Source organism: Cupressus sempervirens, chromosome 10 (genome assembly GCF_028749045.1).
Source record: "Cupressus sempervirens isolate cs-2001-9-10 chromosome 10, ASM2874904v1, whole genome shotgun sequence".
Classification (NCBI taxonomy): Eukaryota; Viridiplantae; Streptophyta; class Pinopsida; order Cupressales; family Cupressaceae; genus Cupressus; species Cupressus sempervirens.
In genome coordinates this window covers 639,548,600-639,692,778 of record NC_143127.1, presented here as the reverse complement: position 1 = coordinate 639,692,778, position 144,179 = coordinate 639,548,600, and the positions used below count along the sequence as shown (strand labels likewise).

At 36.4% G+C, this 144,179-nt stretch overlaps 2 protein-coding genes across 3 annotated transcripts; one reads left to right on the top strand and one right to left on the bottom strand.

Annotated features, from left to right (window-relative positions):
- Positions 1–47,374: 47,374 nt before the first annotated feature.
- Positions 47,375–127,614, bottom strand: LOC149535457 (uncharacterized). Of its 2 annotated transcripts, none has more exons than XM_089804894.1 (3): positions 127,064–127,614; positions 114,107–114,631; positions 47,375–47,846 (listed from the first exon to the last, which is right to left on the bottom strand). In XM_089804894.1, the coding sequence occupies exons 1-3, from the start codon at positions 127,301–127,303 to the stop codon at positions 47,547–47,549; spliced, it is 1,065 nt and encodes a 354-aa protein (XP_089661020.1). In that variant the 5' UTR covers positions 127,304–127,614; the 3' UTR covers positions 47,375–47,546. The 2 variants fall into 2 exon arrangements, with proteins under 2 accessions (XP_089661020.1, XP_089661019.1); XM_089804893.1 differs by having other exon boundaries at positions 114,107–114,634; positions 127,064–127,593.
- On the top strand, positions 65,327–87,827 carry LOC149535458 (uncharacterized). Its single transcript, XM_089803492.1, has 3 exons — positions 65,327–65,571; positions 65,676–65,803; positions 87,647–87,827. Exons 1-3 carry the CDS (start codon positions 65,341–65,343, stop codon positions 87,825–87,827), a joined length of 540 nt encoding a protein of 179 aa, XP_089659618.1. The 5' UTR covers positions 65,327–65,340.
- Positions 127,615–144,179: the final 16,565 nt, after the last annotated feature.

Here is a 144,179-nt window from a genome sequence, read left to right as displayed (position 1 = left end):
TAATTAATGTAGTTTAATTATTTCTTAATTAATAGTAAATATTATGTAATAAGCTTGAATTTAGTTTTTATTATGTTATTATTTAATGATTATGATTATTAATAATCTTGTAATCATTTTATTAAATAATCAATTATTATTATTTTAATAATTTAATAATCACTATTTAAATTATTTTATAATATTTAATAGAGGCATTTTTATTTTCAGAGGTTAATGGTAATTGTGTGATTAGATTTAATAAGTGAAAATGGGTTAAGTTGTAAGGGGAAATTTATAAACTTTATCAAATCGAAAACTTACAACAAAATGAAAACTTGAATCTTATTGTTAACTCAAACAGTTTGTTTTCAAAACCAAACAGAACTATGAAACTACACTGTCAATTGTATGTTTTCTTGTGTGTCAGGTTTGGGGTTAACTTAGTTCTTTAACCAAATTAGGATGTCTACCAAAGGCTTGGGGGTTTGTTCTGTGATGTCATGATGATGTGTTGTATACGATCTTTTATACCTAACCTTGGTGATGTGTCACGTGTTTCTATGATGAGTTTGATCTATTGGTGGTTATTGTTTTCTAATGTTCTTGTGTGGAATTGAGGTGAATGGTGTGACTTTTCTTATATAACCTTTGAGTCTTCGATCAATTATCTTTGGATTGCTTCCCAGTTGCTTGTATAGGGCTAAGGTGATTATGAGTTATTGCTTTTAGGTGATGTCATGGTTTTGTATATGTGGACTTGATTTTGGATTAGTCCTATTAGGATGATTGTATTGATGAAATCTATAATTTTGATCAGTGATTTAAGAATTGATGTGTGATTTATGGTCGTATGAGACCTTTTTCTTTTACTGAGCTTAGGGTAGGTTATATGTATGTGATGTCGGGAAGTGACTTGCAATGGAGGTTGAGGCCCTAAAGAGGTTGCATGGGTAACCCATTGTAGGTTATTTTAATAAGTGATAACATTTCATTAAATGAGAGTAAAATGAATTATTATGAGTGATTGTTTTTCCTCTCTCATGCCTTGAGTGCTACTACATGCTAGGATGGGAGTAGAGAGGATGCTTGGCTGCAACCTTGCTTTGTTAGTATGCCTTGTCAGTACAAAAGGATACTAGTGAAACATAGAGTCACTAGGGGGGCAAAGTCTAGTCAGGCTGCCTGGGTAACCTTAGAGTTGGCTCATGCAATGACACTTACCCACTTACATAGTAGATTTCATACGTGTCATTGTTGCCTTTGGGTTTAGATGTCATTTGTGTCTTGGTACCCTTGAGTTAGATTGCTTTCAAGTTTTCCTTGATCTAGATGTTGGATTTGACTTTTGAGTTTGTTATCCTATTTGGGACTTGAGACTATCTCCTCAGTGTGGTGGGAGTGGACCCTTTTCGGTTACCACAAGGTCGGGTGGTAGTGCTTTTTACTTTTGCCATTGAGATCCGTTAGTTCGATGTCATTGGCTGGAGTTCCTTGTTTTGCATTGAGATTTTTTGGCATGTTTCCCAAGGTGGTGATTTCCTTTTTGTGATGCAAATCAATATTTTTTGGCACATAAATCAAGATTTTTGGCACGTGGATTGAGATTTTTGGTACACATATCAAGATTTTTTTGGCCAAAAATCAAACTTTTTGGGTACGAAAAATTGAGATTTTTGGCATGCAAATTATGGTACTTTTGCACAAAAATCAATTTATTTTGGCATTGATCCCGAGGCATTTGACCATATTTTTCACTCGAAATCAGATAATGCTTTCTATCTTCCAGGGGACATAACTTGCTCATTTCGACTCCATTTTTTGATCTAGAAGAAGCATCAAAAAGCTCTTCTTGAGCCCTATCCAAATTCTCTATTACTTTCATCATTATTTTTTAAAGGTACATGTGTTTCTCAAATTAAAGTATTTTTTCTCTCTTCTTGTTTATGCATTCCTACTAGCAACTAGGGTTCATTTTTTTGCATTGTGGGGGTTATTTTGTATTATTGTTTCTGTTAATTACATCAGTAAACCAGAATTTTTTCAAAAAAGAATTCAAAACCTTCTAAAACAATGGTTGAGACCTCTTCTTATCTAGAACTTCTGACCCCTCATAATTATCACACATGGAAGACCTTGATGACATAGCTTCTCCAGTCAAAAGGGTTGTAGTCTTGTTTAGATACCGTGCAACCAGTATTTCAAAGTCAATATCAAACTTTCCTGCATAGGAACAAGATGGATGAGGCAATGGGTTATAGGTATCTAACAGTGTACAATTTCATCTTGATGGGTGCAATACCCCTCACTAGTAAATTTAGACCTAATTTTCAACGAGGATTCATTACAACTTCAACACCACTATGTCGATAAAATGACGAACCCTATTGTCGTCATTTTTTCATCAAGCTTATGACACCCAAAATGTTTGTCAAAATCATGACGTTAATAATGTGATCCTCGTCGAGATACTATGCTCTAAGCGACAAATACACATCAAAACTCATGTCGCACGTATAGCATTATCGTGGAAATGCTATGCTTTTTCCCATCTAAATTGCGATGAATGTGCATTGAAACTCACATCATAGGTATAGCATCCTCATCAAAATATTGTGGTCCCTTTTGTCAAAATTGTGATGTCTGGTTCTTTTAAATGTGTGTGTGTGTGTGTGTGTGTGTGTGTGTGTGTGTGTGTTAATGCTATTGCGCATGACTATTGCAGAGTCCTTCAAGCTCTACAATGGCTATGTCCATAGGCAAGTCTAGAGTGTTTACGCAGGAAGGACAAGCTCCTTCTGCTCTTGTGCATGACTATTATGGATTCCTTGAAGCTCTGCAATGGAGGCCTCTATAGGCAAGTCAAGAGTGTTTGCCACTTTTTTTGACACTTTCAATTTTTTTATAAAAACCCCTCAATAGGGCTGATCTCTCCAATTTTTCGGTTGCAGGACTTGCAGTTTACAAAGATAAGGGAGGCAATGGCACAGATGATGGGAATCAGTTGTAAGTGTCTACAGGAAGTGGAGCTGAGGGAATCGCCAAGAGAGTAGTTACAATGCATCTTCAGCAAAGCAAATGAAAGGGAGAAGGCGACCATGATTGCACTTCTAGGGGTTAATTATTGGTCTGGCCATCATGTTCACTATAGAAATCTTATTCATGACCTTTTCATGCCCATCATTCAAGTTGTAGGCCACCCAACACTTGTCAATAGTATGGTCAGAAGAAAGCTTGTGGATGAACTCTTTCACCAAGTGACTGTGGCCTTAGACCTGATGGATGCCAATCTCTTAGGTGGGCTGCTAAAGGCATTGTTTTCTCCAGAAGATAGGGAAAAGAAAAAGATTATGAAAAAAGCTTGGAAAATCTTCAAGAACTATGTTGCTCAAGATAATGATATGGAAAAGTTTTTGTCATTCTCTCAAGTTAATGATGGGGACACAACCCAAGCACAGAATGGACACAACAAGAAAGGGAAAATTTTATTAACTGTGTAAATATGCTAATACATTTAGTACAGAGAAAATAGACTTCAAAACATGCCCTAAGGGCTTACAATAGCCTAAATCTAGATATAAATCCTTCTCCCAATACCTCTTCTCAAACTCCACTCCGATCTGCTTTTTACAATGCCAAAAATGTTCTTAAATAGACCCTGGAGGGTTAAGGATTAGGAATACATTCTATAAAGTGCTAGTAGGCATCCACCAACCAAATAGAAGGCTCTAGAAGTCACATTAGAAGTTGGGACAAAATTAGAAGAATCCAAAAATGGTAATCGAACTTTCGGGAGGCATAACTTTTGAACCGTAGCTCCAATTAACGAACCGTTTACATTTTCGAAAAGCTCTCAAATCGCTCTATAGCCCTCTGGACAAGCGTCTCTCATCTCCCATTTTTTGGCCCTATTTGAGGTCATTTAATGCACCTAACCTAACTTTGAAGCATTCTTAAGAGGTCTCCAGAAACCAAAAAACTGCAATAATTTTCAAACCGTGGGGCCTTTTGACCTGATTCTTTTTTTGGAATGCTCTAAATTACAATTACAATCCTCTGACCAATTTACACCTTCTAGTTCACCAAAATGATGGCTCAATTACATACTCCTATTTTTCTAGCATTTACATGTATCCCAAGGTGTTCAAATACTCTATCCTAGAACACTGATAGTGGAACTGTGAGAGTTGGAACCTTTATTTGACCCAAATGAGTATCTAGAAATGAAAACACATGAAACAAAAACTAAGTCTAAGTACATTTTTTTGGGTGACACAGGATTGCCCTTATACCTCTGGATGCTCCTGCATCAGACACCCAGGGTAGATTGAAAAGTGACCCTGTCACTTTATGAATGGTAGAGGAAATCCCAAATGGGAAACCTCAGCTGCTGATATCCAAGTTGAGTCCTCTATCAGCCGTCCTTTCCACTTGATCATAGACTCTTCATACTACCTATTTCTGGTACTCCTACCTACACGATGATCTAGAATGTCTTCTATCTCCTCCTTCTTAGAAGTAGGAATTGGACATGGCTCTAACATTAGCTCCTCTTCTGCACCATCATCATGATACTCTGTCAAATTTGCAATGTTGAAAATACGAGAAATGTGAATACCATCTGGCAACTCCACCTCATATGCATTTCCTGAGTCATGTTTCTTTAGAATTTTGTAGGGGCCAAATTTCTTCATTTTCAGCTTGTTGTAAGTACTGGCTAGAAATATTTCTTTTCTTAAGTGTACCATGACTAGATCCCCTACTTGAAACTCCTTATGTCTTCTCCTTTGATCAGCCCTAGCTTTATACTCTTTATTCATCTTGGTAATGTGTGCTTGAACCTCATGTAAACGCTTGATATGTTCAACAAATTCTTCAGCTTCAACACTTGTCCTCTCCCCTTGCTCTATCTTCCTCAATTTTGGTGCAGTCCTTGGGCTACTTCCATATACAATTTGGAATGGTGATTTACCTGTACTCCTATTTGCAGAGTTATTGTAAGCAAATTTTGCTAAACGTAGAATCAAATTCCATCCCTTGGGCTTATCCCCAACTAAACATCTCAGCAAATTGCCCAGACTTCTGTTTACCACTTCTGTTTGCTCGTCAGTCTACGGGTGATGTGTGGAACTGAATTTCAAGTCTGTTCTCAACTTTTTCCACAATGTTCTCTAGAAATACCCCACAAATTTAGTATCTCTGTCAGAAACTATACTCCTTAGGAGACCATGTAGTCTCACCACCTCTCTAAAAAATAAGTCTACAATATGGACAGCATCATGAGTTTTGTGGCATGGAATTAAATGTGCCATTTTGGAGAACCTATCAACCACCACAAATACTGAGTCATTACCCCTTTGTGTCCTTGGAAATCTAAGAACAAAATCCATACTTATGTCCTCCCATGGCTTTGATGGAACAGGCAATGGTTGATATAGTCCAGTATTGTGACTAAATCCCTTAGCAACTTGACAAACCTGGCAATTCTGTACAAACTTCTTCACATCCTGTGAAATTTGAGGCCAAAAATAATGTTCTCTAAGAATGGCAATGGTCTTATCTCGACCAAAATGTCCTACCATCCCTCCACTATGTTTTTCCTTAATCAGATTTTCCCTCATGGAACTTCTTGGAATGCACAATTGGTTGCCCTTGAACAACATACCATCCTGAATCAAATAGTCTAGCCACTTAGTTCTGTCTATAGCAACATGCTCTTTACAAGCTTTCCACACTTCAGAAAAATAAGGATCCTCAAGGTATAGATTCTTGAGTTCATCAAACCCAACTACTCCAACCTGTATTACTATTAACAACAACTGTCTCCTACTTAGTGCATCTGCAACCCTGTTAGATTTTCCACTTCTATGCTTCAACACAAATGTATAGCTCTGCAAGAACTCTACCCACTTCATATGCCTTTGATTCAATTTACCTTGTTTATTTAGGTACTGTAATGCCTGATGATGAGTATACAAAAAAAATTCCTTTGGCAATAAATAGTGCCTCCATTTCTTTAAGGCCTGAACTATTGCATAGAACTCTTGATCATAAATAGAATACTTCTTTTTTTCATCATTCAATTTTTCACTAAAATATGCAATAGGCTTACCTTCTTCGCTTAATACAGCTCCAATAGCACTGCCACTAGCATCACAATCCACCTGGAACACCTTTCTAAAATTTAGAAGTGCCAACACAGGTTGTTCAATCACCTTCTTCTTCAGCATTTCAAAACTTCTTGCAGCTGCCGCAGTCCGTTTGAACTCTTTTCTATCCCCTCTTATTGTGTCAATCTGGGGTGCACATATGCCACATAAATTCTTAATGAACTTCTTATAAAAACTAACCAGACCATGAAATGATCTTACCTCAGTAGCAGACCTTGGAGTAGGCCATTCCAAGATGGCTTTTACCTTCTCTAGATCCATTTTGAGACCTTCAGGTGATATAACAAACCCCAAGTAGACTAACTCCCTTTTTGCAAAAATACACTTCTTCAGATTAATTAACAGTTTCTCTTCCCTTAACCTTTCGAGGACACTATGAATATGCAATAAATGTTCTTCCAAAGTCTTGCTGAAAATTAAAATATCATCCAAATAGACAATAAAAAATTTTCACAAGAACTTCTTAAGTACCTCATTCATAAGCCACATGAAAGTGCTTGGGGCATTCATCAATCCAAAGGGCATGACTAACCACTCATAAAGACCCTCCTTGGTCTTGAAGGCTATTTTCCACTCATCTCCTTCTCGTATCCATATCTGATGATAACCACTCTTGAGATCTATCTTTGTGAAGTACTGAGCTCCAATCAAGTAGTCCATAAGATCATCCATTCTTGGCAAAGGAAATCGATACTTGATGGTTATCCTATTTGTAGCTCGAGAGTCTATACACATCCTCCACTCTCCATCATTCTTTGGTGCCAATACTGCAGGTATTGCACATGGACATAGGCTCTTCCGAATCAAGCCCTTCCTCAATAGCTCCTAAACTTTTCTATTTAGCTCCTCAGTTTCAGTAGGAGTCATCCTGTGAGCAGCCTTGTTAGGCAAACTAGCTCCTCGAATTAAATCTATCTGATGACTAATTTGCCTTACCGGTGGCAATCCTTCTGGAACATTATCATAGATGATATCTCCAAACTCACCTAGTAAATCTGAAACTTCAAGTGGTATTTCACTACTACCTTCTTTATCTTTCATAGGAATCAAAGCATAGCACATACGCTGATGTTTCATGCCATCTAAAAATTTTCTTCCATCAACAAGACAAATCCTAGCATTGCTACATACCTTTTCGCCTTCCTTTTTCATGGGCTTCAATTTGTGGTGAACTCCATCCTTTGTTAGAGAGTATGTGTTTGCATTACCATCATGTACTGCATGCCTATCAAACTGCCACGGTCTTCCCAACAATAGATGGAAAACATCCATTGGAATAACATCACAGAGAACTTCATCATGGTAACTCCCAATTTTGAATTTCACTAAACATTGTTCACTTACTAGGACCTTATGATAATCTTTCACCCAAGCAATCCGATAGGTCTGGGGGTGTTTCTCCTTCTTGAGCTTCAGCTTAGAGACCATCTCCTCTGATACCAAATTATCAGTGCTACCACCATCAATGATCACATCACAACATTTATCCTCACACTTGCACCTAGTATGGAATAAACTCCTCCTTTGTCCTAGTTCAATCTCACCACTTAGTAGGACCCTTTCATTTACTAAAGTCTCTCCTCTTTCTGCATCCTCTGAATGTGATGATTGTGCATCCTCATCCACATGAGCAACTCTAGCTTGATCCTTAGCTCTTCTATCTGTCCTTCCTTGTCGTTAAGGGCATTCAAAGGCACGATGACCTTATCCATTGCAATGGAAACAAGTACTACGAAAACCTCCTCTTCCTTGTCCACGTCCTCTACCTCTTCCTCTCTGATTTCCAAAGTCTTGATCACAAGAGCGGTTGAAACTCTCGTTCCTCTGGTTCCTGCTAGTACCCACATGTTCATTTTTCTTTTGGGTTTTATTTTGGCCTCCAGATGACCTACCACTACCCCTTCCTCCTTGACCGCGCCCTCTTTTTCTTCCTTCAAACCTTTTATTCAGCTTCTCTTCAACTCACAGGGCAAACTGCTATGCCTCTTCAACACTGGTCATTCTTACCTGACTTAATTCCTCCTGGATGCTAGGTCGCAACCCACTGATATAATGAGAAACCTTCTCCTTATTTCCTTATGCATGCCCTGCTCTAATCAAGAGTCGGTAAAACTCCTCTGTATATTCCTGGACTGATTTTCCTGCTTGCTTTAACCCATGCATCTTCTTAAACAAGTCAAGCTCATAGTCAACAGGAATGAACTGCTTCTTCAATTTGTCCACCATACGATCCCACCTTGTGATCTTCTCCTTTCCTCTTCTGTTTCTTTCCAATTGAACCTCTTGCCACCAAATTTTGGCATGGCCTTTCAGTTTGGTTTTTTTAAACTTAACCCTATCTGGATCCCTCATATCCTCATACTCAAAATACTCTTCCAGTTCATTGATCTAGTCGATCAACTCCTCTGGTTTCAGATTTCCTGAAAATACACCCACATCAATTGTAGGTCTTTTCCCAAACTTAGTAATGGCCCTAAAAAGCCTTTCCTCTACCTGATTCAAAACTTCCTTGTCAACTTCCCCTTCTGGTCCAATTTCTTCTTCTTCATTGTTATCCTCACTTTCGTCACCTACAGTAACATTTGTTCCTCTACGGAGCTCCTCCTACAATGCTTGTACCTGCCTTTGGAGGGCTCTAACCTCCTCAAGATTAATAGCTCTGGCCCTTCCACCATGCTCTCTTCGTGGAGGCATCTTCTTAACTTGAACCCACAACCACACAGTCTTGGTGCAAACTGCCTCATAGTCGGCGCTCTGTCTACACACTCAGGAAAACCAGCTCTGATACCACTTGATGGGGACACAACCCAAGCATAGAATGGACACAACAGGAAAGGGAAAATTTTGTTAACTGTGTAAATATGCTAATACATTTAGTACAGAGAAAATAGACTTCAAAACATGCCCTAAGATCCTACAATAGCATAAATCTAGAGATAAATCCTTCTCCCAGTACCTCTTCTCAAACTCCACTCCAAACTGCCTTTTACAATGCCAGAAATGTTCTTAAATAGACCCTGGAGGGTTAAGGATTAGGAATACATTCTAGAAAGTGCTAGTAGGAATCCACCGACCAAATAGAAGGCTCTAGAAGTCGCATTAGAAGTTGGCACAAAATTAGAAGAATCCAGAAACAGTAACCGAAGTTTCGGGAGGCATAACTTTTGAACCGTAGCTTCGATTGACGAATCGTTTACATTTTTGAAAAGCTCTCGAAGCGCTCTATAGCCCTATGGAAAAGTGTCACTCATCCCCCAGTTTTTGGCCCTATTTGAGGTCATTTAATGCCCCTAACCTGACTTTGAAGCATTCTTACGAGGTCTCCAGAAACCAAAAAATTGCGATAACTTTCAAACCGTGGGGCCTTTTGACCTAATTCTTTTTCTGGAATGCTCTAAATTACAATTACAATCCTCTGACCAATTTACACCTTCTAGTTCACCAAAATGATGGCTCAATTACATACTCCTATTTTTTTGGCATTTACACGTATCCCAAGGTGTTTAAATACTCTATCCTAGAACACTGATAGTGGAATTGTGAGAGTTGGAACCTTTATTTAACCCAAATGGGTATCCAGAAATGAAAACACATGAAATAGAAACTAAGTCTAAGTACATTTTATTGGGTGACACAGGATTGCCCTTATACCTCTGGATGCTCCAACATCAGTTAATGACAAGCCTTTTTCAAAGGATATTGTAGCTAGGTTGGCCTCAATTGGCGAGGGTATTGGATAGCTTTATCATTGAGGATGTATTTTCAGTTTAGTATTGGAGGATCTTCTCCATAACATATGTATCTATTTTTTGGTGATCAATATAATGGGTACTACCCCCTAGACAGAGCAAACAAAGAATGAAATGAATTAATGCCCACATATGACTGAGTAGGTTGATACTAGTGAAAATGTACAGATATGTTTAGCATGATATTAGCTGATTTGAAAGGGAAAAAATTTAAGATAGTTTGCATCCTTTTTTGAATCAATGACAATTTAAAAGAATAAAATGAAAATAACGTAGAATTTAGATCGATTGATCGAATGACATCTTATTTAGCTGCAACAGTCAACTATACTAGCTAATTCGTTAGCAAGTAATATACCTTTTCTTAGAAGACTCCTTGAAGAATGCAAGCATTTGCACTAAATCCTCAATAGTCAACTGCCCAATATAGATCTTCTAAAAATAAGAATTTGACTCTTCATCAATATCAATAGCAAATACTTCAAATGATAACTACTCTACAGCACCAACACTTACTAATCGGGGGTTCACACAGACCATTGTAGAATGTAACCATTTCATTTATTCCACAAGATCTCGGGACTCCAATTGGCCAACATTGGACTAAAGCACATAAAAAAATCATAGTCCTATAGAAAAGCAAGATACTTTCATTCATTCTAAATATATCAGGGAGAGAAAAATAAAATCCATGTCACTAAAAAAAGCATACAACATTGCTCATTGTAACCAATTTGAAAGGGATAAGCATCATTCAAAACCTTTACCTGAAATAAGGTATCCCTATGAGTGCTCAAATTGTCATTTAGCCATGTTTCCAAATTCAAATACTCCCTTTTGGATGCAAAAGCCACAAGTTCAATTGCAAAAGAAAAGGGTGTCATGTCCAACACAAGAGACAATGCCTAAAAATTGCAATTTATGTGTTTAATAATGATGACAATAACCTAAATATTAAACCAAAAACAACTCTAAGATAATAAAATGTAAATTATAGGGCCCCTCTCTAGTTGTTTCATTGAAATTTACTGGAGGGTAGGGAAAACATGGGGTTCCCCAGCTATCCCCAGTACACAATCCCTAAGTAACAACATGGCTAATGTTTCTAATACTGACTTTTACCCAAAATTACCAGTAATTGTGGCACTTGGTTTTTTCTTTATGGCACATTAGTGAGATATGATATGCATAAATAATCCGTGTTAAAATGTGGGCAAACAATATAGCTTCATTCCTACATACACAACAATAAAAACATGCACACATAATTGTGTTGTAATGAATTCAATGTCTTACCTTTATCTCTTGGCATGCATCTACAATTTTTGAGATACTACTAGGATCTTTTGAATGGATGTCCATCATACTCCAGAGGACAATTGGAGGATTAATATGCCAAAGTTGGTTAAGTACAATGCTACTACTTAGATTTTGCCCAAGGCATAAGGAAAAAAGAGTAGAAAAAATATCACACTAAAGCATGTTGAAGTTGGTATGCACAAGTGGTGTTGCATTCTGATTAGTCAACATAAATTAAGTGTCACAAAAATAGAAAAGAAATGAAACAAAAGTACCATAGGCAACTAACTTTGATTTGGGCAACAACAACGAGCAAAGTCTCTGGACAGTGATTAATAGGATACTCAAACATTAAGCACACAACAAGCCCATGCCCCATCTTTTCCAAATGACATAGTACCTCTACCAAATCAATAGACAATCATGCCTAATTCATATTACCAAATGGAATTTTATTTCCATGTGGACCTTCCAAGGGTATCTATCAAAGTGGGATTTTTTTAATTAATCAAAAATTGAAAAAAAAAACATAACAACTAAGAAGGATAAAATGTTAAATCATTGAAGCTTTCATAGTGGAGAGTTATGTTCAAATCTCGAAAAAACACAAATATGTTTATTTGGGATACAAGATGAATGTTAAACCAGGTAAACCACTGCATCCAATTTTGAGTATGGTGTACTCCAATGAGCAATGCTTCATGCAAGTCATGGTGAAATTTATTGAAGAGATGACTCCACTCTTAACATTGAAAGGTAAAGGGCACTCCACCATTAGAATATCAATCAAAAAAATAGATGAACTTGTAAGCTAAGTCATCACCTGTAGCCTTCTTGAATCTGTAAAAGTCAGAATTCTAGCTGATGCGAATACAACAAATCCCAAGAACAATAGCTAACCTTCATCATTCTTCCACGCAGTTCCACAAAATGTTTGAATAGGAAGTGGATCCTACACGCAATTAAAATCCAAAACCAATTATATTCAGTTTGTCATTTATGGTTAGAAAACCCTTTTTTTTCCTACTTAGGGAGCATTACAAAAATGGACAAAATATATAAGCATGCAAATAGGATCTGGTGATATAGAACTCTGCCATGTTTACCTAGAAAATTTTTGCATAGGTCAACATTAGCATTGAGAATGACTGTTGATCTGGTATATAAAACCCTTCATGATCTAAAGCCTCCATTACTTTAACCCAACTAATGTCTAGGGCCTATAATAACAACCAATATCAACTTCGTCAAAAGCTTCTTAAAGCGTGACACAAATAAAATATATAGCTTTGCAACAAGTTAAGTAAATCATAGAAGACTCACCAATTCCTTAATAGAATCTAAAATAATGTCTATATTCCAGGAGGTTAACCATGAATAGTCAGTTGTGGAACTACTAAACAGTGAAGAATAAAATGTTCCATGCATGCCATGAGCATCAACAAGACCTACATGAGTGTGAACAACAATACTGATTATCTTGGAAACAGTCTACTCTGTAAGTGGGTAAAACAATGAAAAAAACATCTTTACAATGTGCAACATCAATTGTACAGCCATATCCAAGCTCCTCCATTATTCTTGCAACATCAGTAGCCTCTTCCAAGTGTGTCAAAATAGTATCCGACACTTGCAAATTGCATGCACAAGATTGAAAACTCCTGTAGTGACCAAAAAGTACAAAATTGAAGTAGTGTGCATATAAAACTAGCATATAACTCTAATGATTTACAACTTTCAACCTTTATCATTGCACTCTGTAAACAAATATTCAGAAGAAGAAGAAGAATATAAGGGTAACGATGGAACTTTAGACCTTATGCCATAGGACCTTGGGGGTACCAAACTAATGTTTGTTGCTAGTGAAGTCCTACAACTCAATGAACCATGTGCCTATTCTCTTGTACTTTCCTTTGCAACCTTGCAAAGTTTCTTCCACCCTAGTGAAGTAGACATGGTTATTGAACCAACAAAATGAAGTACAATCAAAATTGGGAAAAATCAAGCAAGATTTCTCTGAAATAGTTTAACTAACTACCTTCACAAATATAAGATGAACCCTAAAGGTATTTACCACTAAACTAAAGCCTGATGGGATGCCAGTTCTTCCAAGAAGAAAAGCCAACTATTTCCTGATGAAAAGAAAAGAACAAGAATTGTGTGAGAAAGAAGTCATTAATCTTATATCCAAAAATCTAAATCAGACAGTGCAATAGTCCATTTTCTTGCCATGCCATGTATGTACCTAAATTTGATGAGAAAGGTAATGAACTAGAAGAAAAGAGTTTAGTGGTTAATTATAAGCTGCAAAGTGCATGCATAGAAGATAATCAACATCCTCTACCTAATAAATCATAGATGATTATATATAGTTGGCCTTAGAAATTTGATTTTAGTTTAGTTGAGTTTGAGCTTCACTTGGTTTCGAGAATAGTTTAATATTCTCTACTTAACAAGGCCAACCACGTGAAGATGGAAGCTCATTTGGCCCCTCCCTCCCTCCCAACATCACTCTAAATTCCCCATTAACATCTAATGACATTCATTCATTCATTCATTCATTCAACCATTCAACCATTTTCGAAATATCTAATTCAATCATTATAATCACATGATAACATTCATTAAAATATAAAATTCATTAACATCTAATAACATTCATTCATTCAACCATTTCTAAAATATAGAATTCAATCATTATAATCACACGATAACATTCATTAACACATAAAATTCATTAATATCTAATTACATTCATTCATTCAACCATTCAACCATTTTTGAAATATAACATTCAATCATTATAATCACACGATAACATTCATTACCACATAAAATTCATTAACATCTAATAACAATCATTGATTCAACCATTTTTGAAATATAACATTCAATCATTATAATCACACAATAACATTCATTAATACATAAAATTCGTTAACATCTAATAGCATTCATTAACAACGTTCATAGATATTTCATTAACATCATTTCATTTCCCTCGTCATTCCCCTCGTCTACTGATTCTAAAGCCAACGCATGTCTCCTCCTCATCTGCATCATGAGTTAAATTCAAACTATTTATAGTAGTGAATTACATGCATATAATTAAGTAAAAGAACTATAAATCAAAAAATATATTTAAATGAACAAAACATAGATTTTCTTTACCTGAATGTGCCACATTGTGATTAGTCTGAACATCCTTTGGCACTCTTTCAGCATGACATTTGTCCTGCCCAATCTTTTCCAGCCTGGCCTTTGTTGCCTTTGACGTATCCTACAACCTATGAAAAGTTTGAAATATGTTAAATGATATAGATATAAAGATTCCAAATAATGCATTATTACATTGTACTAGTAGTTAATACTATAGCATACCTTCTTCTCTCATTTGCAGGTGTAACTCCTCTTTCAACATATATTATTTCCTTTGCATCCAAAATGAAGTCATTCCAATCCCTCACTAAGATAAAGGGAGGATGCTTGTACTTTGGATTGTGGACAAGACTCCTTCTATAGGAATTTCTCACACTGCTCAAATGATTTGCATCTTTTTCCAAAATGTTCTCCCCAAACTCATGCTCTAAATCTACAATGAACTGATCTTTTAATTGTTTATCTTGCAAGTTCCACCTTTTAAGAAAAAAAACAAAAAATTTAGATAGAAAAATTAACTAAAGTTGTGTACCTTGAATATACTAAAAGAAAAGTTGTGTACCTTATACGTATGGTGGGCCCAAATATCTTCAGTTCATGGTCATAAAGCATCTTATAAAAGCAATTATTTTGTTGTGTGTTGATATCATCAAACATGGCCTTTCTTGAGTGGAAGAAGGATGATTTTTTTGCAACTTGCATATTCTATATCAAATGTATTAAAAGAACATCCAACATTAATAATCAAGATGCCTTTTGGTAGGGTGATAGTTGGATTGAAAACAATATAAAAACCTATTAATATTTAACACTCATTAATATTCACATTATAAACTAATCATATATCATCTAACCTTGCATTATTTATCCTTGGTTATTTTACAAGACCAGTCAGGAATATCTTTACATCACTAGTAATAATATTATCATTGATTATGGTACGGATCGGTATCAATCCGAAATACATGAAACAAATAGATGAACATGCCCACCACCTTTAAAAGGAAATAGTTCTTCCAAGGAGCCCTAAATTTTGAAAAACAATCTGGTCTTTATTAAGTGCAACCTAAAGCTCAAAGTCTTGGCCTTACAGTTGCAGAGCTTTTACTGAGCCTTGTAATTTGGGGAAAATTGTCATGTCCCCTTTTCAAATAATTAAAAATAATAATCTTTGCTAAGGCAGACAGGCCCAAAAAGGTGAAGTTTTGGAAAAAGGGGATAATCTTTGGAAGCTAATGGACTAATAAATGAAAATTATTATTAAAATATGTTTTATTAACCCCTCTTGGAGGTGAGTTAGGGTTATGCCCTCTTTTAAGGGGTTTGGAGGCATTTTGGGCTGATTCTAGAACTTGATTTTGCTCATTTCTTTGTTATTCTTCAGAGGCTGCCAAACCTGTGGAGAAGGAGACCCAAGAACGGGAGTTTGCAGGTTTCCAGGGAGACCCAAGAACGGGAGTTTGCAGGTTTCCAGGAAGGCTAAGGATGGGAGTTTGAAGCCATTCCATGTGCATGCTCATGCAAAGTTTGCCTTTGTGCTGAACAGTGCATATTTGTGAGTTTTCGGGTGTATTTTTTGTAAGAGTTTGGTGTTTCTGGTTGAGTATTTCATATCAGTTTGGGTTGCTGTTGTATATCAGACTTTTAAATGTTAAAATAGAGCTGAAAATATGTATTTGGATATGATTATACTTCTATGATAAATTATTAAGTTTTTGTGGTGATTTCAGGCTATTTTGTGCTATTTTTGGGAGCCCAATGAGCATTGTTTTTGTCCTCCGTTTGAGAGCTATTGTGTGCATGTTATACAAATCTAGAAATGTCATTTTATAGGCTGTTATGCTGCTCAAATTTCTGTAAAAATTTCCACTTTCAAATTTATTAATAATAGGTGAAGCTGTGAAGCTTTTGGCACTATTTCTGGCATACCCGATTTGGGGTTTCTTGAGAAATTTGGTGGATCTTTGTGATATTAGTTGTTTGATTTTGAAAATCTGATTAGAGGCGTGAAATATCATTTAAAATCAGTAAAGGTACATTTCAGTGGTATCAGAGCTATGATCTTTCCAGCTTGAGGGTTTGTAAAAGTTTGCATGTCAGTTTTGACAACTACCCAGATTTTGCATGTCGGTTTTGACAACTACCCAGATCTTGCATGTCAGTTTTGACAACTACCCAAATCTTGCATGTTAGTTTTGACACCACCCAAATCTTGCATGTCAGTTTTGACAACTACCCAGATCTTGCATGTCAGTTTTGACAACTACCCAGATCTTGCATGTCAGTTTTGACAACTACCCAGATCTTGCATGTCATAATTTATGATTGCATGTTGCTTCTAATCAGATGCATGTCAAAATTTATGGTTGCATACTACTTCTAATCATTTGCATGTTAGTTCTTAGTGAATTTGGTGGTTGCACGTTGCTTCTAATCAGTTGCATGTCAAAATCTATGGTTGCATGCTACTTCTAATCATTTGCATGTAAGTTCTTGGTGTTTGAAGAAGTTATATTTTATTGGGGTTACACTCTACTTTATCTAGAATGGACAGGTATAGTACAAAGTCTCAGAGGACACGATCTTGGACAATTGATATCCAGAGTCAAAACAGTAGAAAGGATGGTTATTTAGACATTTGAGATAAACTTATGAAAATAAGCCATGACATGTCTGAACAGTTGGTTGAGCACCACCATATGATGAATGACATGTTGTCCGACCCAGCTAAGGTGGATAAGTTGACTAGATTTCTATTTGGCAGATTTTCTCACAGGGCAAATGACACAATTTCCAAGAACTTGCATGAGGAGTTTGAGAAACTAGCACAGGAGGTAGTGGGTTTAGATGATGATTATGAGGATGCTGTTGTGCATGATGGTGAGATACCTAGTAGAGATGAGCAGACATTGAGCATTCATGACTTTGCTGAGAAAGAGTACCAGGCACAGTTAGATGCTTCATCACATGAGGTTGAGGCAGGTAGTACTTCACATGATTTGTCTAGCTAGCTGAAAGTGAAAAAAGATAGTATTGTGACTTCATTATCTCATCATGACAAGATGCGAGATATGATAGAGGATCACATTCAGATGATTCAGTTATAGGGTAGACATAAGGGAGTTCAGGAAAAGTCTCCTTGTGTTGACTTACAAGCGATTAGGGAAGGAATGGCAACGATGAAGTTGAGTTATTTACATCTTCTATCAGATCGTGACCATCTTCTTAGCCTTGTTGGAGACTATTCAGATGCCTTGAGGAGGAAGGAGGAGGAAGTTGACAGGCTTTCTCACGAGCTTGAGGACACTCGAGCTTCTTTGGTGAATACTCCATTGGCATTACAAGACTGGGAGAGACATGGGGATAAGCATGGCATGGAATTGAGTTTAGCTTCATCTTGCACTCCTAATACTCAGCTTTCTACTAATGGTAGATCATATGTGGACATTGATAATGTTGCGAGTTCATCTTGCATTCACATCCAGGATATAGGGATAATGTCAAACAGGTATGTGGAATTAGTTGGTATTGGTCATATTACTCAGGTGAGGATTTTGCTTGAGTTACCAGCTGATTATAGTTTACGGATATGGACTCGAGATTTTTATATTGGCATTTGGGATTCAGTTGACTGGAAATCTTTAACACTTTTTGGTAGCAGTGATTGTTTGGGTGCTATCATGGATTTGATTAGCAGATTGCACGATGTTGTCTTTTCTTGTGCCAGGAGCTTATCCAATGTTGGTATTAGTTTTTATACACTGGTGTTGGGCTTTGTTCATATATCCAGTCGACCATACTTGTTGGAATGTGTTGATGATATTCCATATTTGGCAGTGTGTACAGATGAGTCCCAGGATCATATTGGCATTGATGACATCCAGGAGGATGCAGTGGGTATTTTTGAAGACTTAGTTTCCTTGGTAGTTTCTTTTGGTACAGAGGAGTTAGACATCAGTGCTACAGTTTTTGATACTCCATATGTTGATATGAGCTTTGGAGTTGATTCACAGGATATGGATGGTAATACTCTAGAGACTAGTAACTTTGAGAATACTCATTTAGACAGTGCATCAGAGGAGGTTTGTAGGAGATAGTCTAGCCAGTGCCATCATGTGTCTAATCAGTTGAGAGTTAGTGAACGAGACATTGTTATCGCTTGCCAGCATTTTGATGTTTCTCGTCAGTTGTTAGCAGTTTATGGATGGGGTTCTCCTACTAGTGATGAGCAGGGAGGTAGTTATCTTTCCTTGACAGAGTTCCACTCTTTATGGGAGGCTATCCAGATTCTGAGATAGGATTATATGCAGTTGGTAGCCGATAGAGATTATCTTATGGAGTGGGGCAGTACAGCATATGATGCATTGTCGGCCAAGGAAGATGAGGTGAGTGAGCTTACTCAGCAGCTTGAGGTGACTTCTGAGATTCTTGAGAGTACACAGTTGGCTTTCAAGGAGTCACAGTTTCATTTGGCTAAGGTGACCATGGAGTTAGAGCAACTGCAGTCTTTACCAGATTCTATACAGTCACAAGCTATGGTGTCTAGTGATCTGAGGATGTCCATGGTCGAGATTGTCAAAGACAGTGGAGATAGGGATGCATCCATCCTTGATACTAACATTGGCATATCGGATTTGTCCCCACTAGAGTCAGGTTCAGTTGAGTTGGGTGCTGCAACATATTGTTGTGGTATGCTTGACATGGTGGTGATCTCTAGTACTAATGGCATGAAGACTAGAGATGATGTATCAAAGACCATGTGTGATGTTGGTGAGCTGACAATTGGCATGGTTCCTGCTTGTAATACTACTCCCTTGGCGATGTCTTCAAAGGTAGTAGTCAGTTCCAACTTGGTTAGTGATCAATTGTAGTTAGTTACATCTGGATTGTAGTCTGAGCCATTGACTGAGATTGGCGCATTCTATCAACATTACATTGTGAAGTATGCTCATCAATTCACCTTTGATGACCATATTGATGAGATGATGATACAGAGATATACTTTGGTTCCTAGTGCTTATCATCAGTTATGGGATAGTTTGATGCCTCGGGATGAGAGTTGTGATGGGCACGACATGGCGATAGGTCCTGCAGTTGACAGCTTGATAATACATGACTTAGAGTAGGAGTTTTGGAGTGATGCTTCAGCAGGTGTTGTTATTGATTCTACTCCTTTGGCTATGACATCTCCTGACTTAGCTGGTGATCAGTCACAGTGGGTTGTATCACTTGTTCATGGTGAGCTGTTGACTGAGGTTGGTTTTTTTTATCAACATTATATTGCAAGGTATGTACATCAATTAGCATTTGATCCTTGTGTTGAGGAGTTGATGGCAGGAAAATTTGGTTTGGGTTCCAATTCTTGCTGTTTATCTTGTGATGGCTTTTCACCATCAGGGGTGCATGGTAGTTATGGTTATGAGACAGTGGTCGGTGATCTACAAAGTTGTGTTGACTGCAAGCATTGTATAGTGTGTGGATTCTCCATACTTGGTACAGTTTCATTCGAAAGCATTCACCATTGTTGTAGAGTTGGATTGTACATTCTGTATAGGCCAGTGGAATGCATTGATGGTATTTACTATGTTGGTAGTCCACTTTACTTGGGTTTTGATGTTCTAAGACTTTGTGTCTCGTGGGTTTCTGACTGTGGAAGTTGTGATTTTGGAGTTTGGTTGAGCTATAATTGTCAGTTTGATTATGGATTCCTCTTGGTCATATTGTAGAGGATATTGCAGGAGCCCATGTTAATTGGTAGTAGTATAGTTCATGACTACATTTGGGATCCAGGTGGATTGATTGGTTTATTGTTCAGCCATTGCTTGAGGACAAGAAATTTTTGGGAGGGGAAGACTTGTCATGTCCCCTTTTCAAATAATTAAAAATAATAATCTTTGCTAAGGCAGGCAAGCCCAAAAAGGTGAAGTTTTGGAAAAAGGGGATAATCTTTGGAAGCTAATGGACTAATAAATGAAGATTATTATTAAAATATGTGTTATTAACCCCTCTTGGATGTGAGTTAGGGTTATGCCCTCTTTTAAGGGGTTTGGAGGCATTTTGGGCTGATTCCAGAACTTGATTTTGCTCATTTCTTTGTTATTCTTCAGAGGCTGCCAAACCTGTGGAGAAGGAGACCCAAGAACGGGAGTTTGCAGGTTTCCAGGGAGACCCAAGAATGGGAGTTTGTAGGTTTCTAGGAAGGCTAAGGACAGGAGTTTGAAGCCATTCCATGTGCATGCTCATGCAGAGTTTGCCTTTGTGCTGAACAGTGCAGATTTGTGAGTTTTCAGGTGTATTTTTTGTAAGAGTTTGGTGTTTCCGGTTGAGTATTTCATATCAGTTTGGGTTGCTGCTGTATATCAGACTTTTAAATGTTAAAATAGAGCTGAAAATATGTATTTGGATATGATTATACTTCTATGATAAATTATTAATTTTTTGTGGTGATTTCAGGCTATTTTGTGCTATTTTCGGGAGCCCAATGAGCATTGTTTTTGTCCTCCGTTTGAGAGCTACTGTGTGCATGTTATACAGATCTAGAAATTTCATTTTATAGGCTGTTATGCTGATCAAATTTTTGTAAAATTTTCCACTTTCAGATTTATTAATAATAGGTGAAGCTGTGAAGCTTTTAGCACTATTTCTGGCATACCCGATTTGGGGTTTCTTGAAAAATTCGGTGGATCTTTGTGATATTAGTTGTTTGATTTTGAAAATCTGATTAGAGGCATGAAATATCATATAAAATCAGAAAAGGGACATTTTAGAAACATGGTGCAATAATGAATTATCAGGACTATCTAGCAAGGTTCTAATAGCACTTTGTTTGATATTGAACAGGAGGAAAATATGTTTCAATTAAAGGTATGTTGTTTTAAATTATATATATATATATATATATATATATATATAATTCTTAAATTTCTATGCTGAGGCTACACAATCATTTACAGTCCAACATATGGCTTCACCTTTTGAGTAACCCTTTTGATGTTGCTTTTATTTGTTAAAATGAATCATGGATGTAAAGTGTAAAGCAATGATACTGGTTTTCCTTTTGTATTTAGTTAGTATTAGCAAAAGAGAATTCTAGACAAGTCCTTCTGAAGTAAATGGACGTAAAAAAATAATGTGGAATTCAAATTTTTCTTTGTAAGTGACTGTTTCTACAACTATAATTTTTACTCTCTTATTTTTGCTAATGATCTCAATTTGATGTAGCCCTATACTGAATCTTCAAGACAATCTAATGGTTTCACTTCGTGATAAATAGGGTGACACCATTTCTCAAATATGTTTATTTTTAAAGAACTTTGTCAGTTCCGTCTTCATATATAGGATTAAGAATATGTTCAAAATATTTGGCTCATCAAGTTAAAATATGAACTCATCTGCAGAGATTGTAACCCCAATTATTATTGAGAAGGGCTCCTTGGAAGAACTATTTCTGCATAAAGGTGGTGGGTGTGTTCATCTAAGGTTGAGCTCTAGGAATATGTTCAATACTTTCTCACTTTCATTGTAAGAAAGGGAACTCTTCAACAGAACCTTACATAGTTGCTCACAACATACTTTTATCCCATTCTGCTACTGTCAATATGCACAGGCAACATTTCAAGGTCTCAATCTACTTTTTCAAAATTTTATTTCAATAAAAAGAGGTCTTATGGAGGAAGGTACTTCCTTTATGAGCTTTTCATGGATCAGCTATTACTTAAATCTAAGTATAAACTTTTTAGACGATCTTACAAGTTAAATGATGTTTCTTGAATGCAAGAGAAATAAAGAGGGTGCATTGGTATAACTCTTGACAACAAGTGGTTTGAACCAATGTCGGATTCAGTTGAAGATCAAGATGTTGCTCAGAGAGCACGAGATTTCAAACTTGGATGGTAAATACATTCAAAGAAAGAGGACTAATGATTTATTTTTAAACGATTCTTTATATTAGTTTTTCGCAATCTATAAACTAAAATATGATTGTTTTTACTTTTAAACGTTTGTGTTTTTCAATCAAACACATTTAATGATCCATTATCAAAATGAAAAAAAGAATAATCCTAATATCAATTAAAAAGATCTGACATAAATTGCAAACCTTGGTAAAAATATGGATAATAATTTTACATAAGCAATTTTAAACATTATCTTCTTAAGGTATCATCCATAACTCCTAGAATCAAGACCATGGGATTACCAAACCTTAACATTGTATCAACCAACCAACAACTTGCATGAGAACATTATTCTCACTTGATTGAAGGATTTTGTGTTCATACATATTCCCTATCACAAGATAGCTCTCAATCTTCACCTGTATACACATAAAACATCATTAACGTATCATTTGAAAACTCTTTCATAGTTCATTATCTCTCTCCCTATTTAATTCTTTGCATTCATCATCCTATTTTAGGCCAATCATCCTTCACAAAAAAACATGAAAAATCTAATCAAGGTTTGCATGAATTAATGAGGATACAAAGCCCTTCCACAAGTTCATTCTAATGAAGAGCTACACCTTTGGAATACTTTACAAGGAATCATGATGTGATCAGCATTTACATTGCCCATAACCCAAACTTGACAAGTTTGCACTTTCCTATTAGCATATAGGTTAACATAACCAACTACTAACCTTAACATATAGTATCTTACTTACCCCTACCATTAAAGACACTTTTATCATGATGTGATCAGCATTTACATTGCCCATAACCCAAACTTGACAAGTTTTCACTTTCCTATTAGCATATAGGTTAACACAACCATCTAGTAACCTTAACGTATAGTATCTTACTTACCCTTACCATTAAAGACACTTTTAAACATCTCTATTGATTTTCCAAAACTCCAACCATTTTGACACACTAAATATCTTTAATCAAATGAAATATAAACAATTTGTATACCTTGCTATCATGTCATGATAGTCTACTCCAAATCTACAATTTCTTGTATCCAATCCAAAAATCTTGTTTTTAGACTTAATACAAATCTTTCACACATCAATATACTATTTTCACAATATTATATCCATATTTTAACCACTGAACTAATGGACAAAGCCCTTCTACAACTTCACACGCTCAAAAACCTTACCCTATGACAATTTACTAGTCACATTCTAGTAATCAAATGTACATTCTTTCCTTGCATGGATTCCTAAAAATTACTTGGAAAATTTTTATCTACACCTCTCCATGTTCAATTGAAACCATGCAAAATATTACATTGGAATGCTCTCGGGTTACCTTGGATTAAAGGTTTGCTAGTCAATCTTCAAAGGAATGCTCTCGGGTTACACTTGTTGCATTTGAGAAGAACAATTTTGTGGGGATTCTGCTTTGGCGAGGGTAACCCATTATTTCTCAATATGTGTTTGGGTCTATCTTCAAGGTCGATCCCTACCAAACAATACACTTGTGGCCTTGTAAAAAAATTAGAGGGTTTTGCGCAAGGAGAAAAGATATTACATGTGTATAAAATAAGCATAATTCAGAGAATGAATCACCTAAATTAGTCGGCTATGGGGTTTCTATGTAGCGATTTTAAAGAATGTTTGATTCTAAGTATATACAAAATGGGTCTATCATCTTTTTCATGCATTGCAATTCATTACCTCAAAAAAAAAACTTACTGCCTTTATATGCGAACCTACCTCTATATGCAAACCCGCCTCCTCCCACGAACGATGAATCCTACGAACAATGAAAAATGTGTTTCAACTTCCATTTTTTTCCAAGCTAATAAAATAAAATACATAGCAAACTTTCCAACTCACTAATTACTCTAGCATTATAACATGTTATTCCAGTCATGATTTCCCAACTTGCTGCTACAGTAATATGAATAGTGTCATGCTACAATGTTGGTATAGTAAAGACTGCCTTCAATCAATCGAAGACCCTCATAAAAGCATTCCTCCACAATGGCATAAGTATCAGACAAGGAATGAGAATGGTATGAGCAAACACCCAATCCACCTATAGTTGGAAATGCACCCAAGATGCCTATTAATGAAGCTAATAGCAATGAATTCCAAAGGCCAAACCCCAAGGGAATGATGTCTAGAATGTCACAAGAGAGGATAGACGTCCTCTAATGTCAAGAATATATCTGTAACTCATACATCCAATTTCTTTTCATATTCAACCTTGCCTAACAATAGCCACAAGCTCTCCTTTTATTCCTACTTCATAGGGTCGACCACTTTTCACAAGCAATGTGGGATAAATAAATAAAATAAACAAAGAAAAGGCTAACAGACACACAACTAGACAACTGTTAAAGTGGGGACATTATAGTCCACCCCCTTGAAATTTCTTGTCCTCAAGCAATCCAGCAACACAATGAACTCCAACCTCCACTTGGATCCCAAATGAAGTAGTATGTGACATCCCTGTGGACATTAAACCAACTACAAACCAGCATCATTAGGACCAACCACATGTCCTATAGCCTAGCACCCAAAACTTGTGCTGATGATGTAGAAGTCAGAATGTCACTAGAAGGCAACTCCATAGAACACCTATGAAACCTCTTCTTCCCTATATCCACCCACATCATATATATTGGACTAGAATCCTGATCATCAATAACATGCATTGAAAAATATGTAGCTACAATTGAACCATATGCACTCATGCCAATTGTATCAACAATAGGTGTAGCCACATCAAAATATATGGACATAGGAGAAAAACTGACTACCACAATAGCAAACTGAATTGAATATGTAGTTGATGAAAACTCATAATCATCAACATGTGTGCCATCATTAGAACATACATCAAAAACTACATGCATACTGCTAAACTCCTCGTTGGATGGTTCAATTGACACAGAAGTGGTTGTTGATATGATAGTATCCATGCATTCTCCTAATCCCACTATTGTTGCATCACCATCCCCTTACAAAGCCTCATATGTGGACTCCTAACTCTACACACATGACTCAATACCAAATTGTGAATCACTAATACTAGAGCGTAAACCCACATCTATTGACTCCACTAAAACACCCACATCACTAGCATCATAGTTGGGTGGCTCTATACGTGTCTCGATCCCACCTAAGGAAGCAACTACCTCCTGCACTATAGCACACCATGAGATCTATCATACAAATCTCCAATAATAATCTTGTCCTTGAGAGAGCCAAAAGTATTAGTGGTAGCAGCTACATCAACTATCTATGCACCAACTATAGCAAGAGCTCTGGAAGCCTCATCCTACTAAAACTTGGTGTCGTTATCCTCTACTACCATTGACACAACCACATGTCCCTATGAAATAAGTCCATCGTCAACACTACATATAGGACTAGTAGGTGTCATACTAAATATAGGTACATATACATTAGGGACTCTTGTCGTGGAAAACTCAAGCTTCCTTCCCTATAACCTCAATGTCGGCCTTCTAAAGGTAGAAACCATATACCTTGTTGCCCTTTTAATTGTCTCTAGATCTGAAAAGCTCTCTGTCAATCTCTGTTGATGAAGCATAAGTTTCTCCATACTCTCCCAGAAAGCATTCATCTTCATGCTAACTTTGTCATTACTCCACTGACTTCTAGAACTGTCAATCCTCCTATGTGTGTCCATGGCTAGAAAATGCTAGAGTGATGGTCACTCCAAATGTAACAAAAAATCTAGAAATAATATAGATTTCCTAGCCCACAAGATGGCAAAGAACTACTCTAATACCACTGCAATGGGCACCCTAGAAATGCCCAAAAAATTGAACCAACTGCTAATAGTGATGTTAATATCTTTGCATAGATTTGAAACCACATAACATGAAGAAGAAGGAATTTATGAAAAACTCAAGATTGAACTACTATTGACATAATATCAGTTTTCAAGCTAATAAAATCAAATACATAGAAAAATTTCCAACTCAAATTACTCCAACATTATAACATGTTATTCCAGTCATGATTTCCCAACTTACTGCTATAATAATATGAATAGTGTCACACTACAGTGCTGGTATAGTAAAAATTACCTTCAATCAATCTAAGATCTCATAAAAACATTCCTCCATAATGGCATAAGTATCGGACAAGGAATGAGAATGGTATGAGCAAACACCCAATCCACCTGTAGCTGGAAATGTGCCCAAGTTGCCTATTAATGAAGCTAATAGCAATAAATTCCAAAGGTCAAACCCCAAGGGAATGATGTCTAGAATGTTACAAGAGAGGATAGACATCCTCTAATGCCAAGAATAGATCCGTAACTCATGCATCCAATTTATTTTCATATTTAACCTTTCCTAACAATAGCCACAAGCTCTCCTTTTATTCCTACTTCATAGGGTCGACCACTTTTCAGAAGCAATGTGGGATAAATAAAATAAAATAAAGAAAAGGCTAACAAACATAACTTGACAACTATTAAAGTGGGGACATTACATTAGATGGCTATGCCAAATAGGTTTCAAATGTGACTACTCTCCTTGAGAACAACAACATTGATATTACTTCTACTTCTCACAGATCATCTTCATCATCATCATTTCAGTCAAATGGTAAAGATGTAGGAAAATTTCATGCACTATGTGCAACTGCTACTCCACATTCTTCTAGATGGTTACTAGATTTAGGTGCTTCACACCATACGACATCTTCTTGAGATTTGTTCTCTTCTTCTTTTGAGGCTTCTCCTACTCCACACATTTTGATGGGGAACAACACTGTTATGACTATATGTGGGAAAGGTTCTATTGGCATTGATGATGGTACATTTCATGATGTACTTTGTGTTCCATATTTTTCCTCTAACCTTCTCTCCATCTATCAGATTACACGCAGTGGGACAGCAAAGACAGCTAAGTTTGCACAAGATTCAGTGCACATCAGAGATAGTGGGATAGGAAATATTATTGCTACAAGAATTTTGATCATGCTTCCTACCTATATTCCTTCTCACATTTTGGTCCACCATCTCCACTATCAGAGACTCACTCTCCTTCTTCATGAGAGTCTACTAAGGTGAAGTTAGGTTGCTTAAACTTATGTGTTGTTCCTGAGACTAGTGTTGTGACTTCTACACTTCCACCTTATGTTCAGATTCCATCTATCGCATAGGATTTCTCTTTAGCACTACCTACTATTGTAGCTCCAATCATTAAGTCACCTACTGCAGTTGTTGAGGATATATCAGAGGACACACATCTCCTCTCAGATGAAATATTCAGCACACCTATTATCTCACCTCCATTGGCAACTCCATTTTAGGATTCTCATGCATTCTCTTTTGAGCATTAGCTAGGACTTCCAACTTCACCTTACATTCATGGGTTTTACCCTCCTTGTCAACTACCTTTGTTTCTTTCATATTGGAGCCACATTGGTATGTTCATTGACACATGAGTTCTTCCATTCTAGGGGGACTATGGAGTCTCAAGCTTCTATCATAGGGGTTTTATTGTACTTATGGTCTTGAGAGAGTCTCTTGAGATATTTCATTTGTGCATCCTTTTCTATCTCTTTTTGGAGTACGATTTTTCCAACTGGGTTTTCTCTATTTCTTCATTTCATAGAGATTTGGTTGTGATTGGGTACCTCATCAAGCCTTGTTGTCGGAACCCAAGTTTTCTTTCAGCATTGTAGTTTCCTTATTTTTTTGCCATTTTTTGTAGCTACATTGTTGCTCATCTTAAGGGGGTATTAGAGTAAAAGTTTTATTTTATTTTATTTATTAAATTACCTTTGCTCCCTTCTTAATATTTCACTTTATGCACTTTGCATTTCCCTTTAATAATTAATTAGTAATTATTAAATATCATTTACCTCTTAGGGTTTTCCTTTTAGGTTTTTGATCTCCTTCTATAAGGATTGATATTTTGTAATTATCTCTCATCTTTTCAGCCTAATAATATAGTTCTCATATTTTTGGAGCAAAACCCTTGCCTCTTATTTGCTTTTTTTTCTCTGTGACAAGTTCTTGCATACAGGTGTTCTTCGGGTTGTGTGGATTTGTATTGTGTTTCGCTCAAATCCTTCACCCTTGAGGTAGATTTGGCTATTAAGATTCCTTTCCTAGGATTGATTCTATGATTTGATATTCGTATGTGGATTATACACTATCTCTCCTACACGGTGGGAGTGGGACCTGGTTAGGTGACCATGCGATCGAGAGGTAGTGACTTCTTACCATTTGTGTCCCCCTTAGATTGGCATATGTTGGATGTTTTTTGATGCATTTGTATTATTATCATTCTTATTTGTATCCTGGATATTTCTATTTAGATATTGTATCTATGTATTATGTATCTTCTATTTGATATCTTATGGGATGTTGTATAGTATTTTGTTGTACTTGTATTTATTATGCATACCCTATGACATGTGCAGTGGATGATATTATCTTGGTGTACTTTATCATATCATTTGTTCTTATGTATGTGTATGAGAATATGTATTTGTTTATTCATTTTATGATAATGGACGTTGGTACTTGATAGTTAAACTATTAATAAAACTTTTTAAACATGACTCAACACAAAGGAACCTATGAGAAATGGAATATGTATTGTAATTGCATATGTGTGATTGTTGTTTATGTATATATTGCTTCCACATTGTTACTTTGATGAAATTAAACTTTTTTGTAAAAAAAATAGTTCAGTGAACTTTGTAACATATTAGATTTATTTATTTTGGGCTCCCAAGTGGGGCATTACAGTTTCATTGATATTATATCATGACTCATACACTAAACTTATAAAGTTCTCAACTCTAGGACAATGTAGAGAATTTCACAAAACTAGCTCACTATAATTGAACTCATCACAGAGTATGAATATGTCAACACTAAATTTCTTACATAGAATTTCAAGCTAATAAGAATGATTGATCTATGCTAGCAAATAATATATAAATTAGTGTGAAAGGTAATTTAAATATGAATTATAAAGGAAAATAAATCCATGTAATGGAAGTTGTGTTGTCTCTAGTGATTACTAATTGTCACAATCAAATTGTTGAATTGAATATGCACATTATTTTGTAGACTTTAGCCACATAATAATATAAATTGTCCTTGTAGTGTGAATAGATGTGAAATAAATGCAAAGGACTAAAAGATATATATATTTAATGGGTATTCCATCGCCACTTTAATGTAGTCCCACACTTATTGAGCTATTGATATAAAACCTTTCCATTTAGGTTAAAGTTACTTTGAGAAAGAAATTCTATCAACGATGTTGTAATTATTTATATTACAACACCTAAACGTATGCAAATATATATTGAAGCAATAATAGGTCGATGAAGATTGTTATGCATCCACTTATATGCATGGTATTTATAAACCAACATGTCATGACTTTGGAAATGATCTTGTATATTGTGTGAATCTAAGCAAATAAAAAATTGCAAAGATTTCTATTATTTGTGTTTCTATTCTATAATAATTGAATGAACTTGCTTAAATTGTAATTTTAATAATATCAATATGACGGGGCACTAGTGATAATGTTATAAACTCACAAAGCAAGAAATTGGTGGTGGCAATGGAACTCGAGTAAATTTTTATAAAAGTATTTAAATATAATAGTTATATTTGACTATAAAGACTAGCATTTGATACATGATTCTTTGACACATGACATAGAGTAATAAGTAAATTCGTGTATCTAATGGTCTAAGTATTAACTTATTTTGCAAAAAAGCAATGCATAAATTGAAAAATAGAGGATTACATCAAGAAAATTGCATATTCAATGGTGTTTTTTAAATGTGTGTTCTTTTAATTTTATAAAATTATCCTAAATTAGACAAATTGGGTAAAAATAAAATATAATAATATGTTCAAAAGCAAATAACTTGACAAATGATCTAATTTATGAAAAAAGTTGCACATACATGGCATTGGAATTCTAAAACATCAAAACGTGAAAATAATAAAGCAATAAAAGGTTTTGATGCAACTAGCACCAAAAAGAAATATAACTCATTTAATTTCATAAAATTGTCCTAAATTAGTCAAATTGGGTAAAAATAAAACATAATAGTATGTTCAAAAGAAAATAACTTGACAAATGATCTAATTTAAGAAAAAAATTGCACATACATGTCATTGGAATTCTAAAACATCAAAACGTGAAAATAATAAAGCAATAAAAGGTTTTGATGTAACTAGCACCAAAAAGAAATGTGATCCATAATAAGTGTAACTAGCTTATCCTCGAGTGATCAAGATGTTGCATCCCTCATAGTATGAGAGGACAAAAATAAGGAGATAAAATAACAACAACAAAATTCAATTAGGGCCCGTTTGGCAATGGGAATACAAGTGGAATAGGCATATGTATATTCTTAAAATTTTGAATTCTCTGTTTGGATGCACCAAATCATAATTGAAATAGGAATAAAATTGGAATATGTATTCCAATTTTGGCCCAAAAATGAGCATTTTCTATTCCACCTAAATAGGTGGAATAGGAATAGGTATTCCTATTCCAATTTTTTTAAATTTAGAAACCATAAATTTTTGAGTCTGTGAATTCCAAATCAAAATCTAGGTGAACCAAACAAGAATAGGAATATGTAACGCCATTTTATATTCAAGAATAAGTATTCATATTCCCATTTTTATATTCTCGCAGCCAAACGGGCCCTTAAGGAAAAAGAGCCAAAGATGACAAATTTATGAGGCATGGTACGAAAATGCATAAAAGCATAAAGGTTAGTGAAATTTTGCCAAATGGGAGAAATGTGCTTCTTTAGAGCATGACATTAAGGATGATATGTTGACTAATTGAAGAGAGGTGTTCAGAACATATAGAGCCATAGAAACTCCTAAAAAGACAACAAGTTTTGTAGCACTGTTTGTTGTGATTGGTATGTGTGAAATCTTATGTGGGAGCTCCTAATCTACACATAGAGAAACTTTTCAAGGATCACTCCTTGATCCCAAGCAATGATAAACCTCACCAAATTCTCAAGACATGAGATCAATGTCATGTAAATCTTGCATAACATGTGTTTGTACTTAATGCACTCAATTGTTGAGATTATGCATTTTCTTGAGGTTGTCAGACCAACAAGTTTGGGGGTGTGGAGAAGGTAGATGAGAGGGGAAATGAGACACTAGGTGGAAGATATTAGGCCTACAATAATGACCTCGTCAACTAGGAAAAATTCTCGAATTTGGTATCCATAACATTAAAGATTGGTATTCAGCTTTATATATTATATTATTTTGGGACAACTCATAATTATTTCCCATGATACTTAGCATGTTGTTTGCCCACATGCAAACCAGTTATGGAGTGTACAAAACACATGTTTGAATAGACTTGCTAGAGAGAATACTACATTTTGTTTAAATGGTAAATCTCAATCCTCGTCCCAACAATTTAATGTTAGTCATTATAATGGAGTGTGTTAGGTGATAGTTTGAATAATAACTATCTCACTTTCCCTTTACTGATAAGGTAAACAAGAATCCAAAAATGTATGGAAAGCTAGATGAGGCAAATGAATTGTTTGACAAAATTTCCCAAGGAAACATGACCTTAAGTATTACCTTGATGATACTATAAGTTCAAATAGTTGTTAAGAGGCTTAATTTGATGATCTCTAATCATATTGTATAACATCTTTTGATATTTTAAGGTTGGCTATCAAAATCATATTTAATATAATTAGAAAACGTGAATACTATTTAAACTGCCATATGAAATATCATAAGAATATTTGATTGTGTCATATGATAATTGAAATTAAAGAGTTAGATATGTTATCATTAATATTAAGGAGCACTCATCTTCATATGATGATGTAATGAGCATATTTTTATCATCTAACTTGACTCAAATATTGAGTGTGCTTGAAGCAAGATTATAAGCTTGTAATAAGCCTTCAAAGTCTTAGAAGTTTTTGTTTTTATGTGTTTTTTTATGTTTCATGTTCTAATTAAGTGGGATGTCATAATTTAATATGATTTTGATCAAATAATATTGTTGAGTTATATTATAATAAGATCGCATGAAACCATATCGAGGCTTATATAATGGTAGCAATAAGGAGATCTTTTGGCAATTGGCATGATCTTGTAGTTTGGTGTTTGATAGAGTTATTTTATATTTCATTACGATGTCATGCTAAACATTTGGGTATGCCTTTTCTCGTAACACACACGCACACTCGCACGCATGTGCACATGCGCACGCACACACACACACGTACATGTGCATGTACCTGTACATACATGCATACATATGCATGTACATATGCACATACATATGTATGCATGCATACATTTTTTAGTTACTTAACCATCATTAAGTTTTTCATTAGTCCTTTAGAGAAACTATCTATTGAGGTGAGAATATTGGTCAAGCTATATTTAATAATCTCAACTATATGTGAGGTCAAAACCTATTTGAAAATGCGTAAGTTGGCATTGAGTAGAGGATTTACCTATTAAGGTGAATGCACCAAGTTGTGGTGCCAAAAAGATGACACGTGTCTTTCTTTTTTCAAATTTTCAATAGTGTGCACGTGCTAAGGCTTATGGGGGCCAAGACATAGTGCGTGTGCACTTTTTAAAATACATATTTATGGGGTGTAACCCGCAACCCATCTCATTTTTTGGTTTTCTTTTGTTGGTTTCTTTCTCTGCCCACAACAGCGTGCATGCATTTTGTAGAAGGTGAATTATTTTCTCACTCTAATCAAAATGCCTTCTTGTCATCGGAGATCAATATCAAGATCATCAAGTATGTTTTCTAATCTTGGTTTTGCATTGTTTTGTATGTTTTAGCATTGTTTTGTATTTTTTTAAGTTTTTCTTTAAAAAAAATTATTTATTTAAAATGCAATTGGTTTCTTATTAGGAAATGTGAATAATCAACCACCAAATCCCCAGCCTGATCAACAAAATCAAAATAAAGACCCTTCACAAGATCAAAATGAAAACCCTCCAAAAGATCAAAATAAAAACCCTCATGGGGAAGAGCAAGAACCTCCACCGATTAAAAGACCTCCTCCTAGTGCCCAAGACAATATAATTAATGAAATAGAAAGAGAGAAAAATGAATTAGAAGCAAGCATTGGTACGCTAAAATCTTGTGAGAAAACTAATCCTATGAGAGTAGAATTGGCATCCTTCCTTAAGTCCATTATGAGCCATGTAGCTTTTGTTGATGGTCAGTTGGATATTTGGTGTGTTAAGAGAGAAGAACAAAAAATATATTATGCAAACATTGTATCCTATAAATATGTAAAAAAAAGGACATAATAAAAGGTAACATATGTGCATTGTTTAAAAACCCAGGAGAACAAGACATTGTTATAACTACAACTAAAAGGTTCCCCATCCACTGGTGCATACGTAATGATATTAGAAATAACTTTTGGTATGGATGGTCAATGGTCTTTGATGCCCCTCCCTACAATAATCACAAGGTTCCAATATATTTCTTAAAGAAATTCTATTGTAAATTTGTCCTCAGGGAGATCTCCAATTATTTTGACATGTTAGATTCTCCAGGTAGAGGTCAGGGATCATCATTTGAGAGTTCGGGGGTACATCATGACCCTAATGTAGTTAGGGTACCTATTGCCAAGCCACAAGGTGAGCATGTCATTATTCCTTTGGTTGTGAAGGAACATGTAGAGACCGGTACTCTAGGGACTATCAATGCTTTGACAAAAACTTTCATTCATTGTGCTAGTCCATTAGTTGAGGAGGAGCCTTCTTTGTGTCACAGTCACATGTGCACATCATGTGGATCCTTATGCACATTTGGATGTCACGTTGGAGACACTGTGGATGATGGACTAGTCAGTGATGACTTCTCGAGTGAGACATTTGGCATTGACACATAGGTGAGTTACAATTATAATAAACTATTTTGATCACATTTCATATGTACAATAAATGACTAATAAATTAGCATGTCTTGACATTGTTCAAAATTCAAGGTAAGAATGTTGATGGCCCTAGTATAGATTTCTTGACCCCATTTTATGTCTTGTTGATGAGTCGATGGGTATGTATTGATTTAATCATTTAAATTAATACATATATTTTTTAAGTAATCATATGAAGGATTGACAAAAAAAATTTATCCATGTGCATTAGTTCTCTATTGGACCATCATCATTCACAAGAGACTCTAAGCCTAGGCATGATACAAGCTTCGTAGAGGTACATTTGTTTCATATTAATTTAATTCATTTGATTATATTATATTCTATAAAAAATGTAAATTGTATCATATGATTTTCAGTTGTTGACATCAAAGACTCCTCATCTTCGCTATTCCATCAATTGTGGAGTTGCTACCACGATGGTTAGTTCAAAGCCATTGACCAAGGTATGAAAGAGTTTTCATAATTTTAGTTGTTATTTATAATAGTTAGTATTGAAATTTCAAATGGTATTTATAAGTATGATCGAGTTATTATATTGATTGAATTATTGTAGGGCCTTGTTACTCTTCATCGTTTGTGAGCCTTTGAGGTGGATGTACTGAGTGACTATTTGATGGTGGTAAGAAAATAATTAATTTTGTGTGTACATATATTTGACTTCAATGTATAATAATTATTGATTCATATATACTTTGTTTGTATCAACTTCAGTTAGAGAGGAGCCTAAACAAGAGGACGAGCAAGCGTGTAAGGAAGTCCCTATCATCCCCATCATCTCCCTCCATGCAATGACTGAAGACCTCTAGGGATTTGTTTCCTTCCCCTTGTGGGAAGGAGAAGATATAGGGATGGACACATGTATAGGCATTAGTGGACATATATCTTAGATTTTATGTTTGTGGACATATTTGACATACATTTGATGTATATATGACATTTTATATTTGATGTATGACATATATTTGATGCATGACATTATTAGACTTACAATTTTGATGCATCTGTTTGTTCATGTATGACATTATTGGTTATCATAATATATATCTTCTTTTTTTTGTTTATCTTTTAAGCATTTCATTTTAATGTAGTTTGCATCCAAAATAAGTGTAGGAATCATTATAATAATTTTTGATAGTATCTTTGACATGTGAATAAGGATATGATATTAACTTGTATTTAGATTGTATAAGTTATGAGTACTTTTTGATTATGAGTAACATATTTGGAGTTTTTGTTGGGATGAGAATAGTGAAACTTGAATTCTTATTACTGTTATACAATTAACATTGTAGTTTGACTCTTGAGTTGGCTGCATTATGTAAATGTCTAAGCTTGAATCTTAGTATCATCATAAACATGTCAAGAGTTTATATATGTTTTATCTTTAGAACACGAGGACTTGAAATAAAGATTTTAATTTATCCATGGAATTTGATATCGATATTGCTTTCTTATCCATCTCTTCGAGAGATTCATTCATGGAAACACATTATATATGCTCTTCTTATGATTCCTATAGCTATAGTTGTTGCATTTTTTCTTGGATATCTTTCGTCTATCATTATCCTAGTGCAGGGTACCTAACAACCCTTGTTTTGGATTTGTTTGTGTTGTTGTTTCTATGAGGCTTGTTGTGACTCTAGCAAAGTTAGGGTGGTGTGTTGGTATGCTTAGATCAAGTTGGTTTGACTAAGCCTTGTTTAAATATGTGCAAGATAATAAACACTAGCGGGGACACTAGGTGGTCAAAGTGGGTCAAAGTACATACAAATCATTGGTAAGTGGGATATGACCCAACTAGGTCCTAAATAGTGATTTTGCATCTTGTTCAAGTATTTGGAACTCATAAAATATAATGTTGGTTGATTAAGATCCCAAATGCCAAAAGTTGCTAGGTTGTCAAGAAGTTGCTCAAATGGATCTAGGGGGAAAAAAGAGACATATTGGTTACCAAGAGGGAGAATTATGTCTAAACACCTTTATTGAACCTATTTGGTTCTATTCAAAAAGGTTTCAAGGGTCTAGAAGTCAAAAATGCAAAAAATGCAATGTGGTCAAAAACTTTTAAAAGTTGCTCCACAATATTTTGTGCAAATTTTTAGTTATGGCGTGGAAGGAAGGAAAGATGGTTGATTTAATTGAATGCACACCTTGTGGGGTCCTATAAGACCTGGACAAAGAAAAATCTACTAGTTGGATGTTGGAAGAGTTCATTCTTGAATTTGAACACAAACGTTTTGTTACATTTTCTTTAACAGTTTTTGGATTTTGCAAAACAAGTTTGAGATAATGGATTGAACATTGAAGTTTTACCTAGGATTAAGTTAGTTCATGTTTGTACAATACTTTTTCTACATTAAACTTTTTTTTAAGTGTTCATTTGTTAAGGTTTTAGAAATTATATTGAAAACACCCAGTGTGTTGGTCTTGCCCAAGTAGCCTGCACAAAAATGACTCTCCTATGAGTTCCCACCATGGAATCATCATGGAACTGAGGGAAATGGGAGAGGACACATTCAACATAATGTATCATAAAGCTTGGGCCTTGCAAATGGATTTAGCTAACTTTCCAATGATGTCCTAGGCAAGTTTTGGATACTTGGCTAGGGAATTACAATGTTGATTTGAGGAGTTTGGGGTTTATATGGAGATGATAGTTCAAACCAAACTTGGAGAAGGTAGAGGGATGAGAAATGATGCTTTGTGCAAAAAGGAGGCCTCCCTAAGAACAATTTCTATACCCCTAGGATGTCATCTTCAACTTCTTGTATCTTTTCATTATTCCAAGTATCGACATACAATATTTAGTGACTCTTAGGGTCAATTCCGTTCAACGTGCACGAGAATGTTCAAGTGGTCAATAGAAAAAGATAATCTTGGGACTAGGGTTTACCTAGCCACTCAGAGCTAATGGAGCAAACATTTCAGTCCCAAAAAGAATGGTTAGAGAGATTCACCAATTGGTAACTTTGTAATGTACAACACTATAAGTTTCAGCATCACACGAGATGGAACTAGAAAATCAAAATGGTATCTGATATCCAAAAATAGAGAGAGGCTTTGTAGGTGTCCACAAAATTATCCTATAGCACCTAGAATTGCATCCATACCTCGCACGAGCTCTAAGATATGCTCCGTCAAAGATCATTTCCCTATGACATTTCGTGACTCTCAAGATCAATGTCATTCGGTGTGCTGGAGAATATTTGAGTGGTCAATGGGATGGGATGAGCTTGGGATTAGGATTTACTTGGTCAATTAGAGCTAATGGAGCAAAAAATTTGATCCCACAATGAACAGTTAGAGAGATTCACCAGTTGGTGACTTTGTACTAGCCAACTCTACAAGTTTTAGCATCACCCGAGATGGGACCACAAAATTAAAATAAAATCCAATCTCCAAGAAGCGAGAGAGGTTATTGTAGGTGTCAACGACATGATCTTGTAGCATCTAGATTTGCATCCATACTTGCACAAGCTCCAAGATATGCCTCATCCAATATCATTTCCCTTTCGTTCAGTGTGCCTAAGAACATTCAAGCGATCGACGGGATGGAATGAGCTTGGGACTAGGGTTTACTCAGCTACTCAATAGAGAAGAAAGTTTGATCCCATGATGAACGGTTAGAGAGATTCACCAGTTGGTGACTTTGCACTAGCCAACACTACAAGTTTCAGCATCACCCGAAATTCACCAGTTGGTGACTTTGTACTAGCCAACACTACAACATGATCGTGTAGAACCAATAATTGCATCCATACCTTGCACGAGCTCCAAGATATGCCCTATCAAAGATCATTGCCCTATGGCATTTAGTGACTCTTAGGGTCGATTTCATTTGGCATGCCTGAGAACATTCAAGAATTCAACGAGATGGGATGAGCTTGGGACTAGGATTTACCCAGCCACTCGGAGCTAACAGAGCAGACAATTTGATCCCAAGATGAACGATTAGAGAGATTCACTAGTTGGTGACTTTGTACTGGTCAACACTACAAGTTTCAGCATTAGCCAAGATGGGGCCACAAATCAAAATCAAATCCAATCTCCAAAAAATGAGAGAGGTTATTAGAGGTGTTGAAAACAAGATCCTATACCACCAAAAATTGTATCCATACCTCACATGAGCTCCGAGATATGCCTCATCAAAGATCGCTACCCTATGGCATTTAGTGACTCTCAGGGTCAACTTTGTTCGATGTGCTCGAGAATGTTTGAGCAATCAACGAGATGGGACAAGCTTGGGACTAGGGTTTATCCAACCACTCAAAGCTAATGGAGTAGACACTTCGATCCCACGAAAAATGGTTAGAGAGATTCACCAGTTGGCTACTTTGTACTGGCCAACACTACAAGTTTCAACATCAACAAAGATGGGGCTGCAAAATAAAAATGGAATCCAATCTCCAAAAAGAAAGAGAGGTTATTGTAGGTTTCAACAAAAAAATCCTATTGCACCTAGAATTGCATCTATACCTTGCATGAGCTCCGATATATGCCTCATCAAAGATCATTGCCCTATTGTACTTAGTGACTCTTAGGGTCAATTTCGTTCGTCATGCCTAAGAATGTTTGAGCGGTCAAAAAGTCAAGACAAGCTTGGGACTAGGATTTACAAGGCCACTTAGAGCTAATGAAGCAAACAGTTCAGTCCCATGATGAACTATGAGAGAGATATGAGCAAAATATGTATGTCTAGACCACTTTGTGCAAGATGTGAGCAAAAGTTGCTAATTAGGCAAAATCAGGTCTTTTTGAGATTTTGGTCAAGATAGCCTAGGATTAGGTGTTTTTAGTTTTTTTTTAATAATTTGGAACCTTTTCCAAGTCCTAGAAGTGAAATCTAGTGAAATTTGTAAAAGTTAAAACTACAAAATTGAAAAAGTTGTAAAAGTTGCTCAAAAATGCAACTTGGTTGGAAAGGAGTTATAGCTATTCAAATAATAGTTGTAACCATTGTAATAGGCTCAGGATGGATAAATAACTCATTTTTGAGGTCTAAAGGGGCATATTGTACAAATTGGGAGAAGTCGCAATAAACGATTTTGAATTTTGAAGCCATTTTTACTGTTTTTTGTACATTGGTCATATTGTATGGATTGGCAAGTCTTATCTAATGATTTTCTAAGAAGGATATTTGACTTATCTTTCTATATGTCAAATTATTCAAACATTTGAATTACTTACAATTTGTAAATAACAAATCATTCAAATACATATACAAATTACAATTATTTCAATGAATACACAATATATATTAAACAACTTGTAAAATTATAATGAATTAATCATACATTAAAATTTCTAACCATTTCCAAATAATAATTCATTCAAACATACAAATTTCAATGAATTCACTATATATTGAACAACTTGTCAAATTATAATGAAATTTGTCTATATAGTAACAAAGAATATTTAAAAGGACTGCATTAACCTTTTCTTAGAAAGAATTTTCACAAACCATTCAAATAATGTATCTAATGATTGAATTTTGTGTTTTCTAGCTTCCAATATCATGAAAATTGTGTTTTCTATCAAAACAACAAAACATACAATAAACAAAAAAAGAGAATATGGGTCAGTAGGGACCCAAACTTTCCTTGTAACCATATTTTGGTGTTTTCATATAGTGTGAAAATCTCTCTCTCTCTCTATCCCACCCTCTCTCTCTCTCTCTCTCTCTCTCTCTCTCTCTCTCTCTCTCTCTCTCTCTCTCTCTCTCTCTCTCTCTCTTCCATCCCCTACTCTCTCTATCCCGCTCCCTCTCTCTCTCATCCCCTACTCTCTCTCTCTCACCCTCTCTCTCTATCTCACACTCTCACATCCCCTACTCTCTCTCTCCCTCTCCCACCCCCTACTCTCTCATCCCCTACTCTCTCTCCCCTATCTCACCCTCTCTCATCCCCTAGTCTCTCTCTCTCCATTTTTCCCTCTGCCTCTCCCTATCCAACCCTCTCCCTTCCTCTCTCTCTTTTTCTCCCACCCTCTCCCATCCCCTTCCCACCCTCTCCCATCCCCTTCTCTCTCTCTCTCTCTCTCTCTCTCTCTCTCTCTCTCTCTCTCTCTCTCTCTCTCTCTCTCTCTCTCTCCCTCCAAGGAATGACCACTTACCAAGTTCTAAGGTCGCATTCCAAGTCCTACCCATTAAATCAACACTTTCTTGACTGAATACATTGCAATATTCAACCTAGGACACATTCATTTACCCCTTGAATCACCTAAGAAATATTCAAAACTTTGGAATCTTAAAATACATGCCCTAACCTTGAAAATTTAAGAAAGCCATGAAAAAACAACTGTGAAATTGTAGGTTAGGGCCACATCTTTCCTAAAACCCCCAATTTAAGGGTTTGTAAAGCTACTTGCAAAGAAAATACTATAACCTTCTTTAAAATAAACCAATCAAAATAAAATCAAATACAATATAATCTAAGACTCAAAACGCTTTTAAATCATGCAACTAGATTTGGTCTCTCAATTTGTACAGTTTCGCGCAACACCAAAATGCTCATAAAATATGTATATTTGCTATTAAAAACGTGTTGAACGTACACCTCCTTACACCTCTGACTTCATAGAGGGTATTAGCATCCAAATACATCACTTCCAACCAATACTTGGTTGGTTTGAGTAGTTATATGACCAATTATAACATTTTTGCAACAAATTGACAAAATTGACAAAAAGTTGTTAGCAACTTTTCTTGCAAAATGCATTTTTTCCACTATTGCTTCCCAGAACTTAATCACCTGGTCATTTGCAACACTTAGGACCTAATAAAGTGCAATGGCTCACAAAAAACACTTAGAGTCAATTTATCAGCTAAAACAACCAAAAAGCAAGATCCTTAGGACTAAGGTAACTTAGGCTTATATGGCACCATAAGTTGACCTCATAAACAAGAATCAACCTTATTACAATAAGAAAAAATCAACATGTTTAATATAGCTAAGAATCACCCCATGTTATTCCACCATGAGCCTCCTTCAAGTTGATTAACAACTCATTTTATCACCTAGGTGCCCTACACCAATCTCTCTCTATCCCACCCTCCCCCATCCCCTATACTCTCTATCTCTCCCTCTCGCTCCCTCTCTCCTCTCTATATATTTTCATGTATCTATCTTGATCTTCATCTCCATATTTCTCTAGCTAAATCTATCTCCCACTCCTCCCTTTTACTATATATTTCTCACACACATCTCTCTCTCTCTCTCTCTATCTCTATATATATAATGTATCTATCTTCATCTTCATCTCCATATTTCTCTAGCTAAATCTCCCTCCCACTCCTCTCTTTTACTATATATTTCTCACACACGTCTCTCTCTCCCCCCCTATCCTACCCTCTCCCATCCTCTACTCTCTCTCTCTCTCTCTCTCTCTCTCTCCCTATCCCACCCTCTCCCATCTCCTACTCTCACTCTCTACCCTCTCTCCTTCCCTCTATCCCTATCCATCCTCTCTATTGAAATACAAGGCTTACAAAGCACGTGCACACTATAGCGTGTGCGCACTATGTAAGCCTTGAATTTAAAAATGCTTTAAATACCATGCGCGGGCTATTAAAAATACATTAAATAGTGTGCACACACTATTTAAAGCTTTGGATTCTACCAAGCCTAAGGCTTGGACTTTGCTTGGGGATCCAACTCAGAGGTTTGGAGTCTTTAAACGGGTTTGAGACGTATTTTGTAGCAAGCACAGAAAAAAGTATTGATTTTTCTTGTGTGCTCTCTTTCAAGTTTTCTCATGGTTGAGCATCAATAAAATCAGGTTACATGATATTGTAAATCTTTGTGGTAGCTATATAACCATATAATTTGTTTCGAATTCATACTATTTCAAGTCTTTCAACTATAATTTCTTTTAAATGTATGTCTATTTCCTTTCAAAAACCAACATGTACTAATTGGTGTGTTGATTTTAGCTCGTTCATTGAATTTCACAACAACTTAATTTTTTAAAAACTAGACTCCATTCTACACACTTTCAAAAAAAAAAAGTTTTGATTTTAGATTAGTTTTCAATCATTTCTAGGGGGAGCACACATATATTTCACATTTTTGGGATGTGTCCAATTACAAAATTCATTAAAAGAAACACATTATACAATTACCCAAAAAATCTGAGATAAACTATGTGGTGTTAGGTAACTTTTGATGAGACTGATTAAAGAATTTCAAAAAAGAAGTTAAAATTTTGGGGGGGGCACACTTTGCACTATGTTATTTTTTTCTAAAAAAAATGTACCACTTTCTGGAGCCCCCTTTTTCTGAAAACTTAAAACTAAACCATTTTGGAAAAAAATTAGTAGTTTAGAAACTAGATTCAAAGGGCTACTACTTTTTTTTTGTCATATCTTAAAATTTTGAGCGTAACTTGTTGAAAATCTTTTAGAATAACTGAGAAGGGGGTGAATTAGTTATTCAAGGTCTAGATGTACAAATAAAACTTTTCTCACAATTCAATAAACCCATAAAACATTCATACACATGCATGCATTCATTGTGTATCAACTAAAACTTATATGTTACTGTCAAATTAACTTGCAGAAATGTAAAACATGAAACATAACACATCAATCAACATATTTGACACAATGATTTAACGTGGAACCCTAATTTGAGAAAAAACCACCAGTAGCATGCTACTCATTTTTCACTCTTTTAAAGTGATGCCATGTGAAAGGCCAACCCTGTTAAAGGTTACAGTGCACACTATTAAATGTGACCCGGTTAAAGAATATCAATCACCCTATTAAAATTGAGCCTTGTTAGAGGACTTTAGGCCATTCACTTGGAATGCCACCATGTTAAAGGATTTTCCAATGATTGTTAAGTCAACCTTACTCCAAAGGATTTACCCTAGACTGATACAATTGTTAGCAAGTAATAGTAGAGCTTTGATCTAATGCAACTTACAACTTCACTTGCAAATTAAAGATCTCTGTTTAGTCCTCAATTTTGCTTGGCTTCCATTCTTTGCAGCTCTAACAGCTTGTTCACCCTTCAAGCATTCATCTTCTTAAGCCTTCTTGCTTAGCACGCCATTGCAGACACTTCTCTTGGGTTACTTGATGAAGCAAAACTCCTTTCTCCTTCTCCTTCTTAGGTTTTCGCAGTAAACTCTCTAACTCTTTTGCTTCATGACCAGACATTCCTATATATAGGAAATTAGAACATTTTCCCGCTTATTATCCATCGACTAAATTAGGGTTTTGGATGGATTAGGTAGGATACAATGTATCTACCCCATATCTTGTCTTCTCTAGAAACTTCTCTTAGAATCCATTTGAATTCGCCTCCAAAACAGTTTACATAAGATTATGTGCCACCAGCTCATCAATCTTATCTTCCTCCATGTTCACAAGTTCCAAGAAAATAAACTTGTCAGCTTTTATTTGGCGAATTTTCGATCTTTGTTATAATGCAGTAGCTCAGCATTATCAATCCTCTGATGCTTGGCACATACTACGTCACTCGACATCAACTGAATTTTACTGGTGCTCGACATCAACTGAAATTTACTCGGCATCTATTGTTTTGCTTGCCATTCACTAGAATTTTCTTTCACTTAGCTCCAATTGACTTTTTGCTTGGCTTGAACTAAGTTTGCTCAGCACCTACTATTCACTCGGTCAAACTTGGCAGATGAACTTTGTTTAACTTATTCTTCTAAACTTTCTAAGTGTAGCCAGCCATTTTGCAACCTTAAGTAGATCATCAATACATAATGTTATCACTATCTTAACTGATCCTTGTACTTCATTACATAATCATAACTCAACCTTTCCTCTAGGTACTTTTGTTGCATCTTGTTGATCAAATCCTCCTCATCAATCAACTAAGTGATAGTACTTGAATCATATAACCAATTGTCTTACTAGCAAATAGCAGATTTGACATTAGTGACAAAACAATGATTGAAACACATAACAATCTCCCTTATAACAATCTTCCTAATCAATGATCTTTTCAATCAGATTTCAACATAACTATCTTCAAATTCTTGTCGAAGTTCAAAAATTGTTGATTTCAGAAAAGAGGGGGGGAAAAAATGGTCACTTATACCCCCCTTTTAACACCACAACTTGGTGCACTTACCCATTACCCAATTCCATAAGGGAGGGTTTTGGGAATAGCTTCAGCATTGTATTCTTGAATTAGATCAACCTTCCCTCTTTTAATGTGTCATTGTAAATGAAGACTTTGTTAAATAGTTATGTTCTCATAGTCTAAGTAGCATGTCCCCACCAAAGAGGCATATGTCAATAAAAAAACATTTCATCATCCTTAGGCTTATCTACCATTTCAGTGTCTAATTAACATGTCTCTGCTGAAAATGGCATAGGCCAATAAAATGCACTTTATCATCCTTTATATTATCTACTCTTAAGGTCTTGTATTGTTTGTAAATATTAGATGACTTCTATAACTACAAATGCCCATACTATTTTAATGTGAATGTGCAAAAACTCTAAACATATCTAAACTAAAATACTTAAAATTTGTGTTTTGAACTCTATGACCTTGTGTCATGGACTAGCATAGGACACTATATATTAGCTTCAATGACTTGGTGAGATCATTCATCCAAGAGATACAAGCATAATAAAATGACTCGTGATAAATCTAAACGAATAGTTAAAAATCTATTTTGCCTCTAATTTGTGATGGTATAATTATTATCTAATAGTGTAAAGAAATCTTATTAAGTTGAACAAACCATTACAATGAATATGGGCTTGGCTCCCCCTTGAGTTAAGGACAAGACATGGTTCCCTATGACCACATTTGTCAACTATGGGAATTAATTGTATGCACTACGAAATATGGCACAATATTGTCTTTATATTTATTTGATGGATACTTATATGCTAGGATATATGACATGATACAGAAATATGTTTGACCTAATAAGAATATCGTTTAACATTAGTATGTCAAGTTTGATTTATTTGAAAAACATGACATTCCTAAGTAACAATTGAATGTAGTGAAAGGCCTTCAAAATTACTTCAAGAGTTGTACGTGTTTATATATTGGCAATCAAATAGAATTGTTCTCACATGGGTTTAATTGGTTACTAGATCATTAACAACTTGAACCCAATGCTTGTAGGACTATGTCTAAGGTCGAGTGGGACATTTTGTGTGCTTTGTACTAGATTAATTGATCTAGGGGGTTAACCCTTGTGATTTTGCATTTAGATTAATATTTTAGTATGCTTAATTGAGATCTTGTATGTCAAAAACAAAAGTAATCTACTTTCTACAATTTATAAAAATGAATATTGGTAATCATGTTCGTAACTATAAGCAATCTCGACACTAACGATCAAAATAAGACCTAGGTTGCAATGTTCCCAAGCCTAGTTTAATTTACAAAATACTTCATAGATGTGTAACGCAACCTACTTCAAAAAAAAAAAGGTAAAATTAGTTTTTATAATAGCAACAATTGATCTTTCTATGGGAATAACAAATCAAAAAAGATAATGTTTCCAACTCATTGGTATCAAATTGGAAATAATAATAAATGTTATTATAACTAGAGAAAAATAAAAAATAAATATTTTATCTCTTTTTTTTAAATATATATATTTTTTTTTATTTTTTTCAAAATTCTGATATTTGAGGACAAGTTGCAATTTTATGGGAAACTCATTCGCAAATTAATTAGTCAAGACAACTTAATTTATCAGATTACCTAAGAAACTCAGCATAGTTATGGGGGAAAAAAAAATTGTTTTTTTTTTTGTTTTTAAATTTCTAAAGAGGGATAAATGCTGTGACCTGGAGCTATGAACCAGTGAGGCCACAAATGGGGGACCTCATCCCCATTAGAATTGAACCTTGATGGCAAGAATAACAACTCAACAACTTAACCATCACAACATGCCACTATTGGCAGATAAAAAAAAAAAAAAAAAATCGTTATTTATCACATCCTTTAAAAATTATTTCTTCTATATTTATTATCCAAGCCAAGCCAAATCGATATAAATGACCTCTTATAATAGAACTCTAAGAAGAAAATTTGTTGGACTAAAGGACAATATGATCTTGTTCTTAGTTACCAATTTCCTAAACAAATCTGATTTGAACACGTAAATATTTTTTTTCCCAACTATGGTCCACGGGCGTGTGTGTGAAAGAGAGAGAAATGAAACTCTAAGAAGAAGAAAAATTGTTGGACTAAAGGATTCTTGATTTTCTTCTTTTTCAATTAAAATTTGTGGAGCATTAGTATATATATGTGTACATGTACATGAAATAAGATAAACATAAATAATTCTAAAACCAAATCATTTCATAGTGTCAATCTATGAATCAAAGTCATTACAACTATAAGGAAAATTTAAAAACTAAAATAAAATAAAAAAATTTAAAAAAAAAAATCCTAGACGAATCCGGATCCGGCCTCCAGGAATCCAGTAACTAGGATCTTATTTAACCAAGCAATTAAATGTTACTGATTTTTTTAATATCTACAATCAAGTATCTTTACAACTAATACTTGAGTTGATTTTTAGAGCTACAGTTGACAGTCGAAAGCACTCATTATTATGTGACATTACAGAGTTGAAGAAATTCATTATTATGTGACATTGTAGAGTTGAAGAAATTCAATTTATGATGTAGTCTGACCAACAGATGGGAAAAAAATTAATTGGAGTACTTGAGGACAACGTGAGTTTGATTTCTGTCCAATTAAGTGTTGCTGATTTTTTAATTTCTACAAGCAAGTTAATTCTTGGGTTGATTTATTTAGTGAGATAAGAGGTGGCACTTGAGGGCACTTAGCATCAAGAAATTCACTTTGTGCCTGAAGCAATTCTCAAGAGGATGATTAGATAGCATTTCTTTGATGTACCATTCATCCGAGAGATCACGTTCTAACAATCACGCTGTACGGCATTAGTGAGATCAAGTCTCTAGCATCTACAGTATCAATTCTCTCACAGACTGTATATATATCCCATTTTATTATGTGAAAACGATCAATTATGTTTTATTTGATGCAATTCCAGACGAACTTTTTATCCTCGGAGAATCCAAGGCTGCAGGAGGAAAAATAAAGTAAAACGCTCCAATCAACTAAGCATGTCCCCTCTTCGATAACGTCCTTTCTTAAATTTAAGAAAAATAACTGTTCAGATTTTAAACAAATTAAGCCAATCGATGGTTTTAAATTATAAAGTTTAAGAAAACAGGCCGTAACTATTTTGATAACTCATTTACTGCTAGTAATGGATGAGTCACAACGACAAATAGATGCATTCTCATTAATGAGCCGACTCAGCTGCAGAAGCTTCCGATGAAATGGGTTTCTCGGGTTCTTCAGTTTGCTCTGCAGAAGAATTTCTTATATCAGAAAATGAATCATCTCTGTCAGATCCCTCTAAAGATTGCTCAGATGTCTCTGCTGATGCTTCAACAGACTTGGAAGCAGGTGGTCCAGCTGAAACTTTGACCATGGCAGGACGCAAAAGCTTATCTCCAAGTTTGAAACCCCGCCTCAACTCCTCAATTATTATTCCTTCTTCAAACTCTGTTGATTCTTCACGCATAATTGCTTCATGAAGCTGTAGCACCATTATGAAAGTGAATTAGTGAGGAGGAAAAATACTAATATATAAAATTGACAGCCATTTATATTCTTCTATATAGAAAATTTTCTTCCACATGCTAAAAGGACAGTCATCCAAAACATAGTTATAGCTAAAAGGAGTAACAGAGCTCAATTAAAGAACTAGCCTAAAGAATTGAATAGAAGCTAACATAAGAATTAGATTAGATACCAGGGAAATTTACCTGCCACAGAAAGAAAAATTAAAAACATTCACTGGAATCCTTAGCTCCAACTATCATTTTTAACCCATATCTCATTTTTTGTCTACTGTTAAACCTTATTTCGTGCTCAATTTCAAACTTATGGAATTTCAGATTTGCAAAGAATGCAAGTTGTAGTTAAGCTGTTTTCCAAGCAGGAAGAAGCATGGAAGTTACCATGCATGAGTGTATATACAGAACCCTCACTGAAACGCACGCTTAGGGGAAAATGGTAAAACATAGTCCGATTTACAGGTTTTATTCCCTCAAGCCATGGATGGCTGCCCAAGTTTGATTTGCTTGAAGACATGAATTTGATTTTTCCGGAAAATTCAATATAATTATAATTAGAGTCTGTATACATGTTTTAATGAGGGAAATGAAATGCCTTGGCTTTTTTGGCTTTTGCAACTCATGCAAAGAATGCCACCTGAATGGGTAACTCAATGGAGCACCATGCCAAGACCTTGATACTTTGTGTAAAACTGATTTACCTAAATTTCAAATTTTCAGGAAAAGCATTTGTGAACTGTTTTGTATTCAGGGAGTTTTTACCACACAAGATTGACAAACTTCACAATTCTAAAACTCTATAAAAGTATACTAAAGAGCATTACACGTAATTGATATGCCTTGAATCCAAAATTTTGTGACAGCTAAGTACAACTTCAATTGCAATTGATGCACACGTGGGCATGTGTATGCACACAAATTGCCGTTCTGGAAAACCGTGCCCACCCCATTTAGAACCTAGCTCTTCACCATAGGAAGAGTTCACTTATTGCTAAGCAATAGGTTCATTGACCACACTTTCAACTAAACAACCAAGTAAGATGCCCGTGACAGCAAAAGCACAGATTTGCAAAACACAGCTTCATAATTGGTTTATTGATGGTAGCGAAATAATTCAGCACACATTCTGCAGTGAATGTCTTCCTACCATCCTATGCAGCAGTTCAAACAACTGCTATAGTAATATAATTATGCGAAACTATAACTTCTAATGCGTTGCAGTAAACATCAACTACATCAGGTTATTAAGGACATTTACGAAATGGATTCATGCACTATAGAAGTACTAAGTGCCACCTACATATGGATTTTGGGAAAGCCCATCATTCTACAGTTAAATTTATGGTCTGCTACAAGTTCAGCAATAAGTCCTACTTGTGTGCTTTATGTTTTTATCAACGCATTTAAATATACCAAGCATCTTAGAAAGAGGAATAAAATATGCTCTTAATCATGACATTCAATAGCATAGATCAGGCATTGTCATCTCCCCCTCCACTGCAACTAAACCATGTCCTCGCGACTAAACCTGCACTGCTGAATTGTTTGCTTGGTGACCTCTTTCTAAGCAAGCTGAACAATGGCCAGACTTAATGTTCTTAGCCCAGTACCACCACTGGTGACTTTGAGATTTATAAATGATAAATAGTTGCAACTTATTGATGTAGTCTAAAGAGATGCCAAATAATTTTACTTTCTTCCAAGTAGCTCTTGATTGATAAAAGACTCCAAACCATTGACGGTAAACAGTTTAGTATGAACTAAGATTTGCAAATTGATGAATCATGGCTGCATACACTGATCCAGGAGTGGCATTTTATTAAATTCATTTCCTTAACAGGTACAATAAGCACTCATTAAGGGCACAAGAAACAAGAACCACATACATGTATATGTAAATAATAAACTTACTGTTCAAATACTTGCTGACCATCGATAGAAGATGCAAAACAGCTATTTTTGGCAAAAAAGTAAACAGGCTAAAAAAGATTAGGGGAAAAAATGGTAAGAAACATTTATTAGAATTTTTTGAAGTGAATACATGAGCTGATGGAAAGCTGTTCTACCCAAAAACTATGTAAAGCTCTCAAAGTGCAATGAGAGGAAACTCCAGATGAAAACTTAGAAAAAGGGCTAGTAGTCAGAGGTAATCAGTAGGCTCACCAGGTACAAAATACCCTCATTACCCCTTCATTGGTTCAAGGTTAAAAACATTAATAAATTACACAGATACTAGAAAATTAAAAAACACCGGAAGTGAAATAAATTTGGCCACACAACTGCTGATGTGAATTCCCTCTAAACAAAATACAACAAATAAGGAAGATTGACTTCTAACCGCAAGAAAATTAAAATTATCTTATCTGTCCGCAAGAATGTTAAAATGACATCATGAATAGAAGGCAAGATAGAAACTGATATACAAGTGATTCTGAGAAAAGAAGAGTACAACAAAACAGCAACAGAAAACTGTGTCTTGGGAACAAACTGATTGGCAACAACTCACCACTAGTCATATAGACATAAGTATGTAGAGATATATAAATATAGTCTCCTGGAACACGAGGCAGACAATCACCAATATGACATACCTTGATAAATCCAATATGACAGCTAATACAGAGTTACACTTTTATCATCTTGGAGTATACAAGGCTAGGGATTATTTTGTTTCATTTCAGAAGATTCTCACATCCAAAGGGAAGAAGTAAAAGTGCAAGGTTGATGTAGAAGACTATTGGGCAAACCCCACAGATGAATATGGAGTTACAAGAAACATGTGGCCCATGGATATCCGTAGATTCCATGAAGAAATGTAACATTATCCCCATTTCTAATCAAGTAAAGGACAATGTAAATCATTATCACCTCCAATATGAGCGAGCGAAGGATGAGTCAATTCCATCACCTGATTGGTCACAACTAAAGTAGGTAACAGATTCAAATATTTTGATGAGTGAAGGTGTAAGGACCAGAGCATGATGGAACAAGTTTCTGAGATGGGGGGAAAGGGCTTCAATTTGGGATTGTGAGGGGGGGAGTTGAGAGGGGATTGTATATACTATATACTATTTACATAGTACTTGAAATGTTAGTTATGAAAAGATATATAATAGGATAAGAAGTAAAATAGCAAACTTTCAAATCCCAAATACTGCATACAGATTATATTATACTTGAATATTGAAGTTTAATACATTGAATATTGAATAACTAATTACTATTACAAATTAGAATACTAAAACAAATTGCTGAATCAGAAAATGGAAGCTTTATATTATATCAAAAATATGACAGCAGCACCACATGAAATGCAAACATAGAAACCCCAATTCTGATTTTTATTTAGGGTGGCCAGGGTAACTTGCAATAATGTATGCAATAGAAGCTACAAAGCCTCATAAACTGCTCATACTATGTTTGCAAATGATCTGAAAATGTCCTTGAATCAGCCAAAAATATATGTACATATCTGGTTTGCTTGCAAATATTTAAAAAGAAGAAGAAATTAAAAGAACGCTTAAATGTTTTGGAACAAGTGACTTCCAGAAATGTAATTGATAGATCAAGGGAGGTTGGGCGGTGGTGGGGAGACGCCAAGTACCTACAACCAAGTCCCCTGGATGCATGCCCCCATAATTAAGTAAGATGTAACAAGAAGTAAATCAGGATTGAACAATAATGAGGAAGGTCAACCTTTAAGGAAAAGGGAAGGGATAGCTGAAAGATCACAAGCAAAGAATAAGCAAGCTACCAACACAAAATCTAGGCATAAGAAGCACGAGTCTACTACAGCTCAATCCACCACAAGTACCTCATCTGTTAGGAAGACTGATATGCAGGATAAAGAGGATGAATCGGGATAGGATGATGATACTAATATGTAACCTCAAGAGAATCAAGATGAATCTTTCATCATCACAACCAGTACAACAAGAAGTTGAAGAAGAGCAACTGGCATTCCCAACTATTTAACTCAAGGTTGACTTGAGTCTTGGGAAATTTTAGTCCCAATGAACAAGGAAACGACGAAGTTTTTCAGCTTTGAGAGGAATCAATGATGATAATCAGCTCAAGGATGACATGGAATTGTTAAGAGTCCCTAATTTGTTGAAAGATGGCATGAAGAAGAAGTTAGTATAAGTTTATCCAATCGAAGACATGATTTCTTAGCTTGAATTGGTAAATCTAAAGAAAAAAAGAAAGCTAAGGAGTTCTATCAAATCATTAGGGATAGTTCAAGACCCCGCATCCTACAGGTGGCTAATTCCAACAGTTCATAAGACTAGAGAAGAAATCACTCCTATGGATTATCAAAATATAACATTTGATCTTGTATCATCAATGAAGAGGCAAGAATTCCAAGAACTTAATGATACTGCTAAGGCAACCGAGGAAAGGATGGATAAGATTGAAGAAGAGAAGGAAATGTTTGAGTTGGAGGAATACATACAAAAGCTAATAAACCCAACAAGGCAAGTAGATGCTATGTTTGCTCCACCCATTCCCATTCCTCAAGAATCCTTTGATACCTATAAAGCAAAGAGAAACACACCCCAAGAGGTGAAAGACTGGATTGCAGATATTTTAAGGAAATTCCCTACTAGAATGGTTCAAGCTTATGACAAGACTTTGTTGCTCGTGAACAAGATCCAAAGTTTAGAAGGAGTACAGGAAGAGTTCCAACCAGTTCAAAACAAGTTGACATTATTATTGTGTCAACCAGTTCAAAACTCAATCAAGAAGGGATAATTGAAGAGGAGAAAGGGCATGATTGCAGTCATTGGTATTCTTCTTTGGCACTCATAAAATCCACATTTGATCATGCACAAGAAGATTGCCTTGGGATCAAAGGATCTATCCTTGACATACATTCAAAGATCATTGCATCAATCAAGAAAATATTAGATCAAGAGATGGTTGTTTCTAGCAATTTAACCTCTTACAAGAATTGAAGTACAGGTTGAAATCAGTTCATTTTCAAAAGCTGGAATTCGACAAAAAATATCAATTGGTTGGTCTTGTCTCTCACAATTTCCAACAGATTGGGTCAGCATTCTTGATGCTTGCACAGAAGAATTGGAGATGAAGAGTTGCAACATAACAGCTTGCCAGATGTCACACTTTAAGGGCTTGAAATGGTGATTTCCAGGTTCATTGAGTTTGCCAAAAGAGACAAGGATAAAGGCATGCACAATCTAGAAGATGATCTACTGGATGATTAGGCATCCTCTTATTTTCTCATTGGCTCTAAATAGAATATTCCATTTCGCTATATTGTATTTAGTGATTTGTAATAAACCCTCATTGTGGGGTGACCTTGGCCATTGATTTTAAATCAATTTGGGTCATTCATTGTATGAAAGACTCCTATATTAACCATAAACCAAGTCATTTGTAAAGAAAGCCTTAGAAGAATTGCCACTTTGATGCTGCCAAATTGAAATAAGTTATTGAAGTTTTTGGAATATTTGTGCAGTTCATTGATTTCTCAAACATAGTTTAGAATTTTCTTTAGGTCATTTAGTTGGATGAAAGAAATTTCAGATGAACCTTTGTGAAACTTGCCTATCCATATCACTCATAATTTGTTAATTTCTAATTACTTTGCATGGTCAACTAAAATTTCAATATTAGATTAACTTCAATTGTTACTTGATTATTGATATGCATCTTAATGATGGTGTCGATGAGGTCAGTACTGATTTGAAGATCTATTTTTTACCTTAGAAAATAGCACTAGCTCGGTGGAATTTGATGACAAAGCTAAGTTTAGTAGAGTTCATAAAGACATTCACTCTCTTGCATTCTAGAATTAGAATAGGACCTCTAAACCCTTACTCTTTTTTGCACTTTATTTTCAAAGCTATATCAGATTTAGGATCAAGCACTTGCATTGCCATATCTTTCACAATGAAAAGTTGATAGATTTCGAGGGAGTATTGTAAGTCCCCATGTGGTTACCAGCAAACAACATCATAAACTGCATTGTGTCCACATCAAATCTCAAGTACATAGTCTAAACCTTGGGGTCATCTTGGTTGATCATACAATATTCCACATTATCTAGCATCTACACTTTCCTTGTTCAAGAAAGAGTTTAGTTACTCAATGTTTCATTTGGAATACTAAGTGTTTCATCTAGTACATTGAGGGGGTCACTAAACTCACACATGTTGTTAGATAATTATGTACTGTTAGATAATTATGTGTTGTTAGTACTTGTTAGTTGGTCAAAGGGTAGGTAGCGGGCAATGGTCACGAGAATTGGCACTCACATCACTTCGACCTTTATATATGTCATGTACTTACATCCAAGAAATATCATTATGGTTGTAGACATTGTCATGTTGTTGTTGAATACTTTGTTATCATACATTGTAAAGCATTTCATGGAATTAATGAAGAAGCAATTATGAGTTCTTGTGTTCTATTACATTTTCTATTATTCTTGTATGCATCAAACTAGTTACCATATGAGGCAAACATTTGGCACCATCGCCGACACGAATCTGGTGGTGATGGAGAGTCACATGGCAAAGATAGCATAATGGGCCAACAAATGGACGAGGGTATGAGAAGTAGTCACACAAACAAAGAAGGTTTTCAAGAAATGTTCGAAGGTGAAAGGGCATTAATGGACTTTGCATCCATTCTAAAAGCATCAATTGGAACCCACATGTAAAGGGAAGCCACACGAGAGGAAGTTCTAGAGAGTGCAATGTGGACTTCACTCAGTGTTAGCCTCGTCGTAGATCAGTTGATCTGTCATTTGCCCAAACTGTTAGCACAAACCTTCCTTACCTTGGAAAACTCACAAGAAGAGACCAACAAAGAGAACTACCACCGACAAATCTTGCAATGGTACAGAGAGATCAGATGTAGGGAAGAGGAGGAACGTGACGAAACCAAAAAGAGTCAATGCATCCTAAACCCCTAGGAACGAAACAATAAATGCCAAACCTTTTGAACAAAGATGGAAACCACACATGAAGAGATCAAACAAATGACTACAAGGCCATCTAGGAGGCCTTACAATGAGAAAAACAGGCAAAGCAAAGGTGAAGGTTGAGGAGACTTGCTAAGGGATAACCGAAAGGGGATGGAGGGTTTCCTGAAGGAAATCGAGGGAGTGCCAAAGTAAGAGAACCAATCGAAGGTGAAGGATACATGAATGCTACAAGGAGGCAACCATATGGAAGGCAACAAAGTGAGTGGCAAAGAAGAATTAATTGTAAATACAAAAAATTGGTTGAGACGTCTCACCCTTACACCACGTACGAAAGCACGAGAAGCACAAAGGGAAGCGGAAGATAACAAAAAAGGGATGTAGGGGATATCAGTGCAGCCAAGGGTGTTGGGAGGACACAAAGGCATGGAAAAGCATGGTAGTTGAAATAGCTTGTCTAGTTCTAGTATACCCAGTTCCGGAGTACACACAATACCAATTTCAAGGAAAACAACAATGATGGCAAATAAATAAAAGTTGCCTAGGTTTAATGGAGATGGAAAGGAGACGTACATGCGAGACAATTTGGTGAACCAACAAGGTGACCGACCAAGATCAATGGGTAGTACAATTTCATGCAACACTACAAGGAGTGGCCATTGACTGGTTCTCTAATCAAGATAAGACAAAAGTGAGTAAGTGGAATGACTCAGAAAAATTACTTCAAGAAGAGTTCAGACTGCTTCAGGATGATAAAGAAATCTTGGCGGTGATGGAGACCAAAATTTTGGGTCTCCTTAATCTCTTCACCTTGTCCATTTGTGCAAATACTCATCAACATCCATCTAAATATTTGACTTTATATCATGAGATGTATGGTTAATTGATTGGTGTCTTGCAATGATGATGAAAGTACCAAGATGAAATCTTGAGTCTTGGATGAAATGGTCTTTTCTTGGCTTTTAAAGAAAAATATAAGACTATAAGACAAGATTTACAATTCCCAAAAAGCATAAATAACTCAAGAAGAAATGAGTAGTAATAACCAATGAAGTCCTTGTGGATTTTAGGGAATTAATTACACAGGCTGAATATGCAAATAGTTGCATCCAAAATCAAACATACCAGAACTTCAAACATGTGGCTAGCAATATTGGTGTTTCAGATTTTTGGCAGATCAGTAAAAGGGACCTAGGACAACAGAGCTATTGATGGAAATAAACAAAATTGAATATGGTGCAAGAATATTTGAAACCATTTTATCTACAATTGAGGAATTCCAAAATGCACAAACGAGTGCAACTGCCCTTTGATACAAACATTACAAATGAGTATGTTATACACAAGCAACAAATCTGTGAATATGCTTCAGACTCTACAAATCACGTACTGTTGAAGGTTGTTGCCTAGCAGGCAAGGATCAATACAGTTTAACTCCAAACCATGGCTTATAGGGATGCAAGTAATGAAGTGACTCCAGGAAATTTGAAGTCATATCCTCTGATTCCCATTCTCCCACAAATGGTGATTCTTCTCTAAACAAAAAGTCCGATGTTTCTCCAAACGCCATAGGCTATCTTCTTCCAGCCGAGCCATTATTAACATGCAGAGGAACATTAGTAGCAGGGTGATGAATTGATGTTCTTCTACAATACCCACAACATCTATTACACTGGAAGCTTTCAGTAAAGCGCCTAGTCATCCTGAGTCATGTTGTAGTGCCTGCCCCTAGTTTGCATTTCTGTTGTCATTGCCGAACTCTTTTAGGCCAATTTTATGTTTGATGATTAGTAGCAATGTTTAGAGATTATCAGATAGTATTTCAGATTCAGTTGATATATGATGAGATTACTTGGTACTCTATACTTCATATATGCATGATGATTATTACAATCTTTTCAGTTATACATGAATTGCTTTTTAGTCGCTTTGATAGGACTGAGGTGTTTGTTTGCTTTGCTCTTGGTGATGTCATGTTATGACATGTTGGACTTAACTATTACGAGTCTTCAATCAATAATATCTTGGAATGCTTTTCAATTGCTGATAGAGAACTGATGTGATTATTGTGGATTATCTTTTGAAGCTTTCTAGTCACTTGTATATGACTGAGGTGGTTTTTATATGATTATTGATTTGTGATTTTATGAGCCTAGGGTAGGTTATCTACATGTAATGTCGGAAAGTGGTTTGCAATGGGGGCCGAGGCCCTAAGTGGTTCCCAAGGTAACCCATTGTAAGTTGTTTAATAAGTGAAAACACTACACTAAATGGAAATAAAATGAACCTAATAAGAGTCTTTGTATGTTCTTGCCCATGCCTCAAGTGCTAGTACAGACTAGGATGGGAGTAGAGAGAATGCTTGGTTGCGACCTTGCATTCCGTAGTATGCCTTGTCAGTACAAGAGGATACTAGTGGCTACATAGGGATCACTAGGGACCCGAGGTCCTAAGAGACTGCTAGGGTAACTCCAGCGTGATTCGTGCGATGACATTTGCCTACTTACATAGTAGGTTTCCTACGTATCTTGTGTGTCTCTAGGTATAGATGTCGACCTATCTTGGAACCCTTAGAATACTTTTAGGATTTCTTGAACTTAGAGAGTATTTTTTATATTTGGTTTGATATCCTGTTTGGGACTTGAGACTATCTCCTTGGTGCAATGGGAGTGGGCCATTTAAGTTAAATGCAATCGGGTGGTAGTGCTTTTTCACTCTTACCGTTGAGATCCGTCTGTAGTCACCGTGGCTGGAGCTTCCTTGTCTGCATTTCCTTTCATTCTATCTATGTATCATTATGATGGATGGTTATATCTTACGATGGACGTTATATCTTTTATGATGGATGGATGTATCATGTATGGTAGATGGTTTCATTTATTTTATTGTACTTTATATCATGGATCCAAGGAGGATGATGTATTTCCATTTCTACATATGTATATTCTTTTAGCCTTTCATACCCTGTGACATGTACAGTGGATGATTGAGCATTCCAAATTTTATTTGCCAAGAGGCATTCGGAACAAATGTATATTATTTAAATGGACTTTGGACTTTTAAATTATTCTTTCATATGGATGTGGTATTTGATGGACTTAGTATTAATTAAATATAAATGTGACTCAAAGTCATGGGATCCTTAAAGAATGTAACCTGTTATATATGCTTATGGATGGTTGTATCTTATTGCTTCAGCTACTTTATGTTTGATGTGTATGTTATTCTTTCTTGTTAAAAAAAAAATGTTTGGCAAACTTAGTAAAACTTTAAGTTAATTCTTTTGGATCCCTTGGCGGGGCGTTACACATGCACTAGTGTATCAAACTGTATGTTCAAGTCAAACACTCTTATTTACAAAACTTATGGAATTAACAAGCTACAGGAGCATGGTAATTCTATGGCAGGAGAAACATGAAATCGAATAAAGTATGGAATTCATAAAATTCAGATTAACAAGATGAGATAAACACAGTTATAAATCAGTCAGTAATATCACCACAAATATATGTACAGCGGCAGTATGTAAATTCCGACATGTGACCAGAGAGAAAACTAGTCATATCTAAACTGCAGAGATATGAGATGGCACACACCGACGAAGTCTTTGGGGATTATTTATTGATACCTAAGCAGCTCTATAAGCAGCAATGAAATAAACTTGAGAAGCATGCTGGGTAAAGTATTAAGAAGCTCTCCCGAAGTGTAAGGAATTTAGCGATGATATGAATTAAGGCACGAAAGCGGCTTCAGCGGCAACCAAAACAAATCACTGATGCTGATGGAGAGACAGGAATTATTCAGGTAACTGATGCGAACAGGAGTATGAGTTTTATGCAACGATAAAAATTATCAAACTTCTGAAATGAAAAGTTCGATTTGAAATATCTCAATAAACTTCAATCTGAAATCATAAATATGATGCCGTCGGGTCTCTCAAAGTAAACATGCTGTCAGCGATGCCATCAGAATTTGGAATAGATAATAAATAGGTTTGAGCTATTATCGATGTGAGGTTGTAGCAGAGCAAACTCTTAGCATGCGTCTACAGAATCAAATTCAAGGTCAAATAAGATCACCGCTTTTGGAGTGTTTACGGCAAAGAAGGCAGCAATATATGAATGGGCTAAAGTATTGATAGACATCGATTATCAGAAGGACAGGCATGATTGTTACGGAGCCCATGATCACGGAGAGACATATAAATAAAGCCCAATTAGAAGGATAAAAAATTTGGGCTATTACTGAAGAGCTATATCTAATAGATGTCACCGGGATTATTCAAGTTTTGAAGGCCTGAATAGTTAGTAGTGAGTATCGCTATAAATATAAAACATTATTATCACTATAAATATAAAAAGATAAAATCTTTCATTAGAATTTGTGATTAGAGTAAAGGAAAATGATTTAAAAGTGACTGACATGAGTTTTCATTTTGAAAAGTTACATTTTCTTATGTAATTAAATATTTAAATAAGGAATCATACTCCAAGAACAAAAGATAAGCAGTGAATGAGAAGAAAAGGAGATACAGGGTGTAGAATGTTTTTGCAGTTATGGCATGCTAATTATTGTGATAAAGTAAAGATCATTTGTACTATTTTTCAAATTTAATGCTAGAGCCCTGTTTTGCTTATTCATCTTGAAAATTGAAGTTCAGAATATTCCTTCAATTTAATAACATTCATTCACAAACAAATATTAAAGCATCCATATAATTTTATTTTAATCAAGTTGGAAGATTTTGCCAACCTAAGAATTCATAAAGTTTAAATTTGTTATAGAAAAACCTTTGAACCTAGCAATTAGGATTAAGGGTGAAGGTTTACCCACCTAAGTCTAGCGAAGCCTAAAGTGCAAGGGAATTGAAATCATTCAAGTTTGTTGGCCAGAACTGATTGGGCAATCTTATAAGAGAATTGGCAAGGCTCATGGATTTTCAATCTATAGTTTTGGGAACCAACAAGCAGAAATATACAACACAAAGCAAGGGAATATTGTGAGTGTAAGAATTGCTGGGTAAAATTAAAAACCAACCAGTAGACAACCTCAAGAAGTGTTGGTATGTGGAGGGGCTGATATCATCCCTCAAAAGAAAAATGAAGATTGTACCTCCCTCATCATTCGAGGATGCATACAATAGAGAAATGGACATCAAAAGCAAGGGCAAAACCTCTTGGAATAAAAAGAGCAGATCATAAGAGGAGGATTCCTCAAAGGGAAGCAACAACGATGAAGAATCTAATAAAAAGGTGCAAGCCCATCGAAAGGACATGCATAAAATGATTAAGGAGTTTAAATCAATGAGGGGGAGCACAAGCAAGAATGAAGGTGAGTTATGGTGTATGGATTGCAGGGAGTAAGGTCATACTAAGGCCAAATGCTTGTAGACAGCCTTTTGTGACATTTGCCAAGTGACGAGACATTCCACCAAGAAATGCCCATACAATGAAAATGAGGAATCCACAAGTACTCCACTCAAGAACAACTATCATTGTCCACAACAACGAGCATCTCTCATACACAAACCAATGCCAATCATCAAGTGGGAACTGTAACAACCATCATGGCAATAGAGGCAACAATAACACAACAATGGTCAGATTCGGATCCAATATAATGTGAATGCTCGCTGCATGATTCAGTGTCGGACTTGCAACTAGTGGGGGCACTTTGTTTGCAAGTGCCAGAAGGAAGAAACCCCACAATATTTATGTTGATAGTGTGGTCTAGGTGACAAGGATGCCAATTGCCCAAAGCCCAAAGTCAACCTAGTAAATGTTGAGAGGTCGAGCAGAACAAAGGGGTATTAGCAATCACTCGACCATAGGCCAAGAACAAACCCCCAAACAAATAAAGAGAGGGTATGGGAAGAAGAGATGAACATTGAATGACAGATGATGGTGAAAAGAAGAGAGACTCGCAACATGATTGGTACTTCATCTTGTACATGTACAAAAGTCGAACAAAACATTATGAGGCAAACGATGCAGACTAAGGTGCCAATTATAATTGAAGACCTTTTGGAACAATGTCGTAATTGAGGGTGGTCATACAAATGATCGTACCAATCCCTACCTATATAGCAGAGCGCATAGAGGTTCTGGTCAACCCATCGATGGGCCTATGCTACTAATTGTAAATAGTGGTGGATATGAGCTTTCTTGGAACCATCCTCGCCAACACTATTGTCGATGGAGGCTCGAGGGTAAATGTGTTACCAGAGGAAATATGAAAGAAACTTGGGAAACCAAAATTGTGATTTTCAACCTTCAATCTAGTAGACCTTGACCAACACGACATCAAGCTGATCAGTACTCTGATGGCGAAGCAAGTAACAGTTGGTACCCAGCCCTTCATTCTAGACTTCGTGGTGATTCCCTTGAAGAATAAAGGATACAATGTCATCCTGGGTAGGGGATGGCTCGTCATGACTAAGGCGATCCACTACTAAAAGTAGAACGCCTTGTCAATGGAAAGTGGAGGAAGAAAAATTATCATCCACCTTTGATCTCAGTTAGTGAGTGAGAAACTTGTATCTTCTTTTGAGTCTAAGTCAAAAGGAGAGCTGAGTGGAGTAGAAAAACGAAAGCACAGAATGGAGCCAAATGATGAAGATGTCCTAGAATTTGACGGATGCTCTAAAGATGACATGGATTCCATGAATAGACACTGCCACTAGAAAATGAATGATTACAAACTATTTTAGTGTAACATGTTGTAGGTTGATGAAGAGTCCGAAAACGACTTGTTTCCATTGGAGTATGGAGAATACAAAGAGAGAGAAGCCTGAGTCAATGAGACTCCAACACACAAATTTTACAAGGATAAGCCCATAAAGAATGAAGAGCCCTCAATGAAGGTCGAAAACCTAGGTGATGAAGTAGGCCCCAAGAATATACTAGTAGGGGATGATTTGAATCCAATACAAAAGGCCACAGCATTTAAAATTTTCATAAAGTACAAAGATGTTTTTGCGTGGTCCTACAAAGATCTTAAGGGAGTGCCTTCAGAGATATACATACACCACATTCCCTTAGTACCTGGAGCCCAACCGGTATGGAAGAGATAATACCAGAGGAATAGAAATTATGTTGTCAAGGTGGATGAGGAGATAGAGAAGATGTTGGAGACAAGCATTATCTTTTGGGTCCAAATTAGTGAATGGGTATCATCCATCCTAATCTCACTGAAAAAGGAGGCAAACCAAATCTACATATCTATGGACTTCCGGTGCCTGAAGGTCGTCACCATCAAAGACCCCTTCCCCATACCACTTATGGATAGCATCCTAGAGGAAGTCAAGGGACATGAAATGTACTCACTCATGGATGTGTTTCCAATGTATAACCAAAACTCCATTGTTAAGGAGAATAAGCTGAAGAACACATTTGTAGTGGATGGTGGTTATGCATACAACCGGATGCCTTTCTGTTACATCCCAAATTTTGACCTAGCTTGAATTATAGCCGTTGAGGTTCGCATGAAGTCAGTTGGCAGTTTAATTTGATATAATCTGGCGAAATGGTAAGATAGTTGTTCGTTATGATTTCAAGTGAAGATGACATGTTAGTTGATCGTTATTTATGATTAAATAATTTATAATTCAATTACAAAGAAATTCCTTCCAGGGAGCATGTCGAAGGGGTGGAAGCATTGTCAGAAAAGAATTAGGCAGGGTATCACCATCACCGAGCAGACATGTAGAGGACCTAGCAATTTGAAAACAGGATACATTTGTGGCACTGCATGAGTTATTTAAATAAATAATTTAATTAAAATAATTGAGTTAAAATATATAAACATATCTCAAAGGATTTTAGTTTATCTTTCATCATATTATTTTAATAAACGTGCATATAATATTAAATGATTTGGCACCATTATCATTTAATAATTTAATAGTTGTACATTATAATAATGTTCAAATTATAATAATTGTATTATTATAATCTTCAAATTTTAATCTTCCAATTCTTTCCAACTTCTTATTCTTCTCTCTTTTTAGTCGATTTAATAATTGGAAACCAAATGATCATCTTGGGAATTCGAGGGGATTCTTGTAACTGATGAAAGCCGTAGAGTCAGGCTCTTGTATATTTCTTTGATTCCCATAATCGTACCACACATTGGATTATTTTTCCTTGAGCATTCCAAGCCATTACGGCAAGTGACCCAAAGATGACAGAGCTCTGAAATTGAACTCATTTACGCCTGAACTTCCTTATCACACTTGCCGCAGATTACAGACTAGAAACCAAGGATTCAACCAAGCGCGAGATCATTTAGAGGGGTCACGTAAAACCATAGTAACGAGAATCGCCCAAAAATCGCCTGAATCGGCGATTCCACGACCAGATTCATGCTAGGCGATTTTTTTTGCATCGTGAATCGGTATCGCCGATTTCTGGGCCATGAATCGCCGATTCAGGCGATTCATGTAAAAATCGCCAAAAATTGCCTTTAAAATCGGCCATGAATCGCTCGCGGCATGTAAAAAGGGAAGTTGAATTTTTTTTTAAAATCACTTTTTTTTTCACTTTGTTTTTGACCTATTCTCTTTGTTATAACCTTAAAGGGCCTTCTATTTGTTAAGCATGAGTAGAAGAGAGGAAAAGTGAGAGAGAAGAAGAGAAAAGAAAAGCCATAGGTTTCCACCTGGCAAGGAGGAGTACCAAAGAGATCAGCAGGCCATTTGGGAAGCCCATCAATTGCTTTGGGAGCATGAAGGAGCCAATATCAACACTCCTCAACTCATTTGCAAGAGGTAAGTGCTTTTTTTTTTTCTTGCATGTTAGTGTATTATGCATTTTTTGTTAAGTTTTTAGTGTATTATGCATTTTTTGTTAAATTTCTATAGTTTTCAAGAATTTTAGTGTAAATCTTGAATGTTCTTTATTTTTACTAAGTTGCAAGCTAGGGTTTGTTGTTTTCTAATTTTTATTAGCTTCAAACTTTGATATTTTACATAAAAAAATTTATTGCAGCAGCCTTTGCTCTTATTTTTCGCAAATTCCAATAGGTAAAAAAGATGAATGTTGGAAATATAATGAAGAGTTTCCTGGAAGAACCAAATATCAAACAAAATGCATATTTTGTAAAGAAAAAATAACTTCCGGGGGTATTTATAGATTGAAATTCCACATTGCTGCTATACCTGGACACGATGTTACAGTTTGCACTCACCAAACTCCTGAGGCAAAACGCACTTGCTTAATGGCATTAGAAAATATTGAAAAAGACAAAGCAAATAGGAAAATGCAAGTTGAAGGGTTAAGGGGTATTGGCTCCCATGTTCCCGCATCCGCAGCCGCATCCACATCTGCATCTACATCAGCTTCCGCATCCGTAGGTTGTGTTGGAGAGGGTCCTTCTAGGCCTCCTTTTTATCCTAGTTCTTTTGCTCGTACTAGTGCTAGTGCTAGTCGATCACATACTGAGACAGAGTCCCACACCAACCTATTGCAGCCTAGAGTGCGAAAAAACAGAATGGATAGTTACTTTGTGCCCCGCACTACTCCCGGTTCCCGACCCACGCTTGAGGGCATGGGTTTGAACAAGGAGATTCACGATGCTGCCAGAAAGGAGATATGCAAATTTTGGTACTTTTGCAACATTCCATTTATTGCAGCCAAGTAATTGATTCTTTTTTCTTTGTTTTCTTTAAAGTTAAAATTAAAAGTAAAAGTAAAACTTTAATTATATCTACTTGTTTTATAATTTGAGTCTTTGACATCTAAACTTTTATTTGTAACAGGGCTCCTTATTGGCAGAATATGATAGATGCGGTTGCTATTTGTGGTCCGGGGTTTAAAGCCCCAACTGAAGCTGAGTTGAGCGGATACCTCCTGGATGAGATGGTAGAGGACATGAGGGTTGACCTCGAGGAGAACCAAAAGGAATGGATTGCAAAAAGTTGCACCATCATGACTGATGGTTGGACCGATAGGAGGAATAGAACACTCCTCAATTTTCTTGTATCCTGTGGAGGTGATTGATCATTCTACTTTCCTACATACATTGTAAATTTTGATTTGTTGAATGCTAATTCGTTAATGATCCATTTAATATTATAATTCGTTGTTTTGTTACTTGTAGGATATACCATGTTCATAAAATCCATTGATGCTTCCGCACATGTGAAAAATGCCACATATTTATGTGAGGCTATCGAGGAAGTTATAGCAGAGGTGGGGGAACAAAATGTGATCCACATGGTGACGGATAATGCAGCAAATTATGTTGCAGCAAGTAAACTTTTAACTTTGCAAGTTTTGAAAATAAATTTATTTGAATTTTGAAATTTGAGTTTCTAATTGACTTAAAATTGTTGTAGGTAAACTTTTGATGGAGAGGCACCCCACCATATTTTGGTCCCCTTGTGCGGCACACTGCATTGACCTCATGTTGGAGGAAATTGGCAAACTTGAGTTTGTCAAGTCATGTGTGGAAAGGGCAAAAAACATATGCAAATTCATTTATATCATGCATTTGTCCTTAGCACAATGAGGAAGTACACAAAAGGCAAGGAGTTAGCTCGCCCAGGTATCACGAGGTTTGCCTCGAATTTCATCACCTTGCAGTCCTTGTTGACATCAAGGGATGGATTGAGGAGCATGTTTGTTGGGCAGGAGTGGATTTGCTCTTCCTATGCTACGACCATTGTAGGGTTAGATGTGGCGGATTGCATATTTGATGAGGATGGTTTTTGGAAACCCGCTAGAGAAATCCTTAAGGTAAATTTATTGCAATTTAACATTTAGTATTTTGCTTTTACTTTAAGTTATATTATTTTATATTTAAGTTTTGACTCAATTTTTTTGTTTTACTTTATATGTAGGTCACTGAGCCCCTTGTAGCTTTGCTACGAACTGCTGATGGGAAGAAGCCCTCTATGGGCTACATTTATGAGGGCATGGATGGGGCCAAGGAGGCCATCAGAGCCCAATATGCAGGAGTGCAGGAGAGGTATGGCCCTATTTGGGACATCATCGATAGGAGATGGCAGAATCAGCTCCATCGACCCATCCACGCAGTAGCTTACTATTGGAATCCGGCATTTCGTTTCCGTCCTGAGTTCAAGGCGGATGCAGAGGTTCTCACTGGCTTATACACAGTGATTCAGAGATTGAGTAGCGATGAAAATAGCGCTGCTGCAATTGTTGAGCTAGACCAGTTCAACAATAAGGAGGGGCCACTTTGCTTTGGCAGGATGGCCATAAATGCTCAGACAACACTACAGCCAGGTAAAAATTAAATAATATATTCAATGTTCATGAATCTAGATTCTAAACTTAAAGTTGATTATATAATGCATTAATTTTAGAGTTGTAATTTGTAAATGAGACTAATTGTTTTTGTTTTTTGCTTATTTCAGATAGATGGTGGCAAATGTTTGGGGCCACAACCCCAAACCTTCAAAAAATTGCCATCTGCATTCTGAGTCAGCCGAGCAGTGCTTCTGGATGTGAGCGCAGTTGGTCCATGTTTGAGCACATCCACTCGAAGAGGAGAAACAGGTTGACAGTGCAGAGGTTGAATGATCTTGTCTTTGTTCATTACAACCTTCGTCTTAGGATCAGACAAATTTTGGGCGCTGACTCCTCTCCGATCATTCTGGAGGAGATTGATCCAGAATCAAAGTGGATCACAGAGACCGTGGACCCAGTCTTCACTGAGGAAGACCGCGCGTGGGTTGACCAGGTGGATGTAGAGGCTGAGGCTGTGGCCAAGGCAGAGGAGGCAGCTAGAGCACATTCAGGCATTGGTAGACGCACACGCGCACGCACAGACGCAGGCCCTAGCGACATTATTCATGAGCCCATTGCACATGCAAGGGACATGGCTCGGCGGTCCTCTAGGACCTACCTTACACGCCTTTCTCATAGGCAAGCTGGATACTCAGAGGCTGAAGTTGAGGCTGCAGCAGAACTAGAGGATGATGAGGCTTGAGCTGGAGCCTTGTTTTTATATTTTGTTTACATTGTATAGATATTGATAGTGATACTGAATCACTGATAGACATATGTTTCAAACTTTCATGGATCTTCATCTTAGATTTATACATACATTTATGATTTGATGTCTTATAGATCTTCATGATTTCATCTTACTGATTCTATGATTTGAATCATTATGATCATTTGATTTTTATTTACTTCAGCTAGCATACAATTTACATTTTAGTACATAATGATAACATAGTTACGTATGTGATGGATTTTATGTTTCATGTTTATGTATGTTAGATTCTATTTGATGATGTTATAGTGTTTTTAAGTTATATTCAATAAAGGGTGCATGAAATAAGTCTTAAATTGTTAAAATCTTTACATTTAAAAGGTTTTTTCAAATTCGCCGATTCACCGGCGATTCACCCCCGATTCACGATTCGATTCGGCCGTGCCGATTTCGATACGATTCCGATTCACATTACTTTGCGTAAAACACTTGTTGCAACTTGTTTTTACTATCAAGTTACATGAACAGCAACCAAGTCTAAACATATGTTCTTAAGTTCTGTCAGTTCTCAGTTCTCCAATTCATATTGAAACAACAATGGTAAGGAGGTTATAATACCGATTCCAAGTCAATGTAATAGATAGTTCCATTCGAATGCAAAGAATGATAGATAGAAATAGAAAGATATATGCATATGATTCTGAATCATATGATGGAAAACCCTATCATGTAGTCTAACATATAAGTTTAAATCCAAAATACTTTCTATCATGTTTTCCTTGCATTTAACTCGCTGACTCTGCAGTATGGATACAGAAAACCATTATTATGTTGTGTTGCAATCATTGTTTTCCTTGCATTTAAATCGTTGAGTCTGTAGCATAGGTATAGAATACCACTATCATTCGTTGGGTTACAACTCATGCTAAACCATGCATCAAGATCATTGTATTGCAAATCATATGTTACCTTGTAATTTAATTGTTGAGTTTGCAACATGAGTACAAATTATTACACCCATAATGTCGTGTTACCATTCATGTTTCCTTATTCCTTTCCATGTCAATAACTCACAGATTCCTTAACACTGTATATGGGTTTGATTCAGATTAAAGAAAGTAAATAACAGATCAAGGATATTGCGTTGTAATAATATTTTTAGTTCTTTTATTTCTTTAAGCCATGATCGTATACCAATCTTATATCTCTGTTCAAAATATAAATGCATCCTCTTATGAGATAATATTATGAGCAACGAGGAATTCATCAAGTAATCAAGATGGAGAAGGTGTAAATCTAAAAGTTTGCAGGCACCTGGAATCATCGGCATGGTAGCCTGAAATGGTGAAAAGGTGTAGAGGGTCAGCAAGAACGTGGATGAGAATCCAGTAATTAAGCTTTCGAATTTTGAAATCTTTTAAGAACATAATCATAGAATGTGAAATGATGGTTGTATGAAATCTTTTTGATTAATTGATAGAATTCCGATTACCTGGGATTCACCCGGCTGTGTAGCCAAGAAGATGGGTGATGAGGTGTGAGAAAGGAATCATCAATAATATGAACCAGTATCAGTTATGACATTTCAATATTTATCATTTAATATGAATTAATTAATAGCTCATGCATATTCCTGTTATAGTGATCTCCTGCTACCAAGTCATATGGCGTGTTATATATCATGATGCCCAGTGGATGGAATGATGTTCCCTATCAATCCTAGGTAGGGAGGGCCTTTCTCATTAGAAATCATGTGGGGATATGTTGTGGTCCGAGGTTGGGTGGTTAAGCCCCTGACAATGTTTCACCTCTCTCAAGATGTCGGACATGCATCAGACAGAGATAAGCTATGAATTCAATTGTTTATCGGAAATAGGTATTATCATTTTTATTTATGAGGTAAGATTAAATTGAAGTATTTCATTGTTATCATCATTTTACTTTCATATATATGAATTAACGAATACAAGTATATTTTCTAATCTTGAGATACTGTCACAATTAAGTAATCAAAGGAAAGGGAATCTAAAGCCTAATTGATTTGAGAGATGATTGGAGCCCTAAAGGATACAATGGTATCGGAACCCTAATTGAATCCATAGTATTGGAAACCCTATTGGAATCAATGGTATCAAAAGCCCTAATTAAATCCATGGTATCAGAAGCCCTACATGAATTCGTGGTTGGTTGAAGCCCTAAGTGAGATAGCGGTATCAGAAGCCCTAAATGAACCGAAGGTAAACAATGCCCTAATTGATACAATAGTATGAGATGCCCTAATTTTTATATAATGGTATTTAATGATAATCGTCATTTGATATTGGTTTAACAATGTTGGATAGAAGTTGTTTTGTGGTATTATTATAAAGGTATTTGTGGACTAACTCGGGTGGTTGTAGAAGCATCCTTAGTTGATTTCAATCTCAACTTTATGACGTATGTAGTTCTCAGTTTCTGTAATAATTTCATTTGATGGTACTTCAAGATTTTAAGAAATTTTGTCTAACTAATTTTAACGGTAAATCTTATTCCCATGAACTTGAATGATATAACTGTCTTCCCATGAAACCAAATAGAAACTGTATTTCTTTGAGTATGGTATTTGTTAATTTAGACTCAAGAAATCCGGATGTTACACTTTCAAACTCTGTAATGCACCAGCAACTTTTCAAAGGATAATTCTACACAGCTTCAACAAGAAGCCCATAGGGAACTTCAAGGCATTCCTGGACTACTGGCCAATTTACAATAGACAAGACACACTTGGTAGCCTTACAGGAGTGCATGGAAAGATGTTGAAGTGCCAAATTGGCAATGAACCCAAAAAAGTATAGATATGTGGTGCCTCAAGGGAAGTTATTGGGCCACATTATATGCAAGGCTAGATTGAAGATAGACCCTAACAAAGTTAGGGTGATCGTGCAAATGGAGCCTCCCACAAATGTCATTGAAGTAAAGTCTTCCCTTGGCCACATTGAGTACTATAGATGATTCATAAAGAACTTTGCCAAGTATTGTACCCCTTAGACAAACTGACACAAATGGGCGGGCCATAAAATTGGGGAATGACATAGGTGTTGGATACAATTGATTAATTGTGTGTTGTCTTTGATATTACACAAATGTCATATCATTATCAGTTAGTATATGTCGAGCTCACTCAAGCAATGAAGACAGTTCTCAGTATCTACCGAGCATTCCTCTATTTGCCTAGTTCAGAAGGCAGTTTCTACCAAGTTCACTCGAGCGACAAAGGAAAAGATGCAAAAAGTGAGTGTTAACCGAGCTCACTCAGTTAATGAAAGAAAGTTGGACGGAACCAGTGCTAACCGAGCTTACTCAATTGCCAAAGGACTTTCGTGAATTTGCAATGTTAACCAAGCTTCTGTTGGTTAACAAAGGAAATCATTTCTGAGTCAGTTTCTACCGAGTTGGGTTGGCTAACGAAGGATTTTCTTATTTTGGCATATTAAGCTTAATTGATTTATCTATTGATTCCAGCCGACTATGGTGATGAATATTGATTATTCTAAGTTGTATTTGAGCCGACTTGACAAAGTGAAAGATATAAGGTCAAGTTGTGATTTCAAAGTGTGCGAGAAAGCAAGAAGGTGTTATTGAAGATTTAATGATGAGAAGAGGAAGCGAATTTGAAGGATAAGCAGAATATCCTTGTGGAGCAGCAAAGCTATATTCGATCAGGAAGGATCAAGTCCAAGCCATAAAAGAGATTTGTAATCAGCAAATCATTTGCATTCAAATCAGGCCATTTCATTTTTACTCTCTAACCATTGTAGCAGTGATCTAAATCTCTTAACAGAGTTGGCTTAACAACTATTTGCAAATCCTCTAACAAGATGGCAGTTCTATTGAATTGTCTCAACTCTCAAGACCTCTAACAAGGCCACTCCTAACAGGGTGATAAAATCTTTTGACGGGGTCACACCTAACAGTGTGTTTTGTAACCTTTAACAGGGCTGGCTCCTAACAGGGCTCACTTCAGAAGAGTGAAAAACAGTAACTAGTTGCAATTGGTGATTTTTCCCAAATTGGGTTTCCACATTAAATCTTGGTGTCTACTGTGTTCATGTTATTTTCTTTTATATGTTTGCAACTCAATTAAAGTAATGGTAATCACAGACATCTAAAAGTTTATATGTTAAGCATTTACCAAGCTAATTCAGTTATTACCGAGTTACAGCATTTTATGTGTGTTTACCGAGCTTCAGCAGTATTCAATTTTCAGTTTGCATTTCTGTACTGACATCTAAGGGATTTAGGATTTATTCTAATAGTGACTGATTCACCCCTTCCCTCTCAGTTACTCCTCTCATATTTCCAACAATTGGTATCAAAGCTTTTGGTGCTTGTAGAGAAGGTTTCAAAGACTTAAGCTAAAGATCAGGATGTCTTACAAAAGAGAGATTCTCAAGCTGAACAAAGACAACTTTGCAGTATGGCAAGGACTTATGAGGTTACATCTAGCTACAATCAATGATTCAGGTTGCAAGTATCTTGATGCTGAATACAAGACTCTCATTGGAACATTATCAGCTGAAGATATTGCCAAAAAGAAGAATCATAATATCATGATGATCGATATTGCATCTGCTCTCACTTATGTTGAACTTGATGAGGTAAAGGATTGCAAAACTGCACATGAAATGTAATAAACCAAACTCAAAGATATCTATGGAGGAGATGACAATGTAAGAAGAGTCAAAGTAAAAAGTCTTAGAGAACAATTTAACCAAATGAGAAAGAGAGAAGATGAAAACATTGCAATTATGTGGAAAAAATCAATGTCAGTGCAAGTGCAATCAAAGCATCTGGAGGAGACATTAAGGAGGAAACTATTGTGAGTAAAGTGCTCAAAACTCTTCTTCCTATTTATGCAATTATAGTGTCTACTATTCAAGAAATAAGATGTGATCCAAATAACAAATTAGGTTTGGATGCTCTAGTAGGAAAAATGACAACTTTTGCACTAGATAACTATGATAACTATGTTCCTGCTTCAAAAAATATTGAATCTGCATTTAAAACTAAAATCTCACTCAAAGAAAAGGGTGAGAAATCAAAGTCCAGTCAATTAGGAAGTGAAGAAAAAGGAACATCAAAAGAAATTTCAGAAAGTGATCTTGAAATTATTGAAGCCCTAATTACAAGGAAATATTTTAAAAGAAGAGGAAAGTACAAAGGTAAAGTTCCTCTGATTTGCTTTTCTTGTGAAGAAGTTGGTCACCATTGCTGCTAGGTGTTCAAATAAGGAAATCAAGGATGAGAAGAAAAGCAATAGGAATAAAAGCAAAGACTCCAAGAATTATAAGAACTTCAAGGGAAAAGGTAAGAAATCTCGTTTTATAGCTAAAGATTCTAATACCAGTGAAGATGAAATGGTATTTATTGTTGTGAAAGATGAATCTAATGATGAAGGATATAAGATGGCACTTACCTCTCATGTTAGCAAAACTGATATATGAATTATTGGCAATGGCTGCTCACATCATATGACTGGTGACAAAACAAAATTTGAGCATATGGAATATTATGATGGAAAGCTGGTTATGGCACAAAAGGCTATGTCATTTGAACTTTGATAATCTGGTAAAGATAAGCAAACATAGAAGAGTAAGAGGTATTCCTAGTTTGAAGAAACCTGACATGGGTCTATGTAAGAAATACCAAATTGGTAAGATGGGAAAGACTAGCTTCAACAGCAAAAACTGTCAGAATAAGTCTTGGAAATTATTCATACAGATTTATGTGGACCTATTGGAATAGAAAGCTATAGTGGAAAAAAGTTTTTCATTCTTTTTGTTGATGATTATTCTAGAATGATGACAGTAATGTATCTAAAAGAAAAATCAGGACCCTTTCAAAAATTTAAATGGTACCTGGCAAGAGTAGAGAAGGAAATCGGAAAGAGGTTGAAATGCTTAAGATCAAACAGAGGTGGTGAATTCATCTCCTATGAATTCAATAATTTCTGCATTGAAAGAGGAATTAAAAGACAAGTATTAGCCCTTGGTACATCACAGCAAAATGGTATAGCTAAAAGAAAAAACAGATCTATCATGGATTGTGCAAGAACCCTGATGATTGAAAAGAAGGTTGCTCTCAAATACCGGAAGGAAGCTATCTGCACTGCAGTTCATACCTTGAACAGAGTACAATTGAAGGAAGATTCAAACAAAACACCTTATCACCTATGGTATGACTACAAACCTAATGTAAGTTACTTGAAAGTATTTGGCAGCAAATGTTATATATTGAAAGAATCTAGAAAAGACAAATTTGATGTAAAAGGTGATGAAGGCATATTTCTAGAATACTCCTGCAAAAGTAAAGCATACAGATGTTTGAATTTGTCTACTCATAAAATTATAGAAAGTGCACATGTTAGAATCAATGAGTTTGCAGAAAAGAGTGAAGAAGAAAGCAACAAGGAGCCAGAAGATTACAGAAGATTTGTTTACTGTGAACCTGATACCCTACCAAATCTATCTGAGAGAAAAGAAGCTTCATCTCCCGAGTCCCTAAAAACCCCAATAGTTACCGAGTTGCAGACAATGCAACCCGAGCTACAGTCAAAAGGACCCAAGTCACAATCGGAGGCTACCAAGCTAGTTCAAACTGAGCTTGATGGACCCGAGTCACAGACAAAAAGACTCGAGCTTGAAACTGAAACTCAAGATGAAGATGGTGGAACTCATTCAAAGACCAAAGAGCCTATGTTAGCAAGATATGTCAGAAGGCATCATGTACCTGATCAGATCATTGGAGACAAATCAGATGGAACAATGACAAGAGGCAAACTAAAAGGTAAATGTTTACTTGCTAAATTTGAACCTAAAAGTGTTAAGGATGCTCTGAAAAATGAAAGTTGGATTGAATCAATGAATGAAGAAATAGAACAGATAGAAAAGAACAAAATTTGGACTATTGTTCCTAGACCCAAGGATAAAAATGTAATTAGTACAAAATGGGTATTCGGAAATAAGCTAAATGAAGATGGAAAAGTTTCAAGAAACAAAGCAAGATTGGTGTGCAAAGGTTATTCTTAAGAAAGTATTGACTATGGTGAGACTTTTGCTCCTTTAGGTAGACTAGAAGGTGTTAGAACCTTACTAGCATATGCAACACATTGAGGATTTAAAGTATATCAAATGAATGTCAAATCTACATTCTTGAATGGAATTCTTGATGAAGAAATCTACATTGAACAACCAAAAGGTTTTGTAGATCCTAACAAAAGGGACATGGTCTACAAATTACACAAAGCATTATACGGTCTCAAGCAAGCTCCCAGAGCTTGGTATGAAAGACTTTATTATTACTTGGTTCAGATTGGCTTTCAAAGGACAAATGATAACAGTAGTCTGTGTATCAAAGAAGGACCAAATAAGAAGATTGTGTTAGCAGAAATATTTGTTGATGATACTCTATTTACAAGAAATGATGACTTGTGCAAAGCATGTTTGGTGAAATAAAATTCTTTGTTAGATTGCAGATATAGCAAAACAAAAATGGTATCTACATCACTCAATCTAAGTATATCAAGGAGATGTTGAAGAAATTTGGAATGGAAGATTCAAGACCAGTTGGAACCCCTATGTCTACTAGACATAAGCTCTCCAAAAATGATGATCCAAAGAAGTAGATCAGACCACATACAGATCAATGATTGGAAAATTGCAGTATGTAGTACACACAAGACCTGACATTGCTCTAACAGTTGGAATAGTGGCAAGATTCTCAGCAAATCCTAGAGAAAATCATATGATAGCAATCAAGAGAATCATGAGATATCTGAAAGGTATTGAAGACTATGGTTTATGGTATAAACTTGGAGGCAATTTGGACCTAAAAGTATGTACTGATGCTGATTGGGCAGGAAGTATTGATGACAGAAAAAGCACTAGTGGTGGAGCATTCTTTCTTGGTAAAAGACTAGTATTTTGGACAAGCAAGAAGCAAAATTGTACATCTCAATCCACAGCAGAGGCAGAATATGTAGCAGCAGCAGTTAATTGCTCTAACATTGTTTGGTTCAAACAACTATTGGAAGAAATGGAAGTAGAGATCAAAGATCCAATAGTCATATACTATGATAACACCAGTGCAATCAACATATCAAAAAATCCAGTAATGCATTCCAAAACAAAGCACATTGGTATAAAATATCACTTCTTAAGAGAATTAGTGCAAGATAAAGGGGTCAAATAGGAATATGTGAATACAAAAGAACAAATTGCAGACATATTCACCAAACCATTACCTAAGGATGCATTTTAGCATCTAAGACGTAAGCTAGGGATCATTCCCCTATCTGAAATTCACTAAATGAAGTTTAGTGAATGCATCAATCAAAACCTATTGAAGATCAATCAATTGGTGCGAGATTAGCAAAGGGCATATTGCAAATGAATCGATACTTAAGGTACATTGGTATTTACAGAATTATTGTCTTTGGCATGTGATGTCAAAGAGGGAGAAATTTACTATCATATCTCTGAGAAATTTTTGAAACCAGAATAAAGTAAGGAACCAAAGAGGGAGAAGTATTCCAAAGAAGAAGTTTGCTAAAAGAGAGAGAATGTTCTGAATGAACTTGGTAGCAATTGTTGCAGTTAGAATCCAATGAAAGGAAGAGCTCATACTAACAAAGGGAGTTCTCAAGTCTAAATCCAAAATTTCATTGTGCTATGACATGTTGTGTTGCCATCAATGCCAAAGAGGGAGATTGTTGGGTACAATGAATTAATTGTGTTATTTTTGATGTTACACAAATGTCATATCATTATCAGTGAGTATATGCCGAGCTCACTCATGCAATAAAGACAGTTCTCAGTATCTACCGAGCATTCCTCTGTTTGCCTAGTTCAGAAGGCAATGTCTACCGAGTTCACTCGAGCGACAAAGGAAAAAATGCAGAAAGCGAGTGTTAACTGAGCTCACTCAATTAATGAAAAAAAGTTGGATGGAACCATTGCTAACCGAGCTCACTCAATTGCCAAAGGACTTTCGCGAGTTTGCAGTCTTAACCGAGCTTCTGTTGGTTAACAAAGGAAATCATTTCTGAGTCAGTTTCTACCGAGCTGGGTCGACTAACGAAGGATTTTCTTATTTTGGCATATTAAGCTTAATTGATTTATCTATTGATTCCAGCTAACTTTGGTGATGAATATTGATTATTCTAAGTTGTATTTGAGCTGACTTGACAAAGTGAAAGATATAAGGTCAAGTTGTGATTTCAAAGTGTGTGAGAAAGCAAGGTGTTATTGAAGATTTAATGATGAGAAGAGGAAGTGAATTTGAAGGATCAGTAGGATATCCTTGTGGAGCAGCAAAGCTATATTCGATCAGGAAGGATCAAGTACAAGCCATAACAAAGATCTGTAATCAACAAACCATTTGCATTCAAATCAGGTCATCTTATTGTTACTCTCTAACCATTGTAACAATGATCTAAATCTCTTAACAAAGTTGGCTTAACAGCAATTTGCAAATCCTCTAACAAGGTGGCAGTTCTATTGAATTGTCTCAACTCTCAAGACCTCTAACAAGGCCACTCCTAACAGGGTGATTAAATCCTCTAACAAGGTCACACTTAACAGTGTATTTTGTAACCTTTAACAGGGTTGGCTCCTAACAGGGCTCACTTCAGAAGAGTGAAAAACAGTAACTAGTTGCAATTGGTGGTTTTTCCCAAATTGGGTTTCCACGTTAAATCTTGGTGTCTATTGTGTTAATGTTATTTTCTTTTATATGTTTGCAACTTAGTTAAAGTAATGGTAATCACAGACAACCTCTAAAAGTTTATATGTTAAGCATTTGCCGAGCTAATTCAGTTATTACCGAGTTACAGCATTTTATGTGTTTACCGAGCTTCAACAGTATTTAGTTTTCAATTTGCATTTCTGTACTGACATCTAAGGGATCTGGGATTTATTTTAGTAGTAACTAATTTACCCCTCCCCTCTCAGTTACTCCTCTCATATTTCCAACAATAGGATGAAGAATTTAAGGAGAAGACAAGGTTGGTGGGTGAAATGATATTGGCATATCCTAATTGGGACAAAAAGTTCCACATCCATTTGCATGCTTCAAATATGCAATTGGTGCTACATTGGCTCAAGTGGGTGACCATGGACTAGACCATCCAATCTAATTTTCTAATAGATTGTTGTCTAAGGCAAAAAGAGCTATAGTACAACCAAGAAGAAGGCTCCCAGAATGGTCTATGTCATCTAGAAATTCAGCAAACATTACCTTATGGCAACTCTGTTCACATTCTCTATGGACCACCAGGTGTTCATGTACTTGGTAAATAAAACCATCATTCAAGGACAAGCTAGCAAGTGATGACTTCTATTGTAGAAATTTTCCTTCACAATCATCGTATGAACAAGGAAGAGCAATGTGGTCGTCGACCAGCTATCACGGATAAGATCAGGTGAGCAGCCAAGAGCCAATGATGATTTCCCAAATGTCCACTTATTCTAATTTGTAGTACTACCAACATAGCACACCAGCATCAAAGAGTATCTCAACATCGTGGTTCTTGAGGGGCATGTCGTCGAGAGAAAGGAGGAAGCTTTTCCTAAGGAGTAGAATATTCTACATGATTAACGGACTATTGTAAAAGATGGGACCTAGCCAAGTGTTAAGAAAATGCATCATGGAGGAGGAAGCCCCTAGCGTTTTGAGAGAAGCACATAAAGGTTTGTTAGGAGGACATATGAGACCAGAGATAAAAGCATGCAAAGTGTTTCTAGCAAGCATGTGGTGAGCTACATTATACACTGACACACGGGACTGAGTCGTAGGGTGTAATACATGCTAAGGGCTAGAAATTTGTTGAAGAGGGACTCCATGCCTCTCAACTCCTCGCATGCCCAAGAATTGTTTGAGCAGTGGGGGTTGGATTTCATCATACCGCTAAAGGCCAACTGTGTACATAGATGTTACATTGTCGTGACCAAAAGACATTTAACTAAGTGGGTGGAAGCAAGGGACTTACCTGACAACTCTGCCTTGAGCACAACAAAGTTCATCTATGAACAAATCATTACCCAGTACAACATTCCCATCTAGTTGAGAAGTGACAGGGAAGACATTTTGAGGGCTATACCATCAAGTTGTTAACAACAAAGTTTTAAAAAATTCACTAATTGACGAACCCCTACTATCCGAGAGAAGTGGGTAGGTCGAAGCTACCAACAAGATTTTAATGTTGGTGATTTACAAATTATGCAAGGCGGAACAAGAAGATTGGGTAAAGAATTCTCCTTTGGTACTATGTGCCTACTACATGACCTACAAGGTGACGACTAGCCAAACACCATTCCAATTAATGTATGGCTAGGAAGCTATTGTACCAGCAGAGTTTATGGTACTAGGATTACTGATAACCATTGAAAACGGGCTAGGCGATATGGAAAGTTTGAGAGACCGGTTGTATGCACTAACAAACTAGATGTATTGTGGATGATGGTATATTTGACGACAGAGGTAGCCCATCAACACCAAAAACTATGGCACAATAAGCACCTAAGGCAGATTTAGATTCATCCCCGAACAACTGGGTTTGAAGTACAATGGGCAAAATGAGATAAAGCCAAGGAAATTTATAATGAGAGGACTCGGTCCTTATAAAGTATGCAAAGTCGTGAAGAATGGAGCAATAAAATTGTGGACACTAGATGGGGAAGTAGGTTCTGAATGTTGTGAACGAGTCAAAGTTGAAGTCGTACCATGAAAGATGGTAGAACGATCTAGTTCTTTTGGAAATGCCCAATGATAGGCAAAATTGTATTTAAAAAATAAGCCAACAACTCATTATACGTCAAGACAACATATTGTGATCACCTTGAAGCATTGATGTCATATGGTGGGTCACCATACACTAGGTCCCATAAGGGCACAAAAATAAAAAAATAAAAGGACGAGGAAAAAATACTATGCGGTGATTAAAAACCCAACCCATTGGCTAGACTGTACAACTAAAATAACTATAAAAAAAAGATTGCACCAAGCAAAACTACCATACTGCAGCATGTGGAGCCACAAAGAAGAAAGGTGTCATTACGTGAACCCGTGAGAAAAAGTCGTAACATACATGTGAGCTTGTACAAGGAGGCAAGGGCCTATGGTGATGAAGAGAATTAGAGTACCTATGGTGGTGGAAGAAGGATTAAGGTCTATGAATGTCACCAAAGACATAACCAAGTGTCTATGGTGAAGTTAGGAGAAGCCTACGAAAGTACATGGAAGGTTCATTGTGAAAGAGGACATGCCTACAAGAGACGTTGTATGCAATTTAAGACACGAAAAGAATTCCTATAGTCGAAGAAATATTAAGACAAGCTTATGATGATCTTGGGCCTACCAAGAAATTAGGAGAAAGCATCATAAAAGAAGAGCCTACGAAGGAAAATCAAAATATAGAAATTGGAAGCCAAATCTATATTCTATTGCACTTGGGTGTACATAGGTAGAGGAAATAAATAGAAACAAGTGTGAGAAGTTATAAATGATTTCCATATTGCCTTTGGATAAGGATGTCATTCTTAGGATAGAAGAGTGTCATACCCTGCTATATGAAGATCATTGCAAAGAGTGCACTCTCAGATGTTGAAATTTTGTCAAAGATTTCATCTATTGTAAGAGCCACCTACCATAAGCTTTTTGAGAATCATCACGTCTTCCAAATTCGGGCACAAGAAGAAAGGCACAAGGAAGCAACACATTTGAAGAGTGTACAGAATGTCATGTGGAGAAGGGTCACAGCTAGAGAAGGAAAACATAAATAAAAAGATGCACACACCATACGACCGTTCACAAAGCAAGGAGAGACGCCAAGGACCTACGCACGTGAGATAAGGAGGTTGAAGAATATAGGAGGGAACCATAAGGCCATGATGACAGGAGAAGAAATCATGGAAAGGAAGTAAATATTCCCACGCACAAGGAGTTTGTTGAGGTTGAACACAACACACAGGGAAATGGCAAGGTGCAACTGAATCAGCATCATACTTAACTGAGACAAAACAATTATTGATGGATTTGAGAGGAAAGAAGCCAAACTAGAGTACATAGTTATAAGCATCACAAGCACCAACACCATCACCATCAAGCGACTCTTTCAAAATGAACAAAGACAAGAGAATGTTTCCATCAAGAGTGAAGATTGCAAGGAAGATGGACACAAATACAGGCAAGAAGGTAAAAACTGAAAGTGCAACAGAAGCCCAAGAAAGATGAAGTTACAGTCCAAAAGATTGCTTTTGAAGGACTTAATATTATCGAGGGTAGGATTTGGTGGAAAGACACTCTAGACAACTATCCTATCAAGGAAAGTTTGAGATGTATACAGGTGCATTGCACAATACACATGCCAATATTTTGCATCTAGGATTTCAAAAGAGCCTTGAGGACAATAATTGAGACCTGCAACAGGTGTCATCATAGGTCCACATTCACATATCTCAAACAAGATATCACCATTACTTTCACAACTGTAGAGTTTACTAGGGTTTTTGGGATTCTAGGGATTACAAGGAAGAAGATTGATAAAATAATTAAAAAAAGATATCGAAGGAAGTGTTGGCTCCCAAAACCACAAATCGGAAATCCAAGAGCTTGCCGATTCTCCAATGGGATTCCAAATCAGTTTTGGCCAACCAACGAGAAAAAATCAAATTCCCCTACACTTTAGGCTTCGCTACACCTAGGCGGGTATACCTTCACCTTAAGCCCTTATTGCTTCATTCAAGGGTTTTTCTATAGAAAATTTAAGCTTGGTGTTCTTAGGTTGGCAAAATCTTTAAAATTGTTTAAATAAAGTTATATGAATGCTTTGATTTTGTTTGTGAAATGAACGTTATTTGAATTAAAGGAATAGTGTTTATGACTTATGGATATGATGAAATATCGAACTTCAAGACTTCAAATGTTAATCCATTTTCTTGAAATGCAAACCAGTCCATTATTCCACCTTGGGCAAATAGAGTCAAACTTCTTCAGATCCTTGTATACAACCCTAAGATGACAGCTCTTACACCATCCACTACTTTATAGGCTGAAGCGCCCATTAGCAATAAAACCCTTAGCCTAGTTGAATTTAATTTCTTTGGGAAAACAAATTAGACACAACTTACATAAACAATATTTCGTATGCAACTTCTGATGATCAAAGGCTTGTATTGAAATCAATTTTTCAATTTTAGCAGCAATTAATTTTAAAACCCATAATCACGGGGGATAAATCTAAAAGAATATTCTGAACTTCAATTTTCAAGACGAATAAGCAAAACAGGGCTCTTGCATTAAATTTATAAAATGAGTACAAATGGTCTTTACTTATTTACAATAATCAGCATATCCAAATTGCAAATAATATTTTATTCCCTCATTTTCTTTGATATCTGCTCCACTGCTCCTTTTATAATATATTTTCTTCTTTCCTTATTTTTTTATGACTTGCTCTTCATTTGTTTGGGCAGCTCTTATTTATATGCAATTGAAAAGATGTGTGCCTCTTTATAAAAGACATACCCTTTATTAAATAATGATTAATATGAAGTTTTATTTTTTTCTCACACCAAACCCATACATTGAAAAACATTCACTAACGATTGGGACTGTAATCCTACCTTATGCATAGTTCTATTATGTCAAAGATCATCATCCTCCTGGCAGAGGTGTGGCTCTCATCCTTAAATCTGCAGGTGACCTCTGAGACTAATACTCATAGCAGTCATGCTGGACCAACCCATAAGCACGTCTAATAGTCTTTATTTATATCTGATTTAATATATGCTTCGGTATGTCGTTTTTGAAAAGTCTAACCACTCTCGGTTTCTTGGAATGGAGTCATTGTATTAAGGTGAATCATCCAATTTCATCATCCAACTTTTGGCCTCCCTGTGTATGGTGTTATAATTCATGGGATCATTTAACTATCATCTATACTCCCGGACACAACTAGCCGTCTGCAGATAACACGTATGCAAATTGACGATGTATAGTGCTTTTATTGCTAAGGCCCAGTGCCATTTATCAAAGCCTCTCATTTGAAATTGCTTTAATATAAAACTATGATTGTTTATCTGTGACTTTAAATTCTCGTATTCACAAACGACCACAGCTGGAAGCCTAATTTATTTGATATTTTCTCATGCCAAGTCCATCAAATATAATTCGCATGCATGTTTAGTAAATTCCTGAAAGGATTCTATAAAGAACTTGTATGCAGTACATACACTAGTACTTTCCATACTTTGCCTGGCAGCATGGGTCCTCTCTTTGGTATCGATCAGATCCCACATCTGGCTAAGCGTATGCAGTTAATCAAATCATCTTCAAACTACATGCATTGAAGATTTGATTCTCCTCTACAGCTGTTATTGTTTCTCCTTTACATCAACCATCGTGAAGCATTTGTAATTACAGGATATCAATTCTTATCAAGTTACACTTCTTAAAGGCCCATCCATTTACAAACAAGACTACCATCTATATCCTTTTGATTTAGCCCAGTTGTGCCTACAACTAGAAGCTCCATCATATTCTTTAATTCAGAGTTTTGCATTCAATTAAGCAGGGTCCAAACCCTTCTTGAAGTAATCAAATTCATCTATGCTTATGTAGTGAGGACTAATCTTTTAGAGATGATAATTGAAAGATCTCTTCTTCTCCTATGATCTGCTATTGAAGCTCCAAGATCCCTCAATTAACCTTCCTCTACATGTTTGCCTATCCTTGACCATTCCACATGAGCCTCGGCCAATATGCACATTTGACAAAACTGCTAAGAAGTGTTTGTGGTTATCCATATGTTGACCATCAAGTGAATTGTATGTGATTCCACTTTAGAGACGAAAAGTGGATCCTACTTGGCTTTATGAATCTAATGAGTAAAATATGGCCAAGAAGTGACATGTCCTGGACTTCAAGATTCAATGGGGATCCACACACTGATGAAAAGGTAGGAATCAGCCTGAAGCCTTGTATTTGTGAGGATTTTCATCTTCTCAATCATTGAGTTGTTGCCATCATATGCCTCTCCCTCATGAGGCCATCCTAGTCAATATAACAGATCATGCTCAAGATGGGGTGTTATTTAATACCCCTTTTATCCTTTGTATACAATAGTTAAAAATGAAATATAAGTTAGTATAAAATTTTGCTTAATCAGGAAGAAAAAGAAGGATTAATAGAGATGGTTTCCAGAAACTTGATGAAGACATAACTAGACTCAATAGCTAGTGCTACAAGGAGTTGTGGGACCAAGTCCTTCGTTACACCTAGTGAGTAGAGGTATCCAAAGGATGTAGTTAGGAGCCGACTCACAAGCTATAGTCATGCCTTGAACATAGCATTAGCCCAAATTGCCCTGTTGAATGACATCAGGAACGACATTGTCTACGATTGGGCATTTGTACTTGTTGAGACGATGGACAAGTTCATGACTACAGTATAAGACATTTTATACGTCACATTGCACCATTAATTTCTTTCTCAAGGCCACCCGTAAAAAATACGTATGGCCTGACTGGAGGTAAAGGCACAAGGCCCAGTGGACTCTTCTCACTCCTTAGCATGTACTGGCGACACTTGGACACAAGTGGTGTGCAATCAAGAAAGAAGAGGAAATGTCAAGTGGTGGTATCAGAGTCTCAACTTGAGAAGGACAATGAGGACAGCGATCGAGCGAAGTCCAATATCTCTTTAGGAGCCAACAGAGATAGCTTCAAGATGATAGGCCAAGATAGTCATACGATCGAGAGAGAAATGGACTCGGAGGTAGGACCTTGAGTGGACACACCCAAAACTTTGGTTGGTGACATAACAAAGTTCTCTTACTCCACCTCTTCTCTCTGGTGTTGCCCAGTTGAATCCACCCTCGACATTCAAGGTGACGATGGTAGTCATAGTGCCAAGATTTGGGCAATTGAGGGCCCCAATTTCCATAGCACCATCTAGGGTAGATACAATAGTAGCGACACCACCACCACCTAGAGAGCCAGTAGTAGAGTCTACCATAGACATAGTTGAGCAGACATTAGCAGCCAAGATAACTGAGGCTACGAGGGAGTTAGTACAACAGGAGATGTCGAGTAAGGTGGTTGAGTTGGTCGAGATGAAGGAGGTCAAGACCAAGGCAATAGGGACAAAACTTCTAGCACAAACAAAGGTAAAGATATTGGCAAGTGGTACCCTAGTGTGAGTGGCGCTCCATAGCTCAGTCGCTTCTAGCTTATATCTATGGCTCCTATTGGAAACATATGCTAGTTGAGATAGTGGACCTGGAGGGGAGTGTTCACCCATCATTAAGGAATTTGAGAGAGGGAGTTCACCCCACCAATTGGCAAGACTCCTTGGCATAATGAGGCCTTAGCACGTGGCATCTGGGGCAAAGGCTTAACAACTGGCAACAATAAAATCTCGCAAGGAGTTGGCCACCCAACTCTACGAGGTTGTAGAGCACCACAAAGATGAGTTGGCTCAGGAGAGGGCTGCTTAATTGAGAAAAGTGATTGGAAACATTCAAAAGGGAATCTTCAACACAATGGTAGCTTTGGTTACACAAAGAATGCCTAAGGATGATATGACTGTTGGGTGAATATTTTGCAACCAACAGTTTTGGGTAAAAATCTAGTCGCAAAATAGAAAAACTAGCCACAACATGTGAGACAGAGTCTCTCCTACCTTAAAGGGAAGGCTCCCCCTTCTCATTGTTCCTTGGATCAACTCAAGGTAAGCAAGAAGTCAAGAGATTTTGTTAAAAAGGTGTTACCAATACTCTTTCTTCTTAACTTTCAAGAAAGAATTCACTTACTCGTGGAGCGAGTAATGGGCAGAGTGAATCTCGAACAACACTTTATCTAAAGCTAGAAACAGTGATACCAATAAACTAACACTAACTCAAAGGCCAATTGAAAGTGTACCAGTTTAGCTCTAAGTTCGGTCGTCTTCTATATGGAAAAAGCTTTACAAATGAGGCACAAAGACTTCCAAAAGTAAAGATATCTTAACTACTTTTCGATTTAAGAAAGAAATATAAGCTATAGACAAAGCTTCTAGCTATATATAACCACAATTGCTCCTAGTCAAAGCTCCCGCTCCAATTGCTTCTTAACGCTTTTATATTTAATTACCAAGAACACAAGATAACATGAATCAAAAATAATGTATGTGAATTACAAACAAGGCTTCTAATTCGCACAAATAACAATCTAACTCAATCAAAGTCTAAATTGCTCCTTTGTATTCACTTTTCTCTCAAAATAATGCTACACAAACAAAGTTTTGCTGGCACAATTTCTCCAGAGCTCTCTTGCATACAATAAAAGATAAAAGATTTTTACAATGAAGGGGCACTCCTTTATATAAGCACAGGAGTTGAGGAAAAAATGGAGGAAAAAGTGGGAGCAACTCAACCAACTTTGACCTAGTCTAACTAAAAGAGAAATTGTAGGGTTACATGCAACTCGCATTACATGTAATTACATTTTTTATGCAATGCATCCTCTTAGACCTATAAACAAAAACAACAATCTTAAAGATTGTTTCTCAGTGCCTTGAACTTGACGATGACATCACGCACTGTAGGAAAATCAACAATCTCCATTGTTTTTTATAGGGCTTCAATCCTCACTGCATCTGCATATGCTGATTGTACAACCTTGGAATTGGTTGCCAGAGAATCAAACAAGTGCTTTGTAGAGGATTTATATAAGACAAACTTGTTTATTGTGTGCGAACCAAAGTCTTCAGAACCCACATCAGCATTGATCCTAAGTGTATATTTTGAACTTACCCTTTCAACTACAATGTGATTACCATGTTCATCAAGAACTTGGCATCCCATTTGTTCCAAATCACAAGCAACACCTGTTTCAACTGCTTGACAATCTCCAAGGGCTGCTTGCAGCTTTGTAATCAGCGTCCTCAAAGTTTCTTCTTTGTAGCCAATAAGTCCTTGAAATCTAAAGAACATTTCACATGACGGAAGAATGTCATATGAGACCAAGGCATCTAGATCAAATTTTGCCATTTCATCCCAATCATTGAGGATGTCCTTCAAATCATTTGCTTCTCGAATCAAAGAAGAGATCAAGCTTCACTCCATTTCATTTATCTCTTTGACATGCCTAATGTAATATCCTCCCCTGATTTGAACTTTGACTTGTAGAAATTTAACTTAAGGAATATTGTCAAACACTTTGTATGCAAACTCATAAAGCTGATTTCCTCAATAAATTGCTTTCCAATGAGTAGATTTACGAACAACTATGAAGTGACATTAAAATGCATAATACCCATCATAACATTTTCCCAAACACTTGGCACACATTCAACAATATATGAAAAATCTGGAAACTCTTTCAATCTGCTGATAAAGGGTGATTTTTAAATGTAGATGTGCACTTACAGCTGCCTTAAAGGCTGCAACAACTATTCAGACTTGTATTCAACAATTATTATGCAAAGTATCAAAATTTGACAGAAGAAACCTGGAATTAGTTGCCGTAGTATTTTGCAGATGTAGTCGGCAGCCTTCCAAACTTCTAATCAGCCGGAAAAGCAAGTAAACTTGATACCAACACTGTTCACGCCGTACTGTAGCAAAATACTGTTCTTGCCGACTATAGCAAAAATACTGTTCATGCAGCACTATAGCAATAACTAACTTCAGATCTGCACCTCAAACCCTTGTAAATTTCTTTATGCGAATGCCCCAAATGAAACCTAGTGTATTTCCTGAAGTGAAAACACCATTGATCCTCCTGACTGTGTCTTCCAACAGCGAAGAGAATGCTAGCAAAGAGGGATTCCGTCCTCCAAGCCCGATAATCAGATATCCAGCAACATAACATTAATCTTCATCCAAGCATACAAAAAAAAAAGCTCTTCCATTTCTTTTATAGTGTTCTCACAAGAGCTCAATCCTTCGTTTTCTCAATGTGGGATAAAACATAACTCCCTTTATGTACCTTATGTCTCCAATGTGTTATAAAAATAAAGGGAACTCTTTTAATTTAAATATTTCCCACAAACTATAGTCTATGCATTAATAAAGTTAAATATTTAAATTTAACTTTATAAAATGGCTTTATCAATGCATAACAAATCTTATCAATGATAAATAAGTTTTCCTGTCGATTTTAAACAATTACCATCGACATACCACTGTGACTGAATGTCCGGCCATGTCCAAGATGACTTACTATAAATAGTAAGTATGCCCAAAGTTGCCTCAGAACCCCTCAAAAAGACCTGCAACTGAAACTGTCTAGGCCAAATGGCCTCTAAGCCCCTTTAATGTCCTAGTTAGCCTACGGGACTGTGGGGAAATAGGCTAACGACAACATCATGCTATGAATGCTAGAAAGGGGACATTACACCTAAGAACTGCAAATGTCTTTGTAATGGCTCGAACTCCTTCAAAGTTGATTTATCCTATCCAAGACTTGATGGCTTCAATCAGCTTCATTTCCTTGGATGTCTGAGACATAACAACATCACTTTGAGAAGATTGTTGCCAAATGACCTCGTTTAAGTGAGAAACCTCCTATTTGAGTTGAGTTTTCTTCTCCCATAGCTCATGATTGCTTTTCGATACATTAGCCAATGCATCTTGAGCATCTTGTAAACAACTTGGACGTGATTGTTTCCTGATTTCAACCTTAGTGAACTTGTAATCAGAACGAGTAAGTTCTTCAACAGGTTTGTCCACCAGTGGCTCAGCAACTTCTACAAATTTAGTTTTACCCAAATCAACCAAAATCCTTGAAACAATCTTATCTTTCAAAGATTTGGATTTGGTTTTCTTGACAGGGAGATTGACAGGGAGACCATTTTTCTTCTCTTTGTTGTTATTCTGCTCAACCACGCAGGCAAGCTAAAACTTTCATCCATGGAAACAGGTACAGTGGAGACCATCGACATTGATCCAGATTGTACCTTCGTCATGACTAAGCAAGATTCAATCTGCACAGCTGAATGCACAGGAGCATGATGAGAGGACTCCATCATGATAAGCTCAAAACCCGTCAAAGATGTATCAAGTCGGGGAAACTTGACCACTTGTAAGAGTTGGAAAATCCTCAAACACATTTCCCAAATGCTCATATTGTTCATTTGCCAGGATGAGAGAAGCAACAAAAGAAATAGGAAGAGCCATTGTATTGACTTCTAAAACTGGAATAGAAGGTGTGAAAACAGTGGAGAATGAATCCACATAATCATCTACTTCATCCAGAAAGGGTGCCTCATGTATGGATGGTGCACGAGTTTGTGCAGGCCTTGGGGGAGATATGATCATGACTTCCCCTTCTTCCTCCTCATCTTCTCCATCCAATTCTATCTCCAGTTCCTCTGATTCTTCCTCTGACTTTTCTTCATTTGATTTTGGAATCTGAGATGACTTAGATCCTTTTCCGCCCTTTAACTTGAATTTGAGGGAACCCTTAGCATCAGAAGAGGAAGCACCATCTTTCCCTGTAATTCCCAGCTGTGATTTCCTTCCAAGAGGGCCAAAGCTTCCACAATCCAAACCCAACTTAGGATTAACTCTTTTAAGGCCTTTAATTTTCAGCCATTTGTTGATATTTGTCAAAATGGATTGAAATCTATCCAAGATAGATGTACCTTCTTTCTATTGCCACTAAATAGGAAAAGAGCATCTTTTATTAAAATCGGCTTGAAGAAATTTCGGATCAAGAATTTTGCCATCATCTTTGACTTGGAAATCTGAAAGAATCTCCAACATGTTAAGATCAATTATCTACTGCAAAGTTAATCTGCAGTAGTCCATCTTCATTATATCCATCCTTGTTCTCATATCAATCTAGATGCCCTTGATGCGATGAACATGTGCGTAAGCTCTTTTGATTTGAGAATTCATTTCTCGATAACCAAAGTCAAATCTGGCTTTAAACTTCTTCAAGGCTCTGTTTCCATATTCTTTCCTTTGTGCACAGAGTTAATTGAATAGTTACCAATTGTTAAGGGTTTGGCAGAAGTGATACCGAAACCAGGCCTACGCATAGTATGCTGATCACACTGCACTTCCATGAGATGTCTACCTAGCTCCATCAGGATGATTCCATTTGTAGCATACCTAGGTAAGGTATACGATTCACCTTTAAAATACCAAACTCTCAAGTATGTAAAATTTGGAAACTAAATAAAAATACAACAGTATTGATTCACCTTTTCCCATGCTGCATCAAATACCCTCTTGATGGATAACTGTTTATCGAATAAGCACTAGAAATGCCCAAAGAAAGCATCTTGGACTCTTCTGTAATGAAACTTACTATTAGCTAGAGTGCTCTGGTCATAGTAATCCCAAACTGGAATCTGAAGATGATCCCCTTTAGCTGAGTGACCAAAGAAAGATCCCATAGCAGCAACAATGTAGATGAGGTAAGAGTTCATGTAAAAAGGCACTGAAGTTCCTACGTTGAGCAACTGGTGGCAAAGTGTAGTGCTAATCAACTCTCCCCAAAAGATGTATTCTCTGTTTTCCATGATTTGAAAGAACTTGTACATCCATGGCTCAAAATTAGTAGAATCTTTGAGACCACAAACTCTGCTGAGTAGAATGATGAGATCTTTGTATTCTTGTTTGAAATTAGATTGATGAACGGTCTTTGGCCATCTTGAGAAGTTATTTGTTTTATTGTCTAACCAGTATTGGTTAACATATTTCTGATAATCACCTTTCGTCTCATTCCAGCTTGCCAAAGCTGATTCTTTGGTTAGATCTGCACACTCTACATTATGTGGTACCTTGAAGATCTGCTCAATAACCTCTGGGTCAAGGCTAATGACAACCTTCAGCATCCTTGATTGTCTTTGATTTTGGGCTGAAACGTCTCACACATCCAAGAATGAAATCAGGTCCCATGGCAGCCATAGGAAATGCAAACACCAAGTGAATGCTACTTCTTTTGATGCACTGAAATCTCGTGGCCAACAGGAGTTTCTACTTTCCACAAAAAATCAGCCACGTCCACATGACCGATCTTTGTGTCCACTACGTTATCAAGAAGAAATACAACTGATGATGGAGTTGCATTGGCCAACTTTTTATCAAATTGATATTTCATCTTGCCTTTGGATTTTGATTTTGATGGTGAGAGCATCTCTTGCAATTGCGCTGCAACACAAAAATCCCAAAAACATAAACACATCATCAAAGGGAATCGCCATACAAGTTCATTCTCGATCAACAACAAAGATTCGAATACGGATTGGAGACTTTGTAGATCTGGTGAAATGATCTCAAAGCGAAATCATATACATACGCAATAAATGGAGATGAAATATGAATGGAAATGGAATGCAGAATGAAGTGTCATGAAGGTGGAAAATGGAAGTTGGAAATGAATGTGTGAAGGTGGAACGCATGGGAATGCATGCGAATGAAGATTGCTAATTTTCAAACGTGACTTAGGGTTTTCAAGACCTTATTGCATTAAGAAAAATGACAACATGTAAATGCAACATGTAACAAGGGATGAAGGATGAGATGAGATGTGAAGGCAGGTGGAGGATGACCTTTTACATTCAAATGTGGATAATGAATGAGATGCGAAGCATGGAAAGAAGCGGAAAATGGAAAACATGTATTTACTCATGAAGGCATGAGTGCATATGGAGAGATGGAAATGGAAAATGGAAGAGGGACAATGAACTTTATAGCCATTTTTGGTGAAAAGGTGAAGTCAAAGTATATGGAAGATGAAAATGACATCTTTTTGACTTTTCAAAAAGTGACTTTAAGTCCAAAACAGGGTTTTGAGATGCATTTACATGTAAGGCTTTTCTAGTTACCGTGTCGTGCGAGTAAATACAAAAAGTGAGATGAGTAAAATGGAAGCAGAAAATGAGATTGAATGCATGTGCGGATGGTGAATGAGATGGAAAACATGTAATCGCATTTGTCGGATGAGACGTGAAATGTTGTGACATGGAAGATGGAAGTGAAACGTGATGATGCTTTCACATGAAATTAAACAAGAACAAGTTCTTGGGAAAGAACTTGTAACTTCTCCAAAGTGGAGAAAAACTGGAAAGCAAGCACTCAAAACACAAAAACTTAAAAAGAAAAATGTACATTTGGAAAATGACTCAAACATGTCAATATGCAAAGCACTTCAACATACAATTTCGAATTTGGAGATTGGGAAAAAACCAAAAACATGAAAATGAACGATTTCATCATTTTTAAAGGAAAAATACACTTTCCATGGTATCAATTTCAACAAGTGGCAATCATCAGGCAATAATGTGCAAAAAATCAGCAAGATAAGCACAAATTAAATAGCAACAAAGAATAAGTCCACTTACATGAAGATTATATGACAAAAATGATGGAAAAAGATGCTCCAAAGTTGAAAATTTCTTCAAAAACACTTGGACTCTTTCAAACTTTGCAAATTCAAAATGGAGAAGGCAGCAAATAAGGCATTTCAAATGGTAGATGCCAAAACGTGCCATCTTCTTGCTCTAAAATCCAACGTTTTGGTTGCACATGTCATGGAATGTTTTTGGTCAAAAATGTTTTTCTCAAGGTGTGAAATCCAAACATTTTGGCTTCCAAAGTTGTAAACGTGTACCAAGATGCAATGTAAACACCACAACATGCAAAATCGATTCCTCTTGGGGCAAAAAGGTGAGCCAAAAATGGTGGTTTTTGAAGATTTTTCCAAAAATGTACCCTTGGAAGGAGTTTGAAAAAACGTTTTTTAGCAAGATAAATCAATTTTCAATGCTTTAAAACCCATGGCTAAGCAAAAACGACCCTAGTAGAGAAGATTTCGTGAAAAACCATTAAGTAAATCTCCCACAATCTTCAAAATTGGATTCTTGGAGCCTCTTTGCATGTGTTCTTCCAAAAAACAAGTTTCTTGAGGGCAAGAAAATGAACTTTTAGTGCAAAAAGCACCTTTTAGTGTCCATAGCATGTTTTAAAATATGCATAAGGTGAAAATCGTACCTTTTGGTGTCCATTGCATATTTAGAAATCCCTCCATAGTGGAAAACGCACCTTTTGGGAGGCATGGCATGTTTTAAAATATGCATTTGGTTTGAAAACTCACCTTTTTGGGTTGATTGCATATTTTAAGTGAAAGCTCACATTTTAAATGCAATAACACATTTAAGTTATAAAACTCACCTTTTTGATGTCATTGCACAGTTCAAGTGAGCTATATGCAATGGCATCAGAAAGGTCCACTTTTGATGACTTAAACATGCTAAGACATCAAAAAGGTCCACTTTTGATGGACTTATATTTCTAAGTTGAAAATTATATACAATGGCATGTAAGAGGTCCACTTTTGATGGATTTTACATGTAATGACATATAAAATGTCTACTTTTGATAACATTTTAAGTAATTTAATAACCACCTGTCAATTTAACATCATTAAAATATTACTTAAGTGGGACATAGATTATATTTACATATCATATTAATAATATAACATGTAAATACCATTTTACAAGTATTATTTACCAGAGCTTTTGATTTAAAAGCTAAAAATTAAATTGAACTATATAGTTAATATAGTCACTTAAGTGAAAAATCAAAAAGTAACTTAAAATTATAACATAAAGTGCACTATAGTTACTTTAAGTGAAAATTTAAATGATAAAAGTAACTTAAAAACATAACATAAAATGAATTTAACTTATATTTTTCAAAAAGTGAATGTCAAATTAAAAATATAACATGATATTTTTAATTCGTGTCGTTGCATCAAAAAGGTCCACTTTTTGGGCGCTAAAACGGCCATATCTCTTGACTAGCAACTCCAATTATGCTCTAGATTAAATCAAATCGAAGGGGAAACCAAAAGCCATGACTTGAGCAAGACCAAAGGACTAAATAAAAACAAACACACACTCAAAAGCAAAGAAAATGATGATGAAGGCCTAAAAAATCAAACATAGGCTTGATAGAAAGAAAAATAAAAAAGACTTGACAAAAGCCTTCAGTAAAACAATTTGATATACAATTTGAAATCGATTGATCAATCAACATTAAGCAATTGAATATCAAATTCAACTTAGAAAGATTTGAAACTAGTTTGAAAAAGTTTCGTACTATTACCTACATTTTGTGATGACAAAATGCAGGACAATGACTATAGATAGGTCGAAGGGTATGATGGAGATCTTTCAATCAAACTACTTTTGAAGAGATGACTTTGAGGATTTTCCATATTCTCAAATGTCATTGACTCTGCTCAAGACTCGATGCCAAATTGGGCGAACAGTTTATGTAGATGTGAAAGAGAAATGAACAATTTGGAATTCCAATGAGAAGCAGCGCCCAATGTTAGTGTAGATGAGTTGGAGATAGTTTTGTCCAAATTTCAAGCATTTAAGGAACAAGATCAAACACAAGGTATGATGGGCAAAAGAGCATCAATGACTTAGTGGGAATCTTTCATAATTAATGGGTCATCTTTGGCCACTTCCCCACGAAGCAAGTGGCTATCTTCTAATTGGCCCATCTTGACCCTCTTACTAATTGTAAATTCCCTCTTCTTGTCTTAGCCCTAATTAGGGTTGAGGTGGCAAAATCTGGGTCATTTATTTTGAGGAAGAAGAGGACCTCTTTGGAATTTCCAAAGAGGTAGGTATCAAAGAACCTCGAACAATTAGACAAACCAAGGCAAAATCCTCCAAAGTGAAAAATAGGAGTCAAAGATTCAGAGGAAGAAAGTCAATTCAACAGCTTCTGGACGACGCAGGCAACATGAAGGGGCAAAAGAAACTGAGCTTTGGGACAGGCGTTGTCTCTCCCAAGCAACCATGAAGTTCCTAACTTGGAACGTCAAGCGCTGCAATGCCCCTGACAAGATGTGCCTTATCCAAAGAGGCTTTGATCAAGCAAAAGCAAACATAATTTGTGTTCAAGAAACAAAGATAGAAGTAGAGTGTGCCACAAGAATCTTTGGTGTTTCTCAACACAAAATCCTCCAAAGTGAAAAACAAGAGTCAAAGATCCAAAGGAAGAAAGTCAATTAAACAGCTTTTGGACGACACAGGCAACATGAAGGGGCAAAAGAAACTGAGCTTTGGGAGAGGCATTGTCTCTCCCAAGCAAGCATGAAGTTCCTAACTTGGAACGTCAGGGGCTGCAATGCCCCTGACAAGATGTGCCTTATCCAAAGAGGCTTTGATCAGGCAAAAGCAGACATAATTTGTGTTCAAGAAACAAAGATAGAAGTAGAGTGTGCCACAAGAATCTTTGGTGTTTGTCAGCACAAAATCCTCCAAAGTGAAAAATAGGAGTCAAAGATCCAGAGGAAGAAAGTCAATTCAACAGCTTCTCGACGACGTAGGCAACATGAAGGGGCAAAAGAAACTGACCTTTGGGAGAGGCATTGTCTCTCCCAAGCAACCATGAAGTTCCTAACTTGGAACGTCAAGGGCTACAATGCCCCTGACAAGATGTGCCTTATCCAAAGAGGCTTTGATCAGGCAAAAGCAAACATAATTTGTGTTCAAGAAACAAAGATAGAAGTAGAGTGTGCCACAAGAATCTTTGGTGTTTGTCAACAGTCATCAGGCTTTTTCGTTGATGTGATGGGAGCATTTAGGTGGCTTGGCATTCTCTGGAACCCCTTAACAGATTCAATGATCCCACTATCAAAGTCGCAGAATTGGCAATTGATGAAATTCACTTCCAAGATAGTGAATTTTGCAGGATTGTTGATTAACGTATACGGGCCTTCTCACCCCAATCAAAAGAGAGTGGTCTAGGAGGAAATCACAAGATTAATCAGTGAAAACTCTCAGGAAATGATTATTATTGTAGAAGATTTTAATGCAACTTTGACCCCATTTGAGAAGTAGGGTGGGAGAGGGGCTCTTAGCCAAGTACAATCCAATTTCCAAGATTTTGTAACAAAGAATTGTCTCTAGGAGGTGGTAACAAAGGGAGGTTCATACACAGGACAAATTAAAGAAAAGGCTTTTCCAACATAGCTAAGAAGCTAGATCAATTTTTGCTCACTGGTCCTTGGTCCTCACTCCCTTTTTTTGAACCATGCATTTAAGAATTTCTAGATCCAACCATTTCCCAGTCTCTCCTCTCATTCAGTGTAATATCCCCGTCATAAAATAAATGTATTTAATTAAACCTTGTTAATGGGTCAATTGATTTAATATATCTCGGACTAATCGTTTCTGTAGGTAGTTGTGGCTGTCGGCTATCTTTGTTCACCCTTGGAAGGTTTACTCGACAAGTATTTAAGTATAGCATGTAGGTAGTTGTTAGGTATGCAATTTAGATTATTTTCTCTATACTGCGAATTTTGGTTGAAGTTCCCTGTTGTTCGTTATTTTGGAAGTGAAAAGCCTTCCCTATTTGGCCCGTGCAGTTTCAGTGGGATTCAATCCTCACCCTATTCTGTATGTGTACTTGGCTCAGATCTAGAAAATCGAAGCATCATTTGTATGAGGAATATGATTATCCTTTGGTACAAGTAGGTGTCTGTTCAATCACTAATTATCTGCAAGTTATTCTTGTTTTAATATATTGCATTGTGTTTGAAAAGGTCTTACCGAACTTCTCTATTTTCCATCATCTTGATTTCACTGTTCATCCTTCCAATCATCATACAGACGTATAGCCTCAGCAAGTCTTACCCTCTTTGTGCACACCTCCGACTCACCTCTGTGTTGCCGTACGGACATCATAATACCATATGGCCTTCTTGACCCCTCCCCTCGCCATACTTCCATCCTCCCTGCCTCTACCGTACGGCATCTATGTGCCACCATATAGCATATCTCCTCCACTCCCTACTGTATGGCCTGACGTACAGCCTATTGCATTCTCCCATCACTATACATTATCCACCCCACTCCACCGTATGGCCGGTTCAACCACCGTATGACCTTCTCCTTACCACCATACGAACATTCTTGCCATCCTGTACGGACTTCTTCTCAACACCATAAGGCCTATATTGGCACATTGTACGGCTTCCCTTATATCATCTATATGGCTCTGTTCACATCTTCACACCGTACAATACTTCAAGCCCTTACTTCCTTCTGTACGGCCCCTTCTACAACCCTTTCATACGATTATTCAGGGTTGGTAACGGATTATCAAGCATACATAGCAAACGGAACATTACAGTGGTATCAAAGCTTTTGATTTTGCCAGCATGTGGAAGTGAATGCAAGTTTATACCCGAAGGAGAAGGCGAAATAACCCTATTGATAGAATGGCAGATCATCTGGATCCTACGACAGAACTCATGAATCTTATAAGAGTTCAACAAAAACCAAATACAAACCAACGAAACCCAAAGGCTGATGCAAGAAACATTACAAAAGTTATCCAAAGGAAAGACAAACAAGAGAACAAAATGGGCATCACGACGACTCGATTTCTGGAAGGGCAAACTTTCAACCCTCTCGCTCTTGACCCTTGATACCCATCTTCCTTCCAAGGACGAAAGCACCTCGGAAAGAAAGAGAACCCACTTTTTAAGAAATGCAAGAAAAAAATTTAGAAGATTGGAGGAACGAAAATATGGAATGTGATATATCTTACAGAGACTATGTTGATCTAAGAATGAGATATTCTGACGGGGGAAATCGAGGTTATTTTAATGATGATCGCAGGAGAAAGATCGGAAAGGTAAACTTATCACCATTTGATGGATCTAGAGTAATTACCACACAGTCATGGGTTCTAAACGCAGATACCTATTTCCAACTCAATCCAATGCCCGAAGAGGAAGCAATCAAGTTCGCAACACTTCATCTAGAAGAAGTGGCGCATGAGTGGTGGCATCATGGATTGGTTACTCTCGGTCACAACCAAGTGACCTCTTATGTTAAGTTCACTGAGAGACTCATTGACCGTTTTGATGGGAAGAATTCTAAGCTAAACTTCAAAGATCTAGCTCAGCTGAAGCAAACGAACACGGTAGATAACTACATCACTAAGTTCCAAAGGTTGTCAGTACTAGTCACAGGCATCTCTAAAAGACATCGAATTGTGTTATTCATGGATGGGCTGAGAGAGCCTTTGAGAGGTTGGATCAAAGGGTTCAACCTGTGTGCACTCAACGAAGCTATTAAGAAGGTGCATGACATGGCCGCATCTTCCTCCAAAACTCACGTAGCTACACCAACACCATTCCCACAAAAAGACAAGGACAAGGAGACAATTCAGAAGACACCTAAGTTTGATGAAGATTTTCGGCAAGAACTCCGAAGGAAAAAGCTCTATTTCACATGCAAAGAACCATGGGGACCTAGACATCCCTACCTTGGGAAGGGAAAGATTCATTACATTGAGGTGATGCCTGATGATGACGAAGGACAAATTCCTACAGCAACTGATGAAGAAGTTACCCAGCAGGAGAGAATAAATGCCCTGATACAAAAAGGGGGTTTCATTGCTACCCTCACTACATCGACTAGAAGTCGTATCTTCAGGATTCATGGCACACTTCACCGAAAACGAGTCCCAATCATGATTGATAGTGGTGTCACACTCAATTTCATCAATTCATCTTTGGTGACTTGTAAAGGCCTGCGCGCAGTTGAGCATGGAGGATTTGAGGTTAAGATTGCAAGAGGAACCTTGTTACCTTGCACTCATGTGATCCCACGGCTACAAATTTCCATGAGAAACTACACCATGGCAGATGATTTCTTTGTCATAGATTTGGTTGATATTGATATCATTTTGGGCATCCAATGGTTGGAAACTCTTGACCAGTACACCCAAAGTTTCAAAAGGATGGACTTTTCATTCGAGACAAATGACAAGGAGTTGCTAAGAGGAATGTCAAATAAAGGATCGAGGGAAGTCACAATCAAGAAGATGGAGGTAATTTTTAAATAGGATTTAGTCCCAGACGTTGCAAGTAAAAACAAGATAGTCAACACCTCACCCCATTCCTTGGATAATTTGCGGGCCCATCTATTGATTGAGTATTCCAAGAACACTTTTGCATGTGAGTTGATGTATGGCTATGTACGCGATGAAAGATACAAAGTTATTGATGACATTGTTTACTTCGGTGGGAAGATCTACTTAGTGCCTGACTCGGAACTGAAGAAGTTGATTACAGAAGGTTTCCTAGACCTGGATTTGCATTTGCTTGAGCACAAGCAAATTTTGGGACAGGAGGACTGTAATGTCCCCATCATAAAATAATTGTATTTAATTAAACCTTGTTAATGGGCCGATTGATTTAATTTCGGACCCATTTTTATTTTTAATCGTTTTCATAGGTAGGTGTGGTTGTCGGCTATCTTTGTTCACCCTCAGAAGGTTTACCTGACGGGTATTTAAGCACGACATGTAGGTAGTTGTTGGGTAAGCAATTTGGATTATTTTCTCTGTACTACAAATTCCGGTTGGAATTGCCTGTTGTTCGCCATTTCAAAAGTGATAGGCCTTCCCTATTTGGCTCATGCAGTTTCGGTGGGATTCAATCCTCACCCTATTCCATCTGTGTACTTGGGTCAGATCTAGCAAATCGGAGCATCATTTGTATGTGGAATATTATTATTATTTGGTACAAGTATGTATCTATTCGGTCTCTGATTATCTACAAGTTAAACTTGATTTAATATATTGCATTGTATTTGAAACGGCATTGTCAAGCTTCTCTATTTTCCATCATCTTCATTTCACCGTTCATCCTCCTGTCACCATACAAACATACGGCCTTAGCGGGGCTTTCCCTCTTTCTGCACCCTTCCGACTCCCCTCTGTGTTACCGTACGAACATCATAATATCGTACGATCGTACAGCCTTCTTGACCCCTCTCCTCGCCATACTTCCATCCTCCCTACATCTATTATACGACATCCTTGTGCCACCATACAGCCCAAGTTGCTCACCATTTTCCCACCATACAGCATATCTCCTTCACTCCCTACTGTATGGCCTAACGTATGGCTTGCTGCATTCTCCCATCACCGTACATCATCCACCCCATCTCCACTGTACGGCCAGTTCAACCACCGTACGGCCTTCTCCTTGCCACCGTACGAACATTCTTACCATCCTGTACGGACTTCTTCTCAACACCATATGCCTATATTGGCACACCATACGGCTTCCCCTATATCATCTATATAGCTTTGTTCACATCTTCTCAATGTACAATACTTCAAGCCCGTACTTCCTTCCGTATGATCCCTTCTACAACCCTTCTGTACGATCATTCAAGGTTGGTAACGGGTTATCAAGTGTACATAGCAAACGGAACATTACATTCAGCAAGATGGTATCCCTCCAAAGTGCCCTTTCAAGTTTGAACAAATGTGATTCAAAGAACTAGGATTGATGGATATGGCCACTGATTGGTGGAGAAACGGGTCGATCAAAAAACTGGTAACATGACTTTTCAGCTTTTTGAGAAACTAAAATTCATTAAGTAAAATTTGAAAGTGTGGAACATAACTTTTCTTTGGTGACATTTTCAAAGAAAAGGCTGAAAAGGATATCTGGAAGCTTTAAACAAGAAGGTACTGGAGGAGGGAATAGATTTGGTGGATTCTGAAATGGAAAAAGACCTCTTCTGCCAGTATGGTGAAATTCTTCAAAGAGAAGAAATCTACTCGAAGCACAAATCGCGAGACATGGCTGAGAGAAGGTGATTGAAATACAATTTTATTTCATTTCTCAATCAAGACCCATAGGAGCCTCAATAGGATCTTGTCAATCACCTGTGAGGATGGCTCAGTTGCATAAGACCCTAAAATCATTAATCGTGAGGCAGTTAATTTCTTCAAATCTTTGTGGAGTTCTAACTCTCGGATAGATGTCAAGCACGGGAAGAAATACTAAAGGTTATTCCAAATCTAGTATCGTTAGAAGATAATAAAATGCATATGGAGCCAATTTCTTTTAGAGAATTGAAGATGACAATCTTTGGCTGGGAAAGGACAAATCACCTGGTCTGGATGGGTTTCGGGCAGTATTTTATCAGAAGTTTAGGAATCTACTGAAGATTGACCTCTTGGTTGTGGTGGAGGAATCAAGGAAGACAGGTATTGTATTCAAGGATGTCAATAACACCTCTCCAACTCTCATTCCAAAGCGGAAGAATCCGGTGTGCTTTGATGATTTTCACCCAATATTCTTGTGCAACACAATTTACAAAATAATCACTAAAGTTACAGCAAACAGATTAAAGACCTTACTTGATAAGTTAATCTTTCGAGAGCGGTTTCACCCCAAACAAAAACATTGTTGATGGCATCATCGTGGCCCATGAAGCCATTCACTCAGCTCATTCAAGTAAGGCTATACATATTATGTTGAAACTTTATATCAAAAAGGCTTATCACAGAGTGGACGGAGGATTTTTACTGCAGGTTATGAAAAAAATTGGCTTTGGACAAGGATGGATCAATTGGATGAAGGGAATGATTCTCAGGTTACCAAGCTTCAATAATGCCCCCAAGGATTCTTTGAAACATCACGAGGCATCCATCAAGGGGATCCTATCTCCCCCTTTCTTGTCATCCTTTTGGCAGAAGTTTTGGGTAGACTAATATCCAAATATAGAGCAAACGGCCAATGGAAAGGTATTCGAATAGCACAAGATACAGAAGTAAACTCATTCACAGTTTACAGAGGAAACCTTTTTTGGGGTAGCCACTATGGTGGAAGCAAGATCAATGAAAGAAAATTTGGGCGCATAGAGTGTGGCCTCCAATCAGTCAGTCAATTGGAACATGTTAGAAATATTATTTTTGAGCACTGAGGTTGGTGCACAGCAAGCCATTACGGATGTATTTGGGGTTCGAATTAGGAAGCTACCCGATGAATTTCTAGGGACCCCTTGTTTGAAGGAGCTACAAGGAAAGACTACTGGAAGGAGTTGATAGATGGGTGTTGTTCCTGCATGGACGGATGGAAAAGTTAGTGGCTAACACTAGCTAGTTGACTCCTCGTGCTCAAATCAGTCATTTCAATGATGCCCGGTTACTCTGTCATGTTTCAAGATCCTTGCCAAGGTTTATCCTCCATTCAACAATGAATGCGTGAATTCCTCTGGAATGGTAACCAAGAACATGACAAATTTCCACTTATGGCTTGGGTTAGGATTTGTCAACCCAAAGGTGAGGGCAGTGTAGGGTTGAGAAATTGGAAGTTGCTTAATATTGCTTTGGGAGCAAAGCTTCTCTGGCAAAAGTTTTCTAGGGATCGGCAACAACAATTGGGCTTTGCGGGACCTTTTTGGTGTGTCCTTTGTAACAATGTTGAAGAGTCTTTAGACCACCTATTTCTGGGGTGACTTTTCCTAGAAAGTCAAGCATTCATTTTCAAGCAATTGGAATGGTTTGTCCAATGCCAACCAATCTCAAAGGTTGGTTGATGTGTGGCCTACTCACTCCCAATTCTCCTGCTTTTCCTCTATTTGGACGGTCATCCCATCCACCACTTTATGGAAGATACAGAAGGAACGAAATAGACACATCTTCCAGGAAAGAGCAGAGGATCTTTCAAGGTTCCTACTAAGACCAGAAAAGGCCATCTCTGAGCTGGCATCTAATGTAGCATTCTGAAACAATCAAAGTAAGAAGACCTTCAATCAAAATGATGCCTTTATTCAGAAGAGTTGGTCGTTGGTTAAATGCAAGCTCATTTATGGGCCTTTGAGAGTTGATTCTTTGCCAAAGAAACATTGTGTGACGTGGTCCCCGCCTAAACCTGTGTGGGTAAAAATTAACTTCGATGGGGCTTTGAAGGGAAACCCGTAGCCCTCGGAAATTGGTGTGGCGGCTAAATCTGATGATGGGAGTATCTTGGCATTTTGTGCAAAAAAAGTGAGGGATGGTACGAATAACTAAGCAGAGTGTCTTGTAGTTGTTGAAGTTGTGTTGTTGGGGTTAAAGCTTGGTGTTCGAAAATTGCACCTTAAAGGTGATTCTCAAATCGTGGTAAATGGCATTGTTAAAGGCAATTTAGAGACTTGGTACCTTGACAAATATGTCAAGCAAATCAAAACTCTGCTCAACAAAGTATATGAATTCAAAGTAACTCATGTGCTAAGGGAGGCTAACTCACTAGCCAATAAGCTTTTGAATGTTGGGATGGTAGGCTCATCAGATGAAAACTTTGAAATGCTAGAATATTATAGGAATATTTCATCATACAATTTGGACATGTATTAAATCTATGACTGATTGGAAAATAATGGAATTTGGGCAATGATTTAGATTTGTGAAGACTTTTTTCAAAAAAAATTATTGAGTATTTCAATAACGTCTCTCCACACGAGCCGGATATGTAGTCACTCCACAATCAATTGGGAGGACAAATGATTGCACTTATGACATGTGTTTCTTTGCCTTGCATGTCGAACTATTATGATCAAGTGGTGGCAGTTGTCCTTAAGCACCATTTCTTCAAGCTTTTGGAACTCCCCATTATTGAAATGGAGGTGGATTGATAGGGTGGCAAAGCTAAAAAGGCCAAAGGCAACTACAGATTTTGAGTGAGCAACATAGTCATGATCTTGTAAGATATGGACTTTGATCTTTCTAGAGATCTCTATGGTTTTTAAATCCCTAAACTCTTGCCAATTTTTCACAACCATCATTTCGGAATCTTAAGTGTAGAACTATTGATGAATCTAATGGAGGCAAACTTTTCTAAGAAGTACAAGCCAAATTCCGACCTTTAAAGGTGTCATCATAATTAAAAGACTGCGCAATGTTTTTAAGCAAATGGAGACTTGTTTTGGGGGATGATGAAGCTCATTTTCGGTGAGAGATATCTAAACAAGGACCTAAGGCCTCAGTCAAACTTGGACATATCGTCGTTGTTCATGGCTTTGGAACTGATGGTTCCCGACTCCAAGATGGAAGTTCGTCTGGCTGTAAGGGACTGTTTTGTCACTAAATGGGGAGTGGGCTTTGAAGACATTGTACAGAGAGCCGAAATTGGGGTAGTGTTACACATGGGCAACCGCCCTTGGTGCATGATCAGAGGTGGTCCGAGTGAACTTCAGCCCCTGATTTGTTCTTTTGCTGACCCACCAGAAGTCCATTGGCTCGTGGAGCAATCTGGATGATGTTGCTTACCTCTTTTCTTCATTCATTGGCACAAGTTTGTGCCCTTGTTGTCGAGCCGAGTATCTATAATAGGAAGGTGACTGTGGTTAGGTCAAATGCCCCCTTGGTGATTCCAGCCGCCCTCAGGTGTGGCATCAAATTCCATCCAAAAAGAATCATGGATCGGACATGGCTTGTAGAGTCGACCCTATGGATAACCATGCAAATTTGACCTGGGTTGATGTATCGTTGTTGGTGGAGCATGCTGAGTCTTCTGTTCAGCCAAGAGGCCCTGGTGGGAAGCCAAAGCCCACTCAAGGTGATGCTTTCACCAATTTCTCCCGTGAAGATGCTGCCAAATGGTTCAAGTGAAAGCATGTATTGGTTTTCGGTTTGGTTTGTAGGTGGTTGTTCTCTATTTACAATCATGGTTTAATCACATTTTGGCCAGTATGGCATGTGATTTCAACGTAATACTTTGATTTTGTAGATGGGTCTAGGTGGAGTCATGTGTTTTGGGTTGAATCTGGCTTGATATTGCCTTAGTGGCAATCTACTCACGTAATCATCTTTTTAATATCAACACAATATACTTATTACCAATCCAAAAAAAATGATTACAATGCAAAACCAAATAAACAATTCTGGAAACATTTACTGCAACTAATGCAATTCCTAAACCAATACTAAACCTGATTATGAAGTAACACTGATTTTATCAGTTCCAGGGGCACTACTTTAGCTGTACCAAGCATTTATCTAGAAACAGTTGAGAGCCACTATATCTCCAGCAATAGAAGTAATCCCAACTCCTCTCTTACAATCTGCTGAAAATGAGTGATTTCTGATTTTTCCCAATGAACACTTCCAGCCACTAATTACACCCATTTCAGGAATTTTCTGAATGGCACAGCTGTATGTAGCTGTACAGTTGAATGCTGAGTTGTACTATTTTTGCCAATGGACAATCTAAATTTGCTGCAATCTTCTTCCCTCCAAATGTCCACAAATCAGGTTTGTTTCCTGATCAGAAGCTCTAAAAATGCCCAACTTCCAAGCAGATAATTGTGGGGGAAGATTTGGAGCTGTATGGTTGGAAAAACTGCACTAAAATGACATAAAAACCACCTCCACAATCACCGATCTGCAACTACAATGAGAAAATTTACCTCTCCTAAAATCAGATCTGATGAATTGCTCCTAATCTCTTGATCCCAATGAAGTACAATGCTAATCCTTGTAAATTTCAAGCCCTTGGATGATATCTGACACCCGTGAGTTTTCTATTTTTGAGATTCTTCAATCTCAGATGATCTACACAGCGAAACCCTAGCACAGAGCTCCATCTCCCAAAACACAGTTGCAGAATAACCTGGAAAAATGAGTGCCAGTCACTTTAATTCCCTCCAAGGCCCACTCAAATTCCATTTAGGTTTTCTTCTTTTTATTTACAAAAGTAATTAAATTTTATTTTATTTATCTTCTCCCTAGGAGGTTCAAACCTCATAAGGGTTATTCATCATTGCCAAAAAGTCTCCTTTTCAAGTTGTAATGTGAAGTTATAGCCCAGGGGATTCAGTCGCCATCCTATTATTAGTTCCTGCCATACAGGAAACTATTGCATTCATGAAAAGCAACTTTTTCAATTTAATTGACCAATCACAACATTTAATTTTTTTTAAACTTTTTCTTCTATATAGTTTTAATATCTCTTGCAATTTTTTTATTTGAACTAATTTTTTTTATCTCCAATGTTATTGGTGGAAGTGTGTTACAGTCATGAGTTTAGCTTTTAGCTTTTGTCCATTTTGTAAGCTTTATATCTTCCTATTTATTATTAACTTGTCACAATTTTTTATTATTATTATGAACTTTGACATTATTTATTTATAGCTGGCAGGATACTAATGTAATCATTCAAATCAATTAAATATCAAAGTATCAATCAATCAACCTTCACAATAATTAGTCACCTTTTTAAAAGTCAAAGCATCTACCAATTAGAAAGAAAATATATTGGTAGATTTTTAAATAATCATTTTTAACAAATGCATACAATCTTATGTTTTATTTATTATTAAAATTTGTGGATAACTAAACTGCCTTTTTTTTCCTAAAACTTATCCCTTCCACTCTAAATAACACAGATGTTAAAGAAAGATTAAAAGTTCACCACAAGATTTAGAAAAATCTTTTAAATATTCCTCTAGAGCAAAGTAACGAGAATCGGAATTGATCGGAATCGGCAAGGGAAAATCAAATCGCTAATCAGCCATTAATTGGAATCAAATCAGCTATGAATTGGTAAATTTTAAAAAACCTTAAAAATTTAGAGATTTTAACAATTTAAAACTTATTTCATGCACCCTTTATTGAATAGAACTTAAACACACTATAACATCATCAAATAGAATCCAACATACATAAACAAGGAACATAAATAATAAATCCATCACATATGTAAAATATAAATTTTAGCTTAAGTAAATAGAAATCATAGGATCATAATGAGTCACAACGTAGATATGTAGAATTATAAATGTTGTCAAATCATAAATGTACGTAAGATGAAGATCCATGAAACATATGTCTATCTGTAAACAAAATGAAAAGACGAGTCTATCTGCTCTAGCTCTAGCTCTAGCTCAAGTCTATCTCATTTTTCCTCTCTTTGTGTCATACTCAACAAATAGAAGGCCTTTTAGAGTCATAAGAAAGATAAATGTGAAAAAAAAAAAATTTAAAAGTTTTATTTTTATACATTTTTAAGTTGCCCAATTGGGTTGCTTGATCTTTCCAGCCGATTCATGGTGATTCATGCCAAGAAATCGTCTATTCGATTCACCGTTTAAAAAAAATTCACCTAGCTTGAATCAAACCGCCAAATCGCATGAATCGCCGCAATTCTCGTTACTATGCTCTAGAGTCTTCCAATTAGCACTATTTTTGGAGTCTTTTGATTATTAACAATATATGCATACACTTTTTCTATGCTCATTAATTCTTTTTTATTATCAACAAACATTTTTGAGGCAATATGATTTCAGATGCGTATACTTCTTTCCGCTCATTAATTCTCTATTTTATCAACAACCAATTTAGGTACAGTATGATTTCAAAGGCGGTATGAGTTTCCAACAGCTACTTTAGAGGTGATGTTGTAAACTTGCAACCATAGTTTTAATTAGTTTGTTTCTAATAATATTTTATGAAAGATGTTGCTTATTTATTTAAACAAATTAATAGGTGTTTCTGAAAATAGACCTAACTAAAATTGAGTAGATTGTAAATCATAGGCAATTCAACACAAGTCTTCAACAAATATGGAATCCATGGGCCATATTTTTTAACTTAAAGTAGGAGACAAAATTCATGTAATTGAAGTCGAGACTATTTTTTCTAATCAATTCAAAAAGGTTATGTCAATGTGAGTCTTTGATGGCACTATGCTTACAGGATATATGATTATCATTTAATTCTTGTTTCTTAGAAGATATTAATAAATATTGCATAAGTTGGAGATACAGTACTACTATTGGATTGTCTGCTTTATAATTATTCATCTAAGTTATTTTATTCCTTATTCCAAAATTTGGTGCTACTATGTTTTGGCAAATGAATATTTGCCTCTTCCTTTAGAATTGTGATTTGTTTTAAAATGTTACGTGATAACATTAATGTATGGAGATTACCGATGAATTAAGAACAAAAAATACTTTCAAACCTTTCATTTCTTTTAATTTCTCCTAGGAATCTACATCGTAGTACAAACCGATAGGCTTACCATTAATACTGTGTTGACAAATTGCTCATCTAATTTGACATTTAACATTTTCTTTAACAATACTTAGCACTTTGACTACAACCTAATTATACATGGGCAGGAACTTAGACGCTATGCGTCCTTGTTATAATATATTATTACATTATTAAGTGATTATAATAATCACTTTTATAATTATTTTATTAAAAATTTAGACAAAGACTAAATTATTCATAGCTTGCTCATCTAGACCCCAAACTGAGATCAGTCTAATGAAATCCATCCAATAACGTTGTCTAACCACTAAGAGATGACTAACAATACCTTCCTCAAATTTAGGAACTCTCCTAAAAATGGGAACTATGCCAAAAGTATCCAAGCTGATCCTAGAGGTCTCCTGGTGCATCCCGAACAACTACTAGTCCATGCCTAAAAACTAGAGATTCGTCCAAAGCCTAGGAGTTTGTCCCAACCTAACCAAACTAGCTCACAATGCCCTAATATGTCTTCAAAAGCACCTAAATGGGTCCTATTGATGTGAGTTTTGTTCCACTACAATTTCCAAAATTGAATACTTAGTATTCCAAGATGAAACACCAAATCTCCAACTCTCTTTAAAATAAGGATGCTCGTATGCTAAACAATGTAGCTAAATTGTGTGATCAAATGAGACAACCTCAGGGTTCCTTCTTAATCGTGAATAATAATGTGATATGTTGGTTATCAAAAGGGACTTGAGTTGTTCATTTAATGGATATCAACTTCTTCAACAACTTCCATCACTTCCAACCAAATAACTTGCAAAGGGAAGTGTTTAAAAATTCTATCGAACTTTGAGAATGTAAGACAATGTTGATAATGGGGTGAGCCCCTAACCAATCCCTTCTTTGTTGTATCAACTAGGCATAGAAGGGTGCTATCTTGTATGGTACAAAAATGATTTTCAAATTGTCAATATTCATCCAAACACCCTATGAAGGTGCAATTTAAATGTTTATCTCCAATAGAAGTTAAACACTTACAATTTAGGCTCAAACTAATCTTGCAATGTTACTTACAATCAATAAGTACCAAAAGGTATGAATACTGGCTTCACCATTAATCACCATTCAACAATATCTTCCATCCATTTACTTCTACTTGTATTCAATATGAAACAAAATTCTAATCTAAGTTAGATACAAAGAACCATCAATACTCCAAAATGATCATATATATCCACCATGTAAGCACAACAATGAATAGAGAACAATTTTGGTAGTACTTTTGCCACAATTTTCCAACATAACTCTCTTACTAATTATGTGAGCAAGTCTTTATTTGGGGGCTCAATTACAAAATAACCAAGAATAATTTGACATCAAGAGCCCTAATTAATCCACATAAGCCGTGATTAGGGTTTCCATAACTATAGCTATATATATTATGTTATGGTAAATCAGTATATTGTAGTTGTATTAAACAAAGGAGATGAAAATTACTTATATACATTTACAAAGATGATGTTTCTAAAGGAAACAAACGTGAACTAAAGATGGTAATAGAAACTACCTAATAAACTAGAGACTAAGATGACCATTAAAGAAAAATTACAATATTCTAATACCCTCCCTTAATTATCATCATCTAGTTGTTGTCTGTCGGTCACAAATACTACAAAACATTATGTTGTTGTTGAGAACCTCCCTAGATCTGCAAAATGTTAATGACCAAGAAGCTAAAATCCATCCAAAACATAACAAAGAATGGTGACCCCTTCACAATGCTTTGCAACAAGAGGCAAGACCGTGCCACTAAGATGAGCATGTCAATAACCCTCCCAGAATCAGCAAAACATCTAACCAAAAATCATCACAAAACATCCAACCTAATGTTGAATAACAAAACTTCTCTTCCTTGCAGACAAAGAAACACTAAGAACACCTTGCACAATTTTGAGAAAAACTCAACAAACCTTCCAAACTTTACAGATGAGCATGATGCCCCAAAACAGAGTGCAAAATGTCATGATTTTTTAGGAGAAAAATTTAAAAAAACGAACACAAATCAACAAGAAAAAATGATCAAAACCAAAGAACAGAATCTAAGGCATAGATTAACGTACAAAGCATCATTTTTTAGGAAGAAACGGAAAAACCCAATAGATAATTTCTGAGGAAAAATTATAAATCCACGAAGGAATCCCACGCAATTTTGTGAATTTATAGAATCATAATTTTTTTAAGGGAAAAAACTATGAAAACCAATCAAAAAAAAATTGAAGGGAAGAAACTATGAAAACCTATTAGAGAAATCTTCATGCGGTAAACATGAGACTTTGCATAGTAAAACAACACATGCCACCCACATGCAAATACATACAACCTTAAACAAACATAGACTTTTACACAAACCAAGAAATTGTGCAATCAAAACCCTCGACCATGCTCACAATTTTCAGCAAAATTTTATCTTCCACGAGTAACCACAAAATTTTCATAATATACCTCCGACATTTTTTGTTTCAAAGAATCAAAAAAAAAAAATTTGGAAAAAACCCCAGATCAGAAGAGGCTTGAACATTTCTTTAAAAATGTTCCAAATTTTATGATATCCCATTGACTTGCTCTGATATCATGTTATGGTAAATCGATGTTGTTGTAGTTGTATTAAACAATGGAGATGAAAACTCTCTCATATAGATTTACAAAGACGATGTTTCTAAAAAAAAATCGTGAACTAAAGATGGAAAATAGAAACTACCTTATAAACTAAAGACTATCTAAAATGAACATTAAAGAAACAATATTCTAATATATTAAATTCCCACCCAATTACAATTAGGTACCACCATGTGGACCAATTAAAAAATTACATTGCTTTCATGGGCCGATAAGAAAATATATCAGCCATAATCACTTGATAAGATGCACCAACGAATGGGCTAATCAAAACATTACACTATTTTGTAGGCTAATGGAAAGGGAAGTTAGGTAGAGGCTTGTAGAAGGAAACTTGTAGACAATGCCACCATTTAGCCAACAAATAAGATGATACTACTTTTATTTACACCAAGCCATATCAAAAAATATTCTTTTCATTATCTCTTTTCTCTCTTGGTGAATGCAATAAATCTAGACACAATATGACGAAGTTCTTCCATTAGGACACTTGGCACATTTTCATTGGTTGAGGATATGGTTGTCACCTCAGCATACTCATCCTATAAACTTGATAAATAGCCCTCTTTGATGATGAAAAAACATTATTGAGCCTTCAGTTGTGATGACTCGTCTTCTCAATTGCTTAAAATCCTTTATGCTGTAATATTTTCCCATGGCATCTTCCAAAATATGTTGATCTTGTTCTTCCATTAAATTTGACGTGTCTTTCTTCTATGTCTTGATATCTTGAAGGTGTTCTTTATAGTTTTCCTTGATCTTGAACCAAATCTTGTCCTTGACTTCATATCATCTTTTTTTCAACATTTTGGAACCATTTATGGTCTTCTGGGTCTTGATGTCCTTTGATCTTGGTCATGTATTTGCTGCTTGAATCAATCTTGACAACATCTCACTTGCACTTGAACCATCCAGTTCTTGGCCACCTTATTTTCTTCATTAGCTTCTTTTATCTTTCACCCTACCATACAACTCCATCTGTTAGACTTTCATATTGCAGATCAGAATCATAACATAGTGATTGATGATGAATTTACTTCAAGATAACAACCTCCTAATGAATTAACTTTATCGCCCAATAATCAAGGTGCCTCTAATACTTCTACTCTAAATCCAATGCATCATTTTGAGTAACATACTACATGAACCCTCTCTATTATACAATTATAGATTTTGAGCCCTAAGAATTTTAATAAAAATCTGATGATAACCAAAAGACACCAAGAATTCAGACAGTCACAATGTCTCTACACCCTTGATTTCATCTAAATTGCCATTTTCGGCAATTAACCCGAATAAAACTCTCACAATTAGCTTTTTAAGTAGAATGAAAATCCGAGTCTTTACACTCAACTTTGGAAGTAACTGGTAAAAAAGTCTGATTTTCAAATCCGGGCTGATTGTTACTGTGAATCCAAAGGAAAAGTTTCCCAAAACTTTCTGATTTTGATAGATCTGCAAAGTATTTGCTGTTGATATTTCTGGTTTTTACTTTCACATCAGAGACGTCTTTCATTTGATACTCATTGATGGCCAAAAGATATCGCTTCAGCCTGGTATGATGATTTGTCTTCATAGGGCTGGCGTCACATTCCAAAATGGTTATTTGCAGCCTTCTAAGAGAATCTGACATTGTGTGACCAAAATTGGAGGCAAAGCTCCAATCTAGAAGCAATTCACAATTGGAGGGATCTGATTTTCTTCTTCCCAGCCTGTTGGTTATCAAACTTGTGAGTCCAATGATGAGGCTCTCTAAAATCTTTAATATCTGACAAACCTGCAAACTTGTTGCTATAGTCTGGGTGCTTGACTTAAATTGATTTTGAAAAAGGCCTCAAATATTGTCCAGCTGTGGAAGCTCGAGATGCCTGCCAGTTAGATTTGAATCCAAGTAATTATAATTGTGGTCTTAAAACAAGATTTCAAGTGGCTATTTATACATGCTGGACCTTACAAGTTAGAGGCCTTCCTTTTAATTTTTTTCTCCTCTCCATTTGAATTTGAATTCACCCGTAATCAGATCTGGTTCTTTTGTCACTGATTTATTACACCAGATTTATGGCTATATTTGAATAAAATCTCCTCTCATTTGCATTAAATTTAAATGACCTCTCTTCCATATTTGAAATTGATCCCCTTATTCATTAAATACTTGGCCTAGTATGAATTGTATTTAATTTAGGTTTCCTGGCTTAATGCCTCGCGCCAAGATTTAGGGCTATATCTTCAAATCTTGTGCCCATAGGCTACATATTTAAGCCCTTGTTTAATCAGAATGAGATTTAGCGCTGCTCTCGTTAAACTTAGGATCTGATTTATGTTGATTTTAAGCATAACTAAGCATGCACACTAGAGTTTGGGGCTTCATGCATAAGTGGATGGGCCACGTTTCATGATGGGACCAGATCTAAGTTCATTTGGGTCCATGCATTTCACATCTTGGGGCCATGTTTAAGTCCATTTGAGTCTGATTGATGTGAATTTAGGGCATGAGTTATGGACTTTAGGCCACATGTTACCTGATAGGATCGCCTCATTTGCTACTAAGGGCCACACACCATGATTTTAGGTGAGATATATTAAGTTTTAGGACCACACGTTTCATGTTAAGGGTCTGATTTATTAAATCTTTCCATTTTAGGGCCACAATGAAGTCACACGCCGCCCCTTTAGGGCTTGGTTTGTATCGAATTTTGAGCCACATTTTTTAAACCATTTTGCTGACTGCCTTATAAAATTGAGACCATGCGCTATAGATTGAGGACATATCTAAATCGAAATTAACCCACTTAGACCCATCTGTTTGACCCGATAAACCGAATCAGGAACACATGTTTCATCTCAGAAGTCCCTATTTCAAAATTTGAGTACAAGTTGTGCAATTTTATAGCCCAGAATCCATAGTAAGGCTTTAAACATTCATATTTAGGCCCCATCAAGCCTATACATTAGGTCTAGGGACCAAATTCAAGCTCTTCCTCATTGAATTATGGCCTGGTCCAATTAGACCCAGGCCCAGGGGCTGATTTTGTTGATTTTAGGCATAGCACATGGGCCAAAGGCTGCACATTTCAGATATAAGGCCTGATTCTTAGAGTTTTGAACTTATATGTTTCAACTTAAGCTTATCCTATTTAGGTCTAGGTCCGTGCGTTTGAGATAGGGCCTACCTGATTGGCCAAAAGACATCACATATTTGAGGTAGGGCCCACTCTTTGAACTTTGATCCATGCCTTAGCTTTATTAGGCCATTTGAACTTGATAAAGGGAGCTTGTGATTGGTTAAAGCTTCCTACCTTCCTCTTTTGCATTATTTCTTCCTTCATCAAACTTATGACATGAGATGTTTCCTACACCCAATAAGACAAGTTTTCCTTCCCTTGCCACCTAAGGAAGTGGAATCCACTCCTCTATGGGGCAAACTCGCCACATAAAGATGTGGAATCTACCTCTTTATGTGTCAACATAAAGAGGGAAGTATTATTTGATTTTATCAATAACTTTCTTTTTTATTTCCCTCCTAAGACAAATTACTTGGGCAAAATTTACATACCTTTGGTTCAAATTTTTTTTAAATTTCTCACTCAGCCAAATTTTATCAATTTTCTCCATTTTTTACCCTTTGCCAAATTTTACCATTTTTTTCCAAATTTTGACACTTCGTCAAATATTTCCATATTGCTCAATTTTCACACTTGATACTTTGGGAAGGCCTTCTAAATCCTAGATTGTTGCCAAACATGCTCTACCACTTAAACTTACCAGCGAAAAAGAGGGGGTCCCCATTTGCAATAGAGCAATGGTTTGAAAAAATCAAAAGTCCCCGATGCAATTTCTTGGCCTAGGGAAACCATATAATAGGCCAACCTTAACTGTCAACTGACCTTCTTCAGGAGGGGGCATTGTAATGTTCAATTTTGTCTAGCAAGGATTTCAAGATTTAAGGATGGTTTGCCAAAGGTAATTGGAATCAATGGAGAAAGTGTTTGAGTAGGTGAAGAGGAGCAGTGTTAGATAAGGCATTGAGAATGAAGTGGAGAGTAGTGATCATGCCATTAGTGCATGTAACAAGATAGTTGCATATGACAGTTTGCACTAGATCTATAAGTTAAACAACTTAGAATTGATCCTTGGAAGTAATGGGCAATTATATGCAATTCTCTCTAGGTGAAGAGAAAATGAAAAATAACTTGTGTGTTAGCTATGATTGATGCCAACATATAGGTAAGAACCAGAGACAATAACAAAGTAGCATGAATGTGTTGGCTATGATTGAAACTAACTCACACATAAGAGTCAGAGATGACAATATAGAAGCATGAACTCTGCACTCACTGTTACAATCTTCACCAATGCAAATCTCTGGCAGTTACCATGCAGTGGCTATCAATCAGTACTTCCCAACACGAATTGCTTAAAGAGGATAATAGCATGGACGAGCAAACATATAAAGCAGATTGGGTTGACAGACTGCAAAGTTTGGAAATGAACTGGCTCTTGTGTTTGACATTCTGCAAGCCACTCACTCTAAAGTAAAAATGCCTCAAGTGAAGAGTGAATACAAAACTCCAAATACTTGTGGACGGCCTGGTTAAAACGTATTTTAGAGAATTTGGAACCAAGTGTAGTGGTTTCAGACATAAGTAATCTGTCAAACGAAAAAAAAAGTATTCCAAAACTTATTACTGGAACAAGCATAAGCAGTAAAAATATAAGATGCAACTTCATGTGACAATATAGGTACAGATTATCAAAACTATGGTTTCAAATTTCAATGTTTTAGAGGAGAAGCTTACCGTGGGATCAAAGGGATGGCCAACTGTTTCAACAATGGAGACACCCATAGCTCTCATGATTTGAACAAATTGTTTATATATACTTTGGTAGCTGTTGTTAGTCTTCTCCTCTCCTTCTGTTTCTGGCTTGATCTGCATTTTAGCTCTTTCAAAACTGTCTACCATGGGCAATAGACTCTCAATAACTTCCCCTTTAATTTCTGATGCAAAAGAAAGCCGCTCTCTCTCTGATCTTTTTCTGAAATTGGCAAAGTCTGCATTCAAACGAAGAAATCTGTCTTTATCAGCTAATAACTCTTCACTTGATGATGATACTTGTTTCGACAAAGCATCCCTCTCATTTTCAATAGACTGAAGCTGATTTTCTATGTCTGCAATTCTGCTTTCATTGTTAACAGCAATAGCTTCTTTGTAAGAGTGCAGCAATGCTTGTATAGTTGACCTGGGTGCTTGGTCAACATCTGCACCATCTGAGAGTTCACTGCCACTTTCTTCAACTTTGTCATCTATACTTTCCACTCCAGCCTGCTGTCCAAAAACTACACAGATCAGACTCTAATTAACAAAATAAAACTCCTATTAACCCCAAAAAGTTTATGCACATTTCCGATAATTCAGATATAGTGAAATGTTAACCTGATTGCATTAATTAGACAAAGCCCTCTTCTAGATGACTACCAGTAAGCAAACAGACTTTTCTAAAGCAAAAGCATACATACTGATTTAAAATTGGTCTACTTTAAGAGAGTATCAAAGCATACCAATTCTTATGTACCTACATTTTGAGACAGTATGATAAACATTTCAATATTGTAAAGAAATGTGGTTTACCTGAAAGTCATGTGAGAAGAATATTTAAAGACACTAAAATTATATAAATGGAATCCTAAGGGCAAGGAAACCATTAGGTGATGAAATAAATATGTTCATGAGCAGTTGTGTACAGAGTAATGTCCCCATTTCTGAATTAAATTTGAATGTTGTAACCTACAACCATTTGTCAGTACAATATCGAAAATTGTATGTAAAACATATTAGCAATATTGGATTTAAGTAAATACTATTCTAAAAACTACCCAAGCTACCCTTCCTAATCCTTTGGAAGAAATCCTTTCTCCAGTCACCTAACCCTCTGGTGAGAAATTTATCTCGATTAGGTAATTGTCATAGAAAGAGCTTCTCCCTTAGGCCTCTTTGGGATCTCTGGTAACACTACTTGGTAGAGATCCCACCTCTACCAAGTCTCTTATCTCTGACATATGCATATGTTTGACCACTACAATATATATTGTCTCTAAGAGATTCTCTAAAAATCTCTTTGGGTTCCAATTTGGAATCCCAACATTCAATCAAGAATGCCCTCTAGTCTCTTAAGTTCTCTTAAGAGAAACTCGACATTCATAATGAACGCCGTTTATCAAGATCTTATTTGATCTCTACAAGAACTATTATCTCTTATATGGTTATCAAACATGGTTGATAATTTTCCATATTGCATAATTCATATTTGTCATTGGAAAGTATATTAAACATACTAATAGTATCACTTTATTTATGGCCTCTTAAGAAATTTATAAGTCTGCACTATACCTCTGTTATAATCTTCACTGATTTAGTATTCCCTTCGTTGATCTTTATTTTACTTCTTATTCTCTTATCTATATATATATTTTCCACTACATATGTCATTCACGGCATAACTATTTCTTTAGGGATCACTAACTTATAAACTCAAGCCTCTTATACTGCTAGGTAACTTGATATTTCTTCAGATTAATCAGCTGATGTCTCACTATTATCTCAGCACTAAATTGTTATAGATGTCCTATCAATGTCCTCTTTTCCTCTGTCCTCTTTTGCTATGTGCTCTCAACATGTCTTATGCAAAGTTTAACATGTAAATAACATACTTCCTTCCATATCTGATCTGATATTCTTCCCTCCACTTTAGGGACTATCTTCTTCTTATGCACTTATTTATTCACTCGTCATTTTCTTCACATTAGCCTTGACTGGTTTGTTTAACTACAGATGATGATTTTGATTACCAAATTTATAATATGTGGTTCAATGTTCTTTGGGTTTCATAGGATTCAATGGTGTAGAATCAATGAAGTTCCAGCAACTCTCTGTGGCTATACCAATTAATGTTGAGACTATTGTATTTTGCCGTGTTGCTTCCTCCAACCACTCACAATGCTATTTTGTTGATTATGTTGGCAGACTAGATACATGTATTATATCTCTCCTCTATTGCCCTAGGTGCCTACGTGGAGTTCTTTATTCCCCATTTGCCTCTTTGTAGTAGATTGTGTTTACTCCGTGGCTCTTGCATGGGTTGTCTTTCCTTGTCACAGAATCCCTTTCCTTTCTCGTCACACTGTTTGCGTTTAATACCAGCTACAAATGGTTTCCTCTTACCATTGATGCTAGCAGGTGTTCAGATCCTTCCCTTCAGTCAAGGGCGCTTTGCACTTCACAACTATCTGTCTATTTCTGGCAAGGTTGTCTTTTTCGTTTTGACGATATTGATGACTTTCGGATTTGTCCACGCCTCCAGTTGTTTTTCTAATCTGTTGTTAACGTTATACACATTGGAGAGGTGTATGGTGCTCTTAGATGACATGTTTGAAGTCACTATTCACTTCTTTCAATATGTTATCTCTGCAGTCAATTTTATATTCCCGTGTTTGATAATCTTCCCCCCCCCCAAATCTCCCTGTGCCTCCATAATTATATGGACTCCTCCTATTCACAGGTCGTGTTGCCTCATAACCGACAACTATTGTTTGGTGATTTTATTGATCAATATATAATCAAATTCTTTGTTTGGTGTGAATAATAATCAGAATTGTTTATATCAATATAGCTAAGTCAAATATATGTTTGATAATTTCATTTTAGAATCACTTGATATAATATTAATATCAACTATTTCTTATATCTCTTCTATTATTATTTATATATTGTTGATTATTAACTTAATACTAAAATTTAGTCATATTACAAATACAACTTTTATGTTATTGTACCTATTAGATTATTATATTATATTAATAATTTCTTATTTCCTTTAGTCATTTAATGATATAGTCTAAAACCATTTTATTATTTATTTCTATTTATTGTTATTATATTGAATCTCAAAGAGGGTGTATTACAACAGATGAATGCAAAGGTACCTAAGATGCGAAAATTGGACTCAATTTTTGCAACTTCATTGGGTGCCTCGCGTGGCTAATTCTATTGGCTTGCCAGTAGGTAAATAAAGGCACGCTTAGTCCCAATTGTGTTGAAAGAATGTCAGGCTCTCTTCAAACAATATCGTGGCCTAGTTAAACTTTAAGTTTCTTAGAAGAAAAATTAATTGGCAAGGCCGATTTCTGCTTAGTAAGGGTGGATTATCTAGGCACCCTATTGTGAATGTTCCCCGTGACCACTATCATGGTAAAAGAATGCATAAGGATGTTCAATCATTGGAAGCAAGACAAAAGTGGCAAGATTGAGGAGAATGGTGATAGGACACGACACTAGGTACTCCACCTCGTGTGGGTAGCATGAACCACATGAGGCCAAGAGGAATGGTATATATGCTCTTGGACCTAGGGTAGGGGGTCTCTAGGGCACCATATCAAGTCACCCTACCTTATCACTTCTTGAGTCGTCTCAAAATTAGTTCAAACAATCTATTGATATGATTTACATTTCCAATATTTTTTTTTTGAACTTACAAAGTCTAGTTATGAATTATAAGTATATGATTCCTAACTTGTTTGTAGGGTCTCAATCAAAGTGAAAGGTATCTCTAAACTCTACTTGCATTTTAAGAAGTAAAAATTGTAACCTAGGGCAAAATTTGGGTACTCATAATTTGGGGACATTACACAAAACCCTCATGGTTGAACTCCCACATAGTTATTGAGATTTGTTGTATGGAATCTGGATAGATATATATAAACCCAGAATTGGTTGTATTCCATGAGTTATATCTACATTATTATAATATTATCTAATATGGTTACAAGTTTCTCAAACAAGCTTATCTCATCTAATTCTTGGCTAAGGATTATATCTTTGACTACATTTTCCTCTTTGTTTCATTTTGGATTTGTGAACTTAGGTCAAAATAAGGTGGTCCAAGAAAAGGACATTATAGTGATAGATCTCCACCCTAGATTCTACCTCAAGCTACAACAAAGAGGACACCAAGTATATTGTATCTTAACCCTGCATAGGGCTCTACCCCCATACCCTCACCAACCATCATCCCCCTACAATTCCCAAATCAAGGTCCTTGGCCTCCTCGTTCCCCATCTGAAACTCCATGGAACTATAGCATTTTTATGATATCAACTATGAATTTGCCTTTTTTGACTTTTGATGTACATGTTGACTCTCACACTTAGTCCCACATGATTTCAAAGGTAATTTGACAATCAATAATAAAGGTGAATACTCCTCTCACTTTCTCATTAATGATGGATTTGAATTTTAGACTTCTAAAGTATACCTATCTAGGTTCAAAAAGTATTAGTCCCACATGATTTCAAAGGTAATTTGACAATCAATAATGAAGGTGAATATTCCTCTCACTTTCTCATTAATGATGGATTTGAATTTTAGACTTCTAAAGTATACCTATCTAGGTTCAAAAAGTATTAATTGGCAACGAAATAAAACTTAAGGACTAAAAAACATAAATACACATATACCCTAGAAAAACCTATAATGTACCATTTGTGGGTTGTGAAATTGATTTTACAACACACTTCCCTACCAAGCTTTGTTAAAATTATACCTCCCCTATAAAGTATGGTCTATAGGCATGTAAACCATTTGAATTGTGTACAAGATAGCTCGATGATTGATATATTGGATTGCTATGTAAAGTTCCTGACCTCCATGTGGTGACTCAACTGACCTCAAACCAATAGGATTGTACGGTATGCACATATAATGTGATTGCACGATGTAGCTGAAGTGTAGGTTGTATGGTATTGGAGGGATGAGGATGTCGCACAATTACTTAGTGACAGTAGGGTAACAGATAGGGTGGAGTGGATGAGGTTGTACGGTGGATTGGGGTCAAAATATCCATATGGTGAGGAAGCTAAGGTGATCGTACGGTGTTTGTACTCGGTGGAGCAACTTGATGTATTGTGGGGTGGTGAAGAAGAAGTATGGCGTGGATGAATGGTTATGCAACGAGAAGGTCATACGGTCAAGATACCATGCAACAGGGGGACTGTACAGTCAATTATATTATGCAAAAAAGGAAGGTCAGAACACAAGGATGTCATTTATATTATGCAATAAAGGAAGGTCGTACAAAACACAAGGATGGCGTACAATGATGTATTGTTTTGTTTGACTATTCTCCTGGAGTGCGGAAAGATGAAGGGTGTGCGGATGGAAGAAAAACTCAATAATGCAATCTAAACTTATAGATCCAAATTTATCATATAGAATCAAATTATAATGGAAATTAGAACACAAGTATCCTTCGATTAGTATTTGCCAAAAGATAATGCTCCAATTTGCCAGATCCGAGCAAAGTATTACAGGTGATGGAATAGGGTGAGGGTTAAATCTCCCCTAAACCAGATAAACCAAATAGGGCAGGGCGAACAACAGAGAAATCTAACATGAATTCGCAGTACAAAGAAATAATCCAAATCGCATATCCAATGGCTACCTACAACCCGTGCTTAAATACCTATCGAGGAAAACTTTCCAAGGGTGTAAAAAGATAGCCGACGACAACACAAACTACGAAAACAAAACAAAAAAAAAGGGTCCGAGATATATTAAATCAATCAGCCCGTTAAAAATAGTTTGATTAATGAATTATTTTATAACGGGAACATTGCAGTCCTCCCATCCCAAATTTTTCTTGTCCTCAAGCAATTGCAATGCCAGGTGCTGAAGAATGTGCTTGCCCTCCTACATCGCATCGTCCAACAGCAAGTATTTCCAACGCACCAAATATTCCTTCACCATGTGGTTCCATAGGGTCTTCTCACGTATTTCGATGATCTCAGTTGGTTCCAATATGAGCTTTCCTTCTTCATTAAGCGGTGGAAGGTCTGTGGCCACCGTGACATTTTGCCCTACAGCTTTCTTCAGGCATGAAACATGAAAGATGTTATGAATACGGCTCCCCTCCGAATGTTCCAGCTCGTAAGCGACTTCACCAATGCAACGAACTACACGATAGGGGCCATAAAATCGTGGCTTCAATTTTTCTTTTCCCTTTTCCTTCAATGAGGACTGTCGGTATGGTTGGAGCCTGAGATAGACCAAGTCCCCTACTTTGAAACTCCTCTCCATTCGGTGTCTATCAACGTACATTTTTTGTTGATTTTGTGCTCGTAAGTTTTCCTTCAGGCATCTAAGGATGTCCTATCCCTCTTGAAGCTAGTCCCTCACCCTCGGTGCACGACTGTCACCTAGAACTATGTCAATGAAAGAAAGGGGTTTGTACCCATCTAGAGCTTTGAATGGTGCCATTTCGATGGACATGTGGTACATGGTATTATAATAATATTCTCCTAGGTGTATCCATTTGACCCATGCACATTGTGCCAAAAATGTAGTTCCGGAGATAACCTTCGAGCCACTTATTCACAGTCTTCATCTGTTCGTCTGTCTAAAGGTGGTAACTAGTACTTGGTAACAATTTTGTCCTTGCCAACCGAAACAGTTTTGTCTAGAAGATACTCATGAATCACCCATCCCGATCACTAGCAATGTTTCGGGGTAACCCGTGCAGACGAAAGACTTCTCTAAAAACAGATCGGCAACTTGTGTGGCATGAAAAATCTAAGGGGATGGCGAAGAAATGTGCGTACTTTGTTAGTCTGTCAACCACCATGTAAATACAATCCTTTCCTTTCACCTTGGGAAGTCCAGTAATGAAATCCATTGAGATACCTTCCCACTTTTGTTCTGGAATTGGCAGATGTTGCAGTAACCAAATAGGTAGAGTATGTTCAGATTTGTTCTGTTGGCAGACCACACACTCTCTTGCATATTGCAATACGTCTCCTTTAAGACCTTTTCATGAAAACCTCTCCCTGAGACATCTATAAGTTTTGAGGAAGCCCGGGTGTCTTGCCAAGAGCGAATCATGGTCTTCCTTCAAGATTTTTTGCTTCAATTTGGATTCTAACACTAAAAATATCCGATTCTTATAACAAATGATGTCATCCACCACTACCGATCATCCTGGGTGTTGCCATCCATTAACTCACAGGCAAATGTGTTTTTGGAATATTCTACAAACAAATGTGCTTTCCAATCAACTGAAATCTGGATTAGTAAGCAAATAGCAGATTTTCTGGACAACGCACCTGCAACCACATTGCTCTTTCCTTTCACATATTCAATGTCAAAATCAAAGGCCTGAACCTTGATTACCCATTTTTGTTGCCTCTCGTTCAAGTCCCATTGCTCCGAAAAAAATCTCAGACTATTGTGATCCGTACAAACAACAAACTTGGCACCCACCAGATATTGTCGGAACTTGGTTAGTCTCTTTGTCATAAATGGAATATCAGCGTTTTGTCTGCGTAAGCTTCCTGCTCTCATAGGCTATGGGGTGTCTATTTTGCATTAGTACCACGCCAGTGCCTTCTTCAGATGCATTGCACTCCAGAATGAAAAATCGAGCAAAATCAGGCAATGCAAGAACGGGACAAGTGCCCACTACTTCTTTCAGCTTATCAAAAGTGAGTTGTGTCTTTTCATTCCACTGGAAGGAACCCTTTCTTGTCAAATATGTTAATGGGGCGCTGAGCTAAGAGAATTCTTTTACAAACCTCTAGTAATAACTGCACAATCCAAAAAATCTTCGCAACTCCATGAGTGGCTTCAGGGGAGGCCAATCAAGGATAGCTTGAATCTTCTCCTGATGAACTTGAACTCCATATTTACTGACAACATGCCCCAAGTACAATATTTTTGTCATACCGAATTCACACTCGGATTGCTAGGTGAACAAGGACTAATTCTTCATGATCCGTAGGACTTCGTCCAGATGCTTCAAGTGCTCTTTCCATGTCCTGCTATAAATAAGAATGTCATCAAAAAATACTAGCAAGTACTTACGCAATTGTTTGTTGAACATGCGATTCGTGCATGATTGGAATGTAGCAGGTGCATTCATTAATCCGAGCGGCATGACCAGGAACTCATAATGCCCATAGTGGCAACAAAGGGTTGTCTTTTCCATGTCTTCCTCCATGCGGATCCAATGGTATTCGGAACAGAGATCTATTTTTGAAAAATAGACTACGCCATGCAATTCATCCAACAACTCATCTATCCTTGGAATGGGATATCTATTCTTTATTATTTTTCTGTTCAACACACGGTAGTCCACACACATGTGCATCGTCCTGTCCTTTTTGACCAATACTAATGATGACACGAAGGGGCTAGAACTAAGACAAATTCATCCTTTCTCTAGCAGTTCCTAAATAGTCTTTTTGATTTGACCTTTGAATATCTTGGGATGGCGGCAAGGTGTGGTTATGATCAACTTGGCTCCAGCTTCCAAATCGATAGTATTTTCAAACTCTCGATGAGGCAGAATGCCAAGAGGAATGTCAATAAAAACTTTATCATGTTCACTCAAAATATTTTGGAGATCATCATTCTGGGGAGATGTCTGTTGCCCTTTTATAGGTTCCGCCGAGACAAAACAATGTGCAGCACAAGCAACGTCATCATGCTGAAAAATTGCCTCCATCCAATGTGTAGAAACTTCCTTCGGACCTTCATTTGCCATTTCGCGGAGAATGACCTTCTTTTCAGCGACAACAAAAGTGAAGTCCATCTGTTTGAAGCTCTGAGTGTATTCATCAAGTGTCTCCATCCATTATATGTCTAGAATGACCTCCATATCATCAAGGTCTACTATGAAGAAATCCTCAATCACTGTGTGATTCGCCATTGTGATCCTTAGTTGAGGAACAAGGTGTGTGCAGGGCAAAAGAGTCCCTCTGGCAACCTTGACCGGAAATCCTACGTGTGTCTCTGTAGGTAGACCTCTTCGTTTCACCAGAGATGAGTTTATGAAGTTCAAAGTGGCTCCACTATCGAGCATCACCATAACTCTTTGTCCTTGAAGGGTTCCCCATACCTAAAAAATCGTGCACCTTAGGCTACTGGATAGGGCGATAGTTCCTCCACATCGTACCAATGCTGCAATTATTTTCGTACGGTTCAAACTAGCCATGTTAGTGTCGTCGTGATGTTGGTTGTCTTCAAAGGGTGTTTCTTCCTGTTTGTCCTCATCATCGAACATGACCTCAATGTTGTGGATCTTTCCTTTTCCAAGCCATCTGTGCCCAGGTTGCTATGGTCCTTTACAGTTGAAACATAGTTTCTTCCTTCGAAACTCCTGTCTAATAGCTCCATCCAATGACAGCTTCCTAGGCAAAGGTTTATTATCTTTGTCCCTCATAAACATCAACGGTTTGGAATGTAAGTAACTTCGTAAGGATGACGTTAATGATGCTATACTCCTTGCCTTCTTAATAGCCTCTGGCAGGGTGGTAGGATTGAACCTTTTTACCCAACCTTTTAGTGGTTCTATTAGTCCATCCATATAGAGCACTATCTGTCTTCTTACAGAAATGTCTGTGACCAAAACAGAGAGTTTCTGAAATTATGCAATGTACTGGTCAACCAATCCAGTTTGCTTCAATTGTGCCAAATCATTGAAATTGAGTTCCGGAGCTTTTCCGTCAAATCGATCTATCAATCTCTCAATGAATTCTGCATAGGTATTTATTTGATCATGCCCCAATATGATGGTGTTGTGATGTCAACATTCATGCACAACTCCCTCCAAGTGTAAGGCCACAAATTTAATTGCTTCTTTTGGCATGGGATTAAGCTGGAAGTAAGTATCTGTCTTCATTACCCATGCTTGCGCAAATATGGATCCAGATCCAACAAATGGTGACAGATTTACTTTACTCAACTTCCTCCTGAGATCATCATTAAAATATCCTCTGTTTTCGCCTCCTGAATATCTCATTCTCAAATCTACATAATCTTTGTAGGATATATCTTCCTCAAAAGTTGCATTCTTTCAGTCTTCTCTTAGCTATTCTTGCATTTCTTCAAAGGTCAGTTACTTTCCTCCGTGTGGTGCCTCCATCCATGGTGGAAAAGGCAACATGGAAGGTCGAGAGCGTGATGGATGAGGGTTTTCTTTACCCGACACTGAGTCCACGCTATGACCATTTTATTCACCGGATAAATTTTATTGTCTACCAACTTCTTGAGAGTTTCTTCCATGAGTCATTGAGTATCATTGATTTGTGCCTGATTCCTTGCAAGTTCTCTCGATAGTGCCACGAGTTCGACAATTGTGGGTTCCGGTTCGGCAGCCATTCTATCAACGGAATGGGTTCTTCTCTTTCGGCTATAAACTCTCATTCACTATTCACAGGCTGGCAGGATCAAAGCTCTAATACCACTGTAAAGTTCCTGACCGCCATGTGGTGACTCGACCAACCTCAAACCAATAGGATTGTACAGTATGCACACACTGTGTGACTGCACAGTGTAGTTGAATTGTGGGCCATACGATACTGGAGGGATGAGGAGGCCCTACAATTACTTAGTGACAGTGCGTTGACAGATAGGGTGGAGTGGATGAGGCCGTACGGTGGATTGGGTAAGAGTAGCCATACGATGAGGAAGCTAAGGTGGTCGTACAATGGAGCAACTTGTTGTACGGTGGGGTGGCGGAGAAGAAGTACAACATGGATGAATAGTTATGCAATAGAAGGCCATACGGTCAAGATTCCATGCAACAGGGGGGTCGTACAGTCAATTATATTATGCAATAGAGGAAGGTCGTACGCAACACAAGGATGCCATACAGTGATGTATTGTTCTATTTGACTATTCTCTTGGAGTGCAGAAAGATGAAGGGTGTGTAGATGGAAGAAAAACTCAATAATGCAATCTAAACTTATAGATCCAAATTTGTTAGATAGAATCAAATAATAATGGAAATTAGAACACAAGTATCCTTCGATTAGTATTTACCAAAAGATGATGCTCTGATTTGCCAAGTCCGAATGAAGTATTACAAGCGATGGAATAGGGTGAGGGTCAAATCTCACCGAAACCGGATAAACCAAATAGGGAAGGTCTTTCACTTCCGAAATGGTGAATAGAGAACTCCAACAAGAATTCGCAATACAGAAAAATAATCCAAATCACATATCCAATGACTACCTACAAGTCGTGCTTAAATACACGTCGGGGAAAACTTTCCAAGGGTGTACAAAGATAGCCGATGGCAATACAAATTACGAAAATAAAACAAAACAAAAAGGATCCGAGATATATTAAATCAATCGGCTCATTAACAATAGTTTGATTAATGAATTATTTTATAACGGGAACATTACATGCTATCCACAAGAAGCATATTTTTATTTTGAAATCATTAATTAATAAAATATTAAAAAATATATAAAAATTTAATTAAGTTAAATGAATGGTCAAAGACTCAAAATACATGAAATGAAGTGTTGTGAGTCCCTCAAATGATATATATAAAAAAGAGGGATCATTTAATTTGAGAAGGAAAGAAACATTTGAGTGGCACCACTTGTTTAAAAACACTCCTTAGTTTCCTTAGAAACACCCACCACAACTTTTTAGCTATCCATATCCACAAGAGGTAGCCTTAAATGTGGTACAAAAACTCTATTCTACCTTGATTTACAAGAAAGACTTGGGTGCATGTACCATAATATCTAAGCGGTACCTCTCCACTCGGTATAATATCTTCACAAAAAGCTCAGCTGGGAGATATTTAGAACTAAACTGATACGAGGGGGTTGGAGAGCTTCATTTTGGCTGCAAAACAGACGTAGACAAGTAGAGTAATGGGCTTGGAAAACCAGGAAAATGATTTTTTGGCTTGCTGACCACACTGATTGTGCTCTATGATTACGAAGTTTGGGGAAGCAGCCTTTCAAATCACAAATGAAAACAAATAGAAAGAACAAACAAGCATCTTATTACTAGTAGACTCAAAGTCAAATCAATAGTCTTGTATGAGATTCTCTTGGCTGAAGCAAGCATATGTCCATAGAGACATTAGCCGTAATCTATTTGTTAATCTATCAAAATAAAGTTAACGAATATAATAAACACCACTGGCCTAAGCTAGTTGTCAAGGAGAACCTAGTCCATAGAAAGAAGACATGGATGAAAAAAACAAGCAGTGGTTGAACAAATGGGACATTGACATGCCAAAACGTTCCAACATTAATGAAGAGATAAAAAGAATTGTGATAAAAAATCAGGATCCTCAAGTGGACAAAACGAATGAGCAAAAAAGTCCATTATGTAAAAGAGTTCAATCCCACTTGGGACCATGACTGCAAGTGATAATTAAGGGTAAGCCTAGATTGTCACAGGTGCAATCAAAAACTAGGTTACATTATTTAAGGTATAAAAACTGGACAGTTCCCAGAGCATTGGAAGAAAGAACGTGTACTTTCTGCAGCAAAGGAGTAATTGAAACTCAATGACAATCTATCTTTGAACGTGCTGCTTACTAAGATATCTTGGTCAGTTTGAGAGCAACCTGAAAACGGCTGTCTAAACCAACTTTTTGAATTTCTAATAAAGATCGTAATCAGAAAGCTAATATCAACAATAACATAGAGATGACTCAAGATATAATTCTTGCTCCCTAGTTAACTTTTGGTCTTGTGGATAACACTAAAACTCCTTCATTCACGCATTCACCGCAAAGCCCACTCAACAGTGGGCACAAAATTCTCAACTGTACACTCGAAACCAACCTACATTGACCACTGTGTAACATCTATTTGATTATACAATCCAGCTCACCAACCGAAAGTAAATGAAGGATTATAAAGTAAGTGCTCGTAGAAACGAAAGCCAATGTACCTGAGATGTGAAATTGGACTTGGTTTCAGCAACTTCGCTGGGTGTCCCGCGTGGCAAATGCTGCCGGCGTGCCAGTGGGTAAATAAAGGCACGTTCGGTCCTGCTTCTGTCAAAAGAATGCCCTACCCTCTGCAAAAAATACCGTGGTCTAGTTGAACTGATAAGTTTCTGAGAAGGAAAGTTAATTGGCAGGGTCGATTTGTGTAGTGACAGCGATGCACCTGCAAGTGCAGCTGCCATTGGAGAAGCTCAAGCCTCGGTACGGAGTTAATTTCGTATAATTAATGAATCGACTTGGACTTGCAGGAACTCGACCACTAGCCCTTCTGCGATAAAACATCACAAATATTTGGTGAGATTCGTGCTGTTGATATGTTTTTCGCTCATGTGAGGGTGTTTCTCGAAGTTTCTCGCAGCATCGGGATTTTTCAAATTTTGATGTCCGTTTCTTACGTCGCTAAAGAATAGTCCTGAAAGACGAAGTTCATTGCTTGCGCTCAATTTGTTTTTACCCCATGTGCCAATGGGTGGGGATGCTCAACTCCAATTTCTCTTTAATTTTAAGCAGCCAAATTGCTCCATGTATAGTTTAAGTGATCGGAAAAGGATAAAATAGAATCTCTATCTATTTTAGTGGAGGAATGACCCTTCAAAAAATGAAAATAAGCATTCAAAAAAGAGGAGTTGGGAATAAGCAGTCACTTCTAATTAGGGAAAATAACACAATTTGTTTTCCCTCATTTTATTTGTCTCTAGATTTTTCTTCAAATCACTTTATTTGATGATTTTATTTTTAAATAGCTTTTAAGATAGCTGCAAACAAATTAGGCAACCAAAATTCATAAGCATGGGGTCATCAGCGCCACAAATAATTGTTAAAAATATGAAGCAGTGTCTACTAGTCAAAATAAGCTTAGCAGTCGCATGGAGACCTATGCTTACTATTTGAGCTATAAGTATTGAATCATGGCATAACAGGTATAGTCTTTGAAACACAATTTGAGGACATAATGTACCATGTTGGCATGTTGCATTGTTTTTTGTACAATTAATGAATTACAAGTTTATTTATTAATATTTTAAAAGATTATATTTATTTTTTGTTAGTACTGAAGACAAAAGGAGTAGTCAACATGTGGCCAATAGTATCATCACCCAAAAACCCCCAAAATTGAACTACTCAAACCCATCAATGATACATCATCTTGAAAACATGGCACTTATTACAAAAAATAGATCAAAAATCCTTGCCAAAAGGAGCAACAGTCGACACGCAATCATATAAACCAAACAGTTGCTTGGTCACAGGTGAGATTTAGGAATTCGTCAGCTCCACCCCCACTCAAGGTCGATTTGCCTCTGATCGCACCAGCACCACCAGAAGCATCACCTTGATCTAGCAATAGCAAGACATCCACATAAATGAGCATATGACCTCCTTCCACTCCCAAAGCAACTTCCACATTATCACCACCACAACTCTTGCCAAGAAACTAACGTCGAACTAGTGGACGTCCACTCTCATAGAGAGATCAAGAGGAGCCCCTGACTTCACAAGGGTAACCTTCCTTTTGTGAATAGGGGCCACCACAAACTCATCTCGGGATCAAGCACAAGACTACAGAAAACACAACAACTTACACCACCCTAAACGAGCCACGAGAAAATGAGCTTCTAGTGGATCAGTTGAAGACCATACTAAAAGAGGTTGTAATTCTCCTAACTTGTCCCCAATAAGATGTCCAAGGCCATTGAACATGTCCAACCTTATTCTCAGCTCAACCCTATTGATTATTCCTTCAAAGCTCCCATCCCATTTGAGTTACAAGCATTCTCAAACCACTTGCAAAACCTCCTCTTTTGATTTAGCTACCATCAACCCCAAAGCCAGGAACAATGAAGAAATATCTAGATTAGAACATGGCCTCCAATCATGCTCTTAAGTATTCCTCACCAAAAATTAGGAACATCACTTCCCAAAACTCCCCTACGTCTAGCTTTATGACATTATGGAGTCATTTCACAAAGATTGACCAAACGAAGGAGGGAATTTTTCCCATGGTTCGCAAAGAAAATTAGGCTCCATGAAGCCACGCCAACTCTCTGCAAGCTATTCAATGTGATTGCATTGTTACTATAAGCTAATGGGAAAGGGAACTTCAATTAAAAGATTGTCACAAAACCTCTTAAAGGCTCACTTCCTGACAAGTGATCATAATTTCCCAGGGGTTGGAATCATACTTTGAGCAATCACATGTCCAAGTCTGATGCAATACAAGAATGGTGCATCCCCAAAGGAGATGATGAAACCCCCAACAAATTTAACACATTAGAAGTATAACAAGATATGGTTGGAAACAAACTCTTTTATTAACAACAGATCTTGAATTACATCAATTGAACAAGATACATGCCAAGATGTAAGGTCTTCCGGTTACAGCCAATGCATTTCAGGTTGCAAACTGACTCCAATATTCTTGAGCTATCACCTTTCTCTTCCCCATCATCATCTTTACAAGACATAATTATATTACATATATAGCCATCTAGACACACAAGTTAGCTTTGAATTCACAATCTCCAATAATAGGAAACATGTTGTACAATATAGGACTAGCCCTCAATGAATTAATGACCAGATACATAATTTACATTATGATAACTTTGGAGGCCTTAGATATAGGTCCAAATGTTATCCAACTATTTATATCTAAGTGTTTATAAGTTAACACTTAGATACAGAACCTTGTTGAAACAAATGGCACTCATCATATGAAGAACAACATAGGAAATCAATACCCAAGGAGATGAAGCACAACTCCAACCAATTATAGCATTAAATTTTGTGAACATAGGATAGTGATCCAAGATAGGTCTACAATAATAAGTTAACTTTGTGGAACCTAGAAAGGGAAATCAAGTGATTGCCAAAGAAAATTGTTAAACAAATAACTAAAAAAATAGAAAACACGACAAATATCTTTTTGGGGATGCAAGATTTCCAATAACCCAAGGATGCTCCTACATCAAAGTCCAAAGAGGGGATATAATTGAAGTCTTCAAAAGTTTCAAAATTATCTTACAATGATCCCACCACCCCCACATTAGAAATTTTATTGGTTAGGGAAATGGCCTCCCTAGGCACATGGGAGATCTTGAACTCCTCCACTTCACTTGACAAGGTTATGATTTATTTGATATGCGTGTCTAGATACCATGTATCCAAAACCCCCTTTGCAATACCATTGACTACAATCTGGGAGTCCCCCTCAAGGTGAAGCTTATATGCTCCCAACCTTAAACCCAACACCATTGCTTCCATGACAACTAAACATTCAACTTGATTGTTCATTCCATCTGCCACCCTCTTAGTACAATGCCAAGATGCTACCATCTTTAGATCTGGCAACTAAACTAGCACCCAAGGGGCCTAGGTTTCCCTTGGGAGTAAAAATTGATTTTATCCACCCTGGATTGGATGGGCACCACTTTACTTAAGATGGAAGAGGTGAGTGAGAGTTAACTCTTGGAGGCTATCATGCCCTAAATTTAACAACACAACCATCACTTTTCTTTTCTTTTTTCCACTATAACGACTATATCATCAGCTTTGCTTCTTTCCATTTTTATTATATGTATTTATATATACTAATATTGAAGATAATCCTAGGAATGCTCATGATGGACTATACATTGTCAATTTGATTATCAAGAGATTAGAAGCTCGTGATCTATAATAGAATTGTGCAAGTCTTCAAAAATTATCCTTAGTAGGTTGGTTTAGGGTTCATCTCTCATTAGCCCCAAATGTCATGAAAGTATTTTTGTTGACACGACATTAGGAAAGGAAGCCAACTATTTAAGCTTCTAATATTACTATATCTTAAGGGTTGCTAGTTGTTGTGTCATGGCATAAGACTAGGTATGAACCTGAACTTTGCCTCAATGGGGAAAAATTTACGTTAGAGGGTACACCATACTGGAGATGTGAATGTATGAACTTTTATTAGGGTCATGATTAGATCATCGAACATATCAAACGTTGGATAACTATCTCACATATTAAGTCTTATAGAAATTCAATACCCCAAACCACACGTTATTTCCCCCCTAGCAACCTAGTCAATTCACCTCTTAGACTTTAATACACTTTAGTCATATTATTACATTTCATTTTATTCCCAACAATCAATGTTCCATCATGATCTAAGAGTGACATAATATATATTCGTAATTCACACTGGTGATAATTTACTGGATCATAAGTTAGCTAGCATAAAATGTATCATTTGCACCCTAGACAACTAATAAAGATGTCTAGAGACCACTTGCACTTTGGTTGCTCATATTCTGAATATTCTTATTTTCTCCCTCAATATTCATAGCACGTTTTAATACAACTACACATTACCATTAACTATAAAATAGATAAGTACATCATTTAGTGTTAACTCATAAGTGCATTATTAATGATCCTATATTAATAATCCTACAACTTCATATATCCCAATCACTAGCTATTTCTAAATGCATTGTTTTAACTAGCTTTCTAACTACCACATGATTAAAGATGAGTCCATTTTATTTTTTCAATAGTCTACTACCTAATTTATATTAACACTAAATAAAAATAATACTAACTAATAATTACTAGTTATCATTTACTTTATAACACTATAGCTAATTGACTTACATCTTAGTAATGAAGCCTCTAACCTCCATCCACTAATCTCTAAATATTCCTAACATGCCTCACTATCCTATCCTATCCCCAACATAGTCATGCTCCAGCTTGTAGCATAAATTTGATAAATATTCCGTCCTAACTCTCAATACTAAATTTTCAATAATCCAAACACCATAACTAACTGGGCATACATATCCCTACAACTTTGCTATCGATAAGTTATACTCTGCTAGCTTCATTGATAGTAATCAACATGCAATTTAAACTCTAATCAACTTCTTTATGTGAGACTTCTAATAAATGATCACCTAAATCTAGGAATGTTATGCATCATTATGTATCATCAAAATTGATATACCTAGTATTTATTATTTTCTTTTTCCATGTTCTAACTAACATATTGCTTCCAATGGCATACTTTACTCTTGCTATAAATCATATTATACATTACTTATAGTGTGTTATGCTTATTGGTCAATAGTTTGCGAAGAACTTTATTATCGCAACTTAACAACATACATATGCCTTGAAATTTTATAAATATTAATTAACATATATCAAGTTACTTATGCTAATTTTAAAGATTACTATCTTTTTAAATTATTATTTGTACTACAATCTTAATTATTAATATGTCCAACATCAATTTTTTAATTATAATCTAACCACAAATTCATTTCCCCCTTTTTTTCATCTAATATATATATTCCCACTAAAATTATCTTATTAGCCACCCCATCATTTAAGCTACATGGTATAACACTTAGATAACCTTTTTCCCAAAACCTACGACATGACTAATCCTTAGTCCAAACATTGTCAATTGGTATATTAGTCTAAACCCAATAATAACTTCCCATACACATAATACTTGTGAACTTACTACCTACTAACTATTAAGTTTCAGAATTTGCACCCAATACTGAACTAGAATTAGTTTAGTAATCTTGACTTAACATGGGAATCACTTCACTTCGTGGGATATGCAAATGAAATGAGACCTCTGGATTCTAGCTTGGCTCCTATTGGATATTCAATGATATTTCCAAGATCCTAATCTAAATTTCAAGGAAAAGGGAAGAAATTGTTGAAAATGAACCTAAACCTACAGCCTAAACTAGGAGATGGCGATACACCAAAATGTTATGGAAAACTTAAACACACTTAACAGAGAAGGATCAGACAACTACTTGGAGTTTATGAAAAAAAGCACATCTTTCTGTAAAGACCTGCATACATAATTTGTAATAAGGTTTTGAAACACAAACTACAACCTGCAGGTAGACTTACTTTCATACACCCAGGTGCTGAAATGAGACAAACTAATAAGGAACAATAAAAGCTCACAAATTACTTCATCAAATCATTTTGATACACACATAGAACTATAGGAAGAAAGAAAGCTAAGTAACACCAAAATAACATGAACACAATTCTATCACCTGTATTGAATTTCCCAAGTTTAATTACAAATTCTGCAAAAAAGAATAAGGACTAAAAACAGAAGTCACATCCACTTCTCTGCATAATCAGAACTCTCTAAAAAATGAGTTACAAAACTCATTAAGTACAAACCTAGCACTTGGGTTGAATGTAGAAAGAAAGCCTCAAAATTATGGCTTAGAAACTTCTAAAAATGAAGTCTTTTACTCATATGACTCCACTAACTCATTATGAAGCCTATGACTCATCTTAAACTGCCCAAAAAAGTCTCTAACTGGTCATCAAGACCCTCAAACTGACTTGATAAAGACAAATCTGACCCAAAAAGCCCATATTCCCTCCTAGAAGAATTCCTAATGTTTGCATAATGACTTCTTCTTCAAAGGAATGAAATACATAAGGTCAAAGCATAAACGTTCTTTTTGCATTTTTAAATAGGGATTAACATTTAATGATTTATAATCTATCATTAAATATTAATCCTTTACAATATTGGATTATTGCAAAAAGAAAATAAAATCCCCTTATTTGCATTTTAAAATAAGAAAATAATAAAAAATGATTTATATGTATCATTTACTATCATTTCCTTACAATATTTACACTTATGCAAACAAAACATTACTAATACAAAAACCACCTAAGGCATAATATAAGCCAACCCACATTATGTTCAATAAAAGCAAAACTTTAAAAAAGAATTAAAATCCCATGAAATAGCCACAAACTCCAAATAATATAGAAAGGAATTTGGGGTAGAATGTCTTATTCAAATACCCTAATCATTCCTTCATTTTACCATTTTGCATTATGGAGGTTTCGAATGGTGAAGAGATTAAGGCTTTGACTATTTTCATGGCCTCTGTTGCTGAGCCTGCCGGAAGGTATTTTGTCATTTTTTGCTTTAAAAGTTAGATTGCTTCTTTGGGTTGCTTTTCATCTTTGGGTTTACAGAGTTCTCTTTCATCTACAACTGCCATTGTGATATATTGTTGTTCTTTCTTCTTGTCTTCTCCTGGGTTTTCCTTGCCATGCATGCGCTGCCATGAGAGATTTACTAGTCTCTTAGCAGTCTTCATGAGATAGATGTATTGGTCTAAAACAAAGCCACCATTGATACATTTGCTAGAAGGTAAGCTTGCGTTTAAAATTACAAATGAAATGATATATTATGTTGTTCAATTTTAAATACCCCTATTGTTGAACTTGCTAAGGTGATCTTTGTGTGCATTGTCAATAGCAATCATCTTGAATAATATACATTTTCTTTCCATGTTGTTTGGAGCTGACATCTAGTGTTGTTGTACGTGGCTTTTTTCCTTATTACTTCCAATTTTATATGTCCACTCTTGTGAGGTCAAACTCTTGTCCCTGTCGTTTAAACTTTTTAGTATCACTCCATTGATTCCTGCAACCCATGTATTGAAAAATGACTCGTAGTTCTATATGTCAACTCTCATACTTAAAGACGCAATATCATTCTTCCCAGACTTCAAGTCAATGGGCATCTCCAGGGCGATACTTGACTTGTTGCTACTCCCTACATATTTTCCATTAATGAAAACGTGTAAAGCATGACCTAATGAATCTATGTGAAGAACTCGTTGTGTCCCATTCTAAAGAAATACTTCACTGTCACTAACTTGGACACTTGTTGTGTACCATAGGTAGTCAATAGAATCCATTGTTGTATTTATTTACTCTAGCAAGGTAGACTTGGAGAATTCTCCAATACTCCAAACACTTATTGGCTCCTACTACCAACTCCATTTTGGGCTTAACATCTCTATGCCTACAATTTCCAAGAATATTTTCTTTTTAAAGGCATTTTGGACTGTTGTCAACAATGAAATACATGCTACATGGAAACTCATTTTTTAAATAATTGTTTGTTGTTTCCATTATTTGATGGTGAAGTTTGTGACAATTTACTTCTCTTTGCTATCATGAAGATATACTGTTGTTCTTTTCTCTGCTTGCATATTGAGCCATTGCTATTCAGATTCCTGTACGTGGCCATGTGATATATCTCTGTTGAATGATCTCTACAAGAACCTCAATGTCACCAAACATACAAAACCATGTCTTCTCTGATGGATTCCCAATAAATCTTCCTATTATCAGAACCTCTGAACCTTCCTCTAAGTACGCCCAATCAGGGCAAAATCTCATTAATTCTAAAATGTTGTATTTGAGCAATTGTTACATTGGAACTTTCTTCTAATTAACGATATCCCATATTATTTGGCTATTCAAGTAGTATGCTATAGTAATCCGATGGGCTGTGAGTAGTATTCACACTTATCTCTTCATGATTTTGGCAGTGGTCTGTAAGATTCAAGTCAATAACATCCTGCCATTGAGATTTTTTTCCATCTCCATCATTAATGTGTCCTTTGTGATGCGTGCATTGTTTACTGTACCCCATGAATTAACTATTGTTTTAAAAATGATCTCAACATCAGCCTCCTTTGATACATCCGCTCCAAACACCACATCATTGTTTGAATTATGTGTCTTATCACAATGAGTCTGAGAGACAGATAACTAATGTTTTAATAATCATGGATGATCATTGCTTGACTCATGTTATAAAACTAAAAGCTCTTTGTTTATTTCATTGTTATTGCCCTACATTTTCATGTTCTGAGTTTGAGCTTGAGCTTGTCAGCCAACCTAGTGTTTTCCTACAAGGTACTGAATATTCTTCATGGTCATTTCTCTCATGGCACCAATATCAAAGCGAGTTCTCTTCTTGTTTCCTTTTGATACATTGTGAGTTACAGTAGTGATAATAATGATTGTTTCATAAGGTTCGAGCACAAGCTTGTGACACTCATAAAACTACTCTTTCTGTGATCTACATTTAATTTTGATTATAATGAAAGGTTTCATACCAGAGTTAATATGTCCCTTTAACACTATATTTTTCACTTTTGCATTAAAGCACTTGGAATTGATTTTGTTGTTTTTTGTATGTATTCAAAATAAGAGAAATATGACATGTGCGAGTATTGAGATGTAGATAATCAGTCATTGCTTAGATCATAAAGAACTAACCCCACCTCTTTCTCTTGTAGGGGAATGAAGAACCACGAGCTTACTAGATCGAGAGCTGGACTAGGGGCGACGAGGTGACAATAGAGAACACCTAACTAGTCAAAGTCTGAAAGGCAATGACTAGTTATCTCTAATTTTCTCCCATATGTTTTATTTTTCTTGTTCTTAGTACATATGAAAGACAATACTTGTACTCATGATTTGTGTGAGATATGTCACTTCCAACACTTTTTTATTCATTTCATACTTTGTAAACATGAAAATTGTACATATCAGTGATGATTTATACAATGAACATTATATCTCTTTTGCTCATGATTTCTATATGATTGCAAAATGATGGAATGTAAATGAATAGAAAATGAATGTTTTCCTTCTGCAATGTTACTTGTGATGTTACTTGAAGTAAAATTTTTGACATGTGTAAAATTTTAGTAACATTTTTTGGTGACCTCTGTTGTTTGTCTGCCTGCTTGACATTTGACCTGTTTGCTCTTATTCATTGGGCATATAGTCTGAATTATGCATTCCTAGCACCTAGACCTAACACAAAGTGACTTCTAAAGTTGTTGGTTTAGTTTTGAATGCATGCACGTGAGTTTAGTAGGACTTGAAACTCTTATTAGATTGACGAGTATGCAAGGTTAGAACTCAAGTATTAGCTTTAGGAGTCAAAACCATCATAGGCAACCATTTGGTTTATGTATTAATGAATATTCGAGGTTGAATGGATGCATGTATGTAGTGGATGCATGGATATGCATACATGTATGGCTAGCAGCCAGACATATTTATTTGCAGCGATATGTATGTGTGTACTGGATATGTGTATGTGTTAAATCACATACATTTATGCATGCATGAATGAAATGAGTGGAAATGACTGCTTAACATAAACCAGCAACTTAACTAACTAAACTACAAAACAAAATAGGAAACTACCCTAAAACAGAAAACAAAACTAAACATGTGCATGGACAACACTTAGGGAAAACAAAACTAAACTAAAAATGCAGACACACTTATTGAAAACAAGGAAACTAAACTAATCTTTACAAGGTGGGACTAAAATTCATACCTCAAAACAAGGTTTTAAGTGGATCGCATTCACAGGGATCAGTAGTACATCTCCTTCCATGGTGCCTAGTTGGTAAGCATTATGTTGTTTACATTCAGCAATTTGAAAAGGCCCAACCCACATATGATCAAATTTATTGCGCTGGCCTAGCCTACTCTTGAGAACATCCCACTTCAACACCATGTCACCAACGTGGAATTCTCTTGCTCTAGATTTTCTATCAAAGCTCTTCTTAATCTGCATTTGCTGATATTCCATGGTTTGCATGGCCTTTTTTTGCTTTCCTCCAACTCCATCAGCTAGGCACACCGCACTAGAATACTAGAATAGGGTCACCTTCCTCAAAAAAATCCAGTTGAGTAGCAAGATCAAGAGCTGGTAATTCTGTTTCAATTGACAATCGAGCTTCCTTTCCATATACCAACTAGTAGGGTGAGTTTCCAATAACTTGCTTTGGGATGATTCTATCAACCCATAAGGCAGCCTTTAACTTTGAATGCCAATCTCTCTGATTTTCTTGCAAAGTGCACTTGATGATTCATATTAGATTCTTGTTGGAAGATTCTGCTAATCCATTACCCAGTGGGTAATAATTTGAGCTAGTGTTTAGATATATGCCATTGTTGAACGCCCAGTCAGTTACTTTCATTCCAATGAAAGTAAGTGCATTATCAGAAATAATTGAATCAGGCACTCCAAAGCTATTCATAATGTCATCATAGAAATTGAGGATTGTTGTTTCATTTGTGTCCTTTAATGCTGTTGCCTTAGTTCAACGCGTAAAATAATTAGTGGTTTTGATTATCCACTTGTGACCTGCACTTGATGGAGGATTAATGGGTCTTATAAAATCAACACCACATTTTTGAAAGGATTGTTCTGTCTTAATTGGCTGCAAAGGAAAAGCTGGCAGCCTTTCCTTTCCCACAAACAGAGCACATTTGGCGCATTTCCTAACATATGCATGATTGTCCTTAAACAAATCAAGCCAATAATAGGTAGCTCGGAGAATTTTGTATGCTATTGTTCTAGGAGAAAAATGTCCTCCTAAATGTCCATCATGAAATTCATGCAATATATTTGCAACCTGATCTGAATCAATGCACCTAACAAGTACTCCATTGTAGTCTTTCTGATATAGAATATCATTAATCAGGACAAAGGGAACAAATTGTAAGTGATAATAACTCTATTTTTCTTTATCCAAAGTGGCTGGACACTCACTAGTCTTCAAAAAGTGAATCATATCTTTTAACCAACTTGCTACTCCATCATTATTTCCTACAGAACCAATCAGCAAAATAGCTTTTGCTTGTCCTTCAAGCTCTGAAACTTCTTTTTCTACAATCTGTTCACACAAGCCCTTTCCCCTAACTAGCTTGGTTATTTGGATTTCCATGTCATATTCCATGACACGTGTTATCCAACTAGCTCGCTTCTCATTCAGATCCTTACTCAGGAGGAACTCCTTGACACTTGGATGTGCCACATGTAGAATTACCTTGTTATGTGTCAATAGTTGCCTGAATTTTTTAAGGCTTTTAACAACTACAAGTACATGTTTCTCAAAAAAAATGTATCATTGCTCATATTCTTTGATTCCTTTGCTAAAAAATGTGATTGGTTGCTCCAATCCTTCTGAATTTTTTTGTACCAACCTGGCTAAAATGACATCATAACCACCATATGCATAAAGGATAAAATCCTTACCAAAATTAGGATTCATTAGTACTAGAGCTACTACTAATGCATCCTTGATGGCTTGACAATTGTCTTTTGCCTCTTTTGTCCATGCAAAGACTATATTTTTCTTCAGCATGGTCATTAATGGCTTAAGTAGAGCTGTAATTTCAAGCAGAAATCTCCTCACAAAATTAATGCACCCAATGAAGCTTTGAAGGCATTTTTTGTGTTGTGGTAAAGGCGGCTCCAAAATTGTTGCAACTCATTCAAGATCCACAGTGATGCCTTCTTTAGATACAATATACCTAAGCAATTTACCTTCATGTACAAAAAAAATGTTGTTCTTTGGGTTTAATGAGATGCCAAACTCTCTGCAACATTCAAAAATATGCCTTAAGTGGTTAATGTGATCTGTTATTTTTTGAGAATAAATAGTGACATCATCTAGATATACAAGAACAAACTTGTACATTAAATTGCTAAAAGCCATTTCTATCGCTTTATGAAAAGTTTCCCCAGCATTTGACAGTCCAAATGGCATTCTTTTGTACACCATTGTTCCCCACTTTGTTGTAAAGGTTGTCTTGAATTGATCCTCTTCCTTTACTAGAATTTGATTGTAACCCGAATATCCATCCAACAAAGAGAACCTTTCAGCTCTTGACACACTTTATAATATTTGCTCCATGGATGGAAGCGGGTGTCTATCTTTCAATGAGACTTTATTCAAGTCTCTTAAATCCACACACAACCCCAGCTCTCCATTTTTCTTTCTTATTGGGACCAAATTAGCAACCCAACTTGTGTGCTTGATAGGAAAAATTATTTTGCTCTTAATCAGCCTGTGAAATTCCTTCTGCATCAAAGGCTCCAGCTTAGGATTAATTGGCCTTTCTCTTTGTTGAATTGGCTTAGCTGATGGTTCTAGCTCTATCATATGTTGTGCAAGCTTTGGCTTAAAACCCTTTAGATCATTGTATTGCCATGAAAAAACATCACTGAATTCTTGAAACAAATGAAGAAAAGACTATTTTTCTTCAATAGAATTCACTTTGCCAAACTTAAGGCATTTACCAAGTGCAATTTCCAGATCTTCATACTAGTTTTCTTTGACCAGCAAGTTGGCTTTACCAAGTTTTAGCTGATCATCAGAGTTAAAAACACTTTCCAGCGTTACTAACCCTTTAGGCAACTTGTTATTTTTTAGCTGTAATACCTGATCACCATACTGATCTTTGTAACTTTGCTGGTTAGAATTGGCAAAAATGTCTTCTTCAAATAGAAATTGTAAAATTTTCTCATCACTCTCAAAAACTTGCCAATTAGTATTATTATCAGGTACTAAAGGCCTAGTAATAATCTTTATATGCTACTGATCAGTTTGTGTTGAAACATTGTTAACAATATCATACTGAGCTCCTACAACTGCTAGTCTATCAGCATGCTGGTTTTTATTTCTAGAAACAGCTAGTATATTAAAAGCATCAAAATTTTCAAGTAGATCCCATACATGATGTCTGTAAGACTTAAGAATATTGTTCTTAACAACATTTAGATCTCTAACTTGATTCACTACCAATTCACTATCACCATATACTTTCAAACACTTGATACCACATTTTCTTGTCCATTCTAAGCCATGAATCAACCCTTCATATTTTTTTGTATTATTAGTGCAAGAAAAATTGAATCTAAAAGCAACATAGTACTTTTCACCTTCAGGTGAAACTAACATGACACCCCCACCAGCACCTTATTTACCCCTTGAGCAATCAAAAAACATGCTCCATAGCTGGTTTTGGGATTCTTTCAACTAATCTTCTGGTTTGACCAGATTAAGAATGATTTCATCTTCCTCATGTATGATATAAGTCCCTAAGTCAACATTCTTCATATCATAAAACTGATTTTCATAAGTTTGAGTTACTGCCCATTCATCAAGAAGAATATCTAGAACACTATCTAGCTAGGTTCTAGTTTCAACAACTATATGATGCTCTTCCTCGTCAAATGCAAGCAAATTCGCATTGACAACATTAGGTACATAAGGTTCTATATGATTTCATGCAAGTAATTCATACTTAATCATTACCTTAGTACCATATCTAGTCCTAAAAAGCATGTGAGACCAATTAGATGATAAATAACCCCCAAACTTTGTAGTAAAATCCCTATACAAGCAAATGGCAAAGTATGGAGGTAAATCTATAACATAGATATCTTGCTGAATGGAAAAGTTAGGACAAGCATATAGAGTAACACTTGCATCTTTAATCATGGCTATAGTACCAACAGATGTTCCATCAAGTTGAATAACACCTCCTTCAATGGGGTGATATTTTAATCCTAACTGGTCAACTATCTTTTTGGGCATGACTAAGCTTGTAGCTCCACTATCAACCATACAGTTGTGGACTAATTTATCACCAGTTATCAATGAAAGATAGAAAGGAGGAGGTTTAACTATCTTACTTGGTTCCTTAGCAATCTTATCACTATCCTCTTTCTTTTCATCAACATTTATTAATACAACCTTTGTTGGTTCATCCACCGCTTTTGTAGGATTTGCTTCATCAAACAAAGCTTTATGCAAAATATCCGTTTGGCCAGGAATAGCCAACATCTCCCACATTGACATGGACATGTTCATCTTCTTCATATTCTCCACAATATTGAAAGGTGCAGTAGTATGCGATTTCTGATGTATTTTAGCAGCACCATGTTCCACTTGCTTGTGAATGTTTTCTTTAGTGAAAGGGATGTGAGTGTCTCCCAAAATGTTTGTAGCACTTGATGGTTCAACAATATCAAGTGATTTACCTTTATTTGTTATCTACTCTATTTCAAGAGCTCTCTTCTTGGCTCAAGTATTGGCTGATATTGGTGAACCATCATTATTTACTACACAAAACTCATGTTTTTGCCAGTTAAGGAAAGTGGTTTCAGGAGCGTGTACATCATGTTGTTGTTTAGGTGCATCAGTTGTTGCATTTTGCCATCCCACCACTGTATTTTGTACCATTAACACATGATTAATCACCCCATTGGTACAAGTAGCCTGATTATGTGGTTCATTGCAGGGATAACACCACTCAAAATCTGCTGCAAGATTATTTTGCATAGGCATGATATCCCTTATTGGATTAGCAGAGTTAAGAGGTGTTGGGTTATAAGGCCGAAAAGGTCTTTGGTTGATATTTTGCCTATAACCCATTGCATTACCTTGATATGGTTGTTTATTAGCTTGGGGTTGGCCTTGGTTTTGCTACTGATAAGGTGGATTTACAGTTGGATTTTGTTGTGGGTAAGGTGGTCTAGGTTAAAATTGTTGCTTTTTAAGATTAACCAGCTCATTACTAAAGGTTTGTGTCATATTTTCAATCTTGAGTTGACTATTTTTTATCTCCTGCAACTCTTGTGGAGGGCTTGAAGGGCCTGCTATACAGTTTCTTGACTAGAAATAGTAGGTAAAGGGTTAAAAGGTGGGATTATCAAAGGCATATTTGGTTGTATGTCTGGAAAAATAGGCATTGGAGGCCTAGGGGCTATTTTACCAGCTTGGATAAGGCTATTTTCATCTCTAATAGCAATGACATAAGCTTGAGGTAGTGAAACACCTCCTATTGACTGAATCATCACATAAATATCGTTATTTAAGCTTTTCAAATAATAAATAAAAGCATGGTCTGCTGAAGGCCTTACCATGACAGGTATTTTGGTCCAAGTTCTTTGAAACTGGTTGTTAAAATCCATCATTTGTTCTTGAGGTGCACGCTTTATGGTTGTAAGTTGCTCTACAATAGATAAGAAATCTGACTTATCTTCAAAGTGTCTTGTCAAAATGTCACCCAAAGCATCCCATGAACCTATTGAACCAATAGCCAAACTTCTGAACCACTAAAGTGCTTTCCCCTTGAAATATGCTGCAAGTAGTTTAGTAGCAACATCTTCCTCTATAATATGATGAACATTGCATAAAGTAGCAACATCCCTTATATGCTCGTACATTGTAGTCTGATTTTCTCCAGTGAAGTCTGGTAAACTCTTTAATGCAACAAGTGGTATATCATGATGTTGAGCAAAATTTAAGGGAGTCCCTTGATTAAATGGCACAAAAGCATATGTTCTTGCCATTGGAGGAGCTTGTTGTACAGGTTGTTGTACAAGTTGCTGTGGTACTGAAAATTGTATAAGAACACTCAGTTGAAAGCTTGTATTTGTTGTACTTGCTAGTATAAAACTAGTACTTGTTGTAGTTACAATTGAATCTGTAGAAATTTCAAATGATTCAGTCCTTACTGTTGGACTTGTTGAATGCCTAACTTTCCTTTGACGTCTTCTACTATACACATAAAGACCAGGGGCTGAAAGTTGCCTCCTTGATGCTGGCTCTGTTCTAACGAGACTCCTTCCACACCTTTTTGGAGTTTCCAACCGCAGATATTCAAAAGAAGTAAAACTTCTTGTCTAAATTTTTATCATAAATTCATCACAATTTGTTGGCTGGTTGAAGTATAACTATTTGTTGTACTAGCACAGTTGAAAAATGTGTTCGTGTCCCACTAGGCATGCCAAAACTGTTAAGTTTTAGAATTTGCACCTAGTACTAAACTAGAATTAGTTCAGTAATCCTGACTTAACATGGGAATCACTTCACTTCATGGGATATGCAAATGAAATGAGACCTTCGGATTCTAGGCCAATTCCTATTGGATATTCAGTGATATTTCCAATATCCTAATCTAAATTTCAGGGAAAAGGGAAGAAATTGTTGAAAATGAACCTAAACCTACAGCCTAAACTAGGAGATGGTGATACACCAAAATGATATGGAAAACTTAAACACACTTAATAGAGAAGGATCAGACAGTTACTTGGAGTTTATGCAAAAAACACATCTTTCTGTAAAGACCTACATAAATAATTTGTAATAAGGTTTTGAAACAAAAACTACAACCTGCAGGCAGACTTACTTTCCTACACCCACGTGCTGAAATGAGACAAACTAATAAGGAATAATAAAAGCTCACAAATTACTTCATCAAATTATTTTGATACACACATAGAACTACAAGAAGAAAGAAGGCTTAATAAGTAACACCAAAATAACATGAACACAATTTTGTCACCTATATTGAATTTCCCAAGTTGAATTACAAATTCTG

Bases quoted from the DNA above. Each gene is read 5' to 3' on its own strand.
- LOC149535457 (XM_089804893.1), bottom strand. From the start codon at position 127,303: ATGGCAGCTGCACTTGCAGGTGCATCGCTGTCACTACACAAATCGACC. The intron at 114,635-127,063 runs GTACATTGGCTT...GTTTTTGGACAG, and splicing joins AGTCCAATTTCACATCTCAG to CAGGCTGGAGTGGAAAGTAT. The intron at 47,847-114,106 runs GTAAGCTTCTCC...ATGGTGCTACAG, and splicing joins GCCATCCCTTTGATCCCACG to CTTCATGAAGCAATTATGCG.
- LOC149535458 (XM_089803492.1), top strand. From the start codon at position 65,341: ATGAGGAAGTACACAAAAGGCAAGGAGTTAGCTCGCCCAGGTATCACG. The intron at 65,572-65,675 runs GTAAATTTATTG...CTTTATATGTAG, and splicing joins CCGCTAGAGAAATCCTTAAG to GTCACTGAGCCCCTTGTAGC. The intron at 65,804-87,646 runs GTATGGCCCTAT...TTTTCTTGACAG, and splicing joins TATGCAGGAGTGCAGGAGAG to GGAGATTGACAGGGAGACCA.